This window comes from Pipistrellus kuhlii, unplaced genomic scaffold (assembly GCF_014108245.1).
Source record: "Pipistrellus kuhlii isolate mPipKuh1 unplaced genomic scaffold, mPipKuh1.p scaffold_m20_p_17, whole genome shotgun sequence".
In the NCBI taxonomy this organism is placed as follows: domain Eukaryota; kingdom Metazoa; phylum Chordata; class Mammalia; order Chiroptera; family Vespertilionidae; genus Pipistrellus; species Pipistrellus kuhlii.
The window spans coordinates 2,127,001-2,251,132 of NW_023425482.1; the positions used below are offsets into that span (position 1 = coordinate 2,127,001).

The 124,132-nt window shown below is 43.1% G+C and overlaps 4 protein-coding genes and 2 pseudogenes across 10 annotated transcripts in view; 2 read left to right on the forward strand and 4 right to left on the reverse strand.

The window, feature by feature from the left end:
* Positions 1-561: 561 nt before the first annotated feature.
* Positions 562-1,095, reverse strand: LOC118720827 (annotated as a pseudogene).
* Positions 1,096-54,786: 53,691 nt separating this feature from the next.
* LOC118721013 lies at positions 54,787-54,990 on the reverse strand (annotated as a pseudogene).
* A 5,736-nt stretch (positions 54,991-60,726) lies between these two features.
* LOC118720823 (heat shock transcription factor, Y-linked) lies at positions 60,727-62,378 on the forward strand. The gene is given in 2 exon segments (XM_036441189.2): positions 60,727-61,239; positions 61,689-62,378. Coding segments are annotated over 2 exon segments (1,203 nt in total).
* Positions 62,379-72,611: 10,233 nt separating this feature from the next.
* On the reverse strand, positions 72,612-92,914 carry ZNF181 (zinc finger protein 181). 6 transcript variants are annotated; one of them, XM_045582564.1, is made up of 7 exons: positions 92,311-92,914; positions 91,369-91,445; positions 84,285-84,343; positions 78,566-78,686; positions 78,194-78,292; positions 76,891-76,964; positions 72,612-76,456 (listed from the first exon to the last, which is right to left on the reverse strand). In XM_045582564.1, exons 4-7 carry the CDS (start codon positions 78,597-78,599, stop codon positions 75,263-75,265), a joined length of 1,401 nt encoding a protein of 466 aa, XP_045438520.1. In that variant the 5' UTR covers positions 78,600-78,686; positions 84,285-84,343; positions 91,369-91,445; positions 92,311-92,914; the 3' UTR covers positions 72,612-75,262. The 6 variants fall into 6 exon arrangements, with proteins under 6 accessions (XP_045438520.1, XP_045438519.1, XP_045438521.1 ...); XM_045582563.1 differs by having other exon boundaries at positions 91,369-91,518; XM_045582565.1 differs by having other exon boundaries at positions 72,615-76,456; positions 78,194-78,289; positions 91,369-91,518; positions 92,311-92,905.
* Positions 92,915-104,333: 11,419 nt separating this feature from the next.
* ZNF599 (zinc finger protein 599) lies at positions 104,334-121,608 on the forward strand. Of its 2 annotated transcripts, XM_036441186.2 has the most exons (4): positions 104,338-104,873; positions 108,549-108,675; positions 111,371-111,466; positions 120,533-121,608. In XM_036441186.2, exons 1-4 carry the CDS (start codon positions 104,859-104,861, stop codon positions 121,558-121,560), a joined length of 1,266 nt encoding a protein of 421 aa, XP_036297079.1. In that variant the 5' UTR covers positions 104,338-104,858; the 3' UTR covers positions 121,561-121,608. The 2 variants fall into 2 exon arrangements, with proteins under 2 accessions (XP_036297081.1, XP_036297079.1); XM_036441188.2 differs by lacking the exon at positions 111,371-111,466 and having other exon boundaries at positions 104,334-104,873.
* Positions 121,609-123,903: 2,295 nt separating this feature from the next.
* Positions 123,904-124,132, reverse strand: part of LOC118720829 (major allergen I polypeptide chain 2-like) — a 2,492-nt gene continuing 2,263 nt past the window's right edge. The window contains exons 3-4 of the mRNA XM_036441194.2: positions 124,027-124,114; positions 123,904-123,996 (exon numbers count right to left, since the gene is read on the reverse strand). Coding sequence (XP_036297087.1) covers positions 124,034-124,114 — 81 coding nt within the window. The 3' untranslated portion in view covers positions 123,904-123,996; positions 124,027-124,033. The remainder of the gene's footprint in view (positions 123,997-124,026; positions 124,115-124,132) is intronic.

The window sequence follows — 124,132 nt, forward strand, 5'->3', positions numbered from 1 at the left end:
TCACTGGTTTTTATAGCCTGTAGTTGTGATGACTTCTCTTTGCAGCTCTGGAACCCTAGGCTAAGGGCCTGGTATGGGACTGGGACCCCTTGCTCCTCACAGGTGGCCTCCACAGCCGAGATATCCCTCCAGATTTAAAAAGCAGCACATGTGGTGTCAGACCAGTTTGTTCCAATACCTCTACCCCTCTTACTAGTCTCAATGTGCTTTCCTCTTTACTTCTCTAGTTATAGGACTTCCATTCGTCCAGCTTTCAGGTGGTTCTGGATGATGGTTGTTCTGTATTTTAGTTGTAATTTTGATGTGGTTGTGGGAGGCAGTGAGTATAGGCATTTACCTAAGCCATCATATTGGTTCTCTTATTATTATTTTTTTGACAGACAACTATTTCGTTTTTATTTCATAATCATAAACTTAACTCTTCAATCCAGCTAGATGGGGAAGGGGTAAGAAATTATGGAACCCAATAAACTGGCAAGAGCACAAAGACTATAGAACATTCCAAGCAAATTGGGGTGAAGGAGTGCTATCCTGAGCTACAGAAGGAATGGTCTGGTGGTAAAAATAAAACACAAGTCAAATTTATTAGAGTTCTCCACAGTCAGCAATGGTGATCTTCTTGCTGGTCTTGCCATTCCTGGACCCAAAGCACTCCTTGCTGTCACAATATGCTTCCCTTCTGTCACCTGGAAGACCACATGCTTGCCATCCAACAACTCAGCCCTGGCAGTGCAGATGAAAAACTGGGAGCCATTTGTATTAGGCCCAGCATTTGCCATGAACAGGATGCCAGGGCCTGTATGCTTCAGGATGAAGTTCTCATCCTCAAATTCCTCACCATAGATGGACTTGTGCCTGTGCCAAAATGGCATATGAAGTCACCACCCTGGCACATAAATCCCAGAATAATTCTGTGAAAGCAGGAGCCTTTATAACCAAATCCTTCCTCCCCAGTGCTCAGAGCACAGGAGTTTTCTGCTGTCTTTGGAACATTGTTTGCAAACAGCTCGAAAGAGACGCGTCTCAAGGACTTTCCGTCGAAGGCGATGTTGAAGAACACGGTGGGGTTCATGGCTGGTCACAGGCGACTTCAGGGCAGCGACATCTGCAAAGCGACATCTTATTATTATTAAGAAAATTTTTAAAATGAGAAGGTGATGCATGCTTACTTGCAAAGAGATCAAAGAAGGGAGGAACTGGAAAGCTTTCATTTGGCTCCATAGTCAGGCCTGTGAGGAGGACACTCCTCCAAACAATAGGTTTGGTCGCTTTTCACCGATGTTCTGTTTGGGGGCTAGATCTGTACCTGTAGGAAAATGTGACATTTTAAATTTCAAGCGGCTGGAGGCCTGGGAACAGGGTACTGGACCTGCTTCCTCCTCCCTTGCCTTTTCTATAAAATTTGAGGCATGGTTATGTATTTTTGAAGGATATAGAAAGGAGGCTTAAAAGTTAATTTGATAAAGATTTTTGTAAAGATAGGAGAGGCAAGCCTGTTAGTTTCCTGGTGGACACTGGGGCAGCCTATTCAGTCTTGACAGAACCGATGGGGCCTGTACATCAGTCCAGGAACAAGCTGGAATTACAACTGATGAATGGAAAGGCTTCTTGAATAATCAATGGAAAACTGACAGGAGAGACCCCTGATACCCAAAAACCAAAGGTGGAGACCACTTTGTTTGCAAACAGCTTGAAGGAGGGGCAAAGGTGTGAAAGAGCTGTCCAGGCACCCACAGATGGCAACTAAAGTCCCAGAGAGATATCTGGAGTGCCACTGAAAACTCTGGAATCTAATCCCGAAACTGGGCTCTTCACCAGAGAGCACCAAAACTGAGGAGGGTACCCACATAACATCTGGCTGTATAAAGCAGTGGGGTGCTATCTGCCAGGGAGTGACAGTTGAAAGTTCCAGCACCCACTAGAAGGGCCAATGCACAAAACTTTCCTGTGAAGCCACTCACCTTGTGCTTTGGCAGAGGGAGGGTGAAGTGGACTAGAGCTGTGAGAGCAGAACCCAGGTCTGGGGACTCAGGGGGATAGTGCTCAGAAGGCAGACAACCCAAGTTTCCTGGGCTGAGTCATTTCCTCATGCAGCAGTGGACATCTTTCCCACATAGATATCTACCTCGCCTTGGGGGGAAGACACACCCTATTGGAAAACACCTTGCCTTGAAGCCACTTAAGAGATTAAAAGTAAAAATTAGCCTCCAGACAAAAGCAACTGCCCCACCCTAAAAAAACAAAAAACAAACAAAAAAAAAACTCTCACCATACCTGAAGACAATTGCCTGGGGGCAATTAAAGTTGGGATCCTATTAGGATTTGAGTCTTGCCTGATCTGGAGGCCTTGAGTCTTTGAGTCTTCGCCTAACCCAATTAGTCAGAAACAGCCTTTCACACTGTCCTGCACTAGAGGTTGAGAGGTTTAGAGGACCTACCTAATACATAGTCACAAACCCAAACAGACAACCAAAATTGGAAACAAAGAAACAACTCCCAAATGAAAGAACTAGAGAATTATTCAGAAGAAGAGATAAATGAAGCAGAGATAAGAAATTTATCTAAAAACAGAGTTCAGAGTAATGATGTTAAAAATGCTCAATAATATGAAAAAAAGATATAGTAACTATAAAAAGAGATACACTTATAAGATACACTTATATGCTAAGGCCACTCAACTACTCGCTATGATATACATTGACCACTAGGGGATAGACAGTCGACCAGTTGACCAGTTGCTATGACATGCACTATCAGGGGTAATATACTCTGACAAGTAGGTGAACTTGCTGATAGGATCCTGGCAATCGGGACTGAGTGAGATAAGCTGGACACACCCTGGAGCCCTCTTGTGGTCCCTCCCTAGGTGGCCAACAAACCCGTCCCTCCTGATCTTGCATAGTGTGTGTGTGTGGGGGGGGGGGGTCCCCTCAGCCTAGCCTGCACTCTCTTGCAGTCAAGGACCCCTTGAGGGATGTCAGAGAGCCAGTTTCACACTGATTCCACAGGCCAGGCAGAGGAACCCCACTGTTGCATGAATTCATGCCCTGAGCCTCTAGTTAATTATAATGTCCTATTAAATCATCTATATATATAAAACCCTTATATGCAAATAGTCCAAATGGCAGGAAAATCAAATAACTGATCGAAGTGTAGCGAGTAGTTGAGTGGCCTTAGCATATCATTAACATATAACATTTTGAATGGTTGAACGGCCAACTAGATGACCAGACATATAGCACATTAGGCTTTTATTATATAGGATTGTTTTACTTTTTCTATTATCAATATGCCTGAAGAAAAGTGCTAAGCTAATGTCTCAAAGACTTACTTGTAATGCCCTTAGGGCATTGTAGATACTTAATAAATATGAGTGGAATTAATGTATTTTAAAAAACTAGCAACAAAAAAAGGGATGCATTTTATTTTATTTTATTTTATTTTTAATAAATCTTTATTGCTCAGATTATTACAATTGTTTCTCCTTTTCCCCTCATAGCTCCCTTCCACCCAGTTCCCACCCCACCCTCTGCCCTTACCTCCCCTCCACTCCCCGCCATTGTCCTCATCCATAGGTGTACGCTTTTAATCCAGTCTCTTTCTGCACCCCCCTACCCCTTTCCCCCTGATAATTATCAATCCACTCCCTTTCTTTGCCCCTGATTCTATTATATTCACCAGTTTATTTTGTTCCTCATATTTTTAATTCACTCGATCTTCTTCCTCTTCTTAAATAATACCTTTCAGCATTTCATATAATACTGGTTTGGTGGTGATGAACTCCTTTAACTTTTTCTTATCTGTGAAGCTCTTTATCTGCCCTTCAAAACTGAATGATAACTTTGCTGGATACAGTAATCTTGGTTGTAAGTTCTTGCTATTCATCACTTTGAATATTTCTTGCCACTCCCTTCTGGCATGCATAGTTTCTGTTGAGAAATCAGCTGATAGTCGTATGGGTGCTCCCTTATAGGTAACCAACTGCTTTCCTCTTGCTGCTTATAAGATCCTCTTTTTGTCTTTTGCCCTTGGCATTTTATTTATGATGTGTCTTGGTGTGGTCCTCTTTGGATTCCTCTTGTTTGGGGTTCTGTACACTTCCTGTACTTGTAAGTCTATTTCTTTCACCAGGTAGGGAAAGTTTTCTGATATTATTTCTTCAAATATGTTTTCAGTATCTTGCACTCTCTCTTCTTCTGGCACCCCCATAATTCTGACGTTGGTACGCTTGAAGTTGTCCCAGAGGCTCCTTACACTATCTTCAACTTTCTGGATTCTCTTTTGTTCTTGCTTCTCCAGAAGAGTGTCCTTTGACTCTTTCTATTCCAAATCTTTGACTTGATTCATGTGATCCTCCAGTCTGCTGTTGGATCTCTGTATAATATTTTTTATTTCAGTCAGTTTATGTTTAATTTCTAGTTGGGTCTCAATAAATTTATCGGCCTTTTATAGGAAATTCTTGAAAAACCTTATAACCATGGTTTTGAACTCTATATCCAGTCTTTTGTTCTCCTCATCTCTTTTGTTTGAGATCTATTTCCTTGTCTCGGCATTTTTGCTGCTTCCCAGAGTTGGTAGGATGGCTTTATGTGTTTGGTGTCCTATAAGGCCCAGTGGGTCAACCTCCTCAGTTACCTGAGGTAGACACTCTTGGTGCTCCCCTTTGTGGACTGCATGTACAGCCGTGTTATAGCTAAGTCTTGATTGTTGTTGGTATCCCTGGGAGGAATTGACCTTCAGGCCAATTGGATATGGGTATCAGTTGTGTCTACTCTGGGATACCTTCTGTATTGGAGACAGTCTTACAGGATCAGACTTGCAAAATTGAAGAAGCCTCTGTGCTCAGCTTGGATGGGGCAGAGTCTCAGGGCTGAGCTGACAGTCTTGGCTTCCCGTCAGCCCTGTCCTTGTGCACTCACCTGAGTTTCCACCTGACCTTTGCCTTCAGCGGCTCCCCTGAGTTTCCACCTGATCATCCCAGATTCCCCGTGCAAGAATGTGGGTGACCCATCCTCGAATTGGGATGGGTCTCTGTAGTCTGAAGCTTCTGACTCCTTCTGCTATGGAGAGGCAGTGGCAACCTCTGTGGTCAGACCTCTGAGCATACTCACTGGTGCACTTCTGTAGACCTTGCCCGCTGCGGCTCCTGGCTCCCCCAGTCTCCCAGTTTCTGAGTCTCTAGGTAGAGCCTTTCTCTAAAGTCCAGACTCCACCCGTATGAGCCTGGGTTCACAGAGTTTTGGCCAGGGTTGGAGTACAGTACAGTCGAAAAGGGTTCAGTGCAATTGGGACTTCCTTTCCCCTCCTGTCAGCCAGGCATTTGGCCGCACTTCCTCTATGCATGCGAGCATCTCCCTACCTCAGCGCTTTGCAGCTCCCAATCTGATCCATGAGCCTCTCTCCTTCTTTCTAGTTGTAGATTTCCCACTCTGCCAGCTTTCCTGTGTTTTTGGATGAAGTCCGTTCAGATTTTAGTTGTTGTTTTTGAAATTGTTGTGCGAGGCGGCAGCTTAGGTGCTTACCTAGGACGGCATCTTGGTTCTCCGTATTCTCGGGATGCATTTTATTATATAATAAAGTCCTGGTGCAACAAATTCTTGCATGGGGGGGGGGGAGGGTCCCTCAGCCCAGCCTGCACCCTCTCCAAGCTGGGACTCCTTGAGGGATGTCCAGTTGGATCAGGTCTAAATGGGCAGTCGGACATCCCTATCACAATCCAGGACTGCTGGCTCCCAACTGCTTGCCTGCCTGCCTTCCTGATTGCCCCTAACTGCTTCTGCCTGCCAACCTGATCACCCCTAACCCCTCCCCTGCCAACCTGTTTGCACCTAACTGCCCTCCCCTGCAGGCCTGGTCCCTCCTCACTGCTCTCCCCTGCAGGCCTGGTTCCCCCCAACTGCTCTCCCTTGCAGGCCCGGTCGCCCCCAACTTCCCTCCTCTGCTGGCCTGGTCACCCTTAACTGCCCTCCTGTGCAGGCTTGATTGCCCTCAACTGCCCTCCCTTGCAGGCCTAGTCCCTCCCAACTGCCCTTCCCTACTGGTCTATTTGCCCACAACTGCCCTCCCCTGATGGCCATCTTGTGGCGACCATCTTGTGTTCATATGGGGCAGCCATCTTGTGTGTTGGAGTGATGGTAAATTTGCATATTACTCCTTTATTAGATAGGATAGAGGCCTGGTGCTCGGGTGGGGGCCAGCTGGTTTGCCCCGAAGGGAGTCCTGGATCAGGGTGGGTGTTCCCTCGGGGAATGGTACAGCTTGGGCAAGGTGCCTGTGGTGGTTTGCAGGCCAGCCACACCCCCTGGTGACCCAAATGGAGGTCCTGGTATCTGGGATTTACTTATCTTCTATAATTGAAACTTTGTAGCCTTCAGTGGAGGCCTGGGCCCGCCAGGGTGTGTGGAAAGCTTGGGTTCCTCCACTGCTGGGGAAACCCAAGCTTCCTGCTTGCTCCATGGCTGTAGCATCTTGGTTGGGTTAATTTGCATACTCACTCATGATTGGCTGGTGGGTATGGCATGTGGGTGTAGCAGAGTGATGGTTAATTTGCATATCACTCTTATTAGATAGGATGAATCATTCTTCAATAATATTAAAATGCAGAAAATATATTAGGATATGCATATTGTACAGCAATATAGAGCAACATCAGAAGAGCTAAAAAATGAAAGCAATTGCTTATAAGAAGTGGCTGGAGAGCAGGGTATGGCTGTTGATTTATATCATTTTAATATTACATGATGCGTAAATGTTAACCATGTGTCTTTTAATACAACTATATATATATATCTAAAGTTTGAGAATGCTATATGAAAATATAGCACTTAATTTTTCAAAAACTTCTTTTGAGAAAATTAGAACTATGTCAATTCATTTCATGGTAGATACCAATTTTGCCTTTCTTTTCTGTCAGTATTTATTCCATTCACCCCTTCCAGCAGGCCAGGAACTGCCTTGTGCCCATTGTTGCCTCCATAGCCATGCTGTCATAATTGAGCTATCTACATAAATAAAGTCTCCCCCTGTACCACACTCCAAATTGGGACTCCTGTTGACGCTAAATTGACACCAACGACCTATCAGTTGACACCTCAAACCTCCTCAGCTAGGCATTCAAGGCCCCCATGCCAACCCTATCTAACTTAAATACTAGACCACATCTCCCACTGCTCCTCAGAGTGTACCCTCCTCTCAAGTCAGACTGTCTCCCACACATATCTGAGAAATTCTCCCTGCAAACACATGTTATCAGGCTGCCTGGAGAATTCTTTCTCTTGTATAAATATGCCCATTTTTTAAAGTCCAGTTTCAGGCTCACCTCTTCTTTCTGGATCATCTCTGGACACAATGTTCACTCGGTTGTTGACTGGCTGGAGCATTTCTGCTTTCTGCATACCTTTTGGCCTACCTGGTGAACACCTGCTTCATTTTCATACTCTGTTTACAGGCATATTCACTGTAAATACGTCAGCAGTAATCCTCTCCAAGAAACCTTTCTCACCTTGGCCCCAAAAGAAATAAATGGTTTTCTGTCAGAACAGTTATCACCTTGAACCAGGGTATTCATCAACATTTGGAATATCCTGATGAAATGAGAGCTCCCCAAGGGAAAGTACTCGGTATTAGTCACGCAGCGTGAAAGTTTGCTGAATTTATATGCTCCTGAGGCACTTTTTTCCTCCTCATATTCTCCTTCAGCGTTCAGTATAACTATTGCCTCCTCTAGAGGTTTTTCTAATTGCATAGAGTAAGATGGGTCCTTCTCTAATCTCTCATGACGTCCTACTGCTTTATACTGATTATGAAAGTCATCGTTCTTCTGAGTGATTATTTGAATGTCCATCTCTCCCACTAGACTCTGCACACCACAGGCAGGGACAGACCAAGACTGGGTCATCGGATTCCCAGTGCCAGCGCGATGTTTGGCACACAGTTGATACTCAAAAAATTGCTTGTGAAATGGAGGAATTCAAGTGTGACTTTGCTTCCCTGAACTAAGTTTAGCACAGAGAACATTTTATTATGAACATTTTCAAACATTTCCAGAAGTAGAGAGAAAAACATAATGAACTGTGATCTTACACCATCCAGCTTTGATAGTATTGATAGGTATTCTTGCCAATCTTCTGATACACTTTTTTTTAAATAAATCTTTATTGTTCAGATTATTACAAATGTGATCCTCTTCCCCCCCTCAATTGCTCTCCTCCACCAGGTTCCCACCCCACCCTCTGTCCTTTCCCCATCCCCCCATTGTCCTCATCCATAGGTGCACAGTTTTTGTTCAGTCTCTTCCCGCACCCTCACTCCCCTTTTCCCCGAGAATCGTCAGTCCACTCCCCTTCCATACCTCTGATTCTATTATATTCACCAGTTAATATTGTTCATCAGATTTTTTTAATTCCCTTGGTTTTTAGATTCACTTGTTGATAGTTATGTATTTGTTGATCATAATTTTTATCTTTATCTTCTTCCCCTTCCTAAATAACCCCCTTCAGCAATTCATATAATTCTGGTTCGGCAGTGATGAACTCTTTTAGCTTTTTTTTATTTGTGAAGCTCTTTAACTGTCCTTTGATTCTGAGTGATAGCTTTGCTGGGTAGATTATTTTTGGCTGTAGGTTCTTGCTATTCATCACCTTGAATATTTCTTGCCATTCCCGTCTGGCCTGCATGGTTTCTGTTGAGAAATCAGCTGACAATCGTATGGGTGTTCCTTTATAGGTAACTACCTGCTTTTCTCTTGCTGCTTTTAATATTCTCTCTTTGTCTTTTGCTCTTGGAATTTTAATTATGATGTGTCTTGGTGTGTTCCTCCTTGGATTCCTTTTCTTTGGGGTTCTGCGGGCTTCCTGGACTTGTAAGTCTATTTCTTTCCCCAGGTGGGGGAAGTTTTCTGTCACTATTTCTTTCAATATTCTTTCTGTATCTTGCTCTCTCTCTTCTTCTGGAATCCCCATAATTCTGATGTTGTTTCACTTGAAATTGTCCCAGAGGTTTCTTACACTATCTTCAACTTTCTGGATTCTCTTATCTTCTCCCTTCTGCAGAGGAGTGTCCTCTGGCTCTTCGTGTTCTAAATCTTTGTCTTGATTCTTGTGATCTTCCAGTTTGTTTTTAGGACTTTGTATAATATTTTTTATTTCAGACAATGTTTTCTTCATTTCTTGTTGATCCCTCATTATTTCTAGTTGCTCCCTTTTCATATCCTCATAGGTCTCATTTATTTTATTGGCCTTTTTTAGGATATTGTTGAATAACCTTATAACTGTAGTTTTGAACTCATTGTCCAATCTTTTCTTTTCCTCCATCTCCTTTGTCTCCTTCCTCTTGTCTGCATTTTAGTTGTTTCCCTGATTTGATGGAATAGCTTTGTGTTCTAGGTGTTCTGGTAGAGCCCAGTAGCACAGCCTTCCCAGTTACCTGCGGTGGACAGTCTTGGTGTAGCCCTTTGTGGGCTGTGTGTGCAGTCTTGTTGTTAAGCCTTGCTTATTGTTGGTATCACTGAGAAGCTTTGATCTCCAAACAAATTGGCTGTGAGGATCAGCAGAGACTCAGCTAGGAGGGCTTCTGTACTCTGCTTGGATAGGGCGGGGTCTCGGGGTGGCGCAGACAAGCTTTGGTTCCCTGTCAGTCTCGCCTTAGAAAAGACCTGTTCTCGGAGAGTTTCAGAAGATTGGTTGCAGGCGCGCACACCTCTTTGGTAAAGGCACAAACAAGCTTTGGGTTCCTGCCAGTCCCTCCTTAGAGAAAGCCAGCCTCTGGGAGAGCTTCTGTGCTCAGCCAGAGATTGGGCGGAGTCTCAGGTTGGTGCAGACAAACTGTTTTCCCTTGGGCTCCTCCCCAAGTCCCGCAATAATGGCCTCTGGCTTCACACACCTCTGAGAGATCTCTGCCCACTGCCTGACAGTCTGGCCTCTCCCTGTCTGGGGCTGTCTATCAGAGCAATAGGGTGATTCTGTTTTCCTCTCGAACAAGAAAGCCAGTTGCGCTTTAGCTGTCTGCCCTCTCCGAGCACCGGGAGTAAGCCAGTAGCGAACTCAGCCCGGCCCGCCCTCTCCGCACTCTGGGAGTCCGCCAGCAGCAATCTCTGTCCGTGCTCCAGGAGTAAGCCAGCGCCTTTTCGCGCACACAGTTCTCCGTACCTTCACAGTTCCTGAGGTTCAGCGTGCCTTCGCTCTCCTTCCCAGATGGCAGAGCCTCCTCTCAGCTAGCCGTCCTGTGCTTCAGGGAAATGCCTCCCCTGTTTTTCAGTTCTAAATTCAAATTTGTTGTGGTAGGCTGCATTCGGGTGTCTACCCTATGCCGCCATCTTGGTGTCTCTCCTGATACACTTTTAAAAAAATTAACTTGTCAGTGTATAATTTACACACAATAAAACATACTTGTTTTGAGTGTACACTTCCATTAATTTTCGCAAAATATATGTTCAAGATCCCTAGAAGTTCCCTAGCAGCACACAGCTTTGGGGATAAAAATTCTTTTTTTCTTTTTTTCTTTTTTCTTTTCTTTTTTATAAATCTTTATTGTTCAGATTATTACAAATGTTCCTCTTTTTTTCCCCCTCCATTCTCTCTTCCACCAGGTTCCCACCCCACCCTCTGCCCTTTTTCCACCCCCCATTGTCCTCATCCATAGGTGCACAGTTTTTGTTCAGGCTCTTCCACCACCACCACCACCCCCACTCCCTTTTTCCCGGAGAATCATCAGTCCACTCCCCTTCCATACCTCTGATTCTATTGTATAATATTTACCAGTTAATATTGTTCATCAGATATTCTAATTCCCTTGCTTTTTAGGTTCACTTGTTGATAGATATGTATTTGTGGTTCATAATTTTTATCTTTATCTTCTTCCTCTTCCTAAAGAACCCCCTTCAGCAATTCATATAATTCCAGTTTGGCGGTGATGAACTCCTTTAGCTTTTTTTATTTGTGAAGCTCTTTATCTGGCCTTCGATTCTGAGTGATAGCTTTGCTGGGTAGAGTAATTTTGGCTCTAGGTTCTTGTTATTCATCACCATGAATGTTTGACATTCCTGTCTGGCCTGCGTGGTTTTTGTTGAGAAATCAGCTGACAATCGTATGGGTGCTCCTTTATAGGTAACTACCTGCTTTTCTCTTGCTGCTTTTAATATTCTCTGTCTTTTGCTCTTGAGATTTTAATTATGATGTGTCTTGGTGTGGTCCTCTTTGGATTCCTTTTGTTTGGGGTTCTGTGTACTTCCTGAACTTGTAAGTCTATTTCTTCCACCAGGTGGGGGAAGTTTTCTGTCACTATTTCTTCCAATATGTTTTTGGTATCTTGCTCTCTCTCTTCTTCTGGTACCCCCATAATTCTGATGTTGGTATGCTTGAAGTTGTCCCAGAGGTTTCTTACACTATCTTCAACTTTCTGGATTCTCTTCTCTTCTTGCTTCTGTGGAGGAGTGTCCTCTGGTTCTTTGTGTTCCAAATCTTTGACTTGATTCTTACGATCTTCCAGTCTGTTTTTAGAACTCTGTGTAATATTTTTTATTTCAGACAATGTTTTCTTTATTTCTAGTTGATCCCTTTTCATATCCTCAAAGGTCTCATTTATTTTATTGGCCTTTTATAGGAAATTCTTGAAAAACCTCATAACTGTAGTTTTGAACTCAATGTCCATTCTTTTACTTTCCTCCATTTCCTTCCTTTGTGTCCTGCCTTTTCTCTGCATTTTAGCTGCTTCCCTGATTTTATGGAATAGTTTTGTGTGCTAGGTATCCTGGCAGAGCCCAGTAGCATAGCCTTCCCAGTTACCCAAGGTGGACAGTCTTGGTGCAGCCCTTTGTGGGCTGTGTCTGCAGTCTTATTGTTAAGCCTTGCTTGTTGTTGGTATCACTGGGAAGCATTGATCTCCAAGCCGATTGGCTGTGAGGATCAGCAGTGTCTCAGCTAGGAGGGCTTCTGTGCTCAGCTTGGATGGGGCGGAGTCTCAGGGTGGTGCAGACAAGCTTTGGTTTCCCATCAGCCCCTCCCTAAGAGGGTCCAGTTCTTGAGTCCCGCAGTTATGGCTGCTGGATACATGCACCTCCGAGAGAACTTTGCCCACTGCCTGACGGTCTGGCCTCTCCCTGACTGGGGCTGTCTTTCAGAGCAATAGGGCGGTTCTGTTTTCCTCCTGAACAAGAAAGCCAGCCACACATTAGCTGTCTGCCCTCTCCGCACACCAGGAGTAAGCCTGCAGCAAACTCGGTGGCTGTCTCTTCCGTGCACACAGATCTACACACCTCCACAGTTCCTGAGGCTCAGTGTCCCTTTTCTTCCCTTCCTAGATCGTAGAGCTTCCTCTCAGCCAGCCATCTGGTGTTTCAGGTCGATATTTCCTCTGTTTTCCAGTTGTAAATTTTAAATTGTTGTGGTAGGCTGCATTTAGGTGTCTATTCTATGCCGCCATCTTGGTTTTCTGGGGATAAAAATTCTTAATGTTTGCTACCTCGTTTGGATCTGATCCAAGACAACCTGAGGGAGGGGCTTGGGCCTTACAGAAACAAGAGATTTTTAAATACCTCAGGGTAACACGAAGGGAAAGATTTGGGCTCTTAGGGCCTCTTCACTTAGCTGGGGCCCAACCCCAAATTTGCCTCAACTTGTCCAGTCATAATACTCTTTCTTTTTATCCACGTACTGGTGGAAGTTTCTTCCCTTGTGATCTGAGAATGAAGAAACAAAGTTTTTCTTTCTTTTACACTGGGGTTAGATCCTGAAACACTCTCCACATGTGTCAAACACAAGGCCCGCGGGCCAAATCCGTCCCGCCAGGCCTTGCAATGTGGCCCGCACCTCACTGTCATCACTGCACTCCGCTGCGTTTCCATCACAATGACAGTTTATGACTGTTCAGTAAACCATTCGGCCTGCGATTTAGGCTGGATTTTAGATTTTGGCCCCTTCTCTGATTGAGTTCGACACCCCTACTCTAACCATTACCATTGCTTCTCCTCAGCCTGCCTGTCGTCAGTCTCCATGTCCACTGGGGGTGGCTTTTTCACTCGCCATCACCTGTCCCTCATGAGGCCCTAAGTACAGGCCAAGAGCATCCTGGATGTCAGACACTGATTCGTGGTGCCAGGGGCAGAATGGACTAAGCAGGAGCCTTGGCCACAGCCTCACCCTGGACAGGCACTGCAGGCCTTTGAATGGCCCAGTCTCAAGGAAGAAAGAGGGTGATAGTGGGAGGAAGCCATGGGATGGTGGTTTCCAACTGGGGCCTCCTCCTGATGGGCAGAAACACGAGGTGAAGCCAGAGCACATCATTTCACTTCCTTCCTACTCTCTGATGTCTGGGGAGGAGAATTGGTTAGGGACCCAAGAAGGAGGAGGGTTTGTGGGCCCAGAGGAATAAGGGCACTAGACAGAAGAAGGGGAAGCAGGAAGGCCCTGAATGGAAGAGTCAACATCCGGAGAGGTTCAGGGAATTCTCTAAAGAACAATATAGCATTTCATTTGAGCAGGAAATACATTCAGACTGTAGCTTCTATTTTCTGCACCACGGAGAGGAGCAGAAAAAGGGAATGGTGTGCAGGAGAACTGGCCATTATTTGAGAAGATAAAACCAGCCCCCACCCTCATGGCCCTGACAATTTTTTTTCTCCATACTCCCTCTTCCACATCAGATCAGAGGTTAGAACTGTGCCCACCGCATCACTTGCAGACTCTTGGCTGGTTCCTCTTCTGTGTCTGCTTCTTCTCTCCCAGTTAAATTTTGCAAATCCCCCCATTTTATTTGTAGTTCATTCATTCCACAAATATTTTGTTAAAGTACTAGAAATACAACAGGAAACCAGTCCATGGCATTCAAGAAATACTATCATTATTGCTAGTACGTATTAAGAATTTACTCCACCCCAAGTGACTATTCCTATCATTAAAATGAGAAATGATGTCAGTGGACATTTGGGAGGAGATTAATGGAGAATTCTAGAATGACAAAACAAACCCTCAAATTGGGGAGGAGTACGGAGAAGGAAGAACAAAGACAAAAATCCCCAGAAAGGATGCCATGCAGGGAGGAGAGAGCGGCCAGGAGTGGGATACTGCCACATCCTGGACATCATGCTTAGAAACTCAGGAAAGTTAGGAAAGCAATTTCTTGTTCCAATTCTGCTTGACTCATCCTGAAATTTTCAACATAACCATTTACCTCTGTCACTCACTTTTCCACATCTTTACCCATCTAGTTCATGCAGGTGGGCATTGTGAAAATGAAATAATGCAGGTAAAAGTGCACTGGAAATTACAAACATTATGTAAATGGGAGAGGATAACTATTTCTTAAAGTCCTTCCTGACAGTGCTACGCCTCTACCCTCCAGGTGTCTTCTTTCTTGAAGTTCAGCTCATCAGGTCCAACATCAGGTGGGGTCTGCCCAGGTCACGTAGCAGTTCTGGAGGGAGCATCCTCGACTGAACACTCCACAGAGGAGAGCCAGCACATCTGCTCTGCAGCAGCACGAGGCCCTACCACTGACCAGGAGCACCATCACTGAGCACCAGCGGTGGGAGCTAGTTTCTATCTGAGGAGGTGGTGTGGCACCACAGCCTAGTTCCATACGTACAGCAGGCTCTACAGTGTGGAATGAGCTGGACTTACAGCGATTCTCAACCTTGACTGAACATTGGAATCCTCAGGGGAATTTTTAATGATCCAGCCTCAAATCAAACCGGGAAGTGGGGAGAGGGAGAGAAGGTGCCTTTACATCAGGAATTTTTCAAGTTCCTGGGGTGATTCTAACAAGCAGCCAAGGCTGTAAACCACTGAGCTGGAGTGCCCTTCAAACTTCAGTGCTCACGCAAACTGCCTGGGGTCTTCACAAAGTGCAGGGTGTTTTTTTTCCCCTGTTTTTTTTTCTTTTAATGTATTTTTACCAGAGACCCGGTGCACAGAATTTGTATACTGGGGGAGGGAGGAGGTTGTCCCTCAGCTCGGCATGGGTCCTCTCACAGTCTGGGAGCCAAGCTGTCAATTGCCCCAAAGAGGTAGGCCCTACTCACCTGCCACAGTTTGGTGGCCTGGGCTTCCCTCTGCAGGGCGATCATGGGGTGATGACCAGGCCCCCAGCCAATCACATAGCACCCGCCTTGGCTAGTCTGTAGCCAGTGTGTGAGTGCCACAGTGTGGTCGTCCAGAGGTGGTCTGAGGGTCATTCTGCTGTTCAGTGGTCTGGTCAATTTGCGTATTACTCTTATAATTATAGATTAATTTTAGAGAAGAAAGGAGAGGGAGAGAGAGATAGAAACATCAATGAGGAGAGAGAATCATTGATCAGCTGCCTTCTGCATGCCCCGGAATTAAACCCAGGACCTTTCTGTCTGCAGGCTCTATCCACTGAACCAAACCAGCTGGGGCACCACGTGCAGATTTTTATTCAACAGGTCTGGGCTTGGGGCCTGAGATTCTGTTTTTCTAGCAACTATCAGGCAATGCTGCTGCTGCTGGCATTCTTTCATTTTCACAATGCCCACTTGCATTAGATTCGATGGGTACAGATGTGAAAAAGTGACAGAGAGGTAAATGGGTATGTTGAAAGGAGCTGGAACTCAGGCAAGTCTCTCTGGTGTATGTACAGGGATTGTGGTTCTTGCATCCTCTGGTGGCTAAAACCTCCCTAGCAGCACTCAGCAGAGAAGTGATGTTAGAAGCCTCCTCTAATTGAAGTCATTTCTGGGGCATTTACACATTTTCTCCAGGGCCCAGCCACCAGCATCTTCATTTTAGCCTTGTAGTAACCCGACCAAACCCAGCCAAACGTGCTCGGACCTCTGACCTATAACTCTGTGAAGTAATAAATGGACATTGGTTAAGATGCTAAGTTGTTTTGCAGCAATAGAAAAGGAACACAGGGAGATGTAAGGGCTTTACAATAACAGGACAAATGAGAATCCCAAACCCACAATCTTAGCCAGCAACCCTGGGCCATGTATATTCTCCAGTCCATGCAGGTAGTTCTGTTCCCAAACCCCTGCTCCAGCGGAGAGAGGCAGAAAGGATGGTACTTCCATGGACCAAGATTATACCTGCTACCTCTTCCCGACTGCACACGCCTAGGGTGTCTTATTGTCAGTGACACTCGTGAAAGTTCAGGATGGCCGGGGCCTAGTTTGCCCTCTGTGGCAGATTGCGTTTTCCGAAGATAAATTCCATCCCACGTGCCCTTCTTACCCGAGACTTTGAGACTCCTCCATCAAGATAGAGGATTTATGCTTCCGTCTTTTGAATCCAGCTGACCTAAGACAGTGATGAGAACAATGCTAGGTGACTTTTAATGTTAAATCCTAAATGGTGATACACTCTGCTTGTCTTTCTCTCTCTGTATGTTACCCTGGGAACCAAGACACCATGCTGTGAGAAAATCCAAGCAATCACATAAAAGGGCCACCCGTGGGTGTCCTGGACACGACTCCAGGTGCGATCCAGCATCAGTTATAGACATGTGAGCGAGAGAGTCTTCAGAAGATTCCAGCTCCATGTCTTTAAGCCACCCCAGCTGATGCTGAGTAGAGCAGACATGTACAAATTGCAGATTTGTGAGCAAAATACATGTTTTAAACTGGTAAACCTTGGGGTGATTTGTTATGTGGTAATAGACAACGGCAACACTCTCAGACTCTCTCCCAAAGATAATACACTAAGTTTGATGAGGTGAGGTGCAAGTGGAAGTGAGCAAGCTCTGGTTTTAATTAATTACAGGTGAGTGTTCTATTTTTCATTAACTACTATTTTTGAAAGTCAGTCTCCTTAGAGATTAAGTCCAATGCTTATAAACTATTAGGAAATTAGCCCTAAAAATTTTAGAAGAACTGGTATTTTTCTAACTTTTTCTTGTTTGCCATCACATGTAGTTCTCAAGAACAATCTAGACCAGAGGGAAGTGCAGTTAGGTGTTTTTCTCCGGGTACTTCCATTCCTTCGGGAGGCAGACTTTTAAGCAAGCCTCCAATGATCCTCACCTCCTGTTATTGGTGCCCTTGTATAATTTCCTTCCCTTCAGTGTGGCTCTGGTTTCTTGACTAGCTTCTAACCAATGGAATATGGCAAAGGGGATGGCATGTCACACTCATGATTAAGTTACAAAAGATCATGCTTCTCTCTGCTAGCACTTTCTTAATTGTCTTTTTGGCTTGCACATCTGATGACACAAGCTGCCGTGTTGGACAAGAGGACTGAGAGCAGCCTCTGCCAACAGCCCTCAGAGCCACAGCCTGTGAGAAACAGAATGAACTTGGAAGCAGCTCCTTCCCAGTTGAGCCATGAGAAGAGACACCAGCCCTGGCTAGCACCTGGGTAGGGATGCTGACTCACAAAACTGGGAAGTAATAAATGTTTTTCATGTATTTAATTTTTATGTTTTTTTCTTTTCTTTTATTATTATTTTTATAATATACAAATTAAACCTATTAATAGATTGTAGACACAAAATAATTAGCCATTTACATGCAATAAACATAAATATTTCAAGAAAAAATATTTTAAATATAATATTACCAAAACTGTACTTAAGTATAATATCACAAAAGTTGTAGAAAATATCAAATATCTGCAAATAACAGGATTACTTCTATATATTCTAAATTATTTTTCTCTCTCACATGTCATTTCTTCATCAAAATCCCCAGTCAAACTCAGGTTAAACACATGCCCACACTCCCCCAACACAGCGGGTTCCCACCCAAGTGTGCCAGAAGGAAGCATTCAATGCCACGCTGGCTTGCTGGCTCCTTTTCTCAGTGTCTACTGTTTGCTGAGCTGACCTTGAACACTTGACCCCATGCATTCCCTTATAACCCTCCTCCCCTGGAGCCTGTGTCAGATTCTGTCTGAGCAGGGAAGCCTCAGGCTCACATTCCACCTTCAAATGTTGTATATTCATGGACGCGCCCTCTGGGCCAGGCAGGGCTCTGGCTCTGCACAAGTGGCTTCCTCAGGATGTACTGGCTTTTCCTGTGCCAGGAAGAACTGTTTCCTCCAAGTCATGCACTGTCTCTCATTTGAGCTACTGCCTCTCCTTCTGTGGCCATTCTGGACCCTGGGCCAGAAGCCGTTTATGCTTCTCCACGTTGGAATCAAGAAGCCTTGCCTAGTACAAGTGATGGAGAAATTCTTGATTGGAGCAGGCAGAGGGAAAGAGGAGCAGGAGTGGATTTCTGGGCTGAGTTTTGTTGGAAAAAGAACATTTGTGTATGTGTTTTTAATATATTTTATTGATTTTTTACAGAGAGGAAGAGAGAGGGATAGAGAGAAACATCGATGAGAGAGAATCATCGATCAGCTGCCTCTTGCACACCCCCTACTGGAGATGTGCCCACAACCAAGGTTACATGCCCTTGACCGGAATTGAACCTGGGACCTTTCAGTCCGCAGGCCAACGCTCTATCCACTGAGCCAAACCGGTTTCGGTGGAAAAAGAACATTTGAAAGCAGGATAGTGAACTCTGGGGCCACCTGGGCACTTGTCTCCCTGCTTCCCCTCTCTGCTTCCCACATCTATACAGTCATATTATATGATAACATCAGCTGTTTACCCCATGAACTTTCCTTTTGTCTTTACACATTACATTTTTAATTTACATTCTGTAAACCAGAACCAAACACTGCACACCAAGAAAAACAGTCCTGCTTTGTTTGCTTCTCAAATACTCGAGGGAAGAGTATTTTCCCAGGACTTTTGTGTTAACATCTGCAATGGTTTTTTAGGGCCAGACGTAAAAAACATGTTTTCTGTACTCTGGAGCTAGGCATACAGTAGTTGCCACCAAGTTACCACCCCAAATTATGAAAAGGCATTCAGCAAGGCGAGTTAGGTAACCACCACACAGAGACCAGTATTTCAGACAGATGCAATCAGAGCCATGGTGGTTCTCGCAAAAGGCCCTCACCTGAAGAGAGCTGCTGGTAGTTTCCCCGTCCTCAGAGAAGTCAGTGAACATTGCTCTGTGGGAGCTCTCTTGGGAGAAATAAGAAAAATGGGAGGCATTCTAATGGAGGTCACTCACAGGGGCAATCCTAATATATAAAAACCTAGGGTCCATAATGATCAATCGAAAGCTCAACTGAACACCAGAAATCAGTCCTGCAGTCAGTGCTATATTGCTGGTGCAAGCACGGTGATCCACCACTGACTGCCGAAGGGCCTGCGGATCAGGCCCGAAGAGAGAGGCAGGGTGTGATCCTTAGCCTCCATGGCAGCTGTTGATCAGCCATTGCCTCTCTCTCTCCAGGCTTCACCAGCAGCTGCACCTCTGTTTCTCTCAGGGCCTCTCAGGGGCTGCTAACCATCCCCACCTCTGATCAGGTCCAGAGATAAGCCCAGAGATGCTGACTGGCATAGAAACTGAACAATCATAACCAAATTGGCCAGCAGGAAAGGGCAGTTGGGATCATACCTGCAGGGGAGGGAAGTTAGGGGTGATCAAGAAGGCAGAGGCAGTTAGGGGTGATCAGGTTGGCAGGGAGAGAAGTTGGGGGAGAGATCAGACCAGCAGGGCAGAGCAGTTGGGGGTGAGATAAGTTTAGCAGGGGAGAGCCATTGCTGGGTGAGATCAAGTCGGTAGGGGAGGGCAGTTGGGGCAACCAGGAAAGCAGGGGAGGGCAGTTAGGGGCAAGATCAGGCTGACAGGGGAGGGCAGTTAAGGGCAAGATCAGGCTGGCAGGACAGGGCAATTGGGGGCAAGATCAAGCAGGCAGGCAAAAGCAGTTAGGGGTAATCAGGCAGGCAAGCAGAGGCAATTAGGGCAATCAGGCAGACAGGCAGAGGTAATTAGGGGTGATCAGGCAGGCAGGCAGGTTAGGAGCCAGCAGTCCCTTATGAGAGGGATGTCCGACTGCTGGATTAGGCCCCATCCCTGTTGGAGGAAATTTTCACTTTCCCCACAGAGCCAAAACTTCAAATCAGGATCCATTCCAAATGGTGCAAACATGTAACCATAATGCACAAAAACCACAATGCATAACCTCCCTTCCCCCCATGCAGGAAATTCATGCACTGGGCCACTAGTCTTATATAACAAAAATCTAATATGCTAAGAGTTTGGTCAAATGGTCAGCCATTCAACCAATCAAAGCATAATATGCTAATGATATGCTAAAGCCACTCAACCACTCATTATGAAGTGTTCTGACCATGAAGGGGCATATGCTCCAACTGGTAGGTTAACTTGCTGTTGGAGTCCAGCCAATCAGGACTGAGTGAGAAGGTCAGGACATACCCTAGAGCCCTCCTGCGGACCCTCCCTGGCTGACCAACCTCCTATAACCCTCCCCAGCCCTGATTGTGCACAAGTGGGGTCCCTTGGCCTGGCCTGTGCCCTCTGACAATCAGGGACCCTTCGGCTGATATTGGAGAGCAGTTTCAGCCTGATCTCATAGGCCAGGCCAAGGAGCCCCACTGGTGCACAAATTCATGCATTGGACTCTAATAGGAAATAATGGTTTCAGACACTTCTGTTAGCAGGCCTGTGTGCTAATTTTCCCCATCCATTTAACAAATAGTTATTGAATGTCTCCTAGGTTTCAGACACTGTGCTACAGAGGAGAATAAGGCATATAGAGCCACAGGGCATCAGAAAGAGTTGCCCCAATATGTGTGGCTGTGGTATATAAATTATTTTGAGCTAACCAAGACCCTGCAAACTCAAGAGAGCCTCCCTCCTGTCCCCTCAACTATCCAAAACAATTTAAACAGGGGTCTTGCCCATAAAAAGAATTATTGCCAGAAATAAATTTTTATGACCCAACTAGAGGGCAGAACAAACCTAATTATGGACCCTCTGCTCTCCTTATCTTCCTCCTGAGCCCTTCCCCGCTGAAGCCCCAGGGGCCTTACCTTATCACTAACTCAGAATGTCCTTTATACCCTTTTCTGTTCTGTCTTTGAACCTGTCATGTAGGTGGGATCTCTAACTTTCTCATGTATGTGGGGCTCCTATGCACAGGAAATTACGTTTTATTTTTCTCTTGTCAATCTGTCTCCTATTGAGGATGGAACTAGAGAATAAAGGAGGAAATTTTCACTTTCCCCACAGAGCCAAAACCTCAAATCAGGATCCATTCCAAATGGTGCAAACATGTAACCATAATGCACAAAAACCAGAAAATATTCTCAGTAAATATGGAAGAGTATTTTTTAAAATAATCTCTTTTTTGTGTGTGTGTTAATCCTCATGGAGGATTTTTTTTTTTTTATTGATTTTTAGAGAGAGTGCAAGGGAAGGAAGGGAAAAGATAGAAACACCGATGTGAGAGAGAAACATTGACATTTCTCTGTCTCAATTGGATGCCTCCCACATATGCCCTTGACCAGAATAGAACCCAGGACCCTATCCACTGAGCCAAACCTGCTAGGGCTGGAAGAGTATTTTAAAAAATTAACATCAGCTTTGGTGTGGCCTTTTTTTTTTTTTTTTTAAAGACTTTTTAAAATTGTTTTTATTACAGAGAGGAAAGGAGAGGATAGAGTTTGAAACATCGATGATAGAGAAATATCGACCAGCTGCCTCCTCTTGCACACTCCCTATTGGGGATGTGCCCACAACCCAGGTACGTGCCCTTGACTGGAATCGAACCTGGGACCCCTCAGTCTGCAGGCCAATGCTCTATCCACTTAGCCAAACCGGTTAGGGCTGGGATGGCCTTTCTTTGTATGATACCATGAATATAAAAACATTCTTATTAAATAATTACATAAAAAAGAAAACAAATGACATACTAATAAAAATAATTGTGCCCTAGCTGGTTTGGCTTGGTGTATAGAGCATTCGTCTGTGGACTGGAGGGTCCTAGGTTTGATTCTAGTCAAGGGCACATGTCCAGGTTGCAGGCTCAATCTCCAGTAGGGGGCATGCAGGAGGCAGCTGATCAATGATTCTCATTATTGTACAGGTTTCCTTCTGAGTGAAATATAAGGCATTCCCCTGAAAATAAGGCCCCCTAGGCTCTGTCTAAGAATGAAAATTAATTTACCATAAACTGGTCACTAGGGCCGCCCCGACTGGCGTCTAGCAACCAGTGACATTACCGGAGTCCTGACGTCACTGCTACGTGGAGGCGGAGCAGAGGTCAGAGTGAGCTGTGAGCGCGGGGCAGGAGAGAGGAGGAGACTTTCGCAGATGTGTGTAGAAGAACAGGAGGATTAGAGCGGACGGGACCGGGACGCAGCGAAGGTGGTGAGTGCTGGTCTGTCTCTGGTGACACTACCTGATGCTCACGGCTGCCCTCATGATGACTGAAGGTTCTTAGTCAATGGCAGACCCTGCTCCAGCCCAGATCCAGGCCCCAGCAAGCCCAGTGACAGTCCCCAGGCAGGCCCCAGGGGGTAAATGTCTGATAAAGGGGTAGGGGGGATGTCTGGTGAAGGTGTTCAGTGGCACAGGGGTGGGGGGAGGGGGATCACTTAAAATGACACAGGAGGATCCGAGGGGGCAATCAAAAAGACACAGGAGGATCAAAAGGGGTTACTAAAATGGTAATCCCCCCTCTGATTCTCCTGTGCCATTTTGATTCCCCCCTCTGATCCCCCCTGTGGAATTTTAAGTGATCCCCCTACACCAACCTTGATACCCCAATTCCTTTTTTTTACCCCTAGAAATGAGTGCAAAAAAGAAAAAGCTGCTCCATGGAGTACAAGAAAGGAATCGTGGAAGACTCTTGGGGCCAAAATCTTACTGCTTTCTGCAAAGAGAAGATGTTGAGTATCCGATTGGTCCGAAAATGGCGAGCAGAGTATGGTAACCTCATTGAACAAGTGGACAAGGGAAATGCTAAAAAGCGCAAGTGTGGATCAGGTCAGCAACCATTATTTTCTGAGCTGGAATACCTGATCTGTGAATGGGTTGTTGACAGGAGAGCAAAGGCTTTGGTTGTGAATAGGGCTCAGATTCAAGAATTTGCCCTTGCAATGGCACCACAGTTTGACATAGTCCCCAAAGACTTCAAAGCATCACAACACTGGCTGGATAATTTCCTTCAGTGAAGTGAATTGTCTTTAAGAAGATCTACCGGTACAACATTGTTTAGGTTGGAAGATACTCAAGTTATTAAGCGAGCACTTGCATTCAAGTCCTTTATTGATGATGCTGACTTCTCTAAATACAATCTTTCCAACATGATTGCTATGGATGAAACTGCAGTGTTTATGGGCCAATCATCTCAAACAACAATTGAATAGCAGGGTGCCTCTTTAGTGTACATTCCCTCCACTGCTTACGAAAGTGCACGTTTCCTGTATTTTGGCAATTCATCTGAATGGCACTAAAATTTCACCTTTAATCATTTCTAAGGGCAAGAAGGAAAAAATTGAACATGTTTTGGGTGTTTTTATTTTTGAAACTGAAAAAGCCTGGGCCACACAAGCAGTTATAAGGAAGTGGGTCGATTTAATGCCACCGCTTGTTATACGAGGGAGCCAAAGAGGTCTGCTAGTCTGGGATGCAGCCAGCACTCACCGTGCTAAAGACATGAAGACATTTCTTCACGAAAGAAAAATAGATCAGATAATGATTCCCACAGGAATGACAGATTATCTCCAGACTCTTGATATTGCAATAAACAAGCCATTCAAAGACAATTTGCACATGGAAATTAATGACTACATTGAAAATAGAATGGAGAGAAATCAGCATGGAAACTTTGTGGAACCTAAACTGCAAGAAATTGTGACTTGGGTGAAGAATTCATGGGAGAAAATCACTGACAGTTGCATTGCAAATGCACTGCGAGCAGGCTATCTTGACAAGAAGTACTCATTTAAAGACAGTACTATTGCTAAACATGAGAGATTTAGTCCACTGATTCTGAAAGAAATGGAGTCATAAGAAATTCACCAGGAAATTCAGGAATTGGATTGTTATGATGTTCCAGAAGATGATGACATGATTGTCATTGAATAAATGAGTAAATTCTTGATACTGTAGGATTCACAGTTTGTCTGGTTTGTGTTGACAACTACTGTACTGCCGTACTGTATATAGGTAATAAATTTCCTTTATTTTCATTTAACAATAAATGTGTACCGTATTCTTCTTCATGGAAAAATAAGACATCCTCTGAAAATAAGACCTAGCGCATCTTTGGGAGCAAAAATTAATATAAGACACTGTCTTATTTTCGGGGAGACAGGGTAGAAGTAAGAGAAAACCACAGGAAAATCAGAGGAGCTGTAAAAGCCTGAGGTACAGAGACAGGCGTGCATGCGGAGAGGACAGAGCCAAAGAGGAGGCGGTGGCTGAGTGTCTGGCTGGCGTTCGCTAACGGGAAGGAGCTAAAAGCTCCAGACTGTGCTGAATCCCAATTCCAACTGCACTGAACCCCAGTTCCTGACAAGACCCTAGGGACCCAGGCTCACAAGGAGGGAATCTGAGTTGTAAGACGGAAACTCAGGGGAGTGGCGAAAGGCAGAGCTCCAGACGGGCGCATGTGAATGCACACAGAGGATGGACTGTTAACTGTGCTGCTTGATTCCTCTAGCAGGAAGGAGACAAAAGCTCCAGACTGCGCTGAGCCCCAGTTCCGACTGCACTGAACTCCAGTTTCAGGTGAGAATCTGGGAATCCAGATTCATTGGGGGAGAAACTAGACTGGCAGCGGGTGAAACATAAGGGCACCTTTCTCTCAGACATGCTTGCAGCGAGTACCGAGGGACACTCAGGAACATTACAGGGTGGGGCTGACAGGAAGTCAAAGCTGTAGGCTTCACCCTAAAACTCTGCCCCATCCAAGCTGAAAACAGAGGCTTTTGCAATTTTGCAAGTCTAATCAAATAAAACTGTCTCCTGGCATAGACACAGTTGATCCTTACAGCCAATTGGCCTGGAGGTCAATTCCTCTCAGTGATACCAACAGCAAATAAGCCTTAACTACAACAAGGCTGTACACACAGTCCACAAAGGGGTGCACCAAGAGTGTCCCCCTCAGGTAACTGGGGAGGCTGGTCCACTGGCCCCTATAGGACACCTTAGCACACAAAGCTACCCTACCAACTCAGGGAAGCAGCAAAAATGCAGAAACAAAGAAACAGATCACAAACAAAAGAAATGGAAGAAAACAAACGACTGGAGATATAGTTCAAAACCATGGTTATAAGGTTTTTCAAGAATTTCCTAGAGAACGCTAAACACACAGACTCCCCAGCTAGCCTGGCAGATGCCCGCCCTCCAGGTGATCCCGGAGCTCCAAGCTGCGGAGTCCCGAGAGTTTGAACCCCGGTGCCTCTGCGTCGGGCTGCCAGGCCGGGGTGGAGGAAGGGGAGGAGTTAAGGCTCAGGGACGGGACTGTCGCCCTCCCCTGCCTTCCCCGAAGGGCAGAGCAGTCTGTGTGCTTCTCCTTGGAGGGATGGATGGTCAGACAACCAAAACCGAAAACCCGACAGTTACTTCAAAGTGGATGGCAATAAGTCCCAATTCCAGCTTCAGGCCTCGGAAATACCGGGAAGGAACGGGAGGAAGTATATAAAGATAATTTTGTGTGTGTGTGAGGGGAGAGAATAAAAAGAGAGTAAGAATAAACTAGAAAAAAAAAAGAAAAAGAAAAAAAGAGAATTTCCTAGGAAAGGCTGATAAATTTAGCGAGACCCTAGAGGATATGAGAGAGACCCTCCAGGATATGGAAAAGGACCAATTAGAAATTAAACATACACTGACTGAAATAAAAAATATTATCTAGACACCCAACAGCAAACTAGAGGAATGCAAGAATCAAGTCAAAGATTTGAAATACAAAGAAGCAAAAATCACTCAACTGGAAAAGTTAAAAAAAAAAAAAAAAAGAATCCAAAAATTTGAAGATAGCATAAGAAGCCTCTGGGACAACTTCAAGCGTACCAACATTAGAATTATGGGGGTGCCAGAAAAAGAGAGAGAGACCAAGATACTGAAAACCTATTTGAAGAAATAATGACTGGAAACTTACCCCACCTGGTGAAAGAAGTAGACTTATAAATCCGGGAAGCACGCAGAATCCCAAACAAAAGGAATCCAAAGAGGACCACACCAAGACACATCATAATTAAAATGCCAAGAGCAAAAGATAAAGAGAGAATATTAAAAGAGCAAGAGAAAAACAGTTAATTATCTACAAGGGAGCACCCATACGATTGTCAGCTGATTTCTCAACAGAAACTATGCAGGCCAGACGGAAATGGCTAGGAATAGTCAAAGTGATGAATAGCAAGAACCTACAACCAACATTACTCTACCCAGCCAAGCTGACATTCAGAATTGAAGGTCAGCTAAAGTGCTTCACGAATAAGAAAAAGCTAAAGGAGTTCATTAACACCAAACCACTATTATTAATATATGAAATGCTGAAAGGTATTCTTTAAGAAGAGAAAGAAGAGCCGAGACCGTTTGGCTCAATGGATAGAGCGTTGGCTTGGGGACTGAAGGGACCCGGGTTCGATTCCGATCAAGGGCATGTACCTTGGCTACGGGCATATCCCCAGTAGGGGGTGTGCAAGAGGCAGCTTATCGATGACTCTCTCTCATCGATGTTTCTGGCTCTCTATCTCTCTCCCTCCCTCTCTGTACAAAATCAATAAAATATATTTTTTAAAAAAAGAAGAAGAGGAAGAAGAAGAAAAGGGTAAAGATAAAAAGTATGATCAACAAATACATATCTATCAACAAGTGAACCTAAAAATCAAGTGAATTAAAAATCTGATGTACTGGTGAATATAATAGAATCAGGGGCATAGAAAAGGAGTGGACTGACAACTCTCAGGGAGAAAAGGGTTTGGGGGTGCAGGAAGAGACTGAACAAAAATTGTACACCTATGGATGAGGACAATGGGGGGGAGGTAAGAAAAGAGGGTGGGATGGGGAGTTATGGGGGGAAAAAGAGGAACTGTAATAATCTGAATAATAAAGATTTATTAAATTTAAAAAAAAGAAAAAAAATCCACTAATTTCATTCATCTGAAGAGAAATGCAATTTTAAGCTATAAAGAACAATTCTTCATGTGTCAGATTGGCTGTGACAAAAAGGAGTTTGCTGGCATTGTGCTGAGGATGATGGAGACCAATAGGCAGTATCTACTGCTGGAGGGCACATGAGTGGGCCTCACCTCTAGGAAAGCTATTTCAACATATTTGTTAAAAGTATCAGTGCCCTTAGCTTTTAACCAGGAATTATGGTGCTAGACAATTTCTTACAGACATATTCACAAGCATGCAGTATGGTTATTCCCTTCAGCCTCCCCCCACCCACTTTGTGGTAGAAAAATATTGGAAATAATTCAAATGTTCACTAATAGGGGACTAGTTAAGTGAATTAGGTTAAGTACAGTAGTGCGCTGGCAAATGTTTACCAACCACTCACTGTCGGGGGGGGGGGGGGGGGGGGGGGAAGCAATATACATCTTGCATAACTATAATACAATGGCAAAAATGAAAGAATTAATATTGGTACAATACTTGGAGAGGATCCAAGATGGCTGCTCAGGTAAACACCTAACCGCAGTAGCACACAACAATTTCAATGGAATACAACTAAAATGTAGAGTGGACATTGCCCAGAGCTACAGGTAGTCGACTGACTGAAAATTCTACAACAAGAAGGAAAGAGAAAACCAGAAGGAAAATCAGAGGAGCTGAAAAAAGCCTAAGGTACGGAGACATGCTGCACGCCCACACGCAAGCGCGCGAGGAGAGGTCGCAGCCGGAGAGGAGGAGAGGGCTGGATGCCTGCCTGGCATTCCCTAGAAGGAAGGAAATAAAACCCCCAGCCTGGGCTGAACCCCCGAACCAGCAGCGCTGAGCCCCAGTTATGGGCCAGACCCTGGGGACCCAGGCTCGGGCACGGGGAGACGGGGCTGTGAGGCAGAATCCCAGGGGAGCGGCAAAAAGCAGGGCCCCGGAGTCGCGCACATTGCTCGCAGAGGACGAAATGTTGACTCTGATGCTGGATTGCCCTAGCGGGAAGAAACAAAGCCTCCGGCAGTGCTGAGCCCCACTCCCGACCACCCCGAACTCCAGTTCTGGGCCAATCCCTGGGGACCCAAGCTCAAGCAGAGGGAGACCGGGCTGTGAGGTGGAGTCCTGGGAGAGTGGCGAAAGGCCAGTCTGTTGACTCTGATGCTAGACTCCCCTAGCGGGAAGGAGAAAAAAAGCTCCAGACTGGAGGAACACAATGAGGAGCAGGAGCCCCTGCCGGACACCGGCCAGCCAGGCGCTAGCAAAAAACCGGGCGATGGGGCCCCCAGGGGGGTGGTGCCCCCGAGCCTTCGACCACTGAGAGCAGGCAATGGAGCCAAGGCCGGGGGCTGCTTCCTGGGCACCGGTGCCGACCCCGGAAACAGGCTGAAGCAGCGCAGGAGCCCGAGGAGAACAAAGGGGTGCCACAGGCCAACCTGCTGAGCTTCCAGGACAAGGAGGAAGAAACCGAAGAAGTTCTCAATGTGAAGAAATCAAGGGAGAGCAAAAAATAGTAAAATTACTTAAGAAAGAACACAAAGAAGATCTTGAAAAATCAAAGACTAAGTCAGAATTCAACTCAGCAGCCAACATTGCAACATAAATGCGTTAAAAAAAAAAAAAAAGACAGAATGTTGGAACAGCAGCGGCCAGGCCTAGAATGGCCAGGCACAAGGCAGTGGCAGCCGGGACTGGAGCAGCAACAGCCAGGCCCCAGAGCAGCAGCAGCCAGAACCAGAGCATCAACAGCCAGCACTGGAGCAGCCAGACTTGGGGCAGTGGCAGACAGGCCTGAGGTGGAGGCGGCCAAGCCCAGGGTGGCCAGTCCAGGAACACCCAGACCCGGAGTGGCCGGGCCTGGAGAAGCCGGACCCAGAGCAGCTGGGTCGGGAGCAGCCAGGCCCAGAACAGCAGTAGCCAAGCCCGGAGCATCCAGGCTGGGAGCAGCCAGGCTCGGAGCAGCTGTGCCCGGGGCAGCTGGGCCCAGAGCAGCCGGATCAGGCGCGGCCAGGCCTGGAGCAGCTGCCAGGCTGGGAGTGGCCAGGCCAGGAGCAGCAGCTGCCAGGCTGGGAGCGGCCAGGCCCGGAGCAGCCAGGTCGGGTGCGGCCAGGCCTGGAGCAGCAGCTGCCAGGCTGGGAGCAGCCAGGCCTGGAGCATCCAGGTCAGGTGCAGCCAGGCCCGGAGCAGCAGCTGCCAGGCTGGGAGCGGCCAGGCCTGGAGCAGCCGGGTCGGGTGCGGCCAGGCTCGGAGCAGCAGCAGCCAAGCCCGGAGCAACCAGGTCGGTAGTGACAGTGGCCAGACCCGGAGCAGCTGGTTGTGGAACGGACCAGAGCAACAGAGGCCAGGCCCGGAGCAGCCAGGCCCGGAACAGCTCGCTCCTCGCCTGTCCCCGCTCCAAGGTTGCCTCTCAGACATGGCTGGAAACTTTTGCGGGAACTTGAGTGTCTGATGAATCAAGTGATGAAGGCTTAGATCTGGATATGTTGAGTTAGTATAGCACTGGGGTGTTGATCTGTGAGTGCCTTGTGTGGGGCCTGGATGAGGTTGGTTGACCTATTTGGAAATGTCTTTTGTGTGAAGTGTATCTTTGGGCATGTGGAGGTATTATTGATATGAGAAAATGCTAAGTAACTGATTTACTATCTGAAAAGGGATTTACTATCGGGGAAAGGGAGGGAGGAAGAGACTGAACATAAACTGTGCACCTATGGATGAGGACAATGGGGGAGGGGGAGGGGGCGGAGGGTGGGGTGGGAACCTGGTGGAGGGGGGAAGAAATGAGGAACCTTTGTAATAATATGACCAATAAAGATTTATTTTAAAAATAATAATAATATTGGTACAATACTATTTGCCTAAACTCTAGACTTTGTGAGGATTTCTCCAGCTAATGGACTCCATATTCTAAGATCCACTCTAGTATCCCTCATTGCCTTTTGTTGTCTTGGTTGCTTCATTTGCATAGTCTCCTCCAATCTGTGATAGATCCTAAGGCTTTCCATGTCTCTCATGACCTTGACACTTTTGACAAGTTATAATTGTGCAGTAGACAATAGGTATATATTTGGTCTTTGTCCTCTTTCTGGCTCCAAACACCTTTGCACAAAGGTGTCTTTTTTATGCTAATAAGGTGACTTTTTTACCCTGCCTAAAAGTGGGGGCTAGTTGCCAGGAGAATCCAACAATATGATTAGAGAGTTTGAACTTTCAACCCAACCCCACTCTATCTCTGCAGAGGGAAGAGCAGCTGGAAGTTGAATCAATCCACAAGGGCAAATGATTTAATCAATCATACAAAGGTTAATGAAGTCTCCATAAAAACCCAAAAGATGGGTCTAGGAGAGTCTATGGGTTGGTGAGCATTTGGAGATCTGGGCATAGAAGCTCCGTGCCCTTTCCCCATACCTTTCCTTATGTATCTTTTCCACCTAATTGTTTCTGATTTCTATACTTTTTTAAACTTTTATATATATTTTTTAATTCCAGAGAGAAGAAGAAAGATAGAGAGAAACATCAATCAGCTATATCCCATATATGCCCTGACCAGGAATTGAACCCACAACCTGAGTATGTTCCCAGCCCAGGAATTGAATCCCCAACCTTTTGGTGTATAGGACAATGCTCCAACCAACTGAGCCACACCAGTTATAATCCTTTATAACACACATGTCAAACACAAGGCCTGGGGGCCAAATCTCGGGCCAAATGTGGCCCGCACCGTGCTGTCATCACTGCACTCCGCTGCGTTCCATCACAATGACGCGCGGTGACATAGGAGGCTTGTGATCTCGCCGGTCGCCGGCCGCCGTACTTGCTATCTATTACGCATGCGCATAGATAACAAGTCACTCGAGATTCAGGAGGCGTGACCTATAGTTCGGCATCCGATGTGGTTGTGCGGGTGGCAGAGCAGAGGAGAGAGTGAGTGTGCGGGCATAAAAAATACACAGCAGAAGCTGCCAGTTCCTGGCATAAAGTGCAGGCATAAAAATCGCAACAGAATCTGCTATCTGTACCCAGCCAGGCATTTATTGACTGACTTTTTTTTTTCTCCACTCCATCTGCCAAATCAAGCTATCCCTGTGCAGTTTTCAACTTTTTCCTTCTAACACAGATTTCCAATAAACTACATCTTTTACTGCCAATATTGATCCCAAAATGTCCAGGAAAAGAAAAGTTGACGGTGAAGGCAGACAATTTAATGACAAATGGGAAAATGAATACATGTTTGTGCTTAGAGAGGGCAAACCAGTGTGTATATTGTGTTATGAGACAGTGTCGGTGATGAAAGAGTACAATATACGTCGTCATTTTGACACCAAACATAATGTTAAGTATGGCAAATATACTTTGGAAGAAAAGCATAAAATTGTTAAAGAACTAAAAGGCAAACTACAATCACAGCAGCAAATGTTTACAAAGGCTACAGCGAAAAATGATGCTGCAGTGAAAGCAAGCTTTATAGTGGCTGAAGAAATTGCCCGTACTTCAAGGTGTTTTTCAGAGGGTGCCTTTTTGAAGCAATGCATGCTAAAAGTGTATGAGCAAGTATGCCCAGACCAGATACAGAGTTTTCAAAATGTCAGTTTGTCAAGAAACACCATTGCAGATAGAGTTCAAGAACTCTCAGGAAATCTATCATCACAGCTGGCCGAACAGGCATGCAGTTATCTCGCTTTTTCACTTGCTATCGATGAAAGCACAGACAACACTGATACAGCGCAGCTGTCCATCTTTATACGTGCTACGAAGACCGACCTCTCTGTCACTGAGGAACTTTTGGATGTAGCTGCCATGCATGGGACGACGACTGGTAGAGATATATTTGAGGCTGTGGAGAAATCTATAAATAATTTTAAATTACCCTGGGAAAAGTTGGTGGGGCTAACTACCGATGGCGCACCTTCAATGTGCGGAGAAAAGAAAGGCTTGGTTGGACTAATGAAGGAAAGAATGCAAAAAAGTCACTGCCACACACCCTTGATTACTTATCATTGCATTATCCACCAAGAGGCTATGTGTGGAAAAGTTCTGGACATGAATGACATAATGACCACAGTCATTAAAACTATTAACTTTATACGGGCACGTGGCCTGAATCATCGCCAGTTCCAGCAGTTTTTACAGGAGGTGGGTGCAGAGCATAGAGACGTGCCATACCACACAGAAGTAAGATGGCTGAGCAAGAGCGCAGTCCTCAAAAGATTTTTTGAGCTCAGAGAACAAATTGCTCTTTTCATGGAAAGTAAAGGAAAGCCCTTGCCTGAACTGTCGGATCCCGCCTGGCTATGTGATTTTGCTATGATGTGTGACATATGCGAGCATCTCGCCCAACTGAATCTGAAGCTGCAGGGATGCAAACAAGTCATCACGAAGATGTCTGACATGATCACAGCATTCCAGCGTAAACTTCAACTATGGAAGTCCCAACTGGAACAGGACAATCTTGCCCACTTTCCCGTTTGTTTGAGTATCTCAACCACTATTTCTGGTACTTTTCCTTGCAGTCGGCTGGCTACCAAAGTTAGCCGTTTACTAAGTGAATTTGAGCGGCGCTTCTCTGACTTTAGAACACAGCACTCAGGCTTTGACATCTTTGCCAATCCTTTTACAGTTGATGTCAACAATGTGCCCCATCACCTTCAGATGGAGATAATCGAGCTTCAGTCTGACAGTGGCCTGAAATCAAGGTTTCAGGATGTTGAAATTAAGGACTTCTACCCTCTACTGCCCCCTGACTCAATGCCAGAGCTCCGACTTCATGCTGCCTGTATTCTATCCATGTTCGGGAGCACCTATCTTTGTGAATAGATGTTTTCAATAATGAATCTGAACAAAAACAAGCACAGATCACGCATTACTGATGACAACCTCCATGCTGTTTTGCGGGTTGCTACAGCCCAAGAAATAAAACCGAACATTGACTCATTGATCCGGGGAAAACGGTGTCAGACATCTAGCCAGAAAACAAAACAATGAGCATTTTAGGTACATTCCAATAATACTGTTTTGCTTGATACCAATATTACTGTTTTGCTTGATAGCATGTGAGTTGGTTAACAGCACTGTTAAGGAAAAGATTGTTCTACTCATTTTAAATTCACATTTCTGGTTAACATTGCCAGTTTATGACTGTTCAGTAAACCATTTGGCCCACGATTTAGGCTGGATTTTAGATTTTGGCCCCTTCTCTGATTGAGTTCGACACCCCTACTTTATAATAAACTGAGTTATAATCCTTTATAATAAACTGATAATCTAGTAAGTAAAATGTTTCTCTGAGCCACTCTAACTAATTAAACCTGAGGAGGAAGTCATGGGGACCTCCAATCTGTAGCTAATTAATCAGAGCACGGGTGATAACCTGGTCTTGCAACTGGCATCTGAAGTGTGTATAGGGGTGCAGTCTTACAGGACTGAGCTCTCTACCTGTGGTATCTGGCACTATCTTCAGTAGACAGTGACAGAACTGAGTTGAATTGTAGGACAACAAGCTGGTGTCACAGAGAATTACTTAGTGGTATGGTGAACCACTTCCCCACACACATTATAATTGGTGACCAGAATTACTACTAATCTTTGTAGCCTGTCCCTCAGTTTGGGTTTGCCTGATGCTTTTCTCACAATTAGATTGAAGTTATGTCTTTATGATAAGGATGCCACAAGAGTGATGTTGTGCCCTTCTCAGCGCTTCCCAGCAAGGGGGTGTGATGTTAATATGACATTATTGGTGACTGTGACCTTGATCACTTGCTTAAAATAGTGTCTGCTGGTTTTCTTACTATAAAGTTCCTATTTTTCCTTTGTAAATAATAAATTTCCCCATGTGTAACAATTATATTGTTCAACACACCAAACCTAGTAGCCATCTGTCACCGTGCAAAGTTATTACACTAGTATTGACTGCATTTCCTGCAGTGTGCTGTGCACTACATCTCTAGACACATATTCTCATTAAATTCACAGCAGGCTGTTTGGAAGCATTTGCAGATGAGGCACTTGGCCAAGGTGAGTTAGTAAGCAGCCCAGCCAGGATAGAGACAAAATGGCGGCCGAACAGATGGACGTGTTCTGAGCCTAGTCCCAGAGCAGATAGAAGGAGCACTGAGAGTCGTTTGGGGAGTGTTAGTTGGCAAGCTAAGGGGTAGCAGAACCCTAAGAGAAGGTAAAGGTCTGCTGGACAGGATTTCCTGACCAAGCAGCCTGCACTGAGGCGGAGACCTCTCCTGGAGCTATGGGCTCAGAGGGAAAACTACTCCATCTTACAAAGTAAGCGGCCCAGCCAGAAACGAAATCTGTGCCTGATTCCAGAGACACAGATATTAACTCTCACAGCACTCCCTCTCCTGACATCGAATTAGAACAACTTAATTAGAAAATGTACAAAATTACACTCGTACATTAAAAACATAGGTAGCTTAAACATTAATCAGGGTACTTACAGGTTATAAAAATGGGCTGAAAAAGAGAGAGAACCCTAAAGAGACATGTAACCAAAGAAATTTTTAAAGTATCTAAAAAGGTACTATTTCTTACCCCATACTACAAACAAAAGCCGATCAGGCCCAACCACTTTAATTTTCAAGTGCCAGGAAAATTATTAGAAAATTAACTTTTTGGTACTTGAAAAGAGACTTATAAATTTCAATGGGAAAAATAATTAGGAAGGAATTCTAATGATCCAAAAATGGTCTCTAAACAACGGTCTGCTTATCCCTCTTAGTGTAAAGTTAAAACTGGCCTTTTTGGTCCAGTCTTAATCAGTTCATTCACAAATCCAAGTCTACCTTATCTGAAGCCAATCCTCTCAAAGCCCATCCCCCCAACTGTTACTCCCTCATTAACTCCAACCTGAAAGACACTCCCACTTACCTCCTTCTCGCCCCTCCACTCCTCCTCCGAACTTGTTTCTGTCACCCATGCATTGTGTTCTGACCCTCCTTGCATTTACCCACCTTTGCCTAGCCTGTCCTGAGGCTATTCAAGACCCTGTTCTTGTTCCCTCCAAGGCTGACTCTAGAAAGAGACGGGAAGGTGAGGGACCTCAATTGTAAAGCCTTGATCTCAATCTGACCAACCAGCTGTAAATAAAAGACTTCCCTGACCCATGAAAAAAATGAACAATATTGCACAATAGACATTTTGATTTTTTAACTTTATTTTTATCATTGACACTACTACAAATATACCCATTTCTCCCCAACCTTAGCCCACCTCCAACCATCCCCTGCCCCCCGCCTTTCCCTCTGGCCACCACCTACACGATTGTTTGTGTTCATGGGTGTACATGTATGTTCTTTGACTAATCTCCTTACCTTCTTTCATACAGTCTGCCATTTCCCTTCCCTCTGAAATCTGTGAGTCTGTTCGATGTATCCACGCCTCTGGTTCTATTTTTGTTCATCAGTTTGTTTTGCTTATTAGGTTTCACATATAAGTGAGATCATATGGCATTTGTCTTTCTCTGTCTCTTATTTCACTTAGCATCATAATCTCCAGGCCCATCCATGCTGTCACAAAAGGTAAGAATTCCTTCTTTTTTACATCTCCATAGTATTCCATTGTGTAAATGTACCACAGCTTTTTTTATCCACTCATCTATTGAAGGGCATTTGAGCTGCTTCCAGATCTTGGCTATTGTAAATAATGATGCTATGAACATAGGGGTGCATACATACTTTCTGATTGGTGTTGTGGGATTACTAGGATATATTCCTAGAAGTGGTATCACTGGGTCAGTTCCATTTTTAGTTTTTGTTTTGTGTGTATGCGTGTGTGTGTGTGTGTGTGTGTGTGTGTGTGTGTTTGAGGAAACTCCATATTGTTTTCTTCAGTGGCTGCACCAGTCTGTATTCCCATTAACAGTGCATGAGGCTTCCATTTTCTCCATGTCTTTGCCAGCACTTGTTGTTTGTTGATTTACTGCCATTTGTTGATTTATAGCCATTCTGCCAGGTGTGAGGTGATATCTCATTGTGGTTTTAATTTTCATCTCTCTCCTGATTAGTGACATTGAGCAATTTTTCATATGTCTATTGGCCATCTGTATGTTGCCCAGTTTTTAATTGGATTGTTTGTCTTCTTGGTGTTGAGTTGTATAAGTTCTTTATATATTTTGGAAATTAACCCCTTATCAGATGTATAATTGGCAAATATGTTCCCCCATACAGTGTGTTCCATTTTCATTTTATTGATGATTTCCTTTGCTGTACAGTAGCTTTTTATTTTGATGTAGTCCCATTTGTTTATTTTTTCCTTTGTTTCCCTTGCTCTAGGAGATATATTGGCAAAAATATTGCTACAAGAGATGCCTGAGATTTTACTGCCTATGTTTTCTTCTGGGTTTTCTTCTGGGTTTTGCAACTTATATTTAAGCCTCTTATCCATTTTGAGTTTATTCTTGGGTATGGTGTAAGTTGATGGTTTAGTTTCATATTTTGGGCATGTACCTGCCCAGTTTTCCCAACACCATTTACTGAAGAAACTGTCTTTACTTCATTGTATGCTCTTGTCTCCCTTGTCAAATATTAATTGACCATAGAGATATGGGTTGATTTCTGGGAGCTCTGTTTTGTTCCATTGACCTATATGCTTGTTCTGCCAGTACCAAGCTGTTTTGATTACAATGACCTTGTAGTATAGTTTGATATCAGGTATTGAGATACCTTCAACTTTGTTTTTCATTCTCAAGATTACTGAGACTGTTCAGAGTCCTTTTGGGCTCCATTTAAATTTTTTGGAATATTTGTTGTAAGTTCTGTGAAATATGCCATTGGTATATTAATAGGAATTGTTTTGAATCTAATAATTGCTTTGGGTAGTATGGACATTTTAATGATATTAATTGCTCTAATCTATGAACATGGTATATGCTTCTATTTGTTTGTATCTTAATCAATCTCGTTCTTCAATGTCCTATAGTTTTCCGAGTACAAGTCTTTTATTTCCTTGGAAAAACCTTATAACTGTGGTTTTGAACTCTATATCTAGTCTTTTGTTTTCCTCCATCTCTTTCACTTGAGATCTATTTCTTTGTCTCGGCATTTTCACTGCTTCCCAGAGTTGGTAAGATTGCTTTGCATGTTTGGTGTCCTATATGGCCCAGTGGTTTTGAACTCTATATCCAATCTTTTGTTCTCCTCCATTTCTTTTATTTGAGATCTCCTTCCTTTTCTCGGCATTTTTGTTGCTTCCCTGAGTTGGTAGGGTAGCTTTGTGGGCCTGGGTATCCTATATGGTTCAATGGGTTAGCCTCCCAGTTGCCTGATGTGGACACTCTTGATGCACCCCTTTGTGGACTGTGTATATACCCTTGTTGTATTTAAGTCTTTTTTTTTAAAATATATTTTATTGATTTTTTACAGAGAGGAAGAGAGAGGGATAGTTAGAAACATCGATGAGAGAGAATCATCGATCAGCTGCCTCTTGCACACCCCCTACTGGGGACGTGCCTGCAACCAAGGTATGTGCTCTTGACCGAAATTGAACCCGGGACCTTTCAGTCCGCAGACCGACTCTCTATCCACTGAGCCAAACTGGTTTTGGCTGTATTTAAGTCTTGAATGTTGTTGGTGTCACTGGGAGGAATTGACCTTCAGGCCAAGTGGCTGTGAGGACCTGCTGTGTCTATAACAGAAGAATTGCTGTGCTGGAGACATGTTTATGGGGGAGGACTTGTTCACGTAGGGCTTTGGTGCTTACTGAGTCTGTCTCTTGAATGTGTCCCTTATGAGAGTAGTTGAAATCTGGTGTCGTCTCCGGATCTCCAATGGGGTGCAGTTCAGCTACTGTCTGAGGCCACCCTGCAGGAGCTACAGCGAGAACCACAGTCCTCTCCTCCCTGCTTGGAGCTTGGAGGCTTTGGAGCTCTCTGCACCAGGTTGCAAGTTTGCTAGATTAAACTGCAATAGAGAAGGCCATTCATAGGCAAAAGCTGCTGTGTGGAGCTTGGGTATGTTTGTAATTGTGAGGGGCAGAGTCTCAGGGCGGAGTCTCACGGCGTCTCTAGGCTAGGGTGTGGCAAACAGCGATGGCTGCCAGTCAGCAGTCTCTGCCTCTCCAACTGTGTCCCCGCTTCTTGAGCCCCAGCATAGCAAACAATTATTCTTGCACGCAACTCTGCAAGCAAACCACCCTCACTTTCCGACCCAATACAGTCCAGCTTCTCCCCAGAAACTGGATTTCAGAGAGATCGGGAGCTTGTCTCTCTTTGGGTTGAAGAAAGCAACACCATCCGCCAACCGGGATTCATCATCTGCCCGTATTGAACTTGCGCCCCTGTACCTCAGTATTTCAGCTGTTGTGCCCTGAATGCTCCTTTCTCTTTCAATCTAGTTGTAGAGCTTCCTTTCAGCCAGTTTTCTTATGGTTCTGGATGATAGATGTTTTGTTTTTAGTTGTAGTTTTGAAATTGTTGTGTGCAGCAGCAGTTTAGATGTGTTTACCTAAGCCGCCATCTTGGATCTCCAGTAGCATGCTTTTTAAATATCTACATACTAGAGGCCCAGTGCAAGAAATTCATGTGCAGGTAGTTCCTAGGCCTGGCCTGCAATCAGGGCCATCTTCCCTGGCTGCCTGCAGTTGGCCCTGCCCCCTGTTGCCAAGCACCCCCGATTTTCCCTTTGCCATCAGGTGATTGGAGCCAGCCAGCCCAGGGGAGGAACCGAGAGGTCAGCCGTTTTGCCCACTTCCAGCCCTGCCCCCTGCCACCACCCATCCCTGTTCTCCATATGCCATCAGACAATGGGAGTCTGATGGCTGGGATATGGGAGCCTGATGGCTGGGAGAAGGGACAAAGAGGTAGGCTGTTCCTTCCCTCTCACCAGCCCCACTCCTGTGTGAGTTGCCCTCTGTGTGCGGGGCCCTTGGCCCGGCACCACCCACCCCAGTTCTCCATCCACCATCAGGCAGTCGAAGCCTGCTGGCCAGGAAAAGAACAGAGAGATGGTCAGTGCCCCTCATAGTGACTGGTCAAGTGGTCACCCTGGTCATTCTACCATTAGAGTCAATTTGCCCTTTTATTATATAGGATTTGTGGGTTTTCTCTCTTTTTGCAGTTGATTTCCAATTTCAAAGTATTTTGGTCAGAGAATATGCTTGGTATGATTTCAATCTTCTTAAATTTTTAAGGCTAGTTTTCTATCGTAACTTATGGTCTATCCTTGAGAATATTACATGTGCACTAAAGAAGAATGTATACCGTATTTTCCGACGTATAAGACGACTTTTGAAACAAAAAAAAAGTCAACTGAAAATCAGGGGTTGTCTTATATACGAAGTATATCCCGAAAAGTTCTTCATGTAATTTTCTTTCCAGATGATGCCATCATTGTTAATGTTCTCTTTTGGATTTCTTGTTTCTCGGTCAAGTTCATGACATTGCCATTTGTGAAGAGACCTTCCATTTATCGTATCAATGTATGGTATATTACGGAATGTTCGAAAAATGTCATTCATTAAAAATTTAATTTAAAAAAGAACTGGTGTTGCCTCAGAAGTGGGGGGTAGTCTTATACAGCAAATATAGGCCTAAACCTATGTTTTAACTGTAAAATTAGGGGGTCGTCTTATACGCCGGAAAATACTGTAAACTGGTGTTCTGGGATAAAAGTCTCTGTAAATGTTGATTATGTCCATTTACTCTGTATTATTTAAAACTTGTATTTCCTTGTTGATTTTTTGTTTGAATAATCCATCCATATGTCAATGGAGTATTTTGGTCCCCTACTAAATGATAATCTTTTTTTTTTCTTTAATATATTTTATTGATTTTTTACAGAGAGGAGGAGAGAGGAATAGAGAGCTAGAAATGTCTATGAGAGAGAAACATCAACCAGCTGCCTCTTGCACACCCCCTACTGGGGATGTGCTCGCAACCAATGTACATGCCCTTGACCGGAATCGAACCTGGGACCTTTCAGTCCGCAGACTGACACTCTACCACTGAGCCAAACCAGTTTCGGCTATAATGATAATCTTATCAGTTTTTCCCTTTAGTTCTGTTAGTAGTTGCTTTATATATTTTGGTGCTCCCTAATTAGGTACATATATACTTACTAGAAGCCCGGTTTATGAAATTTGTGCACAGTTGGGTAGTGTCCCTCAACCTGGCCTGCACCCTCTCCAATCTGGGACCTCTTGGGGGATGTCCAACTGCCAGCATTCGAATGCCTAACTGCTCCCCTGCTGGCCTGATCACCTACAACTGCCCTCCCCTGCTGCGACCCACCTCCTCTTCTGGGACCTACCTCCTCCGCACTGCACAGAGCCATGGGACCCTCAGGCCTCATCACGTGGAGTGGCTACTGGGTCACACCTCCGCTGTGCACATGTCTTGTGGTGGCCATCTTGTGATGACGTCACACAGGGTATCATGCGAGAATGTGACACCACCTAGGCTTTTATTATATAGGATAAAGGTTATATCTTCTTGATGTATTGTTGTCACTTTATCACGATAAATTGCCTATCCTTATCTCTTGTTATATTTTTTAACAAGAAAAAATATATATGTTTATTAACAAGTATATCTCATGTATATGTGGGAGCTGATCCAGGGAAAATGAGTAAGTCTTAGGGGTGGCTTAGATTTCAGACTAAATACCATCTCAGTTTGTTGACATAAGAACATCTGAACCTGCAGAGAATTTTTATGAGTTTATCTGAGCCAAAACTGAGGGCAATTTCTGGGCAGCAAGATCTCACTTGTTACCTTCTTTATCTTGGAAGTCTATTTGTCAGATGCCAGTATGGCTACATTTGCCCTTCTCTGGTGCCATTTCCTTAGAGCGCCATTTTCCACCCTTTCTTGAGTCTAAACTGTCCCTGCAGCTGAGCTATATCTCCTGAGACATGGTTGGGTTTTGTTTTTGGTCTAATTGTTAACCTGGGCCTTTTTAAAATGTCATCTTTATTGTTGAAAGTATTACAGATGGGCCTTGTTTTTCCTCATTGATCCCATCCACCTTGCAGGCCTTCACCACATTATTGCTTATGCCATGGGTTATGAAAAGGAAGCCCACCATATGGGAGAACACATTTGCCAATTATATCTGATACGAGGTTAATATTCAAAATATATAAGGAACTCACACAACTTAACAAAAGGAAGACAATACAATTTTTTTAAATGGGCAAAGGACCTAAACAGACATATCTCCATAGCAGACATACTGATGGCCAAGAGACATATGAAAAAAATGCTCAGTGTCACTAATCATCAGAGAGATACAAATTAAAGCGATAATGAGGTATTACCTCACACATGTCAGAATAGCTATCATCAACAAATCAACAAATGACAAGTGCTGGATGTGGGAAAAAGGGAACCCTAGTACACTGCTGGTGGAATGCAGACTGGTGAAGCCACTATGGAAAACAGTATGAAGTTTCTTCAAAAAATTAAATATGGAGCTGCCATTTGATCCAGTGATCCCACTTCTAGGAATGTATCATAAGAAACCTGAAACACCAATCAGAAAGAAAACATGCACCCTTCTGTTTATAGCAGCACAATTTACAATAGCTAAGATCTGGAAACAGCCCGAGTACCCATCAGTAGATGAGTGGATAAAAAAGCTGTGGTACATGTATACCATGGAATACCATGCGACAGTATAAAAGAAGGATCTTGTATCCTTTGAGACAGCATGGAATGACCTAGAGTCTAGGTCATTTTTTATCCACTCATCTAGGTCCTAGAGAGTATTTTGCTAAGTGAAATAAGCTAGTCAGAGAAAGACAAGTATCATATGATCTAAATCATATGTGGAATCTAATTAGCAAAATGAACTTATGAACAAAATAGATCCAGAGATATAGAAGCCTAGAACAGACTGATGAATCTCAGAGAGAAGCTGGAGGTGGGTGGGTGAATGGAGAGAGATTAATCAAGGAACTTATGTACATTTATACATTACCCTGTGCCTTTTTATTGGTAAGTTCAGTCCTTTTACATTTAGGGTAATTATCATTGTATGAAGATTTCCTATAAAACCCTTTTATTATTTTATTGTCTGCTCTGTCTCCATTGTTTCCTTTCCTTTGTGTTTCTGTTATTTTACTTTGGTGGTATTCTATTATTTTCCCCCTCTATTTCCTTGTTTTTTTGTCACATGTCTGAATTCTAGATTTTTTTTTTTTTTTTTGGTGTGGTTACCATTAGCTTTTGAAAAAAAAGTTTCATATATACAGTAGTCCTTTTTCTTCCTAAGGTATCTTATCTCCATTCCATTGTGCAAATTCAGACATTTCTCCCACTGTTTTTGTTATCACAATTATCCTTTTTTATCCTGAGTTCCTTTCCAAATTACAGTAGTATTATCTTCTGAATAATGGTTTCAATTTCTTGGTCTTTTCTGCCTATTAGTCACTTTACTCATAGTTTTGTATATTTTATTCTTTTTGTTTCAGACACAGTAACTCCTTCAATTTTTCCAATAACACAGGTCTCCAGCTTCTGTATATCTGCAAAAGAATTTGTTTCTCTTTCATATCAAAAGGATAACTTTGCTGGATATATTATTTTTTAATAATCTCACTCTCTCAATAATTTGAATATTGGATTCCACTCTCTCCTAGTTTATAGGGTTTCTGCTTAAAATAAATAAATAAACAAACAAACAAACAAATAAATAAATAAATAAATCCAGTGATAATCTAATGGGGTTTTCTTCATATTACTGTCTTATTTTCCTAGGCTGCCTTGAAAATTCCTTCTTTGTCATTAATTTTTTAAAATATATTTTATTGATTTTTCACAGAGAGGAAGGGAGAGGGATAGAAAGCTAGAAACATCCATGAGAGAGGAACATCAACCAGCTGCCTCCTGCACACCCCCCACCAGGGATGTGCCACAACCAATGTACATGCCCTTGACCGGAATCAAACCTGGGCTATATGTTCCCTTCTCCTTCTCTTCTTCTGATATATCTATGAGTCTTATATTGCTTTTACTGATGGAGTTCTCAGTGTTCTTTTTTTTTTTTTTTTTCACTTTCAAATCCCTCCTTCCATGTCATTTCTAGATTTCTATCTTCAGTATCACAAATTCTTTCCTCCATCTTGTCAGCTCTATTTCTTAAGCTAATTTATTAGTTCATTCTTCAGCTCTCTTATTGAGTTCTTCAGGTCCAGCACTTTTATTTGGTTCTTTTCAAAATTTCAGTATCTTTAGTGAAGTATTCATTTTGCTTATTGATTTTATTTCTGAGTTCATTAAACTGCCTGCGTTTTCTTGTAGCTCATTGAGTTTTTTCAGAACTGCAGTCTTGTATTCTCTGTCATTTAAGTCACATATTTCTATGCCTTTAAGTTTCTCTTCTGGAAAATTTTTACTTTCGTTCTGAGCTGATTTGTTCCCCTAACGGCACATGGTATTTGATAAATTATTTCTCTTCCTAGGCACTTATGGGATTGAAATCTGGCTTAGCACTCCTCTATTTAGCAGGTTGATAAGAGGTTTTCCAGCAGGTGGTGCTGAAGTAGTTTTTATTTTCTCTTGCATTGCTCTGGCTTCTTGGATCTCTGCAGGGTGATGGAAAATGCCCTGTATTCCCTGAGGGCAGAGTGGGCCAGGAGTGGCTGGCTCATTTATTTGTAGCTTTGTCATTAATTTTTGACAGTTTTAATATAATGTGCTTTTTTTCCCCTCTGTCTTGAGGTCATCTAGGTCTCAGGGCACCACCCCTGTGGGGGAAGTGGTATGTGTTTGAGTTCCAAGCCCATGAAATTCTAGTGCTGCTCCCTGCAACTGGACACATGCTGAAGTGCTGTAGTGCCTGAGATCTTCCAGGTACCACCTGGATGAGGGCAGAGTGGGCCAGGAGTGGCTGGCTCATTCATTTGTAGCTTTGTTCTCCTGGTAATTTGGCTGCTAGACCTCATCTGCCATACCTCTTTATCTCCATCTGTCACTGGGATCAGCCACAGCATGCACCTGCTGCTTAGAGAGGGAGGCTCCTTCCTCTCCAGTTCTCAGGGCTGCAGATAATGTGCTGTGTAACCCAATACTCACAACTACAGCTTCTTTTGGGCCTGCTGCTAGCTCTAGGAAGGTGATGGGAGGCAACCAGGCTGTGGCTTTGTTTACTGCCTGGTGATGGTGGCTGCCAGACCACAGCTGCCACCTTCATGTACCATCTCTGCCCTGGTCACTGGTTTCAGCTGACCATTCTACTCTGCTCCTCAGGGCTGCAGAGTATGCAGGATGCAACATGATTCTCCCCCTGCTCCTGTGACCTGCAGTGAGCTCCAGGCTGCATCTATGGCACCTCTCTCTGCTCTTTCCCTTTCCCTCCTCCCTTGTTCACTTCAGTTGGCCCACCTTTAGCTGTTTCAATGTATAGATCTCTCAAGCATGTTTGTGTGTTGAGTAGGGAATTCTTTGTTGAATTATAGCTGTTCTACCTATAGGGGAAAGGCGAGGACCTACCATGCTGCCATGCTTCCGACATCACTCACATAAATGTTTTTTGAAACATTTTCTTGAGTTTATTTCCTAGATGAAAAATAATTAGTGCATGTTACTAACAATATGACTTTTAACCATAAAATTGTTTTGAAATGTGTTGCAAAAGACCTTAAATTTCTCAAAAAGAACACTCATCTCTTTCTTCCTTATCTTCACTGTTATGACCCTGCACTTTCTTCCAAGACATTCTTTCTTCCCAATTACTCCTCAGCTGTGTCTCCTCTCAATAGAGTCCACTGTCAACATCTTGTTCTCCATTTCCTCTCAACATCCTATTAGAGCTGCTCTTGCGGAGGGACAAAACGGGCCTTTGAGTCCGCAGACCAACGCTCTGTCCACTGAGCCAAACCGGTTTCGGCCTTTGTCATTAATTTTTGACAGTTTTAATATAATGTGCTTTTTTTTTCTTTTTTGTAATTTAGTATTTGGTTTGCTTCTGGATTTGAGAATCCAGCTCTTTCCATAGTTTGGAGTTCTCATATTTTTGAAAGGGCGGAAGAATAGATAGGCGGGTCCTGAGCCTTGTCCCGAAGCAGAAAGAGAGAGCAGCTGAAGGTCGCGCTGGGAGTGTTTATTAGCAAGCCAAGAGACAGGTGAATACCAGGAGAAACTGGGAGGCCGCTGATCAGGGTGCCCCTGACAGGGAAGCACCCACAGTGGGGCTGGGTTCCCTCCCAGAGCTACATACGGGCTTGGACGGGGAAATCTCGCCATCTTGAAAGGAAGATTGGATCGTGTCAGAGGCCTGAACACCCACAGCTGCAACCACCGAGCAGCTGTGAGCCCCAGTACGCTGATCCCAGGCGTGGGAACCCTTGGACTCAAAGGAGTGCCCCACCGCACAGCGAAAAGGGCAGATTTCGCGGAGATAGGGTGAGTCCCCCGCAGCGGAAGACAGAACCCAGCGCGCACCAGGCAGGCGGAAACTGGAGGACTGGGGTAGTATTTACAAGTAGAAACGCCTGGCTGTTGGGCCGGTGTCACCCGTGAATGTGGACGGGGCTCCTAATAGGGGAGATATCTAAAGAGCAACACGTTTGGATCTGACTCGGAGGGAAATCGGAGAATTACAGGGGAGTGCAATTGGCTCGGACTTGCCCGCCCACTCCCCCCAGTGCCTCAGAGAAGGGGGAAAAAAAAAAAAAAAAGCTAGAGCTGCTCTTTACTAATTTGCAAATGCCATTTAATCACATATTTTAGCTTGCATATTAATACTGCAAATTTCACTACAAGGTGTTCTTTTTAATATAAACTCATTCAAAAGGACTCATAAGCTACCATAAAGGGGCTCCCATTTGCCACATGTGGGACAATTTACTACCAGAATGATAGTAAAATATTATAACTTAATGAATACAATAGAATGCATAAATAAAATAAATGAAAAATAAACAAATGGGGATAAGGGAATGCTCTTCTTATATTAGAATGCTAACTAATAAATGTTGAAGAAATGACAGAATTACAAAATTACCACTTCATGACCACCTATTTCAGGTACCAGCAAACTTGGTCCACAGGCCAAATGTGGCCTGCCATGTATTTTTTAAATAAAGTGTTTTATTTGTTTTGTTTTTTTAACCTTGTTTTATTGATTTTTGAGAGAGAGAGAGAGAGAGAGAGAGAGAAACATTGATGTGAAAGAGAGCCATTGATTGGTTGTCTCTGATCAGGCTGAAAGAAAGTTTTAATGAGACACAGCCATACCAAGCCTATCAATGACTGCTTTCACATAACAGTAGAACTGAGTAGCTGCAAGAAAAAACCATATGGCCTATCGAGCTTAAATATTTAGGATTTGGCTCTTTATATAAAAAGTTTGCTGATCCTACTTAAGAATCAGCAATGGGGAGGTGGCCAGCGCAAGCACAGAGACCACATCATCTTGAAAAACAGAACTGTATGAGACTAGGATCCTAGCCTCACCACCACCCAGTCTGGTCTCAGACACAAACCAGGACCCTTCAGCAACTAGGGAAAAAGACCTGCGACCACAGCTACAGACCCACAGACAACAAAAATCCAGACATCCGGCCGCAGATTTCTGTGAGTTACAAAGCCCATGCCCCTCCCCGCAGGCTCGCTGTAGTGCCATAGGAACTGCTAGACCCACCCCTCACACAGAGATGCAGCTCCACTATGGAAATATGAGCCTGGGAACGTGCTCAGACACTGTGAATCTGTTTCCCACAATGCAATTGGGCAACTACACCCCACACCCAAACAGGGTGGCAGTGCCACCTGATTTTGATTCTGGGCACGCGTGCATGGAAGTTTGTTTTCCACAGTGCAGGAGTGGAACTGTGCAACTGTGCAACCCATTCTCCCAAGCAGACCGGGGACCCTGATTCTCTGCGCAAGAGGCAGCACTGAGCACCAGTGACTTGACTCTGTTTCTCATCGCACACACCTGGGATCCCTGATTCCCAGTGCATTCACACTAAGAGCCAGTGACTCCAATTCTCAGCATGAGGCTGCACAAAGCAACAGACTCTGATACTCAATTCTTGGTGCAGGCACAGGGGTCCTCTGACTCTGGCATGCGCTAGGGGACTCTGATTTTCGACACATGCAGTGGGGCTCTTTTTCAGTAGCGCAGGCAGGGCCCCTGATTCAAGGCGCACACGAGGCCACACTGAGCACCAGTGACTGATCCTGGGCAAGCCTGGCTCCCACCACACATGGCAGCTACACGTCTTGTTGTCGGAGCTCTTCAGTGCCACAGGTGGCATGAAACTCCCACTGTACATGGTCCAAAACCCCTCAACTTGGCATTTTAACCTTCTGGTAATAGAATGGGGAGACAACAAAACAATCCCCAAAGGAAATAAAATGAAGAATTGCCAAGAAAGGAAATAAATGAAACAGAAGCATGCAGATGGATGAGAAAATCAACAACCTATGCAAAAATCAGGAAGAAATCAAAAGTGATATAACTACAATCAAAAACACCATGGAAGGTTTAAACAGTAGACTAGAAGAAGCAGAGGACTGAATTAGTGAGTTAGAAGATAAGGTAGAGAAACAAGCCCAATCTGAACAGCAACTGGAGAAAAAAAATTAAAAAGCAGGAGGAGAGCCTAAGGGAGCTTTGGGACAACACAAAATGAAGTAACATGCCTATAACAGGGCTTCCAGGATGACAAGAAGAGCAGCAAGGATTAGAAAATCTATTTGAAGAAATAATGATAGAAAACTTGCCTGATGTGGGGAAGAACAAAGTTACACAAGTACAGGGAGTCCCAAGAAATATGAATCCCAAAAGACCCACACCAAGACACATCATAATTACAATGGAAAATATTAACAACAAAGAGAGAATCTTAAAGGCAGCAAGAGAGAGACAGAGAGTTACCTACAAAAGATCCCCCATCAGATTATCAAATGATTTCTCAACAGAAACACATCAAGCTAGAAGGAAATGAAGGACATATACAAAGTGATGCAAAGCAAAGGACTGAATCCAAGAATACTGTATCCAGCAAGACTACCAATAAAAATTGAAGGGGAAATCAGGAACTTTTCAGACAAAAAAGGCTAAGGGAGTTTATCACTACCAAGCCAGCAATGCAAGAAATGCTAAAGGGAATGCTGTAAATAGAAAAGGAGGAAGGAACACAGGCATAAAGTACAGAAATGGCTACAAACAAGTACCTATCAATAATAACATTAAATGTAAATGGATCAAATGCTCCAATCAAAAGACATGAAGTGAGTGAATGGGTAAGAAAACTTTATATATATATATACAACAGGATTGAAATCATGTCAAGCATCTTCTCAGATCACAATGGCACAAAATTAGAAGTCAATTACAGTAAAAACAATCACAAAAATTTAAACACTTGGAGGCTGAATAGCACACTATTAAACAATGGATGGGTTACCAAAGAGATCAAAGAAGAAATAAAACACATCCTATAAACAAATGACAATGAAAACACAACCATTATGGCAGAACGACCAGAACAACCAGTCAACCAGTCGCTATGATGCGCACTGACTACCAGGGGCCAGATGCTCAAAGCAGGGGGGATGGGGGGAGGGCGCACAGTGAAGCCTGGAAGCACACACTAAGTCCCAAGGATCCAGAAACTGCAAGCCCAGAGCTTGCTTTCCTATAAAATAAATAAATAAATAAACTGGGGGGGGGGGGGGGGGGGCGGGGAGAGAAGAAAAAAAAAGCGGCCCGACGCTGCCACCCTGGGAAGAATGGCTCCAGGAGGGAAAGGCCTCCACAGGTCCCACCCGGCCCAGCAGGCACACCACAGGCTCACAGGGACTCGCTGTGAGGTGCAGGAAGTACAGCCCCTCTAATTCCAAAGCCGGTCACACTGACAGCCGCTCCCGTCCAGCTAGCTCCATGGCAGACAGAGCGCTGCAGGGCCACCTCGGCTTCGACTTCCAACATCTGGCTTCTTTCTGGACCCTTGTATATTACTGCGCTTTGGGGCGTGGCTTTGGCCTCCCCGGCCAATAGCGACGCAGCACAGCCAGGGAGTGGCAGGACACAGCCACCAGGACATCAGTCACCAGCCATTGATTTGGCTGGTGACTGATGTCCATGTGCAGTGACACTGTTTTTACATTTGTAGGGGACGCAGGACAGCACACTTCTGCCGCCACCTCACCTTCTAGGCTAAGAAAGGCTTGCTGATCTCCGTGTTTCTCTTCCTGTCCGGAATCAAAACCTCTTGGGGATGAATGCTCCCAGCGATGGCCCCAACACATATTTGGTGTCACTGTAACAGGCATTCCCAGTCATTACAGCTCGTTCCTCAGCCCCCAGTGCCGTATTCCACCCACTGCCACTCCTCACCTGTCACCCCCTGAGGACCACCTTATGTTATCCTATTTGAAATGTGAGCAAGATCTCAAATGCCCCCAGTCAATAGCTCCCTTGCCCTATCTTTCTTCTTCTAAAAACCTTGCATTTAAATATATATCTATATATATATATATATATATATATATATATATATATATATATATATATATATCTGATTGATTTTGGAGAGGGAAATAGAGATAGAAACATCAATGATGATACAGAATCATTGATTGGCTGCTTCCTGCATGCTCCAAACTAGGGACTGAAACCTCCTCCAGCACCTCCCCATAGATCTCCCCAAGCCAGTCGGCCTCTGGTGGTGGCGTGGCACCGAGGGAAGGAAAGCCGGGTGCCAAGGGCAGCATCAGCATCTGGCATCTGTTCCTTCTGCACCCTGCCTGGGGACAGTCACCTCCTCTCCCGACCCCACGGGGGCCTTTGGGCCCCGAATGGCCTGGCCCTGATTGGCCCTGACACCTGCCATGCACGATTTGCCTGCTCTGGACCTCTAGTTTTAAACAAAATGCAAGACCTAGGGTAGGGGGTGCAGCCTGAGATCCCTGTCAAGCCCTTCCAGGCAGGGGCACGGTCTAAGGTCTCCCAGCCCAGGGCTGGGGCAGGGAGGGAAGGTCTAAGGTCCCCTGTCAAGTCCCATGGGGGGGAGCGGGGCCTGAGGTCCCTTGACCAGGCCAACCGCCATGCAGCATCAGGTCCCTGCTATTCAGTCGTAACATTATGGCATCCTGGATAATTTGCATATCCCTCTATTTTATAGATAGATTTCACCACAGATTACTTCAGGGATTCTGGATATTGTAACTGTAGGCTAGCCTAAGTGTGTTGTAAAAAGATGCATATTGTGTTTCTCTGCAATTATTAGGAAGTTAAGGGGTGTTTTCCTCTAACAGCATTGTTATAGTTTCTTTTTTCATTGCCATTACTGAAAATTGCTATTTTAAATTTTCTATTCACCACTAATTGCAGGCAACTATTCTAGATCAAGTTGTTTCATTCTACTTCATTTAGGGAGTTCTATTTCCACTCCTCAATATATTTTATGTATTTCTCATATGTTTCTTCCCTCATTTGGTTCATCTAGTTCTGAAGGGTTATTCAGTGTCATCTTGATCAGCTGACTGTTTTCATAACAAGCTGTGTTAATAAGTCCCAGATTTCCTGCAAGAGCCTCATTAATTTGTTACTTCACCTGATAGAGAATAGAATTCGCTAGCAGCTTTCACACTTTTCAAAGCACCAAACCCATCTTGTTTGTTCAATTTTGTTCCGATTTCACACAGACTACAGTAAACATCTCCCAAAGCTTCTTGTGCAAAATTACTGATCCCGTGTTCCGATAGCATTTTTTGTTGTTTTCCATTCATGTTTTTCTGTGAATTTAAATAGTTTTAAACATTTTTCCTTTTATTGATTTGAGAGAGAGGAAAGGAGAAAAAGGGAGAGAGATTTGTTGTTCCTAACCAGGAATCAAACCTATAACCTTAGCATATCTAGATGACATTCTAACCAACTGAGCTACCTGGCCAGGACCTGTCTGAATTTATGCACTAAGAGTAGATGAGGTGAGCCCAGAGTCATGGTGGACAGGGTGTGATGGGCACCAACGTGGCATGCAGCTTGCAGACCACAGCTTCATGCCTGGGGAGTGCCCTGTTCCAAAATCTTATTTTTTGAATCAGCAAAATTCTTTCCTAAAAAGTAACTTGCTTGAATAAGGTAAATTATTTTATGAGCTGAATCCGGTATGTGGCAAATCCCCAAATGGGCAGGTGGAAGTCATACCAGATGTTAGTTCTATTTCTAAGTAGTATGGGTCTGTTGTCTGCTGGGGTTGATTTTTCTTAATTGAGTTTGATGACTGGATGAGAGTCCAGTTTCCCCAGCTGTACATTGGAGAATGTGAGGGAATTTAGGGATTTGATTTGGGGAATAAAATATTTCTCTTTGGGAAAAGCAAGGCTATTAACTCATGAAAAAGACCTGAGAAACAAAGAACAGTATTTACCTGCTGAATCCAAACACACTTATTCTCCAGTGAGAGCAGAAGTTACCACTCTGGGCAACCATCCTGACCTCCTTTCCTGGGAGAGAACTTTCTTGACAAGCATTTATTCTGTCTTTTCTGTCTCTGTCTCTCTGTGTTTCTCTCTCTCTCTCTTTCACACACACACACTCACACTGAGATATTCTTATTTAAAATGTTCCAGCATTTAGCAGAGACCGGTTTGGCTCAATGGATAGAGCGTCGGCTTGGGGACTGAAGGGTCCCGGGTTCGATTCCAGTCAAGGGCATGTACTTTGGTTGCGGGCATATCCCCAGTAGGGGGTGTGCAAGAGGCAGCTGATTGATGACTCTCTCTCATCGATGTTTCTAACTCTCCATCTCTCTCCCTTTCTCTCTGTACAAAATCAATAAAATATATTTTAAAATAAAAAAAATAACAAAATGTTTCAGCATTTATTAATGATTATCCTGAAAGAATGACCATAACTGACAGATGAGGCAACAGAGCCAGGGCTGCACACAGGGTCTGAAGCAGAGGAAGGCAGGGCTTCGGGAAACATCTCAGCCCAGGGGCAGCCACTTCTGGGAATGAGCCTGACTACTTGGACTCAGATTGCTTTAGAGCCCTTTGCTAATGTTACGAAGCAAGTCCCCAAGAGATGGACCACCGGAGCCAATTTGATTAAGCATGCTAGAATTTATTACAATTTCGAATCCGGGCTCAAACCTTGGCTGACGCAGCAGCTGGCAAACACCCAGGTGAGAGCCCCGATGGAGGGGCAGTCCCTCCAGAGCGCTCACACAAAAACACAAACACACACCTACCGCGGCCAGTCAGGCTCTTCGGACCGGGGTCCCTCATGGTCCTGGCTGGGGATACCAAACGAATTCGTGATCCCCAAGGACCACCAGGGAGCCAAGTCCGATGCAATAAGCAAAAGAGCCATCTCCATGCTAGCATGGGCTGTCCCACTCACGCCGGCAGCACGACGGAAGAGAGCGAATATCGCCCAGTCCGGGGGTTTTACTCAGGTCGGTGGTGATGTCACTGCCTCAGCTAACCCTGATTGGCCCCTCAGGACAAAGAACTGGCCAATCAGTTATCTGTTCCTAAAGACTAAATTCTAAAGACTGGGGACAGCCCGCAGGGTTGGTTCCCAGTCACACCCTGCTGAACATTGGAATGTGGCCCTATCTTGCCCATAATACAAAAGCAGAACTAAAGGGAAGTGTGCGGAAGGCTGCCTACCCTGTTTACCGGAATTCCAACTTAGGGGAATGTTGAAGGTGGTGCCCCTAATTATTCCTTGCACTTTCCAATCAAATCTGTGCACAAGCAGACCTCTGGTGTTTACTGGAATCCTTATGCTTAATCTTTTGGTTGTCCTAGCTTAAAAGACACTACAAACACAGGTGTTCTCCCCAGATTACTTAACGTACTGATTGTATCTTAAAGATAAACTTTATCTCAAACTGCTGTTACAACAAAAACCTAATGAGGCAGGCAATTGAGGCTGTCAGGTTCCTTTAGCCAAGCAGCCTCTTAGCCCTCTCTTTCACAGTAAACAATTGTGTCAAAGTAATCCATTCATTTATCACTCAGGGTCTGCTGGTCAGCCCCAACAATCAGAGGGCCTGGTTCTGTTCCAAAACAGAAATTCAGCCACATAACCTGCATACATATAAGCTAAATCTATAATGGTAATAATACAGTATTTACCAGCTACTGATTGAATGAAGTTGATAATTTCATAATTTTGGGTATTGGGTATTGGGAATAGGACCATAGCATCAAAGTTTGTAGAAATCCACCATGAGCCTCCATTCATTCCAGGATTAGGAAAAGACAAAATTGGGCTGTCAAATGGCAAAGCAGTGGGGATAATCACCCCTTACTAAGTAGGTCTCCTATAATAAGGTTCAATCCTTGAAGGCCCTGTTTTAACTTATATTGTTTAGTCCTTATTAACTATTTTAACTGGAAGTGGTCCATTTTGTAAGTTCAATTTGTAGGTCAAAGTCTTAATTAATTTTAATTTATTACTCATTAAGTCAGATCATCCAAGCCCACATTGAAATATATTAGAGCAATAGGTGCCATCACAAGAAAATTTAAGCAAGGCAAGAATCATAATGATTAGGTGAGGCATATCTATTGTTTCACCTGTAGGTGGGGTCTGCTTCTCCTGTCCTCAGTCCCTTTGCAGACACTATGGTGCTGTAGGAAGACACCCTCTTCCCAGACCCCTTGGATACCTAGGGAGCCCCTTGGAATTAGCTAGGTAAACTAACTGCAATGGGAGTTTCTATTACTTCATGATGACATTGTATTATAAGTAATGGAGCTCAGTGGAATGTTAACTAGCATGGCCCTGATAAAGGCTATAACTCAAAGGTTAGCACAGTTGGCCAAATTTTAGGTAGTCCCATCTGCACATTTTATAACCACACCTCCCATTTATTTACTTATTTACTTATTTTTTAAAAAATTTTAAATCAACCCAGTGGTTTGACTGTCTGCTTTGGACAATGGCAGCAATGATTTCTCTCCAAGTTTGTCTCATTTAATGCAAAAACAAACGAACAAAAAACACAGAACTTCTTGGCTTACATACACCCAAAAATAAATCAAGGTTATAGATGTTTCTATATATACTAAGGCCATAATATAAGACTTCATCATGGCACTCCTTATCCCCACTGGAGTTCCTGGCATTACAGACAGTGGTAATGGCATCCATTTCACTTCTTAGAATACAAAATGCTGGGCTCTTGGAGAAGGCATTCAGTAGAACACCCACTTCCTTATAGGCCCCAGGAAATTGGCTTAATTGAAAGGCCCATGGGCTCCTCAAAGAACTACTATTTAAGTCACACTGGGTGTGACTATTATCACTGACACTGGTTAATCTAAATTCACAATTCCTGGGCACCTGCACTCCCTATATCAATGCCATACAGTTACCGTTACTGCCTGTAAGGATATCACCTCTAAATTTATGTTTTTGACAACCATTTCATCAGGTGATCCTCTTCCTCCTGGTCTGATGCCTACCTTGCTTTCTAAAAAACTTAGTCATCACCAAGGTCTAATTTAATGTCAAAATCTCCAGGGGACCATTGTATTTTAAGGCCTGAATATTCCTTTCTTTTTTTTTAACTTGTCTAATTTATTTACTGAGATATGGTTGACATAAAAGATTGTGTAAGTTTAAGTTATACAATGTGTTGATTTGATACACTTATATCTCAATATATTGCAATATCATTACCACTGCAGTGTTAACATCTCCATCACATCACAGAATTATTATTTCATTTTCATTTTGAGAATATTTAAGACATAGTCTCTTAGCTACTTTCAAGTGCATATTATAGGATTATCTATCATCACAATACTGTGCATTAGATCTCCAGAGCTTACTCATCTTCCAGTTTTAAGTTTTTATCCTTTAACAACATATACCCAATTGCCCCACATTCCAGCCCCTGGTAACCACCATTCCAATCTCTGTTTCTACAAGTTTAGCGCTTTTTTTTTTTCTTCTTTTTAATCCTCTCCCTTTTCTCTCCCAAGATGCAGAAGAATTATCATCAATGGCAAGTGGCAGTTGCTGAAGCAACACCAAAAGCCGGCTTCATGCTCAGGAGAGGACACTGTATCTCCTCGTGGTTTCGGGTGCTCTACACATTCAGAGAAACTTCTCTAGTAACAAATTATAGAAATGATCCCTGAAAGTAGTCTTAGCTTTTTTTTTTTTTAGATTCTACATATAAGTGGCATAAAGCTTTTCTTCTATGGGTGTTTTTAAGAGTTTTACAGTTTCAGCTTTATGTTGGGGTCTTTGATATATACTGAGTTAATTTTTATATGCGACACAAAAGGAAAGTCCAATTTTATTTTATTAGAGTTTATTTATTTATTTTTTAAATATATTTTTATTGATTTCAGACAGGAAAGGTGAGGGACAGGGAGTGAGAAACATCAATGATGAGAGAATATCATTGATCAGCTGCCTCCTGCATGCCCCATACTGGGGATCAAGTCCGCAACCCAGGCCTGTGCCCTGACCAGGAATTGAACCATGACCTCGTGGTTCACAGGTTGACGCTCACCCACTGAGCCATGCAGGCCAGGCTCCAGAGTTTTTTGTTTTTTTTTAGGTGCTTCATAGATCTTGAAGAAAAATGCCTCATTAAAGTAGAAACAATGGAAACACATTGCTTTAGAGAAATGAAATAATCAGTTCAGCCAAGGCTAAGACTTCTCAACACTTAAGGTGCAAAAGGGTCTCTTGGAGATCTTGGTAAAAATGTAGATTCTGACTCAGTAGGTCTGGGGTCCAATTTTACTTTTTCATGTGCAGATCCAATTTTTCCGGACATCAATTATTGAAAATACGGTCTTTCTCATTGAATGCCTTGGCAGCCTTGTTGAAAATCATTTGATCATTTGTTAGGGTTTACGTCTAGGCTCTCTATCATTGGTTGGTAGAATTCACCAGTGAAACCATATTGTTACTGGCATTGGGGTTCTTGGGTTCGCCAAAATAGAAATTGAGATAGACACTGGTCCTGGAGCGCCAGGAGTCCCCCGGTTCAATTCTGCTAAATCAGCAGAACGACACCTCCCGGAGACCTATCCAGCTCCCCCAGGCCCCAAACCTGGCCCATTCACCGAAGGCCAAAAAAGCCAAGCACAGTTGTTCATGGTCAGGGAACCAAATAATGTTACAGAAAACCAAAGAAGAACAAAGCAATACTTAGAGAGATGGAGTTACATTTATTATGCTCAGGTCCAGAGGAAAATGTCTTTTAAATTCTGGGCCCCAACATGCAGGAATTTTCCCTATTTATATGTTTTTACCTTCTTTGTCTCCCAAGTATGGAGTGTTTTTGGCCCCTTTTGCAAGTTCTTACAGAGCCCGTATATACTGGGGCCTTGAGACCTCAACCAGAGGCCTGGCCTGGTGCCAGCACTGATAACCTTGTCTGGGGAAGGTTTAATGGCCTCTCTGAAATGGGAGTAGTCTTAGCAAGCAAGAATTTACAGAAGCCAAATAGCAGGGTTAAAATTTCAAACAGCAGTTTTTATATAAGATGGATGCTTCAACACTAGAGAAATTTTTAAGACATCTTACTAAACTGATGTTAGAGCACAAGGGAGGCAACTTAGAGGAAAGTTCTCTCTCTCTCTTTTAAATTAAATCCTTATTGTTGAAAGTATTACATATGTTCCCTTCTGTCCACCACTGACCCCTTCTACTCCACCTATATCACCCACTCCAAGCCTTCACACCCTACTGTTTATGGTTATGCATATATGCAAACAAGTTGTTTGGTTGACCTCTTCCTACCCACCACCCTCCCCACATCCCTCTGAGATTAAACAGTTTGTTCTATGCTTCAGTCTCTGGAACTATTTTGTTCATCAGTTTATTTTGTTTATTAGATTCCACATATGAGTGAGATCATGTGATACTTATCTTTCTCTGACTGGCTTATTTCACTCAGCATAATATTCTCCAGGTCCATCCATGCTGTTGCAAATGTTAAGAATTCTTTCTTTTTTATTGCCGCAAAGTATTCTATTGTGTAGATGTACCATTATTTTTTTATCCACTCATCTATTGATGGGCACTTGAGCAGTGTAGTTGCAGACCAGCGGGCCGAGAGGAAGAGGAAGAAGCTGTTATGGGAGAATTTGTTCCCTCAGAAAAATAGCCCAGCCTAGGCTAAGCACCAGGCTGAATTCCATGGTGGCAGGTGTAATAACCAACCGTGAAAAGGAAAAGTCACAGGGGTGCTGGTTGCTGGGGAGTCTGGACCTGAGACTATAGCCAGGAAAGGCTGCACCACGGAAGGCAGGTGAAAGGGGAAAGCAGCGTGGTGCTGGTGGGAGAGAAAGCTGTAGTTTTGTTGTTTTGTTTTTGTTTTTGTTTTTATTCTCTAACCCAGAAATAAACCCGAGGCTTTGGTGCAAGGAGGGAGGCTCAGACGTGAGGTGCCTGAGACAGGGAGGGAAGCAGGGCAGGGAGATGTGGAAAAGCAGTAACCAGATCATTTATGTGCTTCCAAACCTAAATGGCCATTTCTCCACAGGGGAGCGAGCCCCTCCCAGTAGCCTCAGGACAGGTGATACAGCCTCCCACACGCTGCATTTTGAGCTTTACAGAGGAAACAAAGGCGGAGGCCAAGCTCATAGGTCTGAGCAGTCTTAAGGAGCCCTCAGTAACCGGATTGGAAGAGGGTCCATCCAGCTCCAATACTCTGAAAACCAGACAGAAAAACTCCAGGGACCCAGCTGACTCCACTGTTCTCCATACAAGGATCTTTGTCCAACCAAGGGACAAGTAATATTTTGCACCACTCACAGAGGAGAGGCTCTGGCCAGGAAAAAACATCCACAATATTTCCTGAAAGCAAAACAGCACCAACCTCACCCAAAGCCTGTTCAAAACACTCGAGTGATTAAGATTGACAGCTGGTGGACAGGCGAAGAGGGCAGATTGCCCCCTCCTACTTACAGCCAAGGCCTGTGGAGACAGTCACAAGCAGTGAACCCATGGATCACGTGGAGCTTCAAGCAGGTTGTTAAAAGCCAAAAGGCAGTGTCTGACAGTGGTTAGCACCTAAGTACTAATAGAAAGTCTAGAATTGGCCAACAGAACAGAAGAGTGGGGATCTAAGCCAGCTTTCATTGGGCATTAAAATTTGGCTGAGTGGCCGGGACCGGTTTGGCTCAATGGATAGAGCATTGGCTTGGGGACTGAAGGGTCCCGGGTTAGATTCCGGTCAAGGGCATGTACCTTGGTTGCAGGCATATCCCCAGTAGGGGGTGTGCAAGAGGCAGCTGATCGATGACTCTCATCGATGTTTCTCTCTATCCCTTTCTCTTCCTCTCTGTACAAAATCAATAAAATATATTTAAAAAAAAATTTTTGGCTGAGTGAATGAACAACACTTCCCTTCGGTTATTTACTTATTTATTTATTTATTTTCTATTTTATTTTTTGCACCTTTTTCTTCCTCTTTTCTCCTTTTTTCCACCCATTTTCTTCTTTTTCCTTTTTAGTTTTTTTCTTCTTTTTTCCCATTTAAAAAAAATTGATCTTCTTGCCGAAACCGGTTTGGCTCAGTGGTAGAGCATTGGTCTGCGGACTGAAAGGTCCCAGGTTCGATTCCGGTTAAGGGCATGTACCTGAGTTGCAGGCACATCCCCAGTAGGGGGTGTGCAAGAGGCAGCTGGTCGATGTTTCTCTCTCATCGACATTTCTAGTTCTCTATATCTCTCCCTTCCTCTCTGTAAAAAATCAATAAAATATTTTTAAAAATTGATCTTCTTTATCTATCTGCTATATTGATTTGTTATCATTCTAGTCTCTATTCATATATATATATATATATATATATATATATATATATATATATATATATATAATTTCCTCTTCCCTGCTCCTACTCAATTTCCCTTTCTCTTTTCCTCTTCTTCGCTACCCAATTTTTTCTCTCTCTTCTCTTGCTCTTTTCTTCTCCTAATTTTTTTAACTTGTTTCACTTCCTTAATTTAGGCCTATATACTCTCTATTCTCCTATTCAAAAAATTATTTTCTTGTCTTCTCATTTCTTTCCTCCCTCCTCTATGCTAAACCATGGTCCTTCCCCTATTCATTTAATTTGTTAACCTTATTTTCTTTATTTAAGCTCTGCATCTGCAGATTCTGACCTCCCCTTTCTATTTGTTTTGTTGTGTTTTCTCCACACATTTTTTTTCTTTCTTTTTTCCTTCTATCATCTTGCTCTCTTTTTTCTAATTCTCTTTTAGAAAATTAGAAAAAAGTCAATCTCTGGTGATCACTTTTGTTAGGGTTAGGGGTCAAGTGTACATTTGTGTTCTATTCCTTCTGTGTTATGTCTTGTCTTGTTGTATTTTGTGCTGTTCAGTAAGCACTTCCACAACAGCTAGCACAATGTGGTAAAGAATAAGACACACAATCAGACACTCTGAGAAGGAGACTCCATCCATGAACAGGACAAAAACATTTAAGACCCAACTACATCAGGAGAACCCAAGTATCTCAAGCAGGGGGCCTCCCAAGAACACCCAGCCCAGGATACCTGATAGATTGCACCACTGGATCCCACAAACTTCTACTACACAATACCAACCCAAAAACTCTGGGTGGCTATAGCAGTTTGATCTAATACATAGAAACAAATTCAAAGGAACCGCCAAAATGGGGAGACAAAGAAACAACTCCCAAATGAAAGAAAAGGAGGAATCTCCAGAAAGGGAACTAAATGAAATGGAGGCAAGTAATTTGTCACAGAGAATTCAGAATAATGGTTATATGGATGTTCAAATGTCTGGGTGAGAAATATACTCAACTCAATGAGAATTATAAAACTGAATGAGAAATGTACCAACATGAGTAAGAATCAGGAAGAAATGAAGAATGACATAGCCGCAATAAAAAACACCATGGAAGGTTTTAAACAGTAGACTAGAAGAAGCTGAGGACCAAACCAGTGAGTTAGAAGACAAAGTAGAAAAAAAAAAAAAACAAGTAGAATAGCAATTGGAAAAATAATTAAAAAACAGGAAGAGAACTTAAGGGATCTTTGGGAAAACATGAAATGAAACAATACCCACATAATAGGGATGTCAGAAGGAGAGAATGAGGTTCAGGTAGCAATCCTTAAATCTGACAAAATAGACCTCAAAGTGAAGGCCATAACAAGAGATAAGGAAGCCACTTCATAATACTAAAGGGATCAATACAAGAGGATATAACCCTGGTAAACATATATTCACTCAAAACAGGAGCACCTAAATGCATAAAAATACTGCTGGAGGATATCAAGGGAGAGATCAACGGCAGTACAATCATAGTAGGGGACTTTAATAACCCATTGACATCACTGGATATAATAATGTCAGGGAAATTAGAAAGAAGACCTACACACATTTTTGTTTCCTTTCTGTTCTACATCTCTTTTATCTCTCTTTTTAAAGTACTCTTCAGCCCAGCTGGCTTGACTCAGTGGTTGAGCATCAACCTATGAACCAGGAAGTCACAGTTCGATTCCTGGTCAGGGCACATGCCCAGATTGCAGGCTCAATCCCCAGTGTGGGGCATTCAGGAGGTAGCTTTTCAATGATTTTCTCTCATCATTGATGTTTTTATCTCTCTTTCCCTCTCCCTTCCTCTCTGAAATCAATAAAAATATTTTTTATTTAAAATCTGGCTTATATTTTATTTGAAACTGAATAAAATCTATAGAGTAAGAAGGAAACACTGGTTGAAGATCACATTTAATTGCTAGGAGACCAGTCATTTTATGATGTCATAGCTATACAGGTTGAGGACCATTGTGATGGTGTGAGCAGTTTATTTGTGTCAACCTGCCAAGACAGCCTTTGAAGCCAGTGTTCAAAATTATGCAGATGTAGAAGGCCGCCAAAGAAAAATTTATTTGAGATGTCCCATGTTTCCTCAGAAATTCAAATTGTTTCTCCTAACGATGGATCAAATGATTCAGAAACCTCCATTAGGTCTGCATTGTGTGATCACACTTACCCTGAGGACTCAGAATTGAGGTCTATGATAGAAGAATATGCCTTCCAGGCTTTGTGTGAAGAAACCTTGATAAAAAGACCACGTTACACATTCTGTGCCTCCGAACCAGATGAAGATAATGATTTCCTTTCTATGACCTTCCCCAGAAAACTGTGGAAGATAGTTGAAAGTGATCAATTTAAGTCTATTTGGTGGGATGAGAATGGAACTTCTATAGTGATTAATGAAGACCTTTTTAAGAAAGAAGTTTTGGAAAGAAAGGCCCCTTTCAGAATATTCGAAACTGAGAGTATGAAAAGTTTAGTTCGACAGCTTAACCTTTATGGATTTAGTAAAATGCGACAGAATTTTCAAAGATCTGCTTCTCTAGCTGACTTTCTGGCAGAAGAAAAAGAAGTCTCTGTTTTAAGCAAGGTATTCAGAAATTTTCAGTTAAAACTTATATAGAGATTATTTTTTTTCTTTTGTACATCAATATGTTCATATATATAAGCTAAAACCAGATTTTTAAAATTATTTTTCTAAATTTAGGACAACTTGGGCATAAACATTCAGAATTATAAGAAATTTTGCTAGTAACTTGGAACCTTTAACAATGAACTCTAGTTAAATAAAGGTCCTGAAACCACTTGAAATGGTATTCACAGGTACTGTAAATATACAACACATTTTTGCTTAAAAAAATCATAATTAAATGTCCTTGCCAATAAGTAAACTTTCAAATATATTAATAGTGTACAAGTATTACTTGATGGCATTAACTTTATGTGATAAAACTGAAATCATATTTTATAGAATAGGTTTATAGCATTCTTGTATCTTGGTTTAAAATGTCACTAAATAACTTTCTCATTTGGTTTTAGCTACAGTTTTTTCATAATCCCAATTTTAAACGAGGCTGTCCCCAACTCCTAGTAAGAATGAAAAGAAGAGTTGGGATTAAAAATGCTTCTCCAGCATCTACATTATTTCAAGATTTCAATAAGAAGCATTTTGGAACAGATAGTCATGTGGATAACCATAATTTTGGTTTTATTGCTGAATCAAGTGAAGACAGTGTATTTTCACACCCTACAAATTTAAATATGCCTCTAAGAAATCCTGCTACCAGCCAGATAACTGCTAAGACAACTGCTCAAAGGAGAAGTAATTTTTCTCCTCCATCATCCACTTTAGTTAGACCATCAGAACAAATTGTAATGGATCGATATGCTATTTCAAATCAGTTGACCACCTTTCCTATGCATTCACATAGCAGCTACACTCAAGCAAATACCCGCATGGTGAATTTCATTACAACCACAACTTCTGCTTCTCAGAACCACATTATTTCTCCCTTACAGAGAAGTTATTTTGAAAGGATGGTACAGCCTTCTACTTTTCCAAATAGATATTCTTATTCACCAGTCATTGATGGTCTGCCTTCTACCCTGCAACCAGTAGGCAACCCAACCTTCCCAATGACAATGATAGCTGATACATCTGCCACCTCCCTTTCAAGATCAACTCCTCAAACATCTTGATTATATGAAAATCATCCTAATTACAACTAATCTACCAAAGGAATACCAGATGCAGCAGGAGAGCAAAAATTAAAATTTATATTGGCAATATCAGTAAAATGCCTGCAATTCTCTTTTTGAACAATAAACTTACATGTTCAATTTCATGGTTTTGTTGTTCTTATTTTTGAAGTAGTTAAGAGTAAAATAATGTCTTATTTCTATTGCAGGCTGTTTAATATACTATACATATTTTTAATCCTCACCCGAGGATATTTTTCCATTGATCTTGAGAGAGAGTAGAATTGAAGGAGGAGGGAGAGAGAGAGAGAAAGAGAGAGAGAGAGAGAGAGAGAGAGAGAGAGAGAGAGAGAGAGAGAGAGTCATCGATGTGAGACAAATTGACTCCTTGCCTCTGCACGAGCCCTGACCAAGACCAAGGAATAAACCTGTTGAATCTGCAACCAAGGAATTGAACCTCGACCATCAGTCCACAACCCAATGCTCTAACCACTGAGCAACAGGCCAGTGATTTTATATATACATATATATATTAAATCTTTAATGTTGAAAGTATTATTACATATCTTCCTCTTTATCCCCCATTAACCTTATTCTAGCTACTAACCCTGCCCCAGGTCTTCTTCACCTATTGTCTGTATCTAGGGGTTATGCATATATGTATACAAGTTCTTTGGTTGATCTGTGCCCACCCACCCACCCTCCACCATCTTCCCTCTGAGATTCAACAGTTTATTCTATGCTTCCATGTCTCTGGATCTATTTTGTTCATCGGTTTATCTTGTTGATTAGTTCCACATATAAATGAGATCATGTAATACTTGTCTTTCTCTGACAAGTATTTTGCTTAGCATAATACTCTCCAGGTCCTTCCATGCTGTCTCAAAGGGTAAGAGATCCTTCCTTTATACTGCTGCATAATATTCCATGATGTAAATGTACCACAGCTTTTTTATCCACTCATCTACTGATGGGCACTTTGGCTGTTTTCATATCTTGGCTATTGTAAATTGCGCTGCAATGAACATACGGATGCATATATTTTTTCTGATTGGTGTTTCGGATTTCTTAGGATATATTCCTACAAGTGGGATCACTGGGTCAAATGACAGATCCACATTTCATATTTTTGAAGAAATTCCATAGTTTTTCATAATGGCTATACTAGTCTAAATTCCCACCAGCAGTGTTAATTCTCCAGAGCCTTGCCAGAACTTGTCATTTGTTGATGGTAGTTATTGTGACTGGTATGAGGTGATACCTTATTGTCATTTTAATTTGCATCTCTCTGATGATCAGTAATACTGAGCATTTTTTTCTTGTCTCTTGGCCATCTGTATGTCCTCTTTGGAGAAGTATCTATTTAGGTCTTTTGCCCATTTTTTTAATTGGACTGTTTTCCTTTTGTTAAGTTGTATGAGTTCTTTATATACTAGGGGCCCAGTGCATGAATTCATGCACCTTGAAAGGAACTGTGGGCTACAAAGCTACGGTGGACACAGGGTTAGGTCTCAGTCCATCCTCCGCGCCCCTGCCCAGCCCCTCCTGCCACAGCCCCCAGTCCCCTGTCTGCTGGCAGCCCTGCTCCCGCCACCATCGCTCCCATGCATTGATGGCACTGGCCCTGCTTGCATCTGCTGCTGGCGTGGGGCAATTGGGGCCAGCTCCAACAGCGAGTGTGAGTTGTGGCTCAGGTGCCAGCAGCTGGTGTGAGTGGGTCCCTCGCCAGGAGCTGGTGCAAGAGGTGACTGCCAGCCCTGACCGCTCCTTAGGAGAAGGGGGAGATGGAGGAGCCCTGAGGGGAAATTCGGGATGGCAGCTTCCACTCACACTCGCTAACAGTGCCGAGAGATCGGGGCTGGGCCAGGTGCTGGCAGCAGGTGCAAGCAGTGTCTCTGGCTGGCGCCAGCAGCAGATACAAGCCCCGGGTGGGACTGCAATGCATGGGAGCAAAGAATTTTCAGTAACCACCAGAGGCTCACCCCAATGACAGCGACTGGCACCCTACCTTGGTCTGATGCCCCCCCTCACCTGCTCCACCATCCCACTGCAGCCGACCCCACCACACTCCACACTCTGCCTCCTGCTGCTGACACCCACCATGTTCTGCACAAGCCCTCTGGTGGTCAGCGCACATCACAGTGACTGGTTGGTCAGTTGTTTGGTTGTTCTGCCATTCTGTCTATTTGCATATTAGCCTTTTATGATATAGGATTTTGGATATTAACCCTTTATCAGATGTATTATTGCCAAGTGTGTCCTCCAATACAGTGGGCTCCCTTTTCTTTTTGTTAATGATTTCTTTTGCAGTGCAGAAGCTTTTTATTTTGATGTGCCCATTTGTTTATTTTCTCCTTAGTTTCCTTTGTCCTAGGAGATATATTTGTAAACATACTGCTGCAAGAAATGTCTAAGATTTTGCTGCATATGCTTTCTTCTAGGATTTTTATGGTTTCACAACTTACATTTATGGTTTCTTGGCTCACATTTATTTTAAGTTTATTCTTGTGTATGGTGTAAATTGATGGTCTAGTTTATTTTTTTGCATGTGCCTGTCCAATTTTCCAAACACCATTTATTGAAGAGACTGACTTGACTCCATTGTATGTTCTTGTCAAATATTGAGTGTAATGGCTTGGGTCAATTTTTGGAGTCTCTGCTCTAGTCCATTGATCTATACACCTGCTCCTATGTCAGAACCAATTCTGAGTATGGTGGCCTTGTAGTATAACTTGATATCTGGTATTGTGATTCCTCCAACTTTGTTGTTCTTTCTCAATATTGCTATGGCTATTCTTTTTTTTTTTTTTTTTTTTTTTTTTGGTTTCATACAAATTTTTGGAGTATTTGTTATAGGTCTGTGAAATATGCTGTTGGTACTTTCATAGTGACTGCACTAAATCTGTAGAATGCTTTGGGTAGAATGGACATTTTAATGTTAATTCTACCAATCCATAAACACAGAATATTCTTTCACTTGTTTATATATTTCTGTGTTTCTTTTTTAAAAAATATATATATATTTTATTGATTTTGTACAGAGAGGAAGGGAGAGAGATAGTTAGAAACATCGATGAGAAGAGAGTCATCAATCAGCCGCCTCTTGCACATCCCCTACTGGGGATATGCCCGCAACCAAGGTACATGCCCTTGACCGGAATCGAACCCGGGATCCTTCAGTCCCCAAGCCGATGCTCTATCCATTGAGCCAAACCGGTCTCAGCTCTCTGTTTCTTTTTTCAATGTTTTATAGTCTTGAGTACAGGTCTTTTAACACCTTGGTTAAGTTTATCAGTAAGTATCTTAATTTTTTTGTTGTTGCAATGGTAAATGGGATTGTTTAGTTTCTCTTTCTGATAGTTTATTTTTGGTGTATAAAAATGCAATAAATTACTGCATGTTAATTTTGTATCTCTACTACATTACCAAATTCATTTATGAAATCCAGTGTTTTTGTGGAATCTTTAGGGTTTACTATATATAATATCAAGTCATGTGCAAATAATGAGAGTTTTACTTCCTCTTTTCCAATTTGGATATCTTTTGTTTACTGTGGTAGCACTTTTATTATTATGTTGCCAAGAGTGGTGAAAGTAGACATCCCTGTCTTGTTTCTGTCCCTTAGGAGAAATGCTTTTGGTTTCTGCCCATTGAGTATGGTATTGGCTGTAGGTTTGTCATATATGGCCTTTATTATGTTGAAATATTATTCCTCTGTTCCCACTTAGCTGAGAATTTTTATTAAAAATGGATGTTGAATTTTGTCAAATGCTTTTTCTGCATCTATTGATATGATCATGTGATTTTTTTTTTTTTTTTTTACTTTCAGTTGGTTTATGTGATGTATCATGTGAAATGCTCCCATAATTTCCTGACACTTTTTTCAGAGAAGTGGGAGAGGGGGCTTCTTTTGTTGCTATTGTATCAGCCTTGCATTCCTGGAATAAATTCCACTTGTTCATGGTGTATGTATGATCTTTTTAATGTATTGCTGGATCCTTTTTTGCTAATATTTTGTTGAGGATTTTAGCATCTATGATCATCAGGGATATTGGCCTATAGTTCTTTTTCTTTGCATTGTCTTTATCTGGTTTTGGAGTTAGGATAATAATGGCCTCATAAAAAGAGTTTGGAAGTGTTCTTTCCTCTTGGATATTTTGGAATAATTGGAGAATAGGTGTTAGTTGTTCTTGAAAGGTTTGGTAAAACTCCCTTCAGAGGCCACTCCAGACAAGGGCTTTTTGTTCACTGAAAATTTATTATTGCTTCCATCTCAGCTCAGGTTTTCTGATTCTGTTTTAGAAGATGGTATTTTCCTAGAAATTTGGCCTAGATTGTTTTTTTATTGTCTCTTGTGATGACCTGCACTTGGAAATTTATTTTGACATCTCAACATTGTCCAGCTTGTTAGCATATAGTTGTTCATAGTTTTTTTCTTATAATCCTCAGTATTTCTGTGGTGTTCATTTCTGATGAACTTCACTGCTTTCCTTTCTGATCTTATTTGGGTCCTCCCTCTCTGATTGTTGATGAGTATGGCTAAAGGTTAATCAATCTTGTTTGTTTTTCAAAAAAATCAGCTCTTGGTTTCATTTATCTTTTGCACTGTATTTTAGTCTCTATGTCATTTCTTTCTGCTCTAATCTTTATTATTTCCTTCCCTCTGCTCTCTCTGGACTTTTCTTGTTCTCTTTCAAATTCTTTAAATAGATTAAATCGCTTATTATTTATTTTTCTTGTTTTTTGCTGTAGGCCTGTAGTGCTATAAACATCCCTCTCAGAACTGATTTTGCTATGTTCTTGAGATTTGGGCTTGTGTACTCATTTTCATTTGTTTTCAGGAAGTTTTTCTTTCCTGATCTCACTGGTAACTCATTCATTTTATAATAACACTTGAAGCCTGATGCACAAAATTTGTGCAAGAGAAGGCCTTCTTTCCCCCAGCTGCTGGCACCAGCTTCCCTCTGGTACCCAGGACCTGGGCTTCCCTCTGGCTGCCAGCAGACACCTGAGACCCAGGCTTCCCTCTGGCCGCCAGCAGGCACCCAGGACCTGGGCTTCCCTCACACCCCGGCTTCGTCCAGAAGAATGTCCAGTCTCATTAGCATATTATGCTTTTATTATTATAGATGACATTTAGCCTCCATGTACTTGAATGGGTATATGGGTATTGTTGTGGGGTTTTTTGGGGGGCTGGCCATGAGGAGGGCCTGTGAGCAGTAGGCCGACCACCCCCACCCCTGAAGGGGTAGGGAGGCCTATCAGGAGCCAGTGGCCTGAGGGAGGGGCCATGGGTGGTTGGCCACCAGCTCTGCCCGATTGGAGGGGAGGGCTAATCAGAGGCAGAGCTGGCTGGGAGGAGGGGCTGTGGGCCCATCAGGGTGGCGGGGGCCCATCCAGGGTGGGCTGGATGGGGAAAGGGCTGCAGGAGGTTGGCTGGTGGCTCCTCCCCCTATTGGGCAGTCCAGGAGAAGGGGCTGCTGGCCGATCAGGGTGGGGTGGGTGATCAAAGGCAGGCTGGCCTGAGGGAAGGGCTGCAGGGGTGTTGGCCACCATCAAGCCATCTATTGGGGTGGGAGAGGCTGATCAGGGACTGGGCCCACTGGGGGAAGGAGCCACTGGAGTTTGGTCACTGGCCCCACCCCTCAATCAGGTGGGTTCACTGGCCGCAGTGGGCATCATAGCCACCAGTTGTTAGGGTCAATACATTATGGTCGCTGGCTTTTTATATATATGCTAGAGGCCCAGTGCATGAAATTTGTGCATGGGGGGTTGCCCCTCAGCCTAGTCTGAACACTCTCCAATCTGGGACCCCTAGGGGGATGTCTGACTGCCAGTGTAGGCCTGATCCCACAGGCCTGATTGCCCCAACTGCCCTCCCCTGCTGGCCTGATCACCCCCATCTGCCCTCCCCTGCCATGACCCGCCTCCTCCACCAGGCCCCACCTCCACTGTGCATGCAGCCATCTTATAATGGCCATCTTATGATGATAGGGTGTGATGTGTGACAACCTCCTAGGCTACTATTAGTATAGATAGGTAGTTCTGAAGGTCCTAAGTCCAAAATGAAGCTACAGGACTAAAATCAAGATGTCAGCAGGACTGGTTCCTTCTGGAAGCTCTAGGGCAGAATGTTTCCTTGCCTTGTCAGCTTCTAAAGGTTGTCTGCATTCCTTGATTCATGGCCTCTTCATCTTCAAAGCCAACATTTAAAAAAAATAATTGCTGAAAGTATTACATATGTTCCCTTCCCGAACCCCCCTCCCCCACTGAATCCTTCCAGCCTTCCCCCATTTCCTTTTCCCCCTCCCCACCCCAGGCCTTTAGTACCCTATTGTCTGGGTCCATGGGTTATGCATTCAAGGTCTTTTGATTACCTCCCACAACCCACCCCCCCTGCCTACCTGCTAAGATTCCACACTTTGTTCCATGCTTCCATATCTCTGGATCCACTCCATTCATCAGTTTATTTTGTTATAGATTCCACATATGAGTGTGACCATCTGATACTGGTCTTTCTCTGACTTATTTCACCTAGCATGATACTCTTCAGGTCTCTTCATACTGTCTCCATGGGTAAGAGATTCTTCCTTTTTATAGCTGTACAGTGTTCCATAGTATAAATTTTCCACAGCTTTTTTATCCACTCATCCACTGATGGGCACTTGGGCTGTTTCCAGATCTTAGCTATTGTAGGTTGTGCTGCTATGAACACATGAATGCATAAATTCTTTCTGATTGGTGTTTTGAGTTTCTTAGGATATATTCCTACAAGTGGGATCACTGGGCCAAGTGGCAGATCCATATTTAAATTTTTAAGGAACTTTATACTGTTTTCCTTAATGGTTGTACCAGTCTACATTCCCACCAACAATGTACTTGGGTTCCCTTTTCTCCACATCCTTGTCAGCACTTATTGTTGATGGTAGCCATTCTGACAGGTGTGAGATGGTACCTCATTTCATTTTGATTTGCATCTCTTGAATTATCAATGACTTTGAGCATTTTTTTTTTCATGTCTCTTGGCCATCTCTATGCCCTCTTCAGAGAAGTGTCTATTTAGGTCCCATTTTTAAATTGGGTCATCTTCCTTTTGTTAAGTTGTATGGGTACCTTATATATTGGGTTTTTTGTTGTTTTGTTTGTTGTTTTATAGAATATATTTGCATTTATTTATTATTGTTTAAAGTATTACAAATAGTAGTACATGTCTCCTTTTTTTTCCCCCACTGACCTCCCCCCATGCCTCCCCTACCCCCCTGGCAAATGCCCTTCCCCCACCCCCAGTGTCTTGCATTCAGTAGTTATGCTTATATGCATGCATAAAGTCCTTTGGTTGGTCTCTTCCCCCTCCTTCCCCTCCCCTTATATTTTGGATAGTAACCCTTTATCAGATGTATCATTGTCAAATATGTTCTCCCATACAGTGAGCTCTCTTTTCATTTTATTGATGGTTTCTTTTGCTGTGTAGTTTTTTATTAGAAATCAGGTGTCAGCCTTGTGGGAGCTCTTTTGTAGGTAACAATTTACTTTTCTCTTGCTGCCTTTAAGATTCTTTGCCTTTAATTTTTGGCATTTTAATTATGTGTCTGGGAATCGGCCTGTTTGGGTTCTTTTTGCTTGGGACTCTGTGCCTCATGAACTTGTGTGACTTTTTTCTTTACCAGGTTAGGGAAATTTTCTGCCATTATTTCTTCAAACACATTCGCTCTCCCTATCTCCCTTTCTGCCTCTTCTGGCACACCTGCTATTCGAATATTGTTGTTTCACATTGTCTTACAGTTCCCGTAAGCTGTCCTCCTGTTTTTTTCCATTGTTTTTCCTTTTGGTTTCCTGATTAATTTTTCCAACCCTGTCTTCTAATTCACTGATTTGATCATCAGCTGTATATTCCTTAATCTGCTGTATATTCCTTTCAATGTGTTCTTTATTTGTGCTATGTCATTTTTATTTGTTTTCATAGTTACTATATCTTTTCTCACGTTGTGGAGCATCTTTACCATTATTATTCTGAACACTATATCAGATAAATTCATCTCCATTTCATTTATTTCTTCCTCTGAAGAATTCTCATCTTTCATTTGGGGTCTGTGTATCTCATTTTGGCTGTCTGTTTGGGTTTCTGATAGTGTCAGGTAGAACTGCTATGCCTCTCAATATTTAGTGTCAAAAGCTGTTTCTGACTCTGTCTCCATACTGATAGGATTCTGTCTTGAATAGCTTTCAATTAGCCATGGGTATGGTGAGCATTTTTTAAAATAGGTTGGGAAAGTTGCTTCTGCCTGGAGGCCGTAATTCTCATCTGCTAACGGGCCTTAGAGTGTTTCCCAGTGGGATGAGTCCACTGTCTCCCCCTCCAGGAACCACCTGAATAGCTAATATCTGCTTGACAAAGATTACCTCTTCAGCATGAGAAAGTGACTCAGCACAGGAAACTGGGATGTCTGCCTTCTGCACTCTAACCCCTGAGTCCCCTCACACAGCTCCAGTCCATTTTGCCCTCCCTCTGCTGGAGCACAAGCTGAGTGGCTCCAACAGGAAATTTTGTGCATTGGCCATTTAAAGGGTACCTGAATTTCCAGCCATCTCTTCCTGACAGAGAGCAACCCTGCTGCTTTTCAAGCCAGATGTTATGTGGGTCCCCTTCTCAGTTCTGGTGCTCTGCTGGGGCTCAGCTTGTGCAGCATCCACTTACCCTCTTACGTTTTGTGTCTCTCAAGACACACAGCCTCGTCATATCTTTTATCAGTGGCTTCTTATTGATGGTGTTTTCTCTAACACATTACATCCTTTGAAAGGTAGCATCTGTCTCCCCCTTAGTGCCCAGCACAGAGTGTCTCCCATGAAATGCTCAGTGATGTGTGCCTTGGTTCTTTTGTGATCTTTACCAATGACTGCACAATATACTATAATCACATCTGAGTATCCCATAGCTAATGAAACTATACTAACTTTCCAGGCATCAGTGACCTTCAATGACATGCATGTAACCTCTATTCAGGAACAATGAAGACAGTTACACTTACCCAGAGGACCCTATACTGAGAAGTGATCCTGAAGTCCTTCAGGCTTCTCATCTCACAGGCCTCTCCTACCCTCTCTATGGGGACCTGAAGCTTCCCTCATTCTGTCCTTTCTCTCAAACAGCTCTGTAGGGCACCCTCCCTCCTTCCTGCATCCCTGCTGTGTTCTTGTCTCACTTTCTCCTATCTGGCACTCTGTCTCCTCAGAGCATTTTGAGTAATAAATATATTCTGCTTTAAAATGGCTCAGAGATCAAGGATAATTTATTGGAAAGAAGTGAAATCGTCTTGTAAGAATCCCACAAAAAGTGAATCAGTAAGTAGATAAAAGTGATAGGTAAATAGGAATACCCACTAGATGTGACATTTCAGGCCAGAATAAAGCAGCAGCCATGTGAAGATAATGATGATGATGAAAATAGCTAATACTCATTGAATGCTTTTAAGGTGCCAGGCATTATAAGCAGTTTACAAGAACTAACTCATTAAGTCTTCATAATAATCCTGCAAAACAGGTGTTATCACCATTTTACAGATGGGAAACGGAGGCATGGTGCAGTGAAGTAATTATGTCCTACATCACACAAAGCCATTATACATGCAACTTGGAAATATATCCAGATAACATGGCTCCAGAGCCATGTTTTTCACACACTCACAGACATATATATGTACACATACTTTTGAGCTCTTGAAGGGTATGGAATTTGCCTTATTTATCTGCCCCATAGTTGATGCTCAAGAAATGGCTAACAGACATAACTGAGCATGATTCTGTATCAGTGACCATAACATCATTATGATCTCAGCCTTATCTTTTAACATAACAAGGTAATGTACTCATTGCTTTCTTACAACTTTCTCTATTTTTATTTAAAACTCTGGCTTTTGTTGGCCTGCAGACTGAAAGGTCCCAGGTTCGATTACAGTCAAGGGCATGTACCTTGGTTCCGGGCACATCCCCAGTAGGAGGTGTACAAGAGGCAGCTGATCAATGTTTCTCTCTCATTGATGTTTCTCTCTATCCCTCTCTCTTCCTCTCTGTAAAAAAATCAGTAAGATATATTTTAAAAATATTAAAAAAAAATAAAACTCCAGCTTTCTTTCCTAGTTCAGTATCACTGTAAAAGCATTTTAAACCAAAAATTATAAATTATTATCATGCGTATGCTTATGTTTATTTTACTTTTTAATCTTTATTGTTGAAAGTATTATAGATGTCCCCTTTAACCTCATCCACCCTCCTCCCAGCTCCTGGCTCCTCCCCAGGCTTTTCCCGCACTATTGTCTGTCACTGGGCTATGCATATATATAAGTTCATTGGTTAATCTCTTCCCACCCCATTTCTTTCTTGAAATACACCAGTCTGTTGTGTGCTTCTTTTAAAACGAATATGAATAGTTGGATGAATTCTCTCATGAAATAACAAGATGACATAAAAGTATGTGTAGTGAAGGCAAAGAAACCTGGGGAATTCAAGAACTACTTCATTTGTGCAGTACCAGTACTTGAGAGAGCAGAGAGAGGATAGAGAATGCCATGCTTCCTTAATTATCCCTCAAAGATCCTTCAACATTCCCTAGAATTTCAAAACCTCACAAATAATCAAAGAAAAGATAAATCTCTGCTTCATATTAAAAATTCTCCATCTCATTCCAAACCCACTATCTCTTTAGAATTGCAAAGGAATGTGCCTTCACCTCTTGGTTTTCAGTTAAAGTATCACATGTACTAGAGTAGTAGTTTATCTAAAGTCTGAAACCCTATCACACACTCCACATCAGAAATATTATATCAGGATATACTGTCCTGGTTTAAAATAATTTATTACTTACAATTATCATATGCCATAGAGAACATAATCTGAAATATAATTACATAAACTGCCCTTTACTTCCAAGTGTCCACACAACCCAAACATTGATCTATGTTACCTTTCTTGTAGCAAGATAGGAAACCATGGGAGACAGGAAACCATGGGGATAAGTAAGACTATTCCATCTCTTATGTAATTCTTATATAAGATAATATTTGAAGCCATGCTCCTTATAAACCATAATTATCTATCAAGGTTCATTGTAGAAAACAAGAACTCTTATTTCAAGGCATATATTATAGAAAATTGATGCTTAAAAATTGGTAGGTGGACTGGAGAAGTAATAGAAACAGCTCTGGACTATTAATTTCAAGATAAACCTCTAAAACTATGATTCAAGGAAGGAGAAATGACTGCTGCTATTATTAGTGATGCTGCCAATAGGAATACCCCAAAACCATAATACCTGAAACTAGACACCTGCAGCAAATATAACAGAAGTTGCTGGTCTGCTTTGCCTACAGTGACCCCCCAGACTGTGTGTGCTTGCAGTTTCATACTTAGTCCTCATCCTTTAGGATTCTAATTAATCATATCCAGTCCAGTCAGTGTGGCTGACTGAGCAATGATAAATGACCTCCTGGTTCAATTCATAGTCAGGGCACATGCTTGGGTTGTGGGCTCAAACCTGATTAGAGGGTGTGTAGGAGGTAGCAGACCAATGATTCTCATTATTGATATTTCTATCTCTCCCTCTCATTTCCTCTCTCTGAAATTAATTTTAAAAATAAAAATTTTTTAAAACCATATCCACAGTGAAGCCTGCTCTGATCCCTCATAGTATGTTGTTTCTTGATTATGTTCTCACAAGTACTTGTTAAAAATTTAAATGTGTGAATTAGTCCAGTGGTAATGGTCTATGAAATGTCCTTATCAACAATGAAATTCTTAGCACAGAGATTAGGTAGTTTTTCTTTTTTAACATATATATTTTATTGATTTCAGAAAATAAGAGGAAGAGATAGAAATATCAATGATGATAATCCCGTATCAGCTGCCTCCTGCATGCTCCCTATTGGGGATTGAGCCTGAAACCCAGGTATATGCCCTGACTGGGAATCAGACAATGACCTCCTAAGACTCAGGTTGACACTCAATCACTGAGCAACACTGGCTGGGCCAGTTTTTCTTTAGGTTTGCTAGTTTCCCACTAAAGGCTATTGTCAGTCTGATCTTAATTCATCAAGAGGCAAGTAATAGAAAGTTTTACAAGATATATCAGTGTCACTGTGAGTTTATTATATACAACTGGTTTTATTAGAGATCAAGAATTTCATTCACACCACTTTTTACTTCTTTTGCAAACTTAATTTTCATTTTTATAACATTTACTCAGTCCACTGAGTGACTAAGTATCTTCCAATGCCCATTAACTAGATAATTTCTATGTAGGACTTAAGTAAAACTGCAAGTGACTGCTATAAGAAATGCATATTTATTTATAATATGCTTGTTTGCTCTCCTGTAACTGTTTACAAATGGCATCATTGCAAAGATTTACACGTAAGTCCTACATCCTTCAGGTTGTTCTAGCATTAGTACACAGGTTGTTCCAGACATTCACGTCCAATAAGAACTCTTAGTAAATACTTTGCTACATTTCTGACATAAGCTTTCTCTGCAGTGTGAGTTCTTTGATGTAGAATGAGGAATACACTTTAACTAAAAGACTTGCCACAACTTTATATTCATAGTTTGTCTCTCTTGTATATGTCTGTACATATTTCCTAAGAGATTCATATTTCCAAGTCTTCCACATATTTGTTGTTACATATACAGAACAGTAAATACAGTGTGGATTTACTTACCAAAGGATTAATACTGGCTAAAGGCATTCTCACATTTATTGCTTTCATATGGTCTCTCTTCAGTGTGAACTCTGGACAATATGGCTTGTACCATTGCTAAAAACCTTTCTATAGTCATTACTCTCATAAGACTTTTCTCCAATATTGATTTTCTGATGCTGAATCAGGGAGGATCAATGGTTGAAATGTATTATGAAAACACTGCATTCATACAGTTTCTCTCATATATGATTTTTCACACATATAGTGATTTACATAGTCTAAAGGTTTTTCCACACTTAGGGCACTACTGAGTTTCTTTCCATTGTGTATCCTCTGATGGGCAGTAAGATTTGAGCCTTTGCTAAAAGCTTTCCCACATTCATTACATTTATATGGCTTTTCTCCAGTATGAATTCTCTGATGTACAGTAAGGTTTGAACTACAACTGAAGGTCTTCCCACATTTAATACATTCATAGGGTTTCTCTCCAGTATGAATTCTGTGATGTTGAAGCAGGGATGACCTATGACTGAAGGCTTTCCCACATATATTGCATTCATAAGGTTTCAATCTAATGTGATTTCTCAAATGCATATTCAGTGATTCAGGCTGGTTGAAGGATTTCCTGCATTTCTGACATTCAAAGGGCTTTTCTTCAGTATGAATACTCTTATGCTGAATAAGAAATGAGAGGCTACTGAAGACTTTCAGACATTTGCTGCATTCAAATTGTTTCTCTATAGTGTGAATTCTTTGATGTCGAGTAAGGTGTGAGCTACAGCAAAAGGCTTTTCCACATTCACTACATTCATAAGGTTTCTCTCCAGTATGAATTTTCTGATGGTGAATGAGAGATGACCTATGAATGAAGGCCTTCTCACATATTTGACACTCATAAAGCTTTTCTTGAGTATGAATTCTCAGATGTTCAATGAGATGTGAAACACGACTAAAAGACTTTCCACAGTTCATACATTCATATGGTTTCTCTCCAGTGTGGGTACTTTGATGATTAGTAAGTGATGAGACATGGCTAAAGGCCTTCCCACAGTCAATACATTTGTAAGGTTTCTCACCACTATGGCTTATCTGATGGCGAGTAAGGGATGAGCCATGACTAAAAGTCTTCCCACATTCATGACATTCATAAGGTTTCTCTCCTGTATGAATTCTCCAGTGGCGATTAAGAATCGATTGTTTGCCAAAGGCTTTCCCACATTCACTGCATTTATAGATTTTCTCTCTATTATAAGTCTGGTGAAGGGTAAGAGATTTGCTCTGGCTGACGGCTGCCACACTTTCATTAGAATCCAAAAGTTTCTTTCCACCATTGATATTCTCATTTTTTATAAATGACTTTTTTGGTAAGCTCTTCTTAAATATATCATGTTTATGTGATTTCCCTTCAGCAGAAATTCTCTGTAGTTCAAAAAGAATAGACTTTAAATTTAAATAAAAAAATGCTTCTAAACACATTCCCCATTGGGACTTTCTCTAAAGATGAAGGTCACTGGTCTAAAATGTTCTACCTAGCCGAAACTGGTTTGGCTCACTGGATAGAGCGTCGGACTGCGGACTGAAAGGTCCTGGGTTCGATTCCTGTCAAAGGCATGTACCTTGGTTGCAGGCACATCCCATGTAGGGGGCGTGCAGGAGGCAGCTGATTGATGTTCCTCTCTCATCAATGTTTCTAACTCTTTCTCTCTGTAAAAAAATCAATAAAATATATTTTTAAAATAAATAAAATGTTCTACCTAATTTGCATGCTTTCCCTCCAATTTCCCTATAGAGTCCCAGTACTTGTTAAAATTTGAAAATTCACAACTTTGTTTTATCATTTTTTCTATTATTACCGTTTCAGGTGAGTCATCCTCATAAATATTCTCCTTTGCTGATAATTCTTTGTTTTCCCATCTTAATTTCCAATCTGCAAAATATCAAGAAAGCAAAACACTTCTTTTACGTTCTTCTTGGAAGAAAATTCTATGATAGAAATAGAATTGGATAAAAAATAAAGTTCCACCCACACCCCTGCTCGAAAACACATAGCTCTGACAATATATTCAATTATTTCTGAAAAAAAGTTAAAGAAGAGCACAGAAAATACAGACAGCTCAAGGAGGCAGGAACTGAGTACAATAAAGGACCAGGGTTAATTAAGGGCAATCAGCATTTTGGAAAAAATGAAACTATCAGGCAGAATATGCAAAAGGCATTCTGGAATCCAGGCCAATATTTTGTGCCTATATTTATGTGCAAGAACACATTCAATCTCAGAGCCTTGGTTCTACAATCTTTAATCAATCTCAATTTGCTATCAGATTAGTATGCTTAAAATGCAGAATTTATAGTGTTTCATTAAACAGTTATAATGACAACAAAATAATCTAAATATACTTTATGGTTCATAAAAATTAAGGCTTTTGTGAGTTATGTAGTATCTATATAAAATCATTAATTTTCTTGGACATTAGAAAATATAGTATACTTAAACCTTGTATTGATCATCAATCTGTAATTAAAGTAATTTAAGACTTCATTGTTCTTAGAAATTTTCTTATACATTCTTTATTTCCTCTAACACTTATGCTCATATTTGATCTCTGAAGTTCAGCCTTGGTGGAAAAGTGAGTTTCTATCTAATTCACAGCTTTTCTTAACATAAAACCATCAGTATATTTTTCCTTAAATGGTCTTAAAAAGAATAACTTGCTCCACTTTTAAAATTTTACTTATTATTATTATTTTAATATATTTTTATTGATTTCAGATGAAGGGAGAGGGAGAAATAGAAACATCAATGATGAGAGAGAATCACTGATCAGCCCCCTCCTGTACACTCCACACTAGGGATCAAGCCCACCACCCGGGCATGTGCCCCGACAGGAATCAAACTGTGACCTCCTGGTTCATAGATTAACACTCAAACACTGAGCCACACCAGTCAGGCTAAAACCTCCACTTTTGATTAGATAACATGAATAATACAGAAAGATAATTTTGGATGGAGAATGGTCATTCTGAAATCTAAGTTTAAGGATCCCTCAATTTTGTTATATTTGGGAAGCTCTGAAGACAGTCTCCCTAAGATTTTCTAAAACGCCCCCCCTCCTCCTTTCTACAAATACCTATTTTGCCTGATTCACCATAATTTACCTGGAAACATACCTTTTCTCAGCTTTTTCTCCACCATCCAAGGTTCTTTCCCATCCTCCAATAAAGTGATCACATGTGGCTTAGGTATCGAAAGACCTGCTTACAGGAAAAATATAGAATTGTTTGAACTGAGGTCCTCATGGGGAGATGCCATCATCACAAAAGGGACCAAAGGACAGTTTAAAGAATGTTCCCTGAAAGGAAAGATAAGCTTCAGGCAGAATACAACAGAGCTACACATTTCCTTGGGGGTGTAAAAGAAAAATTCAGCCATTTACTCAGAAAGATTTCCATCAATTCAGAGTGGCCAAAAGAAAAAAAATCTCCTCTGTTGATATGGAGGTGGAAATAAGCAAATTATAATATGCTTACCTAGAGAGATCAGGTTCTCATAATTCTGGACCATCACATCCTTGTATAAATCCCTCTGAACAGAATCTAACCATCCCCACTCTTCATGAGAGAAGTCTATGGCCACATCACTAAATGTAACCTGAAATAGCAAACACATTTAGGCTCAATTATAATCCAGACCTCTTCTGTCACTGGACAAAGGATAAAGTTACCCTGATTGGAGAAGGGGACAAGATGTAAAGATTGTGACAGTAATTAGAAATCTAATATAAGTAATCTAATTATTGGGTAATTACATTTTTTTGGCATTGTTGTACACTAAGGGGAGACAAATATAAGAACTTTCCTTTAGGAGAGTTAATTTTTTTCAAAGGGAATACAATTATAATTTTTTAAAATCAGCATTCAACATTTAACAGCATATAGTCAACTTGTGTTTTTTGTTGTCATTTTTTAAAAATATATACTTTTATTGATTTCAGAGAGAAGGGAGAGGAGATAGAAACATAAATGATAACAGAGAATCATTGATGGGTTGCCTCCTGCATGCTCCTACTAGGGATTGAGCCTGTGTCCTAACCAGAATCAAACTGTGACTTCCTGGTTCATAGGTCGACCCTTCAACCACTGAGCAATGCTGGTTGGGCTCAAGTTGTGTTTTTTATAACTTACATGCTAAGTAAACAAAAACGCTAAGGGTAGACTTAAAAACAAATAAACAAAAAATACGGTATACTTAAACCTTGTATTGGTCATCAATCTGTAATTAAAATAATTTAAGACTCATTGTGCAAGAAGACTGAAGGATAGTTTCATGCCATAGGTAGTCCTTGAACAGAACCTTAAAGTAAGGGTAAAGAATAACATTTCATGGAAAATAGTCTAAGGAAATGGATTTCTTCTCAGAAACAGTGATCATTCAAGGTGGTATTAAAAAAGCAAACCATTAGAAAAAATTTAAATGTTTATTATGCTTACTGGTTAGTCAAATTATAACATGCAAAAATGTATGTATTTAAAATGGCATTATTAATATCTTTCATTGGTAAAATCGACATTGTTTGGCCATGGTAGATTTTTCACTCCATGAGGGGTTGATTCAATATTCTATTACTGAGAACCACAATGGTGGCATAAGTAAACACCAGTATTCGTAGTCTCCCACAACCATATAAAAAATTACAACTAAAATACAGAATGACCATCATTCAGAACCACCTGAAAGCTGACTGAATGGAAGTCCTACCACTAAAGAAGTAAATAAGAAAACACACTGAGACTGGTAGGAGGAACGGAGGCTCAGACCGGGCTGGTCAGGCACCCCCAGGGGCCATTTTTTTAACCGAGGGACATTGTCCCCGCAGAGGCTGCTATGGGGAGCAAGAGGTCCCAGCCCCACAACAGACTACCTGCCCAGGGCCCAGAGCTGGAAAGAGAAGTCCCCGTAACTTTGGGCTGTAAAAACCAGTGGGGATTGGGACTGAGGGACATAAAGGCTGCCCAAGACCCAGATGTCCCTCTTAAAGAGCCAAGCACAAACTTACTCGGACTTGTTTCCACTGAGCTCCAGTACCAGGAGGCGTTAGGGGACCCAGACACATATGGAGAGGAACTGGATTGTCTGGCATTGGGGCAGGAACTTGGGGGCGGCTTTCTATCAGACAGAAGTGCATGCAGAGGTAATTGATCCTAAGCCAAGACCTCCCCTCTCCCAGGGCTGACTGGAAACCATATCTGAGTCCCCATCAACCTGGGGCACACTGTTTGCCGTGCCCTGGCGATTCCCTGAAATTCTGCCCCATCCAATTTGCAGCCCCACCCAAGCTGTTTGCAGCAGTTTTTCCATATGAATGGCCTGTCCTGGCTAGGCTTCACACTTTGCTAAAATCTCTCAAACAAGCAGCAGTTGGTGTCAGCATGCCCCAAACCTATCCATAAAAGGCCCATGACCAAGCACCAGCCTACCTTGTTTCAAAGCTGGGCCTCACCTGGGCACTTCTAAAACCCAATACAAATGGGAGAAATCTTTAGATCTTTCTGTAGCTCCTACTAGATGGTCTAAGACAGTGGCTGGCTTTGCATCTCCCTCGAGACCCAAGAACCAGTGTACCTGGTGGACAGCTTCAGACCATACCAGATTACAACTCTACACCTCCTAAAGCAACACACTGAAGGGGCAGACTCAGTGAGCACCATCACCCTACTGAAGCAAGTCCTGCTCCACAGGGGTGTTTCCTGCACAGCTGCTCTCCCACTGTAGTCACAGCTCGTTTTCACAGCCAATTTGTCTGAAGGTGAATTCCTCCCAGTGACACCAACAGCAATCAAGTCTCAACTACAACAAAGCTGTGCACACAGCCCACAAAACGGTGCATCTAGAGTGTCCCGCTCAAGAGACTGGGGAGGCTGAACCACTGGGCTCTATAGGACACCTACTACACCAGGCCATTCTACCAACTCCGGGAAACATTGCAGCTCTACCTAATACATAGAAACAAACACAGGGAAGCAGCCAAATTGTAGAGATAAAAAAAATGTCACAAGTGAAAGAAATAGAAAAAAGCAGAGTTCAAAACCATGGTTATAAGATTATTATCAAGGATTTTCATGAAATCTTCAAGGGACTTAGTGACACTTTTAAGAATCTTGGTGAGAATGCCAAAGACATGGAAAAGGACCAGTCAGAAATTAAGCACACACTAGAAATTAAGCATACACTAAGTGAAATAAAGAATAATTTACAAGGATTTAATAGTAAAGGATTCCAAGAATCAAATAAATGATTTGAAATATGAGGAAGCAAAAAATACACAATCAGAATAACAAAAATAAAAAATAATCCAAAAATATGAAGACAGTATAAGGAGCTTCTGGGACAACTTCAAGTGTACAGTGTACCAACATTCGCATTATGGGGGTACCAGAAGGAAAAGAGAGCAAGATATTGAAAATTTAAAGAATAATGACAGAAAACTTCCCCTACCTGGTGAAAGAAATAGACTTATAAGACTAGAAAGTGCAGAGTCCCAAACAAGAGGAACCCAGAGGCCCACACCAAGACACATAATAATTAAAAAGCCAAGGGCTAAAGACAAAGAGAGAATTTTAAAAGCAGCAAGAGAAAAACAGTTACCTACAAGGGAGTACCTATACAACTGTCAGCTGATTTCTCAACAGAAACTATACAGTCCACAAGAAAATAGCAAGAAATATTCAAAGTGATGAATAGCAAGGACCTGCAACCAAGATTATGCAGCAAAGCTATCATTTAGCATTTTTTCCTATTTTTTAAAAAATAAATCTTTATTGTTCATATTATTACAAATGTTCATTTTCCCCCCCTCCATTGCTCCCCTCCAACAGGTTCCCACACCAACCTCTGCCTTTTCCCCACCCCCCACTGTCCTCAACCACAGGTGCACAGTTTATGTTCAGTCTCTTCCCACACACCCCCAACTCCCCTTTTCCTTGAGAATCGTCAGTTCACTCCCCTTCCATACCTCTTCTATTATATTCAACAGTTAATATTGTTCATCAGATTTTTTAATTCCCTTGTTTTTTAGATTCACTTGTTGATAGTTACATATTTGTTGTTCATAATTTTTATCTTTATCTTCTTCCTCTTCCTAAAGAACCCTCTTCAGCAATTCATATAATTCTGGTTTGGCAGTGATGAACTCCTTTAGCTTTTTTTTTATTTGTGAAGCTCTTTATTTGGCTTTCAATTCTGAGTGATAGCTTTGCTGGGTAGATTATTTTTGGCTGTAGGTTCTTGCTATTCATCACCTTGAATATTTCTTGCCATTCCCATCTGGCCTGCATGGTTTCTGTTGAGAATTCAGCTGACAATCATATGGGTGCTCCTGTTTCTTTCTTGATGCTTTTAATATTCTTTGTCTTTTGTCCTTGGAATTTTAATTATGATGTGTCTTGGTGTGGTCCTCTTTGGATTCCTTTTGTTTGGGGTTCTGTGCGCTTCCTGGACTTGTAAGTCTAATTCTTTCACCAGGTGGGGGAAGTTTTCTGTCACTATTTCTTCCAGTATGTTTTCGGTATCTTGCTCTCTCTCTTCTTCTGGGACCCCCATAATTCTGTTGGTTTGCCTGAAGTTGTCCCAGAGGTTTCTTACATTATCTTCAACTTTCTGGATTCTCTTGTCTTCTTGCTTCTGCGGAATGTCTCTGGCTCTTTATGTTCCAAATCTTTGATTTGATTCTTGTGATCTTCCATTCTGTTTTTAGGAGTCTGTATAATATTTTTTATTTCAGACAATGTATTCTTTATTTCTAGTTGATCCCTTATTATTTCTAGTTGTTCCCTTTTCATATTCTCATAGGTCTCCTTTATTTTATCGGCCTTTTCTAGGAAGTTCTTGAAAAACCTTATAACCGTGGTTTTGAACTCTCTATGTCCAGTCAATTGTTGCCCTCCATTTCTTTCATTTGTGATCTGTTTCTTTGTCTCGGCATTTCGCTGCTTCCCGGAGTTGGTAGGGTGGCTTTGTGTGCTAAAGTGTCCTATATGGTTCTGTGGGTCAGTCTCCCAGTTACCTGACGTAGACACTCTTGGTGGCCCCTTCTGTGAACTGTGTGTACAGCCTTGTTGTAGTTAAGTCATGATTGTTGTTAGTATCACTGGGAGGAAATGACCTCCAGGCCAACTGGCTGTGAAGATCAGCTGTATCTATGCCAGGAGACAGCCTTATTCAACTAGACTTGGAAAATTTCAAAAGCCTCTGTGCTCAGCTTGGATGGGGTGGAGTTTCAGGGTGGAGCCTACAGCCTTGGCTTTGGTCAACAGTCTGTTCTCTGCGTGCAATGTGCGCGCCTTTGAGACTTCCTTCCGCCGTCCCCCTGAGTTTCCGCCTTACAGCCCAGACTCCCTCTGTATGAGCCTGGGTCCCCAGGGTCTGGCCTAGAACTGGGGTTCAGAGCAGTCGGTACTGGGGCTCAGCACAGTCCAGAGCTTTTGTCTCCTTCCTGTTAGGGCAATCTAGAAGCAGAGTCAACAGTCTGTCCTCTGCGCGCAATGTGTGCACCCCAGGGACTGCCTTTTGCCACTCCCCTAAGTTTCCGCCTTATAGCTCAGACTCCCTCCATATGAGCCTGGGTCCCCGGGGTCTCGCCCAGAACTGGGGTTCAGTGCTATCGGAACTGGGGTTCAGCACAGTCCAGAGATTTTATCTCCTTCCCGCTAGGAAATGCCAGCCAGGCACTCAGCCACCCCTCCTCTCTGGCTCCTTCCTCTCCATGCACCCACCATGTCTCCGTACCTTAGGCTTTTACAGCTCCTCTGATTTCCCTTCTGGTTTTCTCTTTCCTTCTAGTTGTAGAATTACCAGTCAGTCAACTTTCCTGTAGTTCTGGATAATGTCCATTTTGTATTTTAGATGTATTTTTTTGAAATTGTTGTTTGAGGCTGCAGTTAGGTGTTTACCTATGCCACCATCTTGGTTTCTCCTATCATTTATCATTGAAGGTCAGATAAAGAGAATGCAAAAGGAGTTAATCACCACCAAACCAGTATTACATGAAAAGCTGAAGGGTATTCTTTAAGAAAAGAAGAAAATAATTTAAAATGTGAAAAATAAAATGTCAATAAATACATGTCTATCAACAATTGAATCTAAAAATCAAAATAAATAAGTAAAAAAATATATATTCTATTATTTTATTAGGATATTTTGCATATATATTCACTAGTGACACTGGTCTTTGGTTTCAAAATGGGAATTTACCTTTGTCAGATGTTGGAGAAATAATTAAAAACCATTATCTGCCAAGCAGAAAATCTTCTCTACAATGTAGAAAAGAGACAGGTTTATTACTGAATAAGCATTAACCAGAGTGCAATGCACTTCATAGGACATCACTAATGAGACTTTAAGAACAGAAAGAAATCTGACCCTTTTATTTTTTTGTTTTATTTTTTTAATATGTTTTATTGATTTTTTTACACAGATGAAGGGAGAAGGATAAAGAGTTAGAAACATTGATGACAGAGAAACATCAATCAGCTGCCTCCTGCACATATCTTAAACCTGGGACCTTTCAGTCCATAGGCCGATGCTCTATCCACTGAGCCAAACTGGTTTGGGCAAATCTGACCCTTTTAAAAAGCCAGGTAGATACAACCAATACATACATGCTTTCAAAATAAGTAACTTGTCCTCCATTTGCTACACATAGTTCATCCTACATTCACCTGGTAAGTTAATTACCTTTACTCCAAAGAAAAATAAAACAACTTTATTTTTATGACAAGCAGACAGAACTTGAAGCCAAAAGCCTAGGCTAAACTCCCACAGACAGGTAGTTAAGGATGCATCTTCCTTCATATTTGTATTTCAAAGAGATGGATCCAAAGCCCTAAGAAAGACTTGACTTCCTTGTAATATTGGCAGAGGGTACTTAGCTTCTAAAAAGATTTATAAGCATCTCCAGGGGACAAGGAAAGTATTTACAATAACAGGTTTTTCTCAAGGAACTATTCTAAAAGGAAGGGGTGCCCAGCTGGTGTGGCCTGGTGGCTGAGCATCAACCCATGAATCAGGAGGTCCCAGTTCAATTCCCAATCAAGACATATGCCAGGGTTGTGGGCTCAATCCCCAATTGGGGGCAGCAAATCAATGATTCTCCCTCATCATTGATGTTTCTATCTCTTTCTCTCTTCCTCTCTGAAATCAAGAAATAATGTTTTTAAAAAAGGAAAGGAGGGGCTTTTGTCTTTTTCCCTTTGGCACCAGGGAAAATTCTTTTTTTCTATTTGTATTTACTCTTACCAGCACATGTTAAGTCATAAAACACTTTTATTTTACCAGTGCAATGATATTTCATTTTTTTTTTTTTTTTAAATATATTTTTATTGATTTTGTACAGAGAGGAAGGGAGAGAGATAGAGAGCCAGAAACATCGATGAGAGAGAGTGTCATCGATCAGCTGCCTCTTGCACACCCCCTACTGGGGATATGCCCGCAACCAAGGTACATGCCCTTGACCGGAATCGAACCCGGGACCTTTCAGTCCCCAAGCCGACGCTCTATCCATTGAGCCAAACCGGCTTCGGCAATGATATTTCATTTTTAAAAAAACATATTTTATTGATTTTACACAGAGAGGAATTGAGAGGGACAGAGAGTTAGAAACGTCGATGAGGGAGAAACATCGGCCAGCTGCCTCTTGCACACCCCCAACTGGGGATGTGCCCGCAACCAAGGTATATGCGCTTGACCAGAATCGAACCCGGGACCTTTCAGTCCGCAGGCCGATGCTCCATCCACTGAGCCAAACCGGTCCCAGCTGATATTTCATATTTTAAGTTTTGAACACATTGATGAATATCATTGTATTAAAAGTCTAAAGAAAATTCACATAATCTTATTAACTAATACTCTTTGCCCTTATTTAGATCAGGGTTTCTCGACCTTGGCACTATTGACATTTTAGGCTAGATAATTTTTATGTTGTGGAGAGCTGCCCTGTGCATTCTGAGATATTTAGTAGCATCCCTAGCCTCTACTCTTAGGTCTCTACCTGTGTTCAGGGTATCCTCTCAGTGTAACTTCACTTCCAGCTCTGCCTCCTGGATACTATGGGCCACCAAAATAGTTCTAGTCTTGCTTCCCCCAGGGGTCCTTCAACTCTTTCTTCCCCTTCAATTGTATGGGCAGCCTTTGCTATTAATTTATCTTTGTCTTCAAAAGAATTCAGGATATATGTCCTAGCTCCTTTCTTAATTTCTTATACTTTCATACTTTTCTACCAGACCTTCGCTATTCAATACAGCAGTCACTAGCCACACTTGGCTATTTAAATTTTTTAAAAATTAGCTTCAGAAGCAAGATGGCGAATGTGTGGAGGTTGAGTGTTCTTTTGAGTGCCCAAGGAGACCAAGAGAGATGAAGCGAAACATCAATGTGAGAAAGAAGCATCAATCAGTTGGTTACCTCCTGCACGTGGCCCCACTGGGGATCAAACCTGAAACTTGGCTCTTTTCCTCTGAACTCCAGTGGTCAGACCTACTCAAATCTCAGCATTTCTCCAGGACCAACCTATCCCAGGATGGTGTGGAATACAACACATTCACCTGTCTACCCAGTCACCATTCTGGTTCCAAGGCTGCATCTCTCCACTGGACTGATGAGAGGGTTATCAATGTTTTGCTCCTGGGCCTACTTCCAACTGATTATTTGAATCCTTCCTCTGTGAAGGGACTACTCCCAGGCTGCAGCCCTCACTCGCCATGGTCACTGGGACCTTGGACAAGTTGTTATTGACAATGTTCACAAGGATGCACTGCAGAGAGCTGTCAAGGCAGTCCTCCTGGCACTCTCGGCTTTCACCTTTGCTGGGCTTTGTTATTTCAAGTATCACAATGTGAACATCTGCAAAGCTGTTGCCACGCTGTGGAAGCTCTGATCTTCTTGACTTAATAACTTGAAAATTGATTTGCCTCTGCTCTGCCAGTCATCTCACAATAAGGAGGAAATAACCCTACGTCCACTGGTGAGATAAACCTCTTCTCCTAACCACCTGGCTAGTTTTAGAATTTAATCTATGAGGAAAAGGTTTGAGAATAATTCTATTCAAGAAATTGTGAGACTGAGTTCCACATTCTGGCAAATGAATGAGGTTGTCTTCCAGCTTCTTACGAGACTCACAATGTAACTGAATGTTATGTATGAGCTTTCGCATTTTAATTTACCAAACTCTTTTATATATATATAAAATATATATATATACATATATATACATATATATATATATATATATTTTTTTTTAATTGATTTTTTTACAGAGAGGAAGGGAGAGATAGAGAGCTAGAAACGTAGATGAGAGAGAAACATCGACCAGTTGCCTCTTGCACACCCCCTACCGGGGACGTGCCCGCAACCAAGGTACATGCCCTTGACCGGAATCGAACCTGGGACCTTTCAGTCCGCAGACCAACGCTCTACCACTGAGCCAAACCGGTTTCGGCAATTTACCAAACTCTTAAAGGGAACTAGCTTTATTACTGTCAATGCCTAATCAAACTTCAATATTTGCCCTAGGAGTTACGGAGAAAGGGAAAACTATTAATTCATAAGTAAAGACTGCAGAAACTTAGGCAGCACTTAATGTCTGAAAACTTCCCCCCTTTGTTCAGTTGATACCACTAACTGATGTTATATGCCTTTGGAAAACTTTAGAGTTAAGAAATGCTGATATTTCACTAATTTCTAAATCCTGAGAAAAAGAGCCTGGAGAAATTCTGAATATAGACAAGTTTCATGCAGGAAAGAGGTACCCATGTAGATGATGTATCAAAATACTACATGTTCTAAACTGAGACTTACTCCTCAAATGTGTTCATTTTACATGTCCCAAAATAATATCCACAAATATAAAACGTTAAATAATAAATTTATTTTCCGACTGTGAGAATCTCTAATGTGAAATGTATTCTATGAATATAAAGATTTTTTTAAATAAAATTTTTTTAATAAATAAAACATTAAAGAGTTAAAAATTCAGTTCCTCAGTCATTCTAATCTTAGTTCAAATACTCAATATTCATATGGGGCTGGTGGCTACTGTACTGAACAACATACATGTAGAGTATTTCCATCACTGCAGAAAATTATCTTAGTACTGCACTAGGTCATGCAGTCCTGCATGTCAGTGTATACCCAAACTTATGTAAGATACTTCCTGACAGGTACTTCGTAAGTATTTAGGAAATTAATCAGTGAAAGATCTTGGCAATCATTTCACTTTAGCTTATACTTTTTTTTTAATTGTTATTTTCAAATTTAATTATATAATACTCCCAAGAAACCAGACTCTATCCAACATGCACATCTATCATTCATACCGTCTCCTCTGCAAGCTTCACCTTCCACCCTGTGATTCTGCCCACCACTGTTTCAGCACTCATTCACTCAACTATTTAGTAAGCATTTGTTTTGTGCCAGGTACCACTCTGGGTAATGAAGATAAGTCAACAACAACAACAAAAAAGAAAGAAGAAAAAAAAAAGAGGGGTGGGGGAAACCACAAAACCCTCCCAGTGGGAGGAGATAAACCATGAGCATATGCATATACTACACATATGCTAGTGAGTGATAAGTCTTATGGAAAACAATAGAACCATGATGGAGGAGTTGAAAGGTGACTGATAACTTTATTTTATTTATTTATTTATTTATTTTTTGCCTGGGACTGGAAGAATTTATTGAAATGGATAAAGATCCCCTGTCTGTCAAAGCTGCAGGTGCTAGAGGTATAAGTGCTCTGACAAATGGCCTCAACCCCACCCCTGTGCCACCCATTAAGCCACTTAATAGTCCCTGGGGAAGACCCGCCTTGTTCTTCTCCAGCACACCATGTTCCTCTCTCCTACTTTCAAATCTAATAGTACCATTAGCCCTAGGTATTTATCAAAGGGGACCTCAGGGAACCCCACACCTCCCAGTAATCCTCAACAGCCCTCCAAAAATAAGCCACAGAAGCTTAATATCTGTGACTGATAATTTTAAATAGGTGTTTAGGCAAGTTATACTGAGAAAATAACCATTGAACAAAGATACAAAGAAGGTAAGAATGCAAGACTGTGCCTATCTGAGGAAAGAATGTTCTAACCTGACAGGACAGCAACTTCTAAGTTCTGGAGGAAGTAACCAGTGTAGTTGGAGCCCACAGGGAACAAAGAGACAGAAGAAAAATAAGATCAGAGAGGTAATAGCCAGCCTAATTGTACAAAGCTTTTTAAGTCAGTCTGTTATTCTGAGTTAGACCCAGTGAAGAGTTTTAAAAATGAGGCACAACACAGGCCCGGAACACCAACTGCCAGGCTGGGAGCGGCCAGGCCCGAAGCGACCAGGCCCGGAGCAGCAGCTGCCAGGCTGGGAGCGGCCAGGCCCAAAGCAGCTGGGCCCAGAGCAGCCGGGTCAGGTGCGGCCAGGCCCCTGGCCCGGAGCAGCAGCAGCCACGCCCAGAGCAGCCAGGTCGGGAGCGGCAGTGGCCAGACCTGGAGCAGCTGGTTGTGGAACAGACCAGAGCAACAGAGGCCAGGCCCGGAGCAGCCAGGCCTGGAACAGCTCGCTCCTCGCCTGCCTCTGCCCCAAGGCTGCCTCTCAGACATGGCTGGAAACTTTGGGGGGCAACTTGAGGGTCTGCTGAACCAAATGAGGAAGGCTTAGATCTGGATGTGTTGAGTTAGTATAAGGCTGGGGTGTTGATCTGTGAGTGCCTTGTGTGGGGCCTGGATGAGGTTGGTTGATCTATTTGGAAATGTCTTTTGTGTGAAGTGTATCCTTGGGCATGTGGAAGTATTATTGATTTGAGAAAATGCTAAGTAACTGATTTACTATCTGAAAAATTTAAACTTCTGAAAGTTTAAGGTCTCTTGCCAAAAAGAGGTTTTAAAGCTAACACCTTAATTTTAATGGAGAAAGGGAATGACAAGCCCTTCCCACTCAGAACAGGTAATCCAATTCCAACCAGCAGCTATGTTTAAACAACGTGTCCATTTACACTTGAATGGCTATAGCCTAAGGGCAAGTTTACATGTAAACAAGTTTGCTCTCAATTCCCAGAAAAAAAACAAAAACACAAGGTTTAAAATTATTAGATTTAAAAATTTATTCTTAGAAGTATAAAAGTTTATTAATTAAAAAAAAAAGAGAGAGATTGAAAAACCTGATGAACAATAATAGCGGTTCATTGTAGTAGAGTCGGTGATATGGGAGGGGAGTGGGCTGACTGTTCTCCGGGAAAGGGAGGGAGGAAGAGACTGAACATAAACTGTGCACCTATGGATGAGGACAATGGGGGGTGAGGAGGGGGTGGAGGATGGGGTGGGAACCTGGTGGAAGGGGGAAGAAATGAGGAACCTTTGTAATAATATGAACAATAAAGATTGATTTAAAAATAAATAAATAAATAAATAAATAAATAAAAATGAGGCACAACAGGATTTTATATAATAAGAAAATCATTGTGACTGCTGTATTAAGAAGAGACTAAAGAGAGTCAAGGTCCAAAGCAGGGAATCCTACTAGGAAGCTACTGCAATAATCTAGGTTGGCTTGGACCAGGGTAGCAGTGCTGCGTCAGTGATGGGGTAACTAATGGTCAGATTCTGTATATATCCTGTTTATATTTTAGAACTAACTAAAGTGCCTGAATGTGAGTTATGAGAGAAAGGGAGAAATCAAGATGACTCCAAACATCTCTTTACTTAAATAACTGAAAGGACTTACTGTATATACCCTTAACTGAAACCATTGATACAGCTTTAACAACCATAAAGCAAATAGCCTAAATTTCCAAATTTGAATTCTGAATTGTAATTTTTAAAAGGTTAGCCCTAGCCAGTTTTTCTCAGTGGTTAGAGCGATAGCCGGAGGACTGAAGGGTCCCAGATTTGATTTCACTCAAGGGCATACCTCAGTTGCAGGATCCATCCCCACCCCTGGTTGGGGCACCTGTGGGAGGCAACAACCACATCGATGTTTCTCTCTGTATTTCACCCCCTCCCTTCCACGCTCTCTAAAAATCAATGGGAAAATATTCTCAGGTAAGGATTAACAACAATAACAACAACAAAAAGTTTGTTCAATACTCTACAAAGGCTTCTAGCAGAAAACTGGTAGAAAAGAGGAGAAACTTAGAGAAGATAACACTTTGGAGTTCTTCTTCAGGCTCCATCCTTGGCTACAATGAAAGGAATCACAGATCCAGTCCCTAAATGGAATTTGTTGGAGGGAAATGATAGAAGGAAAGCAAACACTCAAGAGACCTGATAAAAAGGTGTTTCAGGAAGATCTGAGGACTTACCTGGAACATGACTTTGCAGTTTCCAGTAATCAACACAGTTGTCTTTCCAGGCTCTTGTGTAATTGGAGGGCACTGTCCTGAGATGGCAAATTAAGGACAGGAAAAAGCAGTCAAGAAAAATCGGACTTATCTTGCAGCTCTGTAACACACCTGTGTGGAGAAAAACAATGGTAATCATTTTCTAGGGCTCTGATCTTCCTCTGAACTAACAGAGTATTCCTTGGCACGAAGTAACTAAACCATTCACTAGGTTCCACCTGCAAGTCAATCAACTTTTATATTATTAATATCTAAGAGAGAAACTCATAAAACAACAGTAGTAATCATGTTAAATGTGAGCTATTTAATAATCACCACTCTGCATGTGGGCATTCACATTCCTTTTTAAAAAATATATATTTTATTGGTTTTCTACAGAGAGACAGAGAGAGGAATAGAGAGAAACATCAATGAAAGAGAAACATCGATGGATCAGCTGCCTCCTGCACACCTCCTATTGGGGATGTGCCCGCAACCAGAATCGAACCTGGGACCCTTCAGTCCGCAGATCGACGCTCTATCCACTGAGCCAAACCCGTTAGGCCCAGATTTCTTTATTTAAACTACTGAAACGGCTATATTGAAACAGTTGTTCAAAGTTACACAACTGGAAAGCCTCAGCTTCATGGCTGGATGACATAAAAACAACTGCAGGCGGCGTTTTCTTTCCGTTAGTACTCTACACTCGCTCGCCCATTTGCTTTTCACGATCTGTGAGGTGAGCGCCCTCCTGGCGTCCCCTTTGCAGAGCAAGGCCCCGAGGCCCAGAAAGCTGAGGCCCTCGTGGGCTCTCACCGCGGGGCAGACGCTGGGAGCAGGCAGCGCCCGGTGCCGGTGCCGGTGCCGGTAGCCTGAGGCCCGCGCCGGCCCTCCCGCGACCCTCGCGTGCCCCAACCCGCGCACCGGACGCGCCGGGTCGCTGTGCGGGGACAATGGTAGCCGCCCTCACGGGAACTGCACCGCGCGTCTTCCCAGCGTCCAGGACGGAGAAGTTCGCCTGGCCCGACACTAGCACGGAGTGGACCACGAGCGGAGCCCACAGCTAAGCGACATTTCTCAGAACGCTCCGCGCCGCAAACACTAGTACCGGTGCTGCGCCCGGCGCCTCCAGCAAAACCACACTTCCCAGAAGTCTCCGCGGCCGCGCGCGGCCTCCGCGCCCCGCGAGAACACGGCCCGGCCAGCGTAGGGCGGCGGGGCCCGCACGCAGAGAGAGGGGAAGACGGGAGCCTCTGGGGGACCCGCCGCCCGCCGCCCGCCGCCCGCCGCGTTGTAAGAATCACCGCGTGCGAGTCACAAAACTGCGCTTCCCAGAAAAGGATGCGGGCGGAAGGTCTTCGGTCTTCGCACGTGGGTTCTGCCCGGACGTGGGCAGTCCCTTAGGCTATCAAGTCCTTCCCCCGGACAGGAGCTGGCCTCCTTCGGACACGATCCTTCTGACGTGCTTAGATATCTGGAATAGTTCACTTTTTAAAAACCATCTCTTCTCCCAAAACTCCCTCCAGCAAATGTTCCACGTCTATTCTCAGTAGAAAAACTTATTGACATTTTATTCTAAGTTAATTTTCTTTAATTTTAAATTTACAGTCTCTCCATAACTGTGTCTTATCAGGAAACATGCCTATTACTTCCCTGAGGCTGCTTTTCTCTAGGTCAGTGTGATCTCATCACTAAATATGAAAGACACTTTTTTTCTTGACCTCTTAGCATTTGCTATAACTGACCATTTTTCATCAGTCTCTTCTCATGGTTCTATGATACTCCATTTTTCTTAAATTTCATCTTGATGGCTGCTGCTTCTGTTTCCTTTGCTTGTTCTTCATCTTTTTTGAGCTCTAAATGGATGTGCTTCCCCTAGCAGGTTTGACTCGGGGGATAGAGCATCAGCCCATGGACTGAAGGGCCACATGTTCCATTCCAATCAAGGGTACATGGGTTGTGGGCTCCACCCATGTGGGGTGTGCAGAAAGCTGCCAATCAATGATTCTCTCTCATTATTGATGTTTCTATCTCTCTCCCTCTCCCTTCCTCTCTGAAATCAATAAAAAATATTAAATAAACAAAAATGAGTGTGCTTATTTTTGTTTGTTTTTGTTTTTGGTGGGTTTTTTTTTGTTTGTTTGTTTTTTGTTAATCCTCCCCCACGGATATTTTTCCATTATTTTTTTTTTAATATATTTTATTGATTTTGTACAGAGAGGAAGGGAGAGAGATAGAGAGCCAGAAACATCGATGAGAGAGAGTCATCGATCAGCCGCCTCTTGCACACCCCCTACTGGGGATATGCCCGCAACCAAGGTACATGCCCCTGACCGGAATCGAACCTGGGACCCTTCAGCCCCCAAGCCGACGCTCTATCCATTGAGCCAAACCGGTCCCGGCCCATTATTTTTTTTTTTTTTCTTTTGTTAAGAGTGAAATGTAGGGAAAGAAAGAGAGAAACCTCGATGTGAAAGAGACACATCTATTGGTTGCCTTCTTCCCTGTCCAATCAGGACAGGATCGAGCCTGCAACCAAATTGCATGCACTTGACAGGAATCGAACCTGGGACCCTTCAGTATGCAGGGTGAAGCTCTATTCACTGAGCCAAACCGGCGAGGGCTTGAGCTGTAAATGTTAAAGGGACCCAGGACTTGATACTTGGCCTCCATTTTTTATATTTTCTACATGTTTTCACTTTTGCATTTTTATGTGTTTATGAATCATTTTTAAAGATAACTCTCAAGTCTTTATAGTCCAGTCTGGACTCTCTCTGGAACTCAATTCATATATCTAGTTCTTTATCTCCCAGCTCACGTGGTTGTTCATTGTCAAACTGCACAAGTTTCATGAGACTCACACAGGCCTTGTCTCCTTATTCCCATCCTCTTTCAAGCTCCCACAAATTAGTAAATCGAACCCCTATTACCGAGGTGGGCAAACTGTGGATCAAAAGCCACAGGCGGCTCTTTGGCCTCTTGAGTGTGGCTCTTCCACAAAATACCACAGCCTGGATGAGTCAGTTTTGAAGAAGTGGTGTTAGAAGAAGTTTAAGTGTAAAAAATTTGGCTTTCAAAAGACATTTCAATCGTCATACTGTGTATATTTGGCTCTGTTGACTAATGAGTTTGCCTGTTAGATAAAGCTGAACATCCAGACATTTCTCTTTACTGGTATTTCTCTTTTGTCCTCACCCTCCCCACATGTAACAGATTGTACTGTTTTCAATCTGACTCAAAGTAATTAGCCATCAGGCTTCGTTTATTTATATCCAGTTCTCACATTAAAAACTGCAATTGCTGAGGAAACGCCATACTGTTTCCACAGTGGCTGCACCTGTCCTCATTCCCACCAGCAGTGCAAAAGGATTCTTTTTCTCTGCATCCTCGCTAGCACTTGTCCTTTGTCAGTTTGTTGATGATAGCCATTCTGACAGGTGTGAGATGGTACCTCATTGTTGTTTTGATTTGCCTCTCTGGGATGATTAGTGACTTTGAGCATGAATACTAGTGTGACAGTGCACAATTTTGCTTCTTAATTTTCACTAGAAAGTATGGTTTTAAAAGGTTAAAAATTCTGTTATATATAACTAAAGCTACAAAAATTAATAGAAAAAGCAACTGTGTATACAAGAGAAGTAAGTTATGTTTTGGCTTTTTAAAAAGTTATGAGATATGCAAGTGTGAAATGAAATAATTTTGTTCTGATTCTGAATGGCAAGAGGGCAAGAGGCAAACTCGGAGGACCACAGAATATTGTATAAAGTTTATGTAAAATGAATTAAGAAAGGAAAATTTATGTTTGATCAAATTGTATAAGATTGCGTGAATGTATACGTTTTTAAAATTAAGCTTTAATATCAATAGTGTACTAAAAAACATTCTTTTATTTGTTAAAAGAACAAAATTTTCTTGGACTAATAGTCTGTTACTGATAAGATATTATAAAAATGTTCTGTGCCTAGAAAGGAAAGATTCTGCATTTATCATAATTTTCTAGGTGTTTTGTTGTTGAGGTGATGGTGATGGTGGTGGTGTCTTAATCAAGTCCTTGATTACTTAAGAAAGCTGGTGCTTGAGCGTTGACCTATGAACCAGGCCACAGTTCGATTCCTGGTCAGGGCACATGCCTGAATTGTGGGCTTGATCCCTAATAGGGGGCATGCAGGAGGCAGTCAATCGATTATTCTCTCCCATCATTGATGTTTCTATCTCTCTCTCCATCTCCCTTCCTCTCTAAAATCAATCAATCAATCAATCAATCAATCAATATATTCTATCTAATAAAAGAGAAACATGCAGCTGAAACCGGTTTGTTTCGACCTGCAGACTGAAAGGTCCCAGGTTCGATTCCGATCAAGAACTTGTACCTTGGTTGTGGGCACACGGTTAATGTTTCTCTCTCATCAATGTTTCTAGTTCTCTATCCCTCTTCCTTCCTCTCTGTAAAAAAAATCAATAAAATATATTTTAAGAGAGAGAGAGACAGAGAGAGAGAGAGAGAGACATGTAAATTGACTGTACCTTTGCTATGCCCACAAGCATGCCCACCAGCCAATCAGGGTGAGTATGCAAATTAACCCAACCAAGATGACAGTTAATTTGCATATCTAGACCAGAAGAGAAGACTGAAGACAGCGTAGAAAGAAGCCAAGCACTGCAGAAGGGAGCAAAACTTCGGAAAAGCAAGCAAGCAGGGCGGGGAGAAGGGAGGAAAGCAGGCGGGCCAGGCAGCGACCACAGCAGGAAGCCCTATTGCAGGAATTTTCTTGCAATGAGCCTCTAGTGTGTGTGTAAATATATATATGCAGGAGGCAGTCAACTTATATATATATATATATATATATATATAAGTTGAATGTAAAAACTCAGCTTTGCTAACAATTATGTAACCTTCTGTATTCATCTTTGAAGTCTTTTTTTGTGTAAATCGGTTCATTTCCCCCATTAATATGTTTGCCATTGCTTATTTGCATATGCTAGCAGATTACAAGTAGTAAACATGTACAGGAAAATAATTACAACTCTTCAACTGTGAAGAGTTGTCCATCTTAACATTTTCCTTCCTGTGTAGTGGGATTGCTCCTTCTGCTTGGTTTGTGCTGGGAGTAGTAAGCCTGGAGCACCTGGACTCACAATCTCCTTCAATGTTTTGTTACTTTAGTTAAATAGCTAAGTATCCTCCTATATAATAAAGAGGTGTTATGCAAATTGACGATCATACACTCACATAAGATGGCCGCCCCCATGCGGTCACAAGATAGCCACACTCATATCATCACAAGATGGCTGCCCCCATGTGATGTCAAAAGTATTCTTATTTTCATGGCAGTCGGACATCCCCCAAGAGGTTCCCAGGTTGGAGAGGGTGCAGGCTGGGCTGAGGGACACACACACACACACACACACACACACACACACAAAAAAAAACAACAAAAAAAAAAAAACAACAAAAAAAAAAAACACCAGTGCACAAATTTCATGAACTGGGCCTCTAGTTGTTTTATAATTTGTTGGAATCATTGTCCCCATCACCCTGTTATCAGACAAAGGTAAGAAAAGGAATGGAAAAACTGGATACAAGCAGTCATTTGAATTATATGCTACTGAGCGAATTGAGGGATGATTATAATTTTATGAATTTTTGTTTAAAATATTGCTGATTCTTTTCCCCCTTAAAAAATAATTTGTCTTAATTGTTTAAAAGTATTAGAGATGTCCCCTTTTCCTTCCCCTCAGTGTCCCCCTCTACCCAGCTCCTGCCCCACCCAGGCCTTTACCACACTATTGTCTGTGTCTATGGTCAATGCATATATGCATGTAAGTTCTTTGGTTATATTTTTGTTGTTGCTGTTTGTTTATTTCCAGATGTGAGGAAATGTTTTTTTGTTTTCTCTTAGACTATGTATTATATGACTTAGAGCAATTTGGTAAATGATACCTTTGAAAGCAGCATTGAAATACTTATTCCCCCAACTTGATTCCTTCAGAATTTGGAAACTTTTAGTCAATAAGTATTCTTACTTTCTTTTTTTCTTTTTCATTTTTTTTATTTATAAATCTATTGTTCATATTATTACAGATGTTCCTCTCCCCCCCAATCCATTGCTCCCCTCCACCAGGTTCCCACCCCACCCTCTGCCCTTTCCCGACCCCCCGTTGTCCTCATCCATAGGTGCACAGTTTATGTTCAGTCTCTTCTCACATCCCCCTCTCCCCTTTTCCCCAAGAATTGTCAGATCACTCCCCTTCCATAACTCTAATTCTATTATTTTCAACAGTTCATATTGTTCATCAGATTTTTTTTTAATTTTTTTGGTTTTTAGATTCACTTGTTGATAGTTACATATTTGTTGTTCATAGTTTTTATCTTTATTTACTTTCTCTTCCAAAAGAACCCCCTTCAGCAATTCATATAATTCTGGTTTGGTGGTGATGAACTCCTTTAGCTTTTTTTTTTTTTTATATTGGTGAAGCTCTTTATCTGGCCTTTGATTCTGAGTGATAGCTTTGCTGGGTAGATTATTTTTGGCTGTAGGTTCTTGCTATTCATCACCTTGAATATTTCTTGCCATTCCCGTCTGGCCTGCATGGTTTCTGTTGAGAAATCAGCTGACAAAAATATAGGTGCTCCTTTATAGGTAACTACCTGCTTTGCTCTTGATGCTTTTAATATTCTCTCTTTGTCTTTTGCTCTTGGAATTTTAATTATGATTTGTCTTGGTGTGGTCCTCTTTGGATTCCTTTTGTTTGGAGTTCTGTGTGCTTCCTAGACTTGTAAGTCTAATTCTTTCACCAGGTGGGGGAAGTTTTCTGTCACTATTTCTTTCAGTATGTTTTCGATATCTTGCTCTCTCTCATCTTCTAGGACCCCCATAATTCTGATGTTGGTTCGCTTGAAGTTGTCCCAGAGGTTTCTTACATTATCTTCATCTTCCTGGATTCTCTTACCTTCTTGCTTCTGCGGAGGAGTGTCTTCTGGCTCTTTATGTTCCAAATCTTTAACTTGATTCTTGCGATTTTCCAATCTGTTTTTAGGACTCTGTATAATATTTTTTGTTATTTTTTTTTTCTTTTTTTTTTTTTTTTTTTTTTTCTTTTTTTTTTTTTTTTTTTTTTTTTTTTTTTAAATCAATTTTTATTGTTCATATTGTTACAAAGGTTCCTCATTTCTTCCCCCCTCCACCAGGTTCCCACCCCACCCTCCGCCCCCTCCCCATCCCCCATTGTCCTCATTTATAGGTGCACAGTTTATGTTCAGTCTCTTCCTCCCTCCCTTTCCCAGATAGTAAATACCTTTTCAGATAGTAAGTCTGTTACTTAGCATTTTCTCATATCAATAATACCACCACATGCCCAATGATACATTTCACACAAAAGACATTTCCAAATAGGTCAACCAGCCTCATCCAGGCCCCACCCAAGGCACTCACAGATCAACACCCCAGCCTTATACTAACTCAAACATCCAGATCTAAGCCTTCATCACTTGATTCAGCAGACCCTCAAGTTCCCACAAAAGTTTCCAGCCATGTCTGAGAGGCTGCCGTGGGGCAGGGGGAGGCGAGACGCAAGCTGTTCCAGGCCTGGCTGCTTCGGGCCTGGCCTCTGTTGCTCTGGTTCATTCCACAACCAGCTGCTCCGGGTCTGGTCACCGCCGCTCCCGACGTAGTTGCTCTGGACCTGGCTGCTGCTGCTCCGGGCCTGGCCGCACCTGACCCGGCTGCTCTGGGCCCAGCTGCTCCGGGCCTGGCCGCTCCCAGCCTGGCAGCCGCTGCTCCGGGCCTGGCCGCACCAGACCCGGCTGCTCCGGGCCTGGCCGCTCCCAGCCTGGCAGCCGATGCTCCAGGCCTGGCCACTCCCAGCCTGGCAGCCGCTGCTCCGGGCCGGGCCTGGTCGCACCAGACCCGGCTGCTCTGGGCATGGCCGCTCCCAGCCTGGCAGCCGCTGCTCCGGGCCGGGCCGCACCAGACCCGGCTGCTCCGGGCATGGCTGCTCCCAGCCTGGCAGCCGCTGCTCCGGGCCTGGCCACTCCCAGCCTGGCAGCTGCTGCTCCGGGCCTGGCCGCACCAGACCCGGCTGCTCTGGGCCTGGCCGCTCCCAGCCTGGCAGCTGCTGCTCCGGGCCTGGCCACACCAGACCCGGCTGCTCCGGGCCTGGTCGCTCCCAGCCTGGCAGCTGCTGCTCCGGGCCTGGCCGCACCAGACCTGGCTGCTCTGGGCCCGGCTGCCCCGGGCCCGGCCGCTCCGAGTCTGGCCGCTCCCAGCATGGATGCTTCGGGCTTGGCTACTGCTCTTCTGGACCTGGCTGCTCCCAACCCGGCTGCTCTGGGCCCGGCTTCTCCGGGTCCGGCCACTCCGGGTCTGGGTATTCCTGGACTGGCCACCCTGGGCTTGGCTGCCTCCGCCTCAGGTCTGGCTGCTCCAGGTCTGGCTGTTGTTGCTCTGGTTCTGGCTGCTGCTGCTCTGGGGCCTGGCCGTTGCTGCTCTGGGCCCGGTTGCCATTGCTTTGTGCCTGGGCACTCTAGGCCTGGCCGCCGCTGTTCCAACATTCTGTTCTTTTTTTTTTTTAACGCATTTATGTTGCAATGTTGGCTGGTGAGTTGAGTTCTGACTTAGTCTTTGATTTTTCAAGATCTTCTTTGTATTCTTTCTTAAGTAATTTTACTATCTTTTGCTCTCACTTGATTTCTTCACATTGAGAACTTTGGTTTCTTCCTCCTTGTCCTGGGAGCTCAGGCCTGTGGCACCCCTTTGTTCTCCGCGGGCTCCCGCGCTGCTCCATCCTGTTGCCGGGGTCGGCGCCACCCAGGAAGCAGCCCCCGGCCTTGGCTCCGTTGCCCGTGCTCAGAGGTCAATGGCTCAGGGGCACCCCCCCCCCCGCCCTGGGGGCCCCATCTCCCGGCTCCCTGCCGGCACCCGGCTGGCTGGTGTCCTGGCTGGTGTCCGGCAGGGGCTCCTGCTCCCTGTCGCATTCCTCCAGTCTGGAGCTTTTTTTTTTTTTTTCTCCTTCCCACTAGGGGAGTCCAGGATCAGAGTCAACAGACTGTCCTCTGCGCGCAGTGCGCGCGAGTCTGGGGGCTCCGCTTTTTGCCACTCCCCTGGGATTCCGCCTCACAGCCCTGTCTCCCCCTGCCTGAGCCTGGGTCCCCAGGGTCTGGTCCAGGACTGGGGTTCAGAGCAGTCCGGACTGAGGCTCAGCGCCGCCGGAGGCTTTGTTTCTTCCGGCTAGGGTAATCCAGCATCAGAGTCAACATTCAGTCCTCTGCGCGCAGTGTGCACGCAACTCTGGGGGCCCTGCTTTTCGCTGCTTGCTTGGGATTCCACCTCACAGCCCTGTCTCCCCCGCCGGAGCCTGGGTCCCCAGGGTCTGGCTCATAACTGGGGGTCAGTGCTGCTGGTTCGGGGGTTTAGCTCAGGCTGGGGGTTTTATTTCCTTCCTGCTAGGGAACGCCAGGCAGCACCCAGCCCTCTCCTCCTCTCAGGCTGCGACCTCTCCGCACGCGTGCGTGCGGGCGCGTAGCATGTCTCCGTACCTTAGGCTTTTTTTCAGCTCCTCTGATTTTCCTTCTGGTTTTCTCTTTCCTTCTTGTAGAATTTTCAGTCAGTCGACTACCTGTAGCTCTGGGCGATGTCCACTCTACATTTTAGTTGTATTCCATTGAAATTGTTGTGTGTTGCTGCGTTTAGGTGTCTACCCAAGCAGCCATCTTGGATCCTCCCTCTGTATAATATTTTTTTATTTCAGACAATGTATTCTTTATTTCTAGTTGATTCCTTATTATTTCTTGTTGATCCCTTATTATTTCTAGTTGATCCCTTTTCATATCCTCATAGGTCTCGTTTATTTTATCGGCCTTTTCTAGGAGATTCTTGAACCTTATAAGTGTGGTTTTGAACTCTATATCCAGTCGCTTTTTATCCTCCATTTCTTTCGTTTGTGATCTGTTTTCTTGTCTCAGCATTTTTGCAGCTTCCCTGAGTTGGTAGCCTTAAAAGTCTCTGTGTTCTGCCTGAATGGGGCAGAGTTTCATGGTACAGCCTATAGCCTTGGCTTCCATCAGCCACGTCAGCCATGCCCTTTGCGGCTCCTGAGTCTCAGTGTTTCTCAGGGTCCTCCAGTATTCGCTGTAAGCACCTCTGAGAGTGAGGTGCCCTCGAGTTTCGCCTGCTACTAAACAGTCTAACTACAAACAGGTTATAGTGGGTAGTCATGTTCTAGGCCGATATCTCACCTGACAAAGATCAACTTAGATCTTTTTTTTTAAATATATTTTATTGATTTTTCAGAGAGGAAGAGAGAGGGATAGAGAGTTAGAAACATCGATGAGAAAGAAACATCCATCAGCTGCCTCTTGCACACCCCCTACTGGGGATGTGCCCACAACCAAGGTAAATGCCCTTGACCGGAATCGAACCCGGGGCCGTTCAGTCCACAGGCCGACGCTCTAGCCACTGAGCCAAACAGGTTTCGGCTACTTAGATCTTCTTTACTGAGCCCATCTGCCTTCCTGCCTCTAAGATAATATCTAGTAATAATTAATGTCGTTTTTAAACATTCTTTTAAAATCTTGCTTGGCGTTGGCTTGTATTGACATAACCTTCAAACATGTGGTATCTACAGAACGTGTGAAGTGCAATTAACAAGTTTTGCTTGAAAAAGTTTGTGTTTGGTTTGGTTTTTGTTGCAAAACTAGGGCTAAGAAGATGGCGGATGAAGAGCATATTCGGCACTGCATGCTTTACGAGTTCCAATTAGGAAGAAAAGCAAGTGAGGCTGCAAAAAACATCTGTAGTGCTCTTGGTCAAGATGCAGTTAGCGCCAGAAAATGCCAGCGTTGGTTTGAGAAATTTTGCGAGGGAAATTTTTCGTTAGATGACAAGAGTGGTCGAGGCCGTGTGTCCAATTTTGATCAAGAAGCTCTTCAAGCTCTTTTGGTGCAAAATCCTCAAATTACCCAACAAGAGCTTGCGACAACTTTAAATTGTTCACAAAAAACAATTTCCAATCAATTGCGTGCACTTGGCAAAGTCCAAAAGTTTGGAAAATGGGTTCCTCATGAGTTGACCGACAACAACCGTAATCAAAGAGTCACAATTTGCAGTTCGCTCCTCTCTCGTCAAAACCGTTTGCCGTTTTTAGAGCAAATTGTTACTGGAGATGAACAATGGGTGCTGTATGTTAATTTGAAAAGGCGGCCCCAATGGTTGGACAAAAATGAGGCTCCATAGCCCACGCCAAAACCTGACTTGCATGCGAAAAAAGTGATGTTGTGTGTTTGGTGGAATTTTAAAGGAATTCTTCATTATGAACTTTTACCATCTAACCAAACCATTACAAGTGCAGTGTATAGTGCCCAATTGGAAAGGTTAGCCCAAGCTTTAAGAGAAAAAGAACCCTCGCTGATTAATCGGAAGGGCGTAATTCTTCACCACGATAACGCACGACCGCATACTGCAAGAATCACTGCTGAAAAACTGCGCCAGTTGGAATGGGAAGTTCTCCCTCAACCTGCATATTCTCCTGATATTGCCCCTTCCGATTACCATTTGTTTCGTTCTTTGCAAAACTTTCTTCTTGGAAAAAAATTTAATAATGAAGAATGCCTCAAAAATGCATTGACCGAATTTTTTGCATCAAAATCACAAGAATTTTACAACAGAGGGATTAAAATGCTTCCTGAGAGTTGGGCACAAGTAGTAGAAAAAAACAGCAACTATATTGTTGATTAAATTTTGTTGTATTGTTTAAATAAATTTGATTTTAAAAAAAGGTATTAGAAAACGACATTAATTATTACTAGACCTAATATATCTATGAGAGGTCTGGGTAACTTGTAACTTCTCTTTTTCTGGAGCCCCTGGGGCACAACCAATTGTGGTGGGCACCAGGACTGATGCATGTTAATTGTTCCTGCACTCACCTAAGTAGTCGTCCATCATTTTACTTTTTATCCAATCCCAGGGATTTCCCTCCGCTTTGCTTTCTCCCGCCTCCTTACTCCATCACCAATGAATTTCATGTAACCCACTTATGTCCCTCCTTTAATTTCAGTATATAAATATAAATGTAACCCCGCCATTCTTTGGAGCATTATCTCAATCCATTGAGGTTCTGCTTCCCGGCATATGTCGACAGTTTGGCTCAAATAAACTCACTAAAATGCTTTACAGGTTTCAATGGGTTTTTTTCGTTAACAGTAGTTACCCCTTCAAGAGTGCTGGAAAAGAGAATTACTCTGGCATTTCAAAGGTGTGTTAGCCTAGATACACACGAACAATGAACAGGCTTGCTTAAGGCAAAGGCAAACCTAAGGAAGTTATAGATCTGGGGTGTGACTACCCACTACGACCTGCCCAGTTAGGAATTTATGATCAGATCACCGTGTGAGGTTACTGTAGTCACTGAGCTTATCAGATTTACTACATACACCATTTTTAAATATATATATTTTATTGATTTTTTTACAGAGAGGAAGAGAGAGGGCTAGAGAGTTAGAAACATCGATGAGAGAAAATCATTGATCAGCTGCCTCTTGCACACCCCCTACTGGGGATGTGCCCACAACCAAGGTACATGCCCTTGACCGGAATCGAACCCGGGACCCCTCAGTCCACAGGATGACGCTCTATCCACTGAGCCAAACTGGTTTTGGCTACATACACCATTTTTTGTTCACAGTACGTATGTATTAAATTTGGTTATTTTCTCTTGTTAATCTATCTTTTTTTTTTCATTTTTTATTAAGGTATTATATGTGTACATATCTTACCATTGCCCCCCTCCTTCCATACATGCCCCTCCCAGAGTTTTGCATCCATTGGATATGCTTATATGCATACATACAAGTCCTTCGGTTGATCTCTTATCTCCCCCATATCACCCTACCGTACCAGCTGTAATTTGACAGTCTAATCTATCTTTTATAGATTTTATTATTAGTTCAGAAAGAAAGAAAGAAAAAAAACCTTAAGGATAGGGGCAAGTTTCTTTCTTCCCAATAGTGGCATATGAAGTCATGTGTCGAGTCTTCTGTGATGAGTGGCAGATCAATCTGGTGCTTCCCCATTAAGATGATGAAAGCCTCATCCCCTTCCTAAAAGCCACCTTTTCCCAGTAGGTTGGTGATGCATGAGATTGGAAAGAGCTCCCCGGCCAGGCTGCCTGCCAGAGAGAAACTACATTACCCAGAAGTCTGCGCGAGGTGAGAATCCCCCCTCTGCGGGACCTAGAAAGGGGCTGCGGCATGGTTGGGTGGGACTTCCGGCGGTACCGGCGAGTCAGTTCTTCAAACCTGGGGTTCTGTGCTCTCTGGCTCTCCAGGCTCTTCGGGACCTCGCAGAGAAGCTGCAGAAGCAGAGGACAGCCATTCCGGCGCTGGTAGAACCCGGAGGAGGGGTCGGCGAGCTGCGGGACCTTCTCTGCCGTCCCCTGTCCGGGCTGTGCTCCGCGCACGGACTTCCCTGGCTCTCATGGACCTGGCGCAGGTGAGGGGAGGTGGCCCCATCCCTCCCACTCCTGCACTGCCAGCGCCCTGACGTGTATAAGTGCGGGAGTCCTCGCCTTCCCCTCGCTGCCGTTGGGTCCGGGTATTCTGGCATGGGGTCACGCACAGCCCATGGTGTGGACTCCAGGATAGGGTTTACATGGAGAGATTCTGTTTCTGGCAATCACTGGTTGCCACATGGAAAGAAGTGTAGCTTCTCAGAATCCCCACGGTAGGCGCGACCCACGTGGACCTTCCCGCTGGGTGGGACGTAGGCCGTTGAATGCTGAGACCTCCGTGTGGATTCTGGCTGGCACCCATTCCAGGGTGTGACCTGCCCGAGTCACTCCTTACCCTGGGCCTATCTTATCTCAGGTATAAGATGGGAATGTTTACCATTGTCCCCTCTTGGTTTCGGCAAGTGGAAAGTGAACTTCTGTTATGTGTATCTGTCCCCCAGCACTGCCCAGGGAGCATCATTCTGTACCCATTTGCCAGAGAGGTGCGTCCGGGAAGGTGTTAATCTTAGGGTCTCACTTCAAGAAGGGTCTGCCCCTGGGCCTTCTGGGCTCTGGCCTCACACCAAACTGATGAGTGGAGTAGGAGGTGGGTAGCCTGGGGGGAAAGGTGGGTGGAGAAAACGCGTTTGGAACTGCTGCTCCTCTGCCACTGCAAGGAAGATCACTGTTAGGGAGGCCCCCAAACTCACCTTTTGCAGTTGCCATCTTGTCAGTGCGGTTGACTTGACTGGTTCACAGTAGTAAATCAGTCTACCTTTTAAGACATTCACATTTGAAAAGCAAATCCATTACATTTCAGTGTGGATGAAAAAGGGGCATTGTAATATATCTATCTAAAAGCGACCTCAAGGGTGATCTGATCATAATTTCCTAATTAGGTAGTCATAACCCCAGGCATATACTTTCTTTAATAAAAAAGTTTATCTTTGCCTTAAATAAGTCCTGTCTATTGTTCTTGTGCATCTAGTTTAACACACCTTTGAAATGCCAGAAATAATTCTCTTTTCCAGACCTCTTGGAGGGATAACCACCCTCAAGGGATAGTTAATCTTCATTTTTTTTTTTTTTTTAAACAAAGGTGGTCTTAGCTCAATTTCTCTTGAAACCAGTTCATTCATTCCTCTGAGGAGGTGATTTTTTTTTAAAATATATTTTATTGATTTTGTACAGAGAGGAAAGGAAAGAGAAAGAGAGTTAGAAACATCGATGAGAGAGAGTCATCCATCAGCTGCCTCTTGCACAACCCCTACTGGGGATATGCCCGCAACCAAGGTACATGCCCTTGACCGGAATCGAACCCGGGACCTTTCAGTCCCCAAGCCAACGCTCTATCCATTGAGCCAAACCGGTTTCGGCTAGTTAATCTTCTTAACAATTCTGTACCTTAACAATTCTCCCACCTTCAGGTAATCTTAAACTCCTCTTTTTTCTAAGAAAATTTGTTTTATTTACCCTATTTTTCCAAAATATAAATTACACTGTTAGAGTAAGTTAGTCATATTCCCTTTTAAAAATACATATATACTTTTTAGCCTTAGCCAGTTTGGCTCAGTGGATAGAGCATCTGTCGGTCAGCCTGCAGATTGAAGGGTCCGGGTCACATGCCCGGTGTTGCAGGCTTGATCCCCAGTAGGGAGCGTGCAAAGGCAGCTGATTAATGATTTTCTCTCTTTGATGTTTCTATCTCTCTCTCTCCCTTTCTGAAATCAATAAAAATATATATATCAACTTTTTATTGTTGATAGTATTATAGATATATCCCCTTTTCTCTCCCTTTACTCCCATCCTCCCATCCCCTACCCATGGCTTCACTACTCTATTGCCCAGGTCCATGGGCTATGCCTATAAGCATATAAGTTCTTTGGTTTATCTCTTCTCATCTCCCCAACCCCACAGGGAGGTTCCATGCCTCCATGCTTTGGATCTTATTTTGTTATTGATTCATTCTGTTCATTAGATTCCACAAATAAGTGAGGTCATATAATATTTGTCTTTCTCAGATTGGCTTATTTCAATTAGCATAATATTTCCAGGTCCCTCCATGCTGTCCCAAAGAGATCCCTCTTTTTTCTTTTAATATATTTTATTAATTTTTACAGAGAGAAAGGAAGAGTGATAGAGAGTTAGAAACATCAATGAGAGAGAAACATTGATCAGCTGCCTCCTGCACACCCCCTACTGGGGATGTGCCTGGAACCACGGTACATGCCCTTGCCCGGAATTGAACCTGGGACCCTTCAGTCCAAAGGCCAAGGCAGCTCAGTCTGTCCACTGAGCCAAACCGGTTAGGACTGGAATGTGTATTCTTAGTCACCTTTCTACCCACAGTGCACTGGGCAGCCTAGAGATTACAACTAATGAAAACTTTGCAGGTGTCCCTTTGGCATGTGGATTGGGAACACTGCAGGATGGCGGACCTCCCAGCCAAATGGAAGTATATGTACATAGGCAGGGGATATCTCTGAGATGTGCCTCTCAGAGATTGTGTGTGTTTTACAGAGGTTCAAATCCTGCCTGTGTTCCTGGGACATGTGACTCCAGTGACTTGCTAGAACTGCCCGAGCCTCGTTGACTGCTGTGGAGAGGATAATGGTGTTTATATCATAGCTATGGGTGGAGTAAGGAAAAACACATAGAGCACTGACATGAACATTTTTCTTTAATTCTTACAACCACCTAGTGAGGTGAGCACTGTTACTGTGTTGATGCAGAAATTGAGGCTCAGGGAAATAAGTTTACTTCCCCCAGGTTACAGATCAGGCAAGAATCATTCCCAGGAGACTATATTCAAGAGCGGAATCTAGCTCCAGAGCGGGAATGTGTAATTGCTAGAGTATGGCCTGGGAAGCTCACCATGGCGCAGGTATGCGGTAAGGACCAGCGAGGCTCGACTGCCTCTGCTTTTGTCATGACTGGTGCTCTGATCATTGTCATGTCCTCCCTCTTCCTCTTCATTCTCAAAGTGCTTGCTGTCTATGCCTCTGGGGCCATTTGGCCTTGCTACTGTCTTGTGTCTTTGTGAATGGTTCCAGCATAGAAAGCTTTTGTCTCAAACACAGTCCCAGTTGGTCCAACAGCAGTGTCTGAGTCCTTGGAACCTGGAACAGAATTAGGTTCCCAGGAAGCGCTCGATGATACTGGTCTTGGGACTTGTTATGCAAAGAGCTGAGGTCTGAATTCTGCTTGCCAGTTCCAAGGAAATTACTCAGAGGACTGGCTGGGAAAGACATGAGTTTAAGAGGACTTCGTGCATATTGGGGGCGGCCTGTCGGTGAAGTCTTCACAACACAGGCTTTGATAGGACAGGGTTGCATAGAGTACACAAAACAGAGTCACAAATTGTGCATGCAGGGTGGACGGGCTCGTGTACAAGCTGTGTGATTAAAACCCAGCTGCTTACAATCCAGGCTCACACTCGGCACAGGTTCCTTTTGGCCATTGCTTGAGGAGCTCCAGGCTCCCAGGTCCCACAGCACCCTTACAGATGGCCTTCATTATATTCCCACAAGGTGGGAGGGGATTGGAGCTTGGGAAGGGGCCCATGTGCTCACATACCACACAGGGCCCTGTGGTTCTTTACAAACGACTGGGCACGAGGCTCTAATCTTATCTGACTGGCCCTGGGCCAACGAAGCTACCTCTGTTTGACTTTTCAGACATCAATTACCTTCAAGGATGTGGCAGTGACCTTTACCCCCGACGAGTGGGAGCAGCTGGACCTTGCCCAGAGGACCCTGTACAGGGAGGTGATGCTGGAAATCTGTAGGCTCCTGGTCTCTCTGGGTAAGGCCTTTCTGAGGGGACCTGCAGCTCCTTCATTCACCTTTTGTCCTGAAGACTCCCTCTCTCCTGCCCGCAGCCCAGTGTGTGTTGGTTTCATGTTCTCCTGTCTGTCTCCCCATATCTTCTACAGGAAATTTTGGGCAAGAAATGTAGTTCTCTTCAGAATGGCTCCGATACCAAAGGAGAAGGGTTTGTAGGAGGAAATATGGGTTTCTTTAATATCCAAGGGCAAGATGTACAGTCCAGCATCATGAGAGGCTACAGCCAGGAAATGGAAGGAATCCTGATTAGACCTTGCCCCGGAGACTTCCGTTCTTCATGTCTCTTTGTGGGTCTCGGCAGATTGGCTTTTTCTGCCACAGGGAGTTGGTAGCTAGAAATGGCCACTCCTGTCCTTGCTCTAAGAAGCCCCCAATTCCTTGTCTCTACTTCTCTCTGGATATACTTTTTTAGTTCTCTCTCTTCCTTCCCACCTGGCTGTCTCTGCACAGATGTCCCGAGCCCACACTTCCCTTTACCTCTCAACCTGGACTTCAACACAGGCTGGCCTAGACGGTCCCTTCTCTGGATTCCCATGAGATGGAAGCTGAGGAGCCAAGCTCCATTGGTTCACAGCCCAGTCAGCAGGACCCATGAGGAATGGGATGTTGTTCAGAAATGAGTGAACCAGACAGCACACCCGGAGGTGTGAGTCCTACTGGTCATGGTTCTAAACAACAATTCATTTTAAAGGCTTCTTGGCCCTGGCCAGTTGCTCAGTGATTAGAGCCCTTGATCGGGAACACTGCAGGATGGCTGGGTGCTGAAGGGTCCCGATCAAGGGCACATACCTCAGTTGCAGGCTCAATCTGTGGCCTACATCAGGGCCCTGTGCGGGAGACACATGAAGACACGCTCCTACATGTGCAGGAGACAACCAATCGATGTGTCTCTCTCACGTTGATGTTTCTCTCTCTCCCCCCACTTCCTCCCTCCCTTCCAACCTCTCAAAAAACCAAAAGAAAAATATCCTCGGGTGAGTATTAAAAAATGCTGAAAAGGCTTCTTTGACCCATGATGCCTACCTGTTTGTCTCTTGTGTCCTGAAGCTGGGCCATTCCTCTCTTGGAATGAGATAATTTTAGGGAATACAAACACAACAAATGGCATTGAAGAGCAATCAGAGAAAGCCATTCCCTTTTTTTTCTTTCCTGCTTGCTGATGGTTTAGGGCAGGGGTGGGGAACCTTTTTTTTTTGCCAAGGATCATTTTTATGATGTTTATAACATCATTCAAGGGCCATACACAATTATCACCTTTAAAAATTAGCCTGCTGAAACTGGTTTGGCTCAGTGGATAGAGTGGCAGCCTATGGACTGAAAGGTCCCAGGTTCGATTCGGGTTAAGGGCATGTACATTGGTTGCAGGCACATCCCCAGTAGGGGGTGTGCAAAAGGCAGCTGATTGATGTTTCTCTCTCATTGATGTTTCTAACTGTCTATCCCTCTCTCTTCCTCTCTGTAAAAAATCAAGAAAATATATTTTTTAAATAAATAAATAAGCCTGCTCTGAGGGGTGAGAGTGGCTGGGGAGGGGTCGGTGGGAGAAAAAGGAAACATATAATACTTTAGACAATTAAAAAAATTATTTTAAAAACTAGCATGCTATATTTGGTCAAACATTTAATTAAATCACTCCTAATGCCTTGGCAGTGCCAGAGCAAATGATTTTGTGGGCCTTATATGGGCCAAATGTTCCCAGTCTCTGATTAAGGAAGAAAGTATTTTTTGCTGAGTCTTTTTTTATTTGTTTTTTATTTTAGAAAGAGAAGAAGAGAGAGAGGCATCAGTTTGTTGTTCCACTTTCTTATGCATTCATTGGTTGATTCTTGTATGTGCCCTGACCAGGGAGTGAACCCACAGCCTTGGAGTAGGGAGACAATGCTCTAACCACCTGAGCTACCTGGCCAGGGCCAAGCTGAATCTTTCTAAATTCCCCTTGACTATTGGTAATTTCTCTCTTCAACAGAGGAGACAGCCTCAGACTCACAGCCCTGAGTTCACCGAGACTTAATAGTGCTATTTTGGCCCTAACTGGTTTGGCTAAGTGGATAGAGTGTTGGCCTGTGGACTAAAGGGTGTCCCAGGTTTGATTCTGGTCAAGGCAGAATCCACAGTAGGGGGTGTGCAGGAGGCAGCCAATCAACGATTCTCTCTCATCATTGATGTTTCTATCTCTCCCTCTCCCTCTAAAATCAATAAAAATATATATTTTTTAAATAGTGCTATTTTGATTTTCTTGTAGTAACTTTCTATTTGTGGCAAATGACACTAGTTTTTCAATTTCTCAAATTGACACGATTCCCTTTTTGCCGGCATGTGTTAAGATAAAATTAAAATGGGCCGGCGTAAAGAAAAGCAGTCAGGAGCAGTGGTCACACTGTTCTGTGAGCACTGGTGCACATGGGTTCTGTGACTGCATCAGGACGATTTGGGGGATTCTCTAGGATGGAGGTCAAGGGAGGTGGATCAGCATAGACAGCCAGCACTACCTGATTCAGTGTTTAGGACCCAGTGATGGTATTCTTGGCGATGGTTCCCTGTTGCAGATCAACTTGGACAAGAGCAGCCTCCCTCCAAGGTCTTCTCTATCCTGAAGGCCCAGGCATTTATTTTTGTCTTTGCTAAAATATGTGATCTTCTTCCTCCACAAATAGGACATCCAGTTCCCAGGTCAGAGCTTATCCACCTATCGGAGCACAGGCAGGAGCTATGGATTGTGAAGAGAGGCCTCTCCCAAAGAGCCTGTGCAGGTGGGTGGCCGAGGTTTAGACAGTGGGTGTTGTGGCAGCCTCACTGGAAACCAGCGCCTCTGGGACTCCGTGGGGCGCTCCTTGTTGCGGCCTCCTTGGGTGCCTGGGTGTCTGGGTGTCCTTCTGTCCTCCCTCTTCAACACATTTTTTTACTGCCGCCAGATGAAGAACCTGTTCTGTTAGGTAAGAGTGAGGCTCTGGCTCCAATTGCTTGGCCTCGTTTAGCTAAGTTAGGCTCAGTTAATGCTCACTGCAGTAATAGATAACCTACAAAATGTCAGTGGCTCAATACATAAAAAATATTTTTCTCAGTCATAACAGGGTCCAAGTGGGTCAACCTGGGAGTTCATTCACACAGTTATTGAGAGACCCATGTGCCCTTTGTCATCCATATGTGGTTACCCTGGCCTCATTCTACTGCAGAGGGCACCCGAGAGGAAGGTAGAGTCCAGCTGCACATATGCATCGCTTCACCTCACATTCTGTTTGAGAGCTCAGCAGCTGGCCATCCCTCTCTGGATGCAGCAGGGAGGGAGGATTTAGCCATGTGCCCAAGGAGAAGGCAAATGGGTTTGGTATATTCCGCCTACTCTTGAAAAAAGTAGAAATAATTTCTAACTCATTGGGCTGTTTGCATGTAATGCATGAAAATGCTTAGCACCATGCCTAAGCTATAGTTAGGAGCTCAAAAGAAGTCAGCTAGCCGAAACCTGTTTGGCTCAGTAGTAGAGCGTCGGTCTGCGGACTGAAAGTCCCAGGTTCGATTCCGGTCAAGGGCATGTACATTGGTTGGGGGGCACATCCCCGGTGGGGGGTGTGCAGGAGGCAGCTGGTCGATGTTTCTCTCTCATCAACGTTTCTAGCTCTCTAGCTCTCTCCCTTCCTCTCTGTAAAAATTCAATAAAATATATTTTTTTTAAAAAAGACAGCTGTTAGGATCTTTCATGTGATGATATCAACCACAATGCATAATGTCTCTCATGCCCTTCTGGATTCGGAAGAAAGGAGCCTATCTTACTCTCTCTGCCTGTAATCTGTTCCCACCCTTCTGCACCATTCTTCCATCCTCCTGTTTGTCAGGCAAAAGCAATCCTGGCTCCACTGGCTTCCTGCCCCTCTTTTACTGTAAAAACTAAGGTGACATTTGAATCTGTCTGTCCTACATCTTGGCTGCTGAAGGCAGTTGGAGTCATCGAGGGTGTTGATTGGCACCACTGCAGAGCCTGTCTTGCTCAGCGAGAGTCTCTCACCAGCCCCTCTTCAGTCTGGCTGAGTCCCTTCCAAACACTTAATTTTCAATTATATTCCACATATCCCATCAAATTCTTCATGCCTAGAAGGAAATCACGATCTTGCCCACTCCTCCATCCTCTAGTTTCACTGGATGGTCCTGTCACTCAGACAGTCAAGAAGGAGAAACAACCTTGGCCAAACCCATGACACTGCCTCCGTCTAGCCCAGCACCCAGCCATCCTCATCTTGCTTATTTTGTTTTTTCACATCAAGTGAATCCACTGCCTCCATGAGCTCCACCACCTACATCCTAGTCTGAGCCCTCATCACCTACTGCCAATGTGATGCCAGCACACTGCTAACTGGGCGGCCCACACCTGCTCTCTGTTTCTGGTCAGCTCTGTCTGCTGCACCAGCTCCTCCACCCACTCAACCATTAGTCCAAACTGACCACTCCCTGAGCCACTGATGTCTCAGCATACAACCCACTTCATGTCCCGCTCTTGCTCCTCCACTGACAGATCTGTCTCTGCCTGTCTCATACCTGTAGCTCCCTTTCTCTATGGAAGAGATCTCGCCCCCTGCTGGGCCTGAGACTAACTCACATCTCCTGCCTTCCCTGGAGCCTTACTTCTTTACTTATTTCCTCTTTCTTTCTTTCTTTCTTTCTTTCTTTAAACTTTAGCAAGGAAGGCAGAGGGGGAGAGAGATAGAAATATTAGTGATGAGAGAGAATCATTGGTCGGCTGCCTCCTTCATGCCCCACACTGGGGATTGTGCCTGCAACCCAGGCACGTGCCCAGACCGGGAATCGAACCCTGACTTCTTGGTTCATAGGCTCATGCTCAACCCCTGAGCCAAGCCACCAGGCTCTTTTCTATTTTTATTTTTTATTTTTTTAAATATATTTTATTGATTTTTTACAGAGAGGAAGGGAGAGAGAGAGAGAGCTAGAAACGTCGATGAGAGAGAAACATTGACCAGCTGCCTCTTGCACACCCTCCACCGGGGATGTGCCCGCAACCAATGTACATGCCATTGACCAGAATCAAACCTGGGACCTTTCAGTCTGCAGACCGACGCTCTACCGCTGAACCAATCCGGTTTCGGCGGCTCTTTTCTATTTTTATCTACCTCTATTCAATATAACAAAACAAAAATCTGTGCTCAGGGTGCTTACTTGGGGAAAATAAAACACAAAACAGCCCTGGCTCCATGGCAGTTTTTAAATGGTGACTAATACATTTGTACAACCAAACTCTTGGAGAAGTTGTCTTATTCTTGGAAAAGTTGCCTGCACTAGACTTCCTTAGCCCCACTGTACTCTTATTTCTTCTCGTTTTTTACCTGCATACAGCAATATGCATATACTTAGAGGCCCCATGCACCAAGATTCGTGCAGGAAGGGGCCTTCCTTCCCCTGGCTGCCGGCACTGCCTTCGCTCTGGCCGGAGCTGCCTTTCTGCCTTCCCATGCTGCCCAGAGGCCTGGAGCAGCTGGGGTGGTGCAGAACCCTGTGTCATCACCATGGTGACAATGCAAGCGTCCGCCCCGCCCTTGACTTCTCAACACCTGTGTATGCAAATTAACCTGCAATTTTGTTAGGTTAATTTGCATATTCACACCAAAATGGCTGGTGAATGTCATGAAGGTATGGTCAATTAGCATGTTGCTCTTTTATTAGTATAGATCTTAGAGTTCAATCTGATGAATTTTTACATAGATATGAGCCTGAACAGCCACCTCCTATGTCAAACACGCACAGTGCTTCCAGCAAGCCAGGAGGCTCTGATGCTCAGTCCTGGAAAGGTAACCATATTTAGATTGTCACCATAAATTCATTTTGACTGCTCTAGAATTAATATAAATGGAATTCTACTATATATTGTATTATGTCTGTGAAATTCATTCTTGTGGTTGCATAGTTGAACTCTGTTCTTTATAACCTCGTTCTTCGACATGATTAATTCTAACCTTCCTTCTTTGCATATTTGCAACTTCTTTCTATGACCATGAAAACCTGGCTTCCATTATCTACCATTTATTGACTTATTTTTTCAACTCTATTATACATATGAAGTAGTTTCCCTGGAAAACAAATTACAAAGTAGAGTAACTTTACCAGCATTTGGTATTGCCAGGGTTTTTGGCTTTTTGTGTGTTGGGTTTTTGTTTTTGTTTTTTAATGTTAGCCATTTCTAACATATATAGAGATAACTCATTGTGGTTCTAATTTTTTTCTCTAATGACAAGTGATTGACAATGACATATGCTCACTTTTTATCCATATATTTTCTTTTGTGAATTTTTGTATATTTTCTTTTATAAATTGTTCAAATCTTCTGCTCATTTTATTGTTATTATTTTCTTATATTTGAGCTCTAAGTATTCTCTATTCTAGATATGTGTTCTTTATTAATGTGATTTGCAAATATTTTATTTTCATCTGTGGCTTATATTTACATTCTTTTATTTATTTATTTTTTTAAAATAAATATTTATTGTTCAGATTATTACAAATGTGTTCCTCTTTCCCCCCACCCCCCTCATTTGCTCCCCTACACCAGGTTCCCACCCCACCCTCTTTCCTTTCCCCATCTTCCATTGTCCTCCATCCATTGGTGCACAGTTTTTGTTCAGTCTCTTCCTGCAATCCCCCAATCCCCTTTTCCCTGAGAATTGTCAGTCCACTCCTCTGACAATACCTCTGATTCTATTATATTCACCAGTTAATATTGTTCATCAGATTTTTTAATTCCCTTGGCTTTTAGTTTCACTTGTTGATAGTTACGTATTTGTTGATCATAATTTTTATCTTTATCTTCTTCCTCTTCCTAAAGAACTCCCTTCAGCAATTCATATAATTCTGGTTTGTCGGTGATGAACTCCTTTAACTTTTTTTATTTGTGAAGCTCTTTATCTGGCCTTCAATTCTGAGTGATAGCTTTGCTGGGTAGTAGAGTATTTTTGGCTGTAGGTTCTTGCTATTCATCACCTTGAATATTTCTTGCCATTCCCGTCTGGCCTGCATGGTTTCTGTTGAGAAATCATCTGACAATCGTATGGGTGCTCCTTTATAGGTAACTACCTGCTTTGCTCTTGCTGCTTTTAATATTCTCTCTTTGTCTTTTGCTCTTGGTATTTTTTTTTTTAATAGGAAATCTTTTTTAAAAAAAATATATTTTATTGATTTTTTACAGAAAGGAAGAGAGAGGGATAGAGAGAAACATCAATGAGAGAGAATCATCGATCAGCTGCCTCTTGCACACCCCCTACTGGGGATGTGCCCACAACCAAGGTACATGCCCTTGACCGGAATCGAACCTGGGACCTTTCAGTCTGCAGCCCGACGCTCTGAGCCAAACCGGTTTCGGCTGCTCTTGGGATTTTAATTATGATGTGTCTTGTTGTGGTCCTCTTTGGATTCCTTTTGTTTGGAGTTCTGTGCACTTCCTGGACTTGTAAGTCTGTTTCTTTCACCAGGTGGGGGATGTTTTCTGTCACTATTTCTTCCACTATTCTTTCGGTATCTTGCTCTCTCTCTCTCCTGGGATCCCCATAATTCTGATGTTGGTTCACTTGAAATTGTCCCAGAGGCTTCTTACACTATCTTCAACTTTCTGGATTTTCTTATCTTCTTCTGCAGAGGAGTGTCCTCTGGCTCTTTGTGTTCTAAATCTTTGTTTTGATTCTTGCGATCTTTCCGCCTGTTTTTAGGACTCTGTGATATTTTTTATTTCAGACAATGTTTTCTTTATTTATAGTTGATCCCTTTTTATTTCTAGCTGATCCCTTTTCATATCCTCAAAGGTCTTATTTATTTTATCAGCCTTTTTTAGGATATTCTTGAAAAGCCTTATAACTGTAGTTTTGAACTCAGTGTCCATTCTTTTCTTTTCCTCCATTTCCTTCCTTTGTGTCCTGCCTCTTATCTGCATTTTAATTGTTTCCTTAATTTGATGGAATAGTTTTGTGTACTAGGTGTTCTGGTAGAGCCCAGTAGTACAGCCTTCCCAGTTACCTGCGGTGGACAGTCTTGGTGTAGCCCTTTGTGGGCTGTGTGTGCAGTCTTGTTAAGCCTTGCTTATTGTTGGTATCACTGGGAAGTGTTGATCTCCAAGCCAGTTGGCTATGAGGATCAGCAGTGTCTCAGCTAGGGGGCTTCTCTACTCCGCTTGGATGCGGCGGAGTCTCAGATGGCGCAATCTTTGGTTCCCTGTCAGTCTCGCCTTAGAAAAGTCCTATTCGCAGTGAATCTCGCAAGATTGGTTGCAGGCGCGGTCACCTCTTTGGTAAAGGCGCAGACAATCTTTGGATTCCGGCCAGTTCCTCCTTAGAAAAAGCCAGCCTCTGGGAGAGCTTCTGTGCTCAGCTTGGATGGGTCAGAGTTTTAGGGTGGTGCAGACAAGCTTTGTTTTCCTGTCGGCTCCTCCCCAAGTCCCACAGTAATGGCCACTGGCTTCACACACCTCCGAGAGATCTCTGCCCACTGCCTGACAGTCTGGCCTCTCCCTGACTGGGGCCGTCTATCAGAGCAATAGGGTGATTCTGTTTTCCTCTCAAACAAGAAAGCCAGCCGCGCATTAGCTGTCTGCCCTCTCTGAGCACCAGGAATAAGCCAGCAGCGAACTCAGCTAGGCCCGCCCTCTCTGAGCACCGGGAGTAAGCCAGCACCTTTTCACGTGTACAGTTCTCCGTACCTCACAGTTTCTGAGGGTCAGCGCACCTTCTCTCTCCTTTCCTGATGGCAGAGCCTCCTCTCAGCTAGCTGTCCGGTGCTTCAGGGCAATGCATCCTTTATTTTCCTGTTCTAAATTCAAATTTGTTGTGGTAGGCTGCATTCGGGTATCTACCCTATGCTGCCCATCTTGGTTTCCTCCTTTTATTTATCTTTTAAATATATTTTTATTGATTTCAGAGAGGATGCAAGAGAGAGAGAGAAACATCAATAATGAGAGAGAATAATCGATCAGCTACCGCTTGCCCGCCCCCTACTGGAGATCGAGCCCGCAGCCAGAATTGAATCTGGGATCCTTCAGTCCGCAGGCCGACTGAGCCAAATTAGCCAGGATGTATTTTCATTCTTTTAACAATATCTTTCATAGAGCAAACGTTTTTAATTTTGGTAAAGCTCAATTTACTATTAAAGCTGAATTTTTCCTTTCAACAATTGTACTTTTCTTTCTATATCAAAATATTTATTGCCAAACACTAGATCTCACAGATTTTCTCTTTTGTGTTTCTTTAGAAGTTTTATATTTTTGTATTTAAGTCTATGATCCATTTGTGTTATTTTTTCTATAAGATGTGATGTGTGTCAAGGTATATTTTTTACCCTATGTGAACATCCAGAGCCAATTGTTGAAAAGACTATCTTTCCCTATTGCATTGACTATGCATCTTTCAAAAAGGAGTTTACTATGTTTTTGGATAATATTTCTAGGCTCCTTGTTCTATTTCACTTATTTGTGTGTATGTGTTTACTTTTGCCAACACCACAATTTTGATTACTATAACTTCATAGTTGGTTTTAAATTGGATAAGGTATATCCTCTGATTTTGTTCTTTTTCTGAATTATTTTGTCACTTTTCACATACTTTGCCTTTTCACATAGATTTTTTTTTTAATATATTTTATTGATTTTGTACAGAGAGGAAGGGAGAGAGAGAGTTAGAAACGTCGATGAGAGAGAGTCATCGATCAGCTGCCTCTTGCGCACCCCCTACCGGGGATGCGCCCGCAACCAAGATACATGCCCTTGACCGGAATCGAACCCGGGTCCCTTCAGTCCCCAAGCCTACGCTCTATCCATTGAGCCAAACCGGTCCCAGCTCACATAGATTTTTTAATTACCTTTTCAATACCTTCAAAAGGAACTTGATGGAATTTTTATTTGGGTTGTGTTTAATCTAAAGATTTAGGAAGAGTTGACATCTTTTTAAATATATATATATTTTTTTAATTGATTTCAGAGAAGAAGGGAGAAGTAGAGATATATAGAAATATCAATGATGAGAAAAAAATCATTGATTGGCTTTCTATTGCACGCCTGCTACTGGGGATTGAGCCCACCACCTGGGCATGTGCCCTGATCAGGAATTGAACTATGATTTCCTGGTTCACAAGTCGACACTCAATAACTGAGCTATATACTCCGTACTCAACCCATGACCATAGAATATCTTCCCATTTATTTAGATATGCTCTGATTTTTTTCACCAGCATTTTGTAATTTTCAGCATATAAATTCAAGAATCCAGAACCCAAACTTGTTTGTTTGTTTGTTTGTTTGTTTGTTTCAGAGAAAAGGGAGAGGGAGGAAGTGAAAGAAAGAAGGAGAGAGAAACATGAGGTAGAAACATCTATCGGGTGCCTCCCCACACTCCCAACCCAGGATCAAACTCCCCCACCAGAGTTTGTAACCTGACCAGGAATCAAACAGCTACCTTCTGGTGTTCGCCTGGATGCTCAAACCAGCTGACACACACCAGCCAGGCCCCTGAGTCTTTAATAGGGTCAGTTACATGAATTTATTTTTAAATGATGAGCCAGCCTTTTATTCCTACATGGACTTTCCATTCTTTTTACATTTGGAATTCAGTTTGTTAATATATCATTCTATATTTTTGTGTCTATGATCCTGAGAGATGTTAGGCTATAGTTTTAATAATATCTGGTTTTGGTTTTAGTATTAAGATACTGATGACCTCATAAAATGAGATGGGGAGTATTTCATCCTCTTGTTTTCTGGAAAAGCTTATATGGAATTGGTATTAGATATGTGTTATTATTTCTTCCTTAAATGTTTTGTAGAATTTAGTAGTAAACCATTTGGCCCTATAATTGTGTCCCTTTACTCTTCCACATAAGATCTAGAATTATCTTTTTGAGTTCTCTGAAAAACACTGTTGTGAATTTACCTAGGGTTTATTGAATTAATAGATCCATTGAGGAAAAATGAACAATTACATTGTTAACATTTTCATAATGCCTCCAATTAAATGTTTATAATTTTCGCTAGCCAGATTATGTCTTTTTTTTTTTTTTAATCTTTATTTTTGAAAGTATTACATATGTCCCCCTTCTTCCCCCATTGACCTCTTCTAGCTGTTTTGTGTCTTTTAACTTGGCTGTTCCTCTGGCACAGCTGACTCAGCCTGTCCCCTCAGATTGTGCTCACTTCTGCCTGATAAACCTTGTCAGGGAATAGCAGTGACTGTGCTCATGGCACCCGAGTCAGAGTCCTGGGCATCTGCCTGCCCTCTGCTTCTGTCTGTCTCTACCTCCATACTGCCAACATCCTCTCCTGTGCTGAGGTTCCCATGTCTCACTCAGAACCGACTTGGTACATTCTGTCTCCTTTACGGCACCCCCTTCCACTCCCTCAGTCAGGTAGCTTCTACCTCTCTATTAGGAAACAACGACACGCCTCCCGGGAAACCCTGTGCGCTCTTTCCCTCTCCTGTCTGGAATGGAATCGGTGCATGTGCTTGTGCTGTCCTAGCACCACAATGAGGCGCTCTCTCTTAGAGCCAGCATGATGTGATGTCATTCTTCTACTGTCCACGCTCCTTGACGCTGGAATGTAAGGAGGATTCTCCCACCAGATCTTCTGTTCTGTGTCCAAGCACCCCCTCTTGAGTTTCCCTTTTTAAATGTAAAGAGCCCAAGGAACCAAAAGGAACAAATGTACACCTGGAGTTCAAATATGTGAAAACATAACAGACACAGAGACATTGTTTTCACCATTTTCTCTCTAATAAAAGTAGTCATTTTGTTTCGTTATGTTGGCAGCACTAATAGGGCAGTCTTGTGTAATCCTTCCTTTTCAGGGGCCAGAGGAAAATCAGAGACTACCTCTTCTCCACTGCTCTTGTCTGAGGGATCCTCGCTTCGGGTATGGATGAGACGGAGAGCTTCAAGGGACTCCAGGACTGGAAAAAACAAAACTCTGGAAGGGCTGTCAGAAATGCAGGAAGGAGTCTTACGGCCAGTGACAGATCCCCACAAGGAGACTGGCCCTGGGAAGATGAACCCTAAATGCAATGATTTGGGGTCAGATAATAGTCTACCCTCAAAGGTTTTACAGGAGCAAGTCTCTCTAGTAGGTGTTCTCCATAAAAGTGAAACACACAGACTAGTTAAAGACCCCAGGAATCAAACTGGGAAGAACCATTATGAATATAGTGAGTGCAGGAACACCAAGAATTGGGATCTTGCATGTGACTATGTTCATGCAAAAGCAAAGCCCTATGAGTGCATACAGTGTGGGAAAACCTTCAGCTGTACATCAGACCTCATGCAGCACCAGCAGATTCACACTGGAGAACAGCCTTTTGAGTGCAAAGAGTGTGGGAAAACATTTCACAACAATTCTGCTCTCAGGCATCACATGAAGAATCACACTGAAGAGAAGCCCTATGAGTGCAGCAAATGTGGAAAGGCCTTCATCCATCAGTCTAATTTAATTAAGCATCAGAAAACTCACACTGGAGAAAAACCCTTTGTATGTAAAGACTGTGGGAAAGCATTTTGCTACAGGTTTAATTTGGGTCAACACATGCAGATTCATACTGGAGTGAAACCCTATGAGTGCAGTGAATGTGGGAAAGCTTTTTGCCGGAAGTCGCACCTCACAGAGCACCAGCGAATTCACACAGGAGAGAAGCCCTATGAATGCGCTAAATGTGGCAAATCTTTTTTCTTCCACTCTGGTTTTGTCCAGCATAGTTGGATTCATACTGGTGAGAAACCTTTTAAGTGCAAAGAATGTGGGAAAACCTTTTGCTCCAAGTATAATTTGCATCAACACATGAAGGTTCACATTGGAGGGAAGCCCCGTGAATCCAATAAATGTTGAAAGGCCTTCAACCACACTCATCTTGTATTCATATGACTCGCACTGGATAAAAACCCTTTAAATGCAAAGTCTATGGGAAAGACTTGCTACTACTATAATTTAAGTCAACACATAAAGATTCACTGGAGAGCTTTGAGTATGGGAAAGCTTTTATTCTCAAGTCATACCACACAACACCAACAGGTTCACATGAGATGAACCATTAAAGGTAGACTGGCATTCACTTAATATTCATCTTTACCCAGCATAATAGGATTCTCACTGTAAGGAAGAATATTTTTTATGACTTCATGAAATAGACAAAATGCCTTTCCTGCCTGGCTGGTGTGTCTCAGTGAACCAGGTCACAGTTTGATTCCTGGCCAGGACACATCCCCAGGTTGCAGACTCAATCCCCAGGAGAGGGTGTACTGGAGGCAGCTGATCATTGATTCTCATCACCAATGTTTCTAACTCTCCCTCTTCCTACCTCTCTGAAATCAATTAAAAAACATTTAAAAAAAAAAAAAAAAAAAAAGCCTTTCCCTTGCTCTCCTGTTCCCTTGGTTAAATCCTCTCATTTATCTTGCACCTCCACGGCCTGTTTTCTCCAAGGCTGCTGGCTTCTGGCAGGGCTGTGGGGTACTTCCTGTTCAGTGTAGAGCCCTGGAGCCCTAACTCCGTGTGAATCCCAGCCCTGTAGCTGGGAGCCGTCTCTTACTAAACCTGCCTCTGCTTTAGTTTCCACATTGGTAAATGGGTAATTTAGTGCTTACTTCACAGGGCTCTTATGAGAGTAAATGGTGGGGGACCCTGCCCAGAGTGCCCGGGATGTTAAAGGCCTATTTGCCATACCACGCGCGCTCAAAGGCAATGACAGCAGTTTTACTGTATGCACTGTGCAGGGGTACCTATGTGTCATGCAACACTGATGTCAGTATTTTAGCAAGAAGCCTCTTTTGTCTGAGTTAGTATAAAATGTGCTACTGAGCAGCTGCTTTGCTTGCAATAAAGCATGTCCCATCTACCTGTGGCTGTTCTCTTCTTCCTGTTCCTAGCTTCCAAGGAGGTCCCATCCCTAGCAGAGGGACTTGGACCCAACAATTGACTTCATGTATGACAAAAATGAGAACAGGATCTGTTGATCCCTGAGCAGGTGTAGGTTGACAGGTGTGGCTACTTATTATTGGTATTGTTATTACCACTGCTGATGTGGCTACTTATTATTGGTATTGTTATTACCACTGTCAAGCCTGAATTAAGACCTTTAAAAACAATTTTTGAAGCTTTGTGGTTAAACAGCACAGATACCAGGGACAAACCTGAATTCCTAACTTAGAACAGGTGATGCCATTTTTGTCCATTTAAGCAATTAGATTATTTCTTTGATCTTTTTTTTTTTTTTTCATCTATAAATGGTGCCTTTCAGGGAATCTGCATCATTTGAATGCCATAGGAACACAGAATGAATCCTTTTCTTCCATTTAACTTAGGACGTAAAAGACTAAGACAGTCCTAGCTGGTTTGGCTCCATGGATAGAATGTCAGCCTACGTACTGAAGGGTCTTGGGGTCTATTTTGGTCAAGGTCACATGCCTAGGTTGTGGGCTCGATCCCCATAGGGGGTGTGCAGGAGGCAGCTGATCAATGATTCTCATTATTGATGTTTCTATTTCTCCCTCTCAGAAATCAAGACTATATTTTAAAAAAACAAAAAACTATGACATACATGCGACATCAACAAGATAGTGGAATAGAAGGTTCTAGTTTTCATTCTCACAAAAACTTCAATTTGACAATGATCCACCTACACAAAAGGCCTTCTCCAAAGCCCTGGTATCCAGGTGAAAGATTTAATCACTCAGATATATCACAGAAATGAGAAAAAATGATTTGAGGATAGGGTCAACAGTGTCAGTTTATCTGCATCACCTCTACTTCAGACCAATTTGGATAAGCCCTGAGAGAAACCTCCATTCAAGCTCTTTTGTTGGGAAGAATGAAATGAGTGTTTGAATAAATGCCAGAGTCAGAGAGATGCGTCTGTAGTTGTTGACAACATTTTTGTCCTTCCAGGCCAGTCAAGTCTGGAATTACATTTGTTTCTTAACTTCATCTTCATATACAATGCCCATTTATGGATGAGGGACTAGCCTCAGAAAGACAAAACAACTTGTCCAAAGTCTTAGAGCTTGTCTGTGACAGGGCCTAAACTCACCCTGGTTCTGCCTGACTTCAGTCCCCATAATTTAACTATATGTCACTCCTCACCACCTTCCAACATTCCCTGCAGGCCTCATGTATTCTCCCTACCCTCCCTCCTACCCCTCAACCCCCACACAGTGCAGATGCAGCACACAGGCCTGAGTTGTAGTTGCTTTATTAGAGTCAGCCTGATGCAGACAGGTGTCTGGATTCCAAGTTCAGGTGAGAATGGCAGGAAGACTGAGCTCAGAGCAGGCATCAGTGGCAAAGATTCACCTCCCAAAACAGTTCAGTTTAGAAGTTCAGTGACATCCTTCTTTATCGTGTCCACTGCGTAGTGGATGCATTCCTTGCTGGTGGTGATAGTGCCCTGAAGAGAGTAAGATAA

Excerpts from the sequence above, each read along its gene's own strand:
- ZNF181 (XM_036441179.2), bottom strand. Across the intron at positions 78,293-78,565 it reads TGAGAACCTGATCTCTCTAG|CAGGTCTTTCGATACCTAAG; the intron begins GTAAGCATATTA and ends TTTTCCTGTAAG. Across the intron at positions 76,457-76,890 it reads AGGATGACTCACCTGAAACG|AGAATTTCTGCTGAAGGGAA; the intron begins GTAATAATAGAA and ends TTTGAACTACAG.
- ZNF599 (XM_036441186.2), top strand. Across the intron at positions 108,676-111,370 it reads TAGGCTCCTGGTCTCTCTGG|GACATCCAGTTCCCAGGTCA; the intron begins GTAAGGCCTTTC and ends CTCCACAAATAG. Across the intron at positions 111,467-120,532 it reads CTCCCAAAGAGCCTGTGCAG|GGGCCAGAGGAAAATCAGAG; the intron begins GTGGGTGGCCGA and ends CTTCCTTTTCAG.